The sequence below is a fragment of the Danio rerio genome, chromosome 21 (genome assembly GCF_049306965.1).
Source record: "Danio rerio strain Tuebingen ecotype United States chromosome 21, GRCz12tu, whole genome shotgun sequence".
Taxonomy (NCBI): Eukaryota; Metazoa; Chordata; class Actinopteri; order Cypriniformes; family Danionidae; genus Danio; species Danio rerio.
The window spans coordinates 20599597-20743775 of record NC_133196.1 but is presented as its reverse complement, the minus strand read 5'-3'; the positions used below and the strand labels follow the sequence as shown (position 1 = coordinate 20743775).

The 144179-nt window shown below is 34.7% G+C and overlaps 6 protein-coding genes and 1 long non-coding RNA gene across 13 annotated transcripts; 2 read left to right on the top strand and 5 right to left on the bottom strand.

Moving 5' to 3' along the window:
• Window positions 1–18341: 18341 nt before the first annotated feature.
• On the bottom strand, window positions 18342–29163 carry btc (betacellulin, epidermal growth factor family member). 2 transcript variants are annotated; one of them, NM_001044764.4, is given in 6 exon segments: window positions 18342–19190; window positions 24437–24564; window positions 24650–24796; window positions 24880–24997; window positions 28138–28242; window positions 28911–29163. In NM_001044764.4, coding segments are annotated over 5 exon segments (537 nt in total). In that variant the 5' UTR covers window positions 28951–29163; the 3' UTR covers window positions 18342–19190; window position 24437.
• A 7096-nt stretch (window positions 29164–36259) lies between these two features.
• hpse (heparanase) lies at window positions 36260–49630 on the bottom strand. Of its 2 annotated transcripts, NM_001045005.1 has the most exon segments (12): window positions 36526–36685; window positions 40999–41151; window positions 42241–42365; window positions 43000–43114; window positions 43609–43715; window positions 43828–43921; window positions 43999–44046; window positions 44148–44319; window positions 45319–45492; window positions 46961–47089; window positions 49016–49158; window positions 49227–49630. In NM_001045005.1, coding segments are annotated over 12 exon segments (1641 nt in total). In that variant the 5' UTR covers window positions 49448–49630.
• Window positions 49631–49760: 130 nt separating this feature from the next.
• Window positions 49761–66562, bottom strand: helq (helicase, POLQ like). Of its 2 annotated transcripts, none has more exons than XM_073934805.1 (18): window positions 64678–65558; window positions 63508–64087; window positions 62922–63100; window positions 61753–61953; window positions 60318–60390; window positions 60131–60228; window positions 59956–60054; window positions 59690–59835; window positions 58008–58247; window positions 55634–55775; window positions 54999–55103; window positions 54707–54917; window positions 54057–54214; window positions 52900–52998; window positions 52394–52567; window positions 51678–51791; window positions 51456–51590; window positions 49761–49956 (listed from the first exon to the last, which is right to left on the bottom strand). In XM_073934805.1, exons 1-18 carry the CDS (start codon window positions 64843–64845, stop codon window positions 49873–49875), a joined length of 3006 nt encoding a protein of 1001 aa, XP_073790906.1. In that variant the 5' UTR covers window positions 64846–65558; the 3' UTR covers window positions 49761–49872.
• Window positions 66563–67021: 459 nt separating this feature from the next.
• On the top strand, window positions 67022–68344 carry mrps18c (mitochondrial ribosomal protein S18C). The gene is made up of 6 exons (NM_001045190.2): window positions 67022–67141; window positions 67348–67406; window positions 67494–67577; window positions 67693–67750; window positions 68015–68074; window positions 68177–68344. Exons 1-6 carry the CDS (start codon window positions 67069–67071, stop codon window positions 68251–68253), a joined length of 411 nt encoding a protein of 136 aa, NP_001038655.2. The 5' UTR covers window positions 67022–67068; the 3' UTR covers window positions 68254–68344.
• A 69-nt stretch (window positions 68345–68413) lies between these two features.
• abraxas1 (abraxas 1, BRCA1 A complex subunit) lies at window positions 68414–76527 on the bottom strand. Of its 2 annotated transcripts, none has more exons than XM_073934484.1 (9): window positions 76384–76527; window positions 76118–76208; window positions 75934–75970; window positions 73068–73134; window positions 72771–72967; window positions 72571–72690; window positions 71305–71389; window positions 71103–71217; window positions 68414–68953 (listed from the first exon to the last, which is right to left on the bottom strand). In XM_073934484.1, the coding sequence occupies exons 5-9, from the start codon at window positions 72917–72919 to the stop codon at window positions 68577–68579; spliced, it is 846 nt and encodes a 281-aa protein (XP_073790585.1). In that variant the 5' UTR covers window positions 72920–72967; window positions 73068–73134; window positions 75934–75970; window positions 76118–76208; window positions 76384–76527; the 3' UTR covers window positions 68414–68576.
• A 2833-nt stretch (window positions 76528–79360) lies between these two features.
• Window positions 79361–94822, top strand: gpat3 (glycerol-3-phosphate acyltransferase 3). Of its 2 annotated transcripts, none has more exons than XM_073934472.1 (13): window positions 79361–79505; window positions 81681–82778; window positions 82855–84526; window positions 86286–86580; window positions 87513–87587; window positions 87902–87991; window positions 89905–89998; window positions 90086–90201; window positions 90281–90336; window positions 91396–91481; window positions 91574–91702; window positions 93347–93426; window positions 93610–94822. In XM_073934472.1, exons 4-13 carry the CDS (start codon window positions 86312–86314, stop codon window positions 93725–93727), a joined length of 1113 nt encoding a protein of 370 aa, XP_073790573.1. In that variant the 5' UTR covers window positions 79361–79505; window positions 81681–82778; window positions 82855–84526; window positions 86286–86311; the 3' UTR covers window positions 93728–94822.
• Window positions 94823–112584: 17762 nt separating this feature from the next.
• On the bottom strand, window positions 112585–114963 carry LOC141379809 (uncharacterized). Of its 2 annotated transcripts, none has more exons than XR_012396637.1 (3): window positions 113951–114963; window positions 113528–113658; window positions 112585–113187 (listed from the first exon to the last, which is right to left on the bottom strand). It is a non-coding gene; the product is annotated as an uncharacterized lncRNA (long non-coding RNA). The 2 variants fall into 2 exon arrangements; XR_012396638.1 differs by having other exon boundaries at window positions 113572–113658.
• Window positions 114964–144179: the final 29216 nt, after the last annotated feature.

Sequence of the window (144179 nt, the reverse complement as noted above, 5' to 3'; positions counted from 1 at the left end):
ATACTTTTGAGGTACCAATATGTACTCTATATTGAGTGGACAGTTCCTGTGGAGTTCCTGTGGAGTTACCATGCAAGTACACTTGTATCACAAGTTTAAACCTTCTAATGCAGCATTAGTTCTGCTATACAATGTTCACAGTACAGGTGTAGAAGTTGAAAAGCACCTGTAAGTGCATATTGTTGTTAGACAATGCACTTACATAATTCTGGTTACAGATGTGTACTTTCTTAGTGTTGTGTCTAGAAAATGATCATGAACACAGTATGCTTTAGAGATGAAAAATGGCTTTTTCTGATCAAGTCAAAGCTGATTTGTGTGACTTATCAGTGTATTGGCATGCATGTGAACCTGCTCTTCTCTGTGGAGTGAACAGAGCAGCTCCGATCCTCATCTCACAGTTCTTTGCATCCAGCATCCTCACCCCTGCTGAACCCGCAGCACACCTGGATGCAAACTCTGCCTTTCATCCTTAGGAGATTACATCACAGATTCTGGAAGATACGGAGACAAAGAAAATGTATGTGCAGGAGACTGGAATAATGAAAAGAGACAAATTCCTGACTCTGAGACATACAATGCAACACCCACGCACGTCTATAATGGAGGAGAGAGAGAAGCTGAATTGACAGATCTTCCTTCTTGCTCTTCCTACATCAGCACAGTTAATATGTGCACCTATAGAGCTCAGATCAAAGCAGGTGTGAAGATGATGGAGAGGATGTTCAGATGCTGCTCACATTTTTTATTTTCTGTTTTACAATGATATATGTTTCGATAGCTGTATTATTGGGTTGGCGAGTGCTGCTTGATGGCCACACCACATGGCTATTTCTATTTGTTCCATTTTTCCATCTTTGGACAAAGTATCTCTGAGTAAGTTTACAGTGTTTCTAGTTTTCTCTCTCTCTTTCATTCTCACACACACAGTGTATGGTATGGCATTGCAGGCCTGTAGCCAGCGTGGTGAATAAGGTGATGATTTTTTCTCAAAAACTGAAACTTTTTCCAGTTATTTGCCTTATTTACTATTTACTGAGAGATTTAAATTCTGCATTTTAGTGACATTAAGCACTATTTTTAGCTAGATTAGCTAATCAGGTAGTCATCATTATCACACTTATTTTTAAAAACAAATTGATTACATCATATTTCATTTAAATTCTCTTAAAGGTTTAAATTAAAAACTGTATTCTATTGTCATTTATTGGGCTAGTAACAAACTTGCCTGCACATTCACCTTTCCTCAGTCACAATTTAGGCAGTTGAATTATACAAAAATGTAAACATAATAATGTAGATCTTTGCAATATTTCTAGCCTCTCTTGGAAAAAGTACATTTGAAAATTCATGTATACCAACAATAGCCAACATAGGCTCATTCTGAAAATGTAGCCCTACATAAATTCACAAATTAGATCACAAATTATGTTGCCAGAAGAATGTATGGTTTCATTTTTTAAATAAATGCTATGGGGTGGTTTGACGTCGTTCCTTTACACATTACCTTACCTTCGTATAGACGGCTTTCTGGCCGTGACTAGTTTGTCCTGTTAGCTCGCCATGTATGATGATGGACTTGAGACGTAGAGAGGATATGACCATGGTGACAGGGTAAGAGTCTGATGAAAAACGGTTCCAGAAAGCAGGGTTAGACAAAAACAGAATCCAAAAAATAAATTAAACAAGTAAAATAACAGGGCGAGAATGTGGTAAAGTCTGAAAAAGTGGTAAAAATCAGACAAGGGGTTTTCTTTTTCTGCATTGCTTTTGAAAACTGTTGGTTGGGTTTGGGGAAATGGATGGGCGGGTCAATCAATACAATTGGTTGAGTTTAGGGAAGGAGTAAGGTAGGTTAGTCGATCGGTCAGTGATACAGTCAGTCAACAATGGCCTCTGGTTGATTTACAGCAGGCGCAAATTGGCACTCCCAAGCAAAATTTTAAAGCGTACACAGCGGCCTCTTGTGAATTTGTAAAAACATAGACATAGGTAAATGTATTTTTATGTAGAACCTCCAAGTCTTTTAGGCATATATTATTTGTAGAGCTTACAAGTGACCCTGTCCCTGTAGGTGTAACAATTCCTGACAAACTAAGTGGCCACTGTCTTTCAGAGTGATTCATTAAATCACTAATTCAAAAAATTTTTTTTTAAAAACAACCCAGTATCTGTACAATGTTTTGTGACTCTCAAAGTGCTGGAAGCCAGTGTCATCCACCAAAAATGACCTTTAATGATCTACTGAAGGAACAACTCACCTTCATCTGGATGGCAGAGAATAAGTAACATTGATCGCTCATTTTTGGCCGGGATATTCCATTATTGAGTGAATCATTGAATCATTCATTCAATGATTTCTTCAAATCTCTGATTCATTCATGAAGAATGTAAGCACAGTAGCTCAAGTGGTTAGTGCTGTCGCCTCACAGCAAGAAAGTCACTGGTTCAAGCCTCACTGGGTCAGTTGGTATTTCTGTGTGGAGTTTGCATGTTCTCCCCATGTTAATATTGGTTTCCTCCGGGTGCTCTGGTTTCCCCCACAATCCAAAGACATGTGCTATAGGTAATTTAAATAAACTAAATTGGCCGTAGGGTATGCATTTGAATGAGTGTGTGTGGATGTTTCCCAGTGCAGCTGGAAGGGCATCCGCTGTGTTAAACATATACTGGATAAGTTGGCGGTTCATTCCGCTGTGGTGACCACTGATGAATAAAGGGGCCGATCACACAGAACAAACTTTTTGCTTTATTAGGCACCTTTTTTGAATGATGTATACGGCCACAAGCGTTTACATGTTGCTTATGTGTCCTGTGCGCCTCCCGTTTTACCCGCCTGTTGCACCTTGCGTTTTTGCCATTGTGCGCCATGCACTCGCAGTTAAAAAAAAGTCAGCTACGAGCGGAAAAAGCATGTTATGTCACTCACGTCTTTTTCATTCTCCAATCAAATGAAATCAGAGGTCAGATTCTTGAGGTGACTGCAGTGTTTGTATGATGTCAAGACAACTACGGAGACTTTTAAAGATGGAGGAGGGACTTGTGGTTACTGTTTTGAGTTACCTGGTGCTGTATGACTTCACGAATCTTGAATTTCACAATATAAATAAATATTGAAATTTTACCAATATCAACAGCAACACTCAACAGCATGTCACTCATTGCCTACACTCTCAGAAATAAAGGTACAGGAGCAGTCACTGGGGCAGTACTTTTAAAAAGATAAATATTTGTACCCAAATAGTCAAGGTGCATGTTAGTACTCAAATGTACTTAAAAAGTATTTTTATGGACTTATCTGGTATAAATAAGTACATTTTGAAAAGGTACTGCCCCAGTGACAGCTCATGTACCTTTATTTCTGAGAGTGTAGTGACATAAAAAGTGCTTTTTTTTTCTCTTGTCAACAAAAAAGGCATTGTGGTGTGCCTTGCTGTGGTGTGAAAAGTGAATACGGTGTGATCGGGCCCTAAAAGGGACAAAGCCAAAGGACAATGAATGAATGAATGATTCACTCCAGTTGAAAACAAGTTTTCATGAGAGCAGGATTAAAGCATTCAAAGGAATAATTTATTGACAAAAAAAGTGCTTCATTAAATGAAATTTACAACCTTTCGATCCTTCATGGCCTCGAACAGCCCAAGACTCATTGTTTTTTGTTTTTTTTACTCCAGATTACAGGTTTAGAACTATTGGTCTCACTTTATATTAAGTGGCCTTAACTACTATGTACTTGTATCAAAAAAATAGGTCCCACTTTATATTAAGTGGCCTTAATTAATATGTACTTACACAAGAATTAATAGTTTGTTACAATGTACTTATTGTGTAAATACATGTATTTACTGTGTACTTAATCTTGAATAAATACCTGTATAACTACACCTATAAGTAACTTCTGTAATTACATTTGTAAATACAAAGCTGACCATCCCTTACACCTTAACCCACCCTTAAACCTACCCATACCACCAAACCTGTTCATAACCCAACCCCTATCCCAACTTAAGAGCACCTCAAGTGTACTCAAATACATTTTGAACACAGTAAGTACATTGTATTTATTTTTTTGATACAAGTACATAGTAGTTAAGGACACTTAATATAAAGTGGGAAAAAATACAATGTACTTACTGTGTTCAAAATGTATTTACAGTGTATTTACAAATGTACTTACAGAAGTTAATTACAGGTGTAGTTATACAGGTATTTATTCAAAATTAAGTACACAGTAAATACATGTATTTATACAATAAGTACATTGTAACAAACTATTAATTCTTGTGTAAGTACATATTAGTTAAGGCCACTTAATATAAAGTAGGACCGAACTATTATTTAGGTTTCAATAAAATTAGTCTAACAAAACACATGTTAAAAATAAAAAGACCATGGGATTTCTTACAAAAAGTGTTTTATGTGTTCATGGCCCACGGGATATATATTGATACAGTTTTGGAAATTTGTTTTAAAAGTCGCTTTTAAAAACAGACAGTACAAACTTTACTGCTGCTCATTAACAACAGCTATCCCGGTTGCTACGAGACAAGATTAGTCCTCTGTACACTGGACTGCCTCATTTCACAATGCTCGGTTCGTCCTGTGTGAATTTCTATGAAATGAGACACAACTATAGTTTTTTTTTTTTTGGTTTTGGAATGTCAGAGCCAGATATTTAATCAAAAGTGACAAGTATGTTATCCAATGATTACGTACTAGTATAAAAGGTTTCCACTGAAACATTGAAATTGAGTTTCCACGAAATTGAAATGTATCCATTGCTGATTCTCAATGCAAGCTGTTTGAAGGGTAATGGAAAAGCAGCTAGTGCTTTCAATTATAGGGAATGTTGATATTATACGCTTTTATATTGCTGGTAATTGTTCATTTCCTTGAACTGCTGGAGAATTGCCATTTCCTCAAATTCACAGTTGGTACACTAATGCTAATTTAAACTCCAGCAGTCACTCCGACACTACCGATCTGTGCCTCAAGCTTAACCACATGTGATCGGATGTATTTCAGCCCACACGCACCCAGAACAATAGTTACTGACCTTTAACCTAACGGGGTGAATAAATATGCACATCTACCTACAGGCTAACAGCGACAGATAGGACACCTCACTCAGATGCCAATTTAATTTCTCCCCCTCACACCGTGTCAGCGTGATTTCTGAGCCAATTAAGAATAACAAGCAACACCTATCTCACACTGCACTGTATGACATCTGCATAAACACCTAATGACAAACCAATCCAGTATTAACTTCCTCAAAAAAAAAAAAAAAACTTCCTCAAAAGCGTCTTTGTTTTGGCACAGCAGAGGCTTGTTTTATTGAGTCTCTCCAATGTTCTAATTTGATGTTTCTTGTTCTCTCTGTGTTCTGTCCATTTTGTCCCACTCTGTCAGATTTCCCAAGTCTCTATTCAAATAGTAGGTATACAGCACATTTTTTTGATCAAATATGCTACCTATCGTTTGAGCTACCAACGTAAAATTAGCAGAGACACTGTAAAACGTATCTGTAAATCAGCAGTTTTCCATATTTTGTGATTCATGTTTTTATTTTTCCCCATTTATTTGTGCTCTTGAATTGCATTATGAGACCTTTACCCTTCTTTCAACATCTTCTAAGTTCAAAAACAGTGACTTTTATTAACATTTTTTATTGTTTAAGGTAATAAATTGTCTGAGCTGGTGTTGTAAAGTATTGTACATTACATTTACATTTTACAGACTTAATGCTCTACTGTATATAGTTTTGCTTTATTATTACTGTAGAGTTGAATTTTCCACATCAAATGTCGACAGAGCAGAGATCAAGGTGCCATAATATGATTCACAACTGTAAATTAATGGACTTAATCACAAAACATGGTAACTGCTATTTAAGTATTTTGAATTAGGGGAAAGTGGGGGCAGTTGCAACACTTTTTGCATTTCCTTCGGTTTCTCAGGGACCTTTTTTTTAATGGAAACCCAAAATATTAATATAATATAATAAAATGAAAATTTGTTGGACAGGAAGATAAATTACTACAAAATAAAGGTAAATTGAGAAAATGTATATAAATAATTTACCTATATCGCAAGCTAACTAGCATAAAACACTAACATAAAAAGCAAGAAACTTCCACACATGACTTTGCAATATTATTATCCAATAAATTATCAAGTTGGTTTAGATTAGTTGATGCCTTCTGTTTAAAATAACTTTCTTGTATACATATATTTCTGTCAAAAAAAAAAAAAGTTTGTTTCATAAACTTTGAATATTAATACAAAAAAAGGCTTTTGTTACATAAATGGGACACTAAAAACAGTTTAACATTACTTATTACATGGCTGGATACTATGAATCCTCTTCACAGTGGATATGCATTAAAGAGCTGCTGTTTTACCCCTTTTACAAGATTTAAGATAAGTATAGACCAATTACCAACCTAAGTCACACATGATGTCACGCGGGTCCCTGGTTGTAAAAAAAAAAGGCAGGCTGCAATAGGAAAGATGTCATGTTGTGCAGTAAGATGCCAAATTTGACTTGCAAAACTTGCAAAACTTAACTTTTATCATACACCACACTGCTTTAATGCTAACTGCAGACGTCTTTGGCTAAAAGGGAACTAAATGAAGTTACGACCTAATTAGAAATGCTGAACTCTGCAGTTGTCATGTCATATCAGGTAAGTTGACGCTATGCTGAATCAGACACATCACTCATTTTTGATTGCATCAATGATTTCAGCAACAACTGTTACATAAGTGAATTAAACTGCCGACACTGAATGCTAAGAATGAAACGTGAAAGTGTAAGTTATTAAGCTAAAGTTGCTTTTATATTCACACATTCATTCAGTGACAACTTGTGACACTCTCCTATATTGTCTACCACGGCACTTTGAATATTCGGTTTGAAATAACCTGCAAGTGTGACTTGAAAACAACATTAACACTTTTTATTTGACTGTAAACATGTTGTACTTTGATAGTCATTGGCTGCTAATAAGATTTCACTATTTAGAGTTTGCAAAATAATACTTTTATGAAATGATATTATTAAGGAGAAAGTCTGAATGTGCGAATATAAAATCAACTTTACCTTTATGTGTAGGTTCACATACCCTGCCGTACAGGTGCAGTTCAGTGTCAGAATGCAGTCGTTTTGCATGTTGGTGATTAATTACCCAGGCCTTAGCTTGTATAACGTTAACTCCGTCTGCTTTCCTTGTCTTTGGCTAAGCAGAACCTCAGTATTAGCTCTATAGTGTTAAATCTGGTCATCATGGAGCATTATTTCTTGCACATGACCATACAAAACACTGTTGGCATTAAAAGACTTGTAGACCTTTAACTTCTCTCTTGTAAAATCACTTGTAGCTTCAATGAGGTTTATTTGGGGCTGGATGCTTGGTCATTTCGTCTTATCCAATATCCATTGGGAGGGTGCTATCACAAATGAACCTGTCAGATGAACGCCGCTCACTTAACGTTAATTTTGCTGAATCACCGTGCTTATCACTGGGTGACGAGCTGTTATAATATGCTGAAAGCATTATGTAAATAATATATATAATGTGCAATCAATATATCTTATTTTTAAGACAACAACAAACTCTGTACAGCATCAGATGTCATTCCCTCGCTGTAAATGCTAGCGTTCCCGTTTTTTTCTGCCACCTCCCTGCACGCGCATTCTGAATCTTTACAAACATGGTAATTGGTCTATTTGGTGTCTCCAGAATGTGTGTGTAAAGTTTCAGCTCAAAAACAAACATATTATTCATTAAACACTCCAGAATATGCCTATTTTGGCCACTTAGCAAAGTGTAGCAGTTTTTTTAGCCTATTTAAATGCAAATGAGCTGGTTCTCCACCCTCATCTTCGGTGATAAAAACAGACACAGATGAAGCAGAAATCCAGCTCAAATAGTCAAAAATACTAAGTAAGTTTATTTGATGTATTTGTGGTGGAGTTTCTGAAATAATGAGTCACACACAAATGCTGTTAAAAAGTTTACAGTACACATACACGTGTTCACTTACACTAAGTGGCTGTGGTGATTCCAGCGGTTATGAATTCGATATTGATTTACTTTATTACAAACATTCACTTTTTTAAAAACATTTTAAACTTGTAAAACTCATTTTCGAGGTGCAGCTGATCACAGAGAGTTGGAACAGATCTTTTAATCCCAGTTTCTTTGCAAATCCTGTTCTGTGGACATGTTTATATGCGTTACTACATGGACATGTTAATATGCACCTGTCAATCAATTCGGTGGCCAAGGATAACCACACTTCTACATCACATTGTACTGGGCCTCAAAATCACTGGGATTTAGAGCCTATTTTAACAACAGGAAATATAAAAAAGACTTGTAGTGTTTGGATCACTGCAATATGATTGTGGACACATTATACTTAAACAGCTTCAATAAGTTGATTTTGCTTCATAGGTTGAATATAACTCCATATTTTACGCTTATCCTCTAAGCCGTTTTTTTGCCTGTTTGTCAACATCTTATAACTAAATAATAGTGGTGAAGGCTGTTTTGTAGTTTTACATTTAATTTAAGAGTTACTAAATTACAACAGCTCTGGTCAGATTTGTAATTATTTAGTTGTGTGGCAAGTATTAGTGTAATAATCAGTGTGTGGAGGTTATAAATATTGGTTTAATGTAAACAGCTACAGCAAACAAAACTGAAGATGTGTGTTTTAGTTTTATGGTGTGCAAATAATCCAGCATTAATGATAATTTTTCACACTGATATAATCAAATTTAGGGTGCCCTGAAGGCTTGGGCTGGCCCTGGCTCCATATGTTCGGTTCACTCTGTGTTTTTAGTGTTCGCCAACACAAACATGAATCAGCGACAGAGTTTGCTACTGTTATAAACAACAAGGATCAGTTATATAAGCTGTAAAATGTCTAGGTGAGTTTTAGACAACAGGGAGGTGACAGGGGAACATTCTGTCTCAGCTTGGGCTTTCAGCAAATAAAATCATCATGTCAAAGTGACAACAAGTCTTACATGGCTGAAATAAGTACAGCTTGATGTGCAGGGTGAATGCATGCTGGTTTGCAAAGTGTCGCCCTGCCTTAAATGAGCAATTTCTGTGTGAATATGATGGCTATAAAGGCTTTTATGAGAAACAAACTAAACGCATCCCCAGCTGCTCTGCGGATCACATCCTCATAATTAAGTGATAGTGTGACGGATATGTTTAAAAATGCTTTCTGATAGCTCACGACACAAAACATATGCCGCTTGTTGCGTTTGCTTAGTAATTTTCTGAATAAATGACTACCCTGCTTGTGATTGCTGTTCTTTGGCAAGTTCAACAATGACAGATCTATACGGTGACCAAATAAAAATCTAAATTGTTTTTTTGTGACAATTGCTTGAAAGTGGCAATTTACCTCTGATTTTTCATGCACATCTTTTTTCTTCTTGAATAAAGGACTATTATTTTTCATGTTCAAGCACCCACGTACCTTTTTTGTTTAGAAAAGTTGTTCAAACCCGATGGTAAACTTTCAGTCTATTAATCTTTAGTCATATAAAATATGAGTGAAAGAAAATAATTTATTTTATTATTCTTTATTTATATACTTGCTGGACTTATTTGTGTGTTGTTTTATATATATATATATATATATATATATATATATATATATATATATATATATATATATATATATATATATATATATATATATGAAACAAAAAAAAAACTTATCTACATTATGCCGCACTCATAGTACTGTCAACATTAAATGATTAATCAGGCCGCACTATCAAGATATAGGAGAAGAGGAGACCAAATCTTATCCAATTTATTTACCAGCAGGAATCAAATTTTTTCTATGAGTATTATTTTAATCATGTCTTCCAACCAAAATTAAGCAGATGGGGTTTCTGTCCAAAACCTTAAGATGAGTTTCTTTGCCACAATAAGTAAGGACAGCAGTTGCTGTTGAGGTTTTTTAAGAAACATACGTCAGTTTTCTCCAAAATTTCAAATGTTACAAGATGTTCTATTTCAATGCACCAAATATCTGACAATGTTATGAAGGTTAAGTCTGGAATGAGATTAATTTCAGACAAAGAAAGAAACTACTCAGCAGGCACCTCAACATGATGTCAGATTAATGTTGTTCCTCAAAGTTTTGGAGATGGTGCATTTTGTTTGGAAATGAAAATCAGGTTGACTTCAAAACCCCGGCCGATGTCAATGTCTAAGCTAAAATCAAGCAAATATTAACATCTAATGATGTTTTAGCTTGACGTTGTTTAGACGTTACCACTGTGACATCTATGAGATTTTGGTTGCCATGTCTGACGAATAAATGTCAGTATTTGACATCAAAATGACATTGATTTAAGATGTTGGCTTGATGTTGGATTTTGGTCACTTTCCAACACTTAAAATCAACCAAATATCAACAATGTCATTATTGGATGTCAAAATAATGTCCTTAGCCACTGACAAGACATTGAGCTTTGATAACCTTATGTTACCACTTACATCTAACCTAATATTAATGTCTTGTGACGTTGTGTGCCTGCTGGGTATGTAAGACAGTAGCAACATCAGTTTGATATTTGTCACAATATGGGAAGAAAAACATGGGTTATTTTAGATGCTTCACATTTCATGTCTCATAACGAGGGTATTCATAACCATGGTATTCATGAATGTCAGTAAATAAACGGTAATTACTGACATTGTTGCATACAAAAACCTTTAACATCTGATGCAAACTTCACATACCACAAAGGGTTCTTTACTGGAAAAGGAGTTCATTGTTTTAACCCAATGTTATATGGACAAATCGCAAAATTGGGTTAATTCTAAAAGTGTATTTCCATAATGTATTTTAATATTTGGAATTTTTTTCTTTCTTTCTTTCTTTCTTTCTTTCTTTCTTTCTTTCTTTCTTTCTTTCTTTCTTTCTTTATATATATATATATATATATATATATATATATATATATATATATATATATATATATATATATATATACATATATATATATATATATATATATATATATATATATATATATATATATATATATATATATATATATATATATATATATATATATATATATATATAAACCTAATAATCTAACAAAAATAAATTAATTAGGACTCAATTGTGTACACTCAAATTTATATGCTGGGGGAAATAAGACATTTTAATTTAGTTAGAAAAAATCAAGAGAAACATTAAAAATATTTCTAAAAATTGCTTTTTTTTCTTTTTTCTTTTTTTTTTTGCAATAACTTGAATTTAAATGTATTTTCTTTATTTTCCTAAAAATATTGGGTGACCAAACTCTTATTTCATTGAATATAACTGTTCAATAATTAATATATACAAACAAGAAAGAATAAATACTAATCAATTTTCATTTACGATAAATTATACCTTCAAATGATGCTGAAACACTCTCCATTTAAAATGATCTGTTCAATATCATTCATTGCTTTGAAATGTTATCTATTTAAATATACCCCTCTATTACTATATTGAGGATTTGTCCTTGTACAAGTGAACTGCTCCTGCATGCCTGTCGTTGTCCTTACATAATGTGTCATAAAACTATTTATTTAATATCATCCACAGAAGTAGCATCTATTTTAATATACCCCTCCATTACTGTATTGATGATTTGTCATTGTAGAAGGGAACTGCTCCTACATGTCTGTCTTTGTCCTTACATAATGTGTGTCGAGTCATGCTGACAGTCTCATATATACTCTTACACTCCAGAAGCTTGAGAAGGAATAATAAAAATGATCATTCAGCTTTAAGACCATGTCAAGATCAGTTCAAAAGACCTAGAAAGTAATATAAAGAACCAGGTTTTCAAACCACACAAATTGAAGTCTGCCAAATGGAGCGGATCTCTATCTGCTGGGTCAAAGCATGGTCAATTACTCAAAGCCACTGGCCATAATAGTGATGGTGGGTTGTGCTCAAGCTCTCCAAACCTGCCTGACTAAAAGCAGATGGACATCCATCTGTCCCATGATTGCCAATGTGTTAATGAGGTGTGAAAAGTCACACTGTTGGACCAGTTTCTGTAGAAATAGACAAGAGCAACAGATAAGAACACATGACTGCTGTTTTTGACCCTTATGGCAAGCCGTTTTAACACTTAGTACCTAAAACTGTTAATCATCATTACATACTTTTATCCAATGATATTTAAACAAGTATTGGTGCCTATTGAATAGCTAGCTTATCAACAATATTTTTCAACAATCAAACTGGATAGTTGGTATCTCAGCTATAAAATTTCATTCATGTCATCGTTTATGTCATCAATAATTAAGAGGGCTGGTGAAATACACGACACAGAGAGGTAATTTGATGAAGACATAACAACAATGTTATTGACAGCAATCGTTAGAGCTTAAATAAACTTTATAACGCTAAAACAACATTACATACGCATATTAATACAGCTGTTCTGTGTCAATTAAATCAGTTGACTAGTTATAAATAACCCGATAAAGGTTAAAAATAACCCAACACGCAATAGTAGCTTGGATTAAAAATGATAAAGAATCAGGATGGGTCGAAATAGAACAAAGCACAATAAAAGAGACATCACTGTCCATTCTACCTTTTATAAATGTAAAACAGCCTCTAAAAATTAAAATAGATAACCAATGGATAAAACATAATTTGGAATAAAATTTTAAACAATGTTCGAAGGTCCAGAATCTATATCCAGGGCCATACCAATAGTAGGAAACATTGAGTTTCTCCCATCTGTGTGGGACGGTGGATTTCGAATATGGGCAGATAATGGTCTCATAACAATAAATCAGTTATTAGTTGGAAAAGAAATTAAATCATTCTGACAACTCAAAGAACAATTTAATATTTTACCGAAAGATATGTATAGGTTCTTCCAAATAAGACATTACATTACAAACCATAAAGAAAAAAGCTCTGATCATGCAAGAACCAAATAAAATAGAGGAATACTTCATAAATATTGCAGAAAAAAACACTCCAGCTAAAAAAACACGTCTCCCATTTATATAAAAGATTAGTAAATAATACTGTACAAAATACCGATCACGTTAAAGGAAAATAGAAACTACAACTAAATATCATAATCGAGGATGAGGTCTGGACTGAGTTATGTGAAGAATGTCATAAAGGAATTAATAGTCAATTGTGGAAAGAATTTGATTGGAAAGTAAAAATGAGGTACTTTAATAGTCCTTTTGTAATATCTACATATGTAAAAAGGACCATCTGTAGCTTTGTGTTGGAGAAAATGTGGTAAAATTGGAAATCATATCCACATTTTTTGGGACTTTCCTACATGTAACAATAGATTAGCTACTAAAATAGAACCTGGCATGAAAAAGCTAGTTGTTAATTAATATCAAATGTATCTAATATTAGCTACTCATATCTAAATAAGTATTAGTGTCTAATGATTAACTAGCATATAAACTATTCTACTCAACAGTCAAAACTTAACAGTTGGTATCTCAATTATAAAAGTTCCTGTAAAGAAGTCAATGTCGAAAATGTAAAATTGTAACAATAGATTAGTTACTATTTGCTACTGAATAAAAAGCGGTATCAAATATTGCTAGTATTTAAGTAATATCAAATGAACAATTATTAGTATATATTTAATAGGTACAACAAATAAGTACCAGCATCTTATAATAAGAACTGTCTAGAATGCGTTTGTGTACCTTTTAAAAGGCAACTTGTATCTAAAGAATAAACACTAGTAGCTAAATAATAAATGTGTACGAGTACTACTAGTAACACTAGAATAGCTACTAGTGAAATAAGTATCAAATGAAAAGGCAGCAGTGTCCAATGAATAATTACTTGAGTCTTTTAGTAGCCTCTGTAATAATAAAAAACTAGTATCTTATGTCCTCCTGGATGGTTGCTTAACTAATGATGACAATCTTGTACCTAAAGAATATAAGTAAGGAACATTAAAGAAGCTACTCGTAGGTTTGATATATTAAAATTTAAACGGCTTGCCTTAGAAACCAAGCGGCCAGTGATGCAAGTCAATCTGTAGAGGTCATGTTTCCTATTTGGAAATGGACAAGGAGTTTTGACTGATGATTCTAGTTTGTTTTAAATTTCTCTCCATCCCTGAATGACTTTATTTCATCTGTAGAAATAAAGAAACACAAAAGGTACCTTTCATGAAGTCTTTTTAACAGCAGCTAATGTACAATGATGGTGGAATTTGTCACCTGAGCTCCAGTTCCCTACAGACAAAAACTTTCAATTTAGATTTACAAAGACACAAAAATTACAACGTACAACCTTTACTGTATTCTGCAAAACAGGTTACACCTTTTTGTGCTTTGATAAATGCTCGGATTATCTTCAGCTGAGCTAACATAGATGTACAGCACCAATCAAAAACAGCCACAGTCTCTCGTCTCTTTTTTCTCTTTATGTATATAGTGTATATGTACACTCTCAGAAATAGAAGCTGTCACTGAGGCGGTACCATGAAAAAAATATTAAGTAATAATTCTGACTTCAACTGTATGTTGTTGTATTTTGCAGCACCTAAGCGTTTCACTTATCATAGTACACATGCTGCTGATGATGTGATGATAAAAGTGATTTGATTTTGTCCCGACACAAATTGATTAAATTAACTTTATAATTTTTACAAAGTGGACTGAACATAGAATAATTAAGTTGCCCCCCAAAAAACTTAAGAACTATGTTGTTTCAACTCAATTTAAATAAGTAGTTTGAACAGTAGCAAGCCATTTTTGTGTATTACCTAAAAAAAGTACAAATCTGTACCTCATAGCCTCAAGTTACAAAAATGTATCCAAAATGTACTATTGTGCAGCTGAAAGCTCAAAAGTGTACATTTTGAAAAGGTACCACCCCAGTGACAGCTAATGTTCCTTCTTTCTGAGAGTGTAACAGCAAAGCATACGCTTTAAAAGTCATGTGGCCATGTATGGTGACAAATGCTCTAAACCATAGGTGTCCATACTCGGTCCTGGAGGGCCGGCTCCATCCAGTTTAGCTCCAACTTGCTTCAACGCACCTGCCAGGAAGTTTTTAGTATATCTAGTGAGAGCTTGATTAGCTGGTTCAGGTGTGTTTGATTAGGGTTGGAACTAAACTCTCCAGGACACCGGCCCTCCAGGACTGAGTTTGGACACCCCTGCTCTAAACCTATTCAAGTGCACACACATTATAAAACTATAAACACAAATCTGGTCAGTGAGCAGCCTTGGGAACAAAGGTCTCACCTCAGTTGGGGTATTGAGGATATTTTCTCCCCACACCTACAATCCCTGCAGTTGAACCTGCAACCTTTGGATTGCAAGTCTAGCTTACCATTAGGCCATGATAACCCTGTGTTATCGATAATTTTGAGAATGTTCTGCGAAATTTCTCTTTAGATTCTTTTAAATTGAGTGCATTTCCAGGTCACTAGGTATAGGTTCTTAAACACTTAATAAATAATACTAATTAAAAAACTACGTTCTAAGAACATTTTCAAAATGGGAAAGTTCCATTTACACAAAGAAAAATTTCATGGCTAGAAAAAAATGTTCTGTAAAAAAACACTGATTTCTATGGTTTTTGTACCATAAAATGTTTAGACACATACATACTTGAGTTTTAGACCAAATATGCAGAGCTAGAAGCAGATTATGTGCTTTGAACTCTTTTTGAAAAGTTATTAATGTTAGTAATGTAGTTCCTTAAACTGTATGTTACGCCACAGCCATATCACCCTGCACCCCAAGACCGGTTACCCACTGAAGCTGAGCCTGGTCAGTACCTGGATGGGAGACCACTAGGGAACACTAGGTTGCTGTTGGAAGTGGTGTTAGTGAGGCCAGCAGGGGGCACTCAACCTGTGGTCTGTGTGAGTCCTAATGCCCCAGTAAAAGTGAAGGGGACACTACACTGTCAGTGGGCGCCGTCTTTCGGATGAGACGTTAAACCGAGGTTCTGACTCTCTGTGGTCATTAAAAATCCCATGGCACTTCTCGTGAAAGAGCAGGGTTGTAACCCTGGTGTCCTGGCCAAAGTCCCTCTATCGGCCCTTACGATCATGGCCTCCCAATCATCCCCTTCCACCGAATTGGCTCTATCACTGAATGCACTGGCGCTGTTGTCCTGTGGCAGCTGTCGCATCATCCAAGTAGATGCTGCACACTGGTGGTGGTGTGGAGAGACCCACCCTCATGATTGTGAAGCGCTTTGGGTGTATGGCCATACACAATAAATGCGCTATATAAATACATATTACATTACATTACATTACTGTACACAAATACTTTGATGCTAAAAATTCTTCTGTTTTATTGTTGACTTTTTTAACATGGCACTGGAAACTGTACAAACATCACAACCACAAACACAAAGCTCTTCTTCAAGTTATGGCCTGTGGCACCAGGGAATGGAAACAACAAATGAAAAAAAAAAACTTTGATTGTTATGGTTTCTGTTCCATAATTCACATAATCAAACTGGACAATAGATATCAATAAAGTCTTTTTGTTCAACTTTTCGACATAAAAAGTTGCCTAAGAAACTATATAAGCACAATTCAAAACTGTATATAAACACAAAACAGAATTGTCAAATGTGGAAAACTTTGTTTTTCTATCTGACAAAAAAGTCATATAGAACCTTGCAATTCTAAGATGACGAAACCTATACTGTAAAATAAAATGAATGGAAAATTGAAGTAAAACAGGTTCTGTATTGATCCCCTTTTCTTTCCCCTTTCCAAAAAGTTAATCCTAAAGATCTTCTATTCATTGCCAAAAGAATTTCAAGTCTGATATAGATTGGTGTAAATACTCATCAAGTACCATTGAATTAAATCTGATATAGAAAGACTGAAGGGGTATATATATATATATATATATATATATATATATATATATGAATGAACAGATTTATTCTGAACAAGAATATGGACCGTCAAGCTCCAAAATGACAAAGAGCATCAGAAAAAACTATTAAACCAGTTCACATAACACATGAACAGCATTCCTGAAGCAAATTGCGATCTTGTACATCATTATTCCCTGAAAAACTACAGTCAAGCTCAAAGCTAAATCCCTCTTTTAGGTCAGGCTTGGTCAATAAGAGAAACTATTAAATCCACAAAAACTGACAGATTCCTGACTTTACTCTCTGGTGAAGTTATCATATGGCATTTCAGAAGAACCAAAGGGGAAAAAAAAGTGGAGAGATCAGAGTGACACTTTCATCTCCTGCTGAAAGCGTGTTGTATCAGTTAACCATTTCAAACTCTTTCAGACACACCTTGTACTTTCATTTCCTGCTGTTTTAGTTCAAGGAAACAGTTCAATAAGACATTCACCACAAGACATTTTTTATAGACATACTTGTTGGAACAGAAGTTTAAAAGGGCCTCAGATCTTCATAAGTTCTTTCAAATCCTCTAAAGCTCTTAAAAATATGAAGAGCTCAGAAAAAAAATCAAGCTTGATACAGTAAGTGATGTTCTGATGAAACATTTGACACCGCTCTGATAAATATCATAGGAAAAACATCTGCTTCACAAGATCCCACCAACTGAGGCACAGGATTCCTGTCGTTCTCCGGGTCTCTCCAAACCGAGCTATTTATGGCTGCGCTGAAACATGAGGCCAGTTTCTATTGGCATAAGCGCAGACTAAGACCAAACCTGGATGTAATAAAAGACAAGGCGGTTCTTCAAAGCTTTATCTATAACCATAAAGGTTAAATAATCCCAAAGAATGGATGTTTGTAACCAGAGCACAACACAAACAATAAAGGAGATTGAACATTTCTTGGAAGCAAGTTTATTCCAGCTAAGTGCCACTGCACACAACATAGACATTTTCCACATAGGTGTGAAGAAATGAAGGGTTTGTGTGTCACATTTACCTTGTTTACCTTGTTGTCAAACAAATGAAGATCTTTTCTTAATTTTCTGGTATTATTTGTAATTGCATGCATTTTCCTAAATTGCAGCATGTTTAGCTCTCTTGGTCACCGTATGAAAGTGCTCACGCTGGACCTAGAGATTGGTTGAATGGATTTTTAAAAATGCTAAAACTCAACTGTTTATCTCTAGGGGAATTGTAAAATGCCTATTTTTAAAACAATTGGAGGGTTAGTTAATTTTTTTTTTTTTTGTCGGGCTTTTATGTAAGATGTGTTTGCTTTTGCAAGATGTGAGTGTTGTTGTTGCTGTGTTTTGTGGTTGTGTAGAGAAATTCTTAGTTTTGAAAAACTGTTGGAATTTTGATTTTAAAAAATTGAAATACTGTCATTGATAATAAACATTTATTTATTAAGACATGTTATAGTATAAAGTAAATAAAGCTTTGCATTTGAAAATTTTAGATTTAACAATGAATGGTAAGTGCAACTCAACAACAACAAATACAATGTTTCCAAACAATGCTTAACAAAACACAATAAATTCCCTTTATTTTTGAAACTAATTATTTTTGATAATGACCAAATATAAGACTGAAAACCTAGCTAATACTTCTCGCTCTATAAAAACTTTTCATGAAGACAAAAACATGTATATATTGTCACATTAACAGACTTTAGTTTTTTCTTTATTTAATAAAAATATAGTTCAACACAAAAAAAAAATCATTTCTTTACACATGCTAATAAATAAATCAAACTTAAGAGGAGATTTTGGTCCAGAATTGTCGGAAGAACTTCTTTCAAAAACTGTTAAAACTAGAAACATTACTAATTATTCAACCTCACCAAATCTAACGTACTGTAACTTTGTTTCATAACCTGTGTTTCATATGCAAAATAAACACATCTCAACCAACTAAGACAGACTTTGTTTGTATTCAGCATATTGCACACCACCTCCTCATATTTTTTTCAATAATGATACGCTTTCACATTTAAAGCCATCGTGAAGCAGTGAGATCCTTTTCTACTGGAAAGCATGAATAAAGTGGCATGAAGAATGAGGTAAACAGTAGCAGAGGGGATGGCAAAGGTTGCCTGACACACTATATCACCCGAGTTCATTGAAAGTCCACTCAGGATTACAGTAAATCTCTGCTTTCATCACTCTCCAGAAGAAGTCCTCATTTCCAGGCCATTACCAAGCCAGGCAGGATCACTTCACTGTATCGCTGAAACAAAAAGACAATTAGAGCCATCTATTTGAGCTAACAGTTGATCTGACTGCCTGGCAACCAAGGTCTGAACAGCATCACAACAGCCGCACATGTCAAACAGACGCTTTGCTTATTGTTTCCATACTTCTCTTTATAGAGCTCGCTGTGTACTTCGAAAAGGCTTTTACCGTCAACTCAGAAAGGATGTTAATGTCCTTGTACGGCTGTGGAAAGGCTCTTGTTTTATAGACCTTGAGTGCGGATCATTTCCTGAAGGAAGCAAGTATTTCATTTGATAATGAATAAGCTTTTAAGAACCAAAAGACAAGTGTTTCTGAAGGTGGGTGAGAAAAAACGAAATAAAAACAAGGAAACTGGTGTTAACTGTCCATTCACATCAAGGACAATCATTAAATCATTATGAAATTCAAGAAATAGGAGAATCTACACTATGTGAAAATAATGAAATGGAGTAAATATGTTGTTCAAAATCATTCCTAGAGTTAGTTTTTCTCCATCTGAAGAGTGTTGAAAACATTGACAGCCAATCAGAATCCATCTAGAACAGGCAAGGTCATGCTGCAGTTTAGCTCTAACCCTAATCAAACACATCTCCCTGTAGCTTAAGTGATCTTAAACACTGCAGCTGTGTCCAAAACTGTTCACTTATTCACTAATCCATACATAGTGTATGACAGCTGAGTGTACTATATATATATATATAGTGTCAAAGTTTTGGTCCCTCCAACAGTTTTGGTGTTTTAGCAAAGTTTTAATGAACTTCCAGATATAAGACTGATCTCTACATTAAGATATAAACAGATAAAAAATGATATGTACACAAAATTGAGAAAAACAACACAAAAAAAAGGCTCCTGCTAGCAAAACACAGTATTAAGTTCATCTTCTAGTTTAAGAGTTTTTTCTGCTTTATGTCCTGTCAAGGCAATCCCATACTGCCTCTATAACACTATATTAAAGGTCCCCTGAGGTGCTTTGAAATATGCGTTTTTGTTCTATGTTTAATGTAATCTCAACCAAAACACGATGTGAGGGTGGGACAGTGTAGCTTTTTTCTCTTTTAAAAAAAAACAGCCAATAGTGTTTCGTTTTATCAGCGCTCTGCTCAATTAAAAGCAAATGATAAGAGTCTGGAAGGGGGAGGGGCATGTCAGATATTAAAGAGCATTTGATTGGTTATGAGAATCGAAACTGTAGTATGAGGTGAATATGAGAAATAAAACCATTGATCAATTCAGGCGGAAATGACAAACTACAAGCTTTACATTGTAGTATACATTTATATATGTTCTTAATGTGAATTTTAGCATTGTTTTGGGGCACACTAACATATACATATTAATTAGATTAACTATGCAGGTGTAAGATTTGAAATATCACAAATATTTTGATGTCTTTGACAATTCAAACATGAGCTGAAAACAAAGACAATTGACTCCACAACCCAGCAGGCGGGAATGCAAGAAAGAACCAGCTCCCCCTCCATTTACAATTAAAATCCCTTTGTTCAACCACCCCAACTCACACAGTATGGTCATTTCAAAGTCTGAAAGTTATATATCAGCCCAAGTGACTTTATCTATCATGTTTGATATCATTTGAAATGTCTCAGTGCGACTGGTACAATGATCTCATTTCCTCAGAAATAGACATAATCAAAATAATAAATATATAACTTCAGGTATCTGAAGTTACGCTCCATGTTATGTATATTTTGAAGTCAGGTGTGCATCTTTTAATCTTGGATTTATCTTTGAGAATTTGATGTTTTGTATTGATCGTTTATGAATTGACTGAATGAATTGGCGTAATACACATTTACCTGGCTAATAAATTGTTATGTTTTGAATTATTCAAACAGAGTTGGTGTTATTATCTCTAGTAGATTACGTTAAGTCCATAGCACCAAAAGCCCCAGTACAGATTAGTAACGGACAAAACACGATAGATGGCGCAGCGTGGCACGTTATACGATGTTTTTAGAGATCTGACTAACACACTGACATTAATTCATGTATACTTTAAAAGGTTATCTAAGGGGATAGACCTTCATCTGTTAAACTTATAATACTATTTGGATAGTATAGTGATTACTCAAAGTTACTAATGGTTTAAATACAACTGGTCCACTTATTTTTATAGTAATGATCATTATATGACTAAATAGCTCTGTTCGAATTAGGAGGTAACAGCTCTATGGGGACCGCATAAAAAATATCCTAATCTGAGTAAGTAGGGTTCTGCCTTTTTAGGATAGCGGTCAATCGCCACTGTTTAGTGACCAAGACTTACATGCTTGCGCTTTAGAGATTGTATACTCGGCCGGTACAAGACTCAGGATATTATAAAAATTTGAATGAACGAGAATAACATAAAATAATGAACCGAAGAGAATATTCAATCATAATCTAAAATAATGTTAAAGGAAACAGAATAATCTTATCAATGTTTTATAATTGGAGTCAGATAAAACGAGGATAAATATATCAATATTCTAAACCACCTCATACTAAAATTAGAGTCAGATATGAGTTAAGTTTAAAGTAAATCAACATTGTGCACTGGAAAGACCGAACATGCAGTGAACTTTATGCCACCAGTGGACACCGTCATAGGACCAACTGGCTGGACCTTACACAGGATAGGGTAATTAAGCAAGTTATTCTATAACGATGGTTTCTTCTGTAAACTATCGAAAAAAAAATAGCCTAAAGAGGCTTATAATTTTCACCTTAATATGTTTGTTTTTCTAATGTTAAAAATGCTTTTATTCTAGCTGAAATAAAACAAAATAAGACTTTCTCCAGAAGAAAAAAATATTAACAGACATACTGTGAAAGTTTCCTTGCTCAGTTCAACATAACTTGTGAAATATTTAAAAAAGAAAAAAATTCAAAGGGGGGCTAATAATTCTGACTTTAACTGTATTGTTATAGTAATATATAGTCACTGCTCTTGGTGTGAATGGACCTGAACACCTTTGTTAAAAAAAGTCATTAAAAATTAAATGTTCATAACATCATGCAGTTTTATATAAGGGAGAGTAAATGAGCCATAAAATGTTTCTGTGTACGTTTTTGTTTTAAATATGCATAAAGGAAAGCTAGTTTAAAATAACACTACAAGAGTGCTGTTCCCAAATATCAGCCCATTATAAAATGGCATTGATGTCAGTGAACAGGAAGTTAGAATTAGGTTACTTGTCATTTCTAGTTTAGACTCGCTCATATTTTCAGGTTTTGCTCCATTTCGCCAATGAAACTAATCAAACGCAGGACCACTGCATGTCTCAAAGCAACACGGTCATTATTTGTAAATCAGTAGTTGTTTTTATGCACATTATGAAGTATCAATTTATTTTAATTCACAATTTCTATAAAGAAATATTTACTTTCTATGATGCTCATGCTTATAATTAATTATAACTTTATAAGATTGTATAAGATATAGAATTTATAATTGAGTTATAAATAATTAGAAGAATGAGCTTCATAGAAAGTGATACAATTTTTTTCTTTTTTACACTTGCTTGGGGTTGTTTTGGACCTTTTCTTTGCAAGAAAAAAATGCAAATGATAAGAGATGGAAACACATTTGTAGAATAAACTGACATAGCAAACATTATACTCACGTGAGCCCATTATAGTTGCTTTGTTTACTGTTGGTTAATAGGTTACCATTACTACAGTCAGACACTCCTAATTTGCACTTCATTCATGCAGATTCACTACATGTTAGAATGGAATCCCAGCTAATGATTCAGCCACTCACTGATTCAATGATTTTCATAGGCCTATATGTAAAAGTATCTTATAACTTTTGTAGAACATTTATTTTAGCAGCAAGTTATTAAAAAAGTTGCTTGATAATAGCATGAAGAACTAGACTGCACTAGTCATGCTGTTTGTTTGAAGAAATGACTTGTTAAAGCTGGGACACACAAAGCCAACAGCAAACAAATAGTGCAGATGAAATCTAACTGTGTTGTTGCTTTACATCTGCTTGTGCCAGGACCAAAAGCTGCTCATGAACACACCAAATGGATGGCGGCTGAGTGATTCGAGAATGTACATTCTGTGCCAGCATGGGATGAGTATTCTGTTCACAACGGGAAACTAAAACTTCCACATGCAAAGTGTAAACAAAGCAGTGTTTAGTACCAATAACTCACCACAGAGGGATTCACTCCTGCAATCAGGTTATCTTCCATCCATTCCATATCCGTTTCCAAACAAAAAAGGAAAACTAAGAAAAGATTTTTTTTCTCTTTTGCTCACAAAAACTGAAAAAAAAACAAGATTTTGGCTTGATTTTTGTTTTAGGGTAGAAAAACCGATAAAAGCCTTTAAAATACATTTTGCACATGTAGGTGTGCTGAAACTGCTTTTTTCCACTGATTGGTCAACCAAATCTGAGCTCATGACGTTGCTCTTTTTTTGTTTTCTGGGAGCAAAAGAAAAACCAAAAAAGACTACTTTCTGAGTTTTCCTTTTTTTGTTTAAAAACGGATATGACATGGACAGAAGATACCCTGATTGTCTGATAATCTAATATTCGATATTGTTTGCAAATATTTGAGAAATTTTAAGAAATTAAAAAAATGTGAAATTGTTTATTTACTAAGTCACTTTACTACTTCACACTCACGCTCTGATTCGTTACTGAATAATCTCTTCAACTGACACTGATTCGACATGCTGAATTGGGCCAATGAACTGACATCAATTTGATGAGTGGAACACATCAAACCAACTAGCTGGACCATCACTGACCGACAAAGCCCAACAGCAGACTGTCAGCTGGGTGTGTCCTGGCTTTTATAATAATTTGTGCAAGCTCTGATAGCTGCATTGCATGTTGTAATAAAAATAATTTGTATGTTGTAATAGTTTTATTTAGTATGTTAATAATAATAATAATAATAATAATAATAATAATAATAAAACTAATAATTTGTATGTTATAACAATAATAAAAAGCAATAATTTGCATTGAATGCTATTTTAAAAATAAATATTATCTCTAAACATTTAGAAACCAATAATTAATCTCTGAATTGATTCAAAGTGCATTATGTTCTATTTTGTATGATTTTGTCTAGGTATTACGTTGCAACCTGATATCTGATGTAAAATCCTGTAAGCATTTGAGAACCCCTTGTTTACATGATCTGAACAGTAATAAGCCTTAACACACCACGCCGTTCATGTAAATTGAATGAAGCAGGAGAAGAAACTCACTTCATACAGCATTTGTGTTGGATGTGTCAGCTGGAACCCCTTCATGTGCGTTTAGCGGAGTGTGCTTGTCATCTTCATCAATTGTTTGCTTCTTTCTCTTCTTTTTTCTACATGGTCTATATCGTTTACTGCCAAACAAAACACAAAGAACAATACACTTAAAAGACTTCAGCAGGTAGGAAGAAAATGCTTTACAATTATGCATCTACTCACTGTGTACAGACGCAAATGAAAATGATGAGCAGAATCAGAAACACCAATCCTGCGACCACACACGCAATGACTATTTTCCTCCGCTCTCCGACATGGAAATCAATATCAAGATATTCACACCTTGATCCAATATATCCTTTTTCGCATCTGTGCAAATATAAACACAGTACAATTATTTAGCATTTTCTTGAGCTGTGATTGTTCGAATGCTGGACTGGTCAAAGTCTCACCTGCATGACGGCGTGTTCTGCTCCTCTATGAAACGGCAAACACCATGAATGCAGAAATGCTTGTATTCTTTTGGACAGGCAGAGAAGTGTCCACTCCATTTCTGCTCATCTTTTGAATCTGTAGAAGGGTCAAAGATAAAAAAAAAAAAACGTTTTTTTATGCAACAAAACAAAAGTGCAATACATCCTTCTTTTCATATTTGCAGTGCAATTTTATTTATTTGAGAAATTTTTGTCATTAAAAAATTAACAGGGCAGTATTAATCTTAAGCATAATTAAACTTTACACTTCCACAGTCTTTCAAACTATTAGTTTAAGGTCATTTGTGGCTTTTCAATGATTATTTATATTATAAAACTTATGATCATCTATCCTTTTATATACATTTTATGGGTGCAGGTCAAAAGTACAAAATAAATCTTCCATAATTTAACGTTTTGTTTTCACAAAAGTCATTTAAAATGCAACAAAAGTAAATACTTGCATTTAAAATGTAAATATATAATATAATTTTTGTGAATTCTATTTGTTTTGGATACTCGCCTTTGACCTGATTATTAAAATGATTTAATCTTTTTTGCCATTTAAATAAAAGAAAACATTAGCTAAGGATTATATTAAATATGTATTATTGTGAATTTTTATTCCTAAACAGGCAGGTGTAAAAAATGATGAACAAAAAAGACACTTCATGTAACTTTTTATATAAACTTGACCCCAAGTTAAACATATCCAAGTGTTTTTTATTGATTTATTAAGGATTTTAGGAGTTATGGGACATTCTACCAGAAAAGTACATTATCTCTGAAATAAAAACATAAAGACAGTGAATAAAAAAGTATTTCATCCTAAAAAAAGGTCTAAAATTGACTGATGGTTGATTTCTGTGAGTTGTTCTGTAAAGGAATATGCCATTCAACTGGTTCTCAGATTGTTTTTCTATTAAAAATATTTACAAATTTACAAACTCTGTCATTGTCCTTGTCCTCAGCTTAATTAGACCTACAACTTTATTTATTTTGTTATGCAAAAAAAAAATAATTTAGAAAAAAAATCTTTGAGAGCTTAAGTTGTTATTCAATCAATTGAATCAATTGATGAAAAACATGAAATTATAAATAAATTCTTCAAATAAATACTATTTTACAATTGTCCCCTTGTTTTCCCGTGTCAGTCCCGTCACAATTGGAATCAATTTAACATAAAATGTGTGCAACAAACCTTTGAGGTTATGACTCACTGACATCACTTGACGGAGAAGAAGCAGACAGTGTTCAAGGATGCGTTCTATTATTGAATTGTATGATTTTATGCTCGTTTTTGTATGATTTCTTTTGAGGATAACAAGCTTAAAGGTCAGGGCCTGTCACATTTTATAAGGAAAATGTACGTTTCTAGTAGAATGTCCCTTATATTTCCATGGATAAATTGCCTTAATAGCATATTGACTTTTTTTTCAATGTGGAAGTGTGCTCGTTTTTGCGATTGTTTTAGAACTTTCGATTTAGCTGCCTATGGGAGAATTCATTAGAAATAATAAACGTCAGAAAACAGACCAACTACTTGCTCTACAAACAAGTGTTTGCATGATAATACAGACAAAGCAGAATCATATAATAAGAAAATGTCAGTTTGCAACATCAAGCTGTTTTCAAAAAAATGAATGAAAGTGAACCGGAAGTCTCGAGCCAAACACAGCTGTGCACACTCGTACGTGAAGAATAAGGTGAATAAAAAAGGACCAAGTCATTATGATCATTTTAAAAATGTGATTCTGGCTTCCCCTCTTATTTTAAAACTTGCCAAAGATGTTTAATTACTAACTTTAAACAGTGTCAACAATAGACTTCATCTAAACCGAGTAATTATCATTTTTGTTCATGATTGTTACAAATAAAAAAAATAAGTTATTTTAAAATATTAACTCTGAATGAGCACTAAATGACTGCAAAATGTTAAACTAGCAGAAGTGAGCATACAAATTAAATATTCAAAAAGTCACCTAACTGATAAATTGAAATATTAAATCAGCTAACATTATATTGTGGTATTGAGCATCTCTTAAACCCATAGCAATGTAACCACAGTTCAACTAGTTAATCAGAGTCTTTTTCCATAACTTTTAAGACCTCATAATCACTTTAGGTTTCAACCAGAAACACTAGCGAGATTTTAACTTACAGTATATTTACTAAATATTATTGTAAGAAATGAATCCAAAACTAAAACATGATTCACATACTGAATAAAAATCTATTATATCTAGCTATTTCAGCAGGTTGGCGCCTATAGAACTGCAGAAATAATGGTGTTGCCTTGGTTTCTGCAGTAAACAAAGCAGGATGATGTCAAATCTAGCAGGAGTTTATTGATTTTATAAACTACACAGCATCCAGATATTCTCAGATTTAATTTAGGCAAACTTTAGCATACAATGCAGAATCAAAAATGATATAAAATTGCAAAACAGCATTTAAGACTTTTTAATACTTTTTAAGGGCCTTAAATTTCTCTAAGTTGATTAATCAACTTTTAGTACTTTTTAAGAACCCACGGACACCTTGTATAACTCATTCACAATATTATGTCACTAAAAAAAGCTAATTGTTAAGGCCAAGCGCAGTTCAAAGGATTGTGTCAGAATGTTCTACAAACACTGAAACCTGAGCTGTGACTTCAGAATGAACTAAAAGTTGAATGGGAAAGCATCTAATTACCACCTCTGGCCACACGCAACATGATCTGACTCAGTCATAGGGGATTTACCTGCTATACAGACATGCTAAACTCGAGCTTGAAAGCAAATAAAATTAAATAAAAATTTTTAAAAAGAGTTTGAAAGTTACCAAGAAGCTGAATTATTACCATAAGAGTGCACTTTTTCTTTGTGAATAGATTACAACGCCCTGCATGATAAGCAATTGAATTTGAAAGATTTTTTTCCCCTAGTGATCAAATAACTCAAACAGCAAAACTTCAAGCTTTCAAAAGGATTTTTTTATTTTAATATCCTATTTATCTCTTCAGCAGGTGGTCACGCTATCAAACCTTTCATGTCATGCCCAGGGGAAACCCATTTTTTACAACACAACAGGGGGAAAGACCGTGTTACATCTCACGTCTTCAAAGTCAGTGGTAGTCAGACTCACCACAGCTTTAGAAAATATGCTTTTTGCATCTTTGAAAAAGCAGAAAAACATTGCAGGCATGATTAACTATTTTTGAGAAGCACATGTAGGGGCGATTTTGACATTTACCTGTGCAGTTGCTGCTGTTTGCATGGTGCTCGCAGGACACAGTCCTATTCGCTGGGGCTTTTGTGGCATTCCATTCAGCCTGGGAGTGTTTGCATAGGACAACAGCTGAGGATAGACAACAAACAAATCACAGGTGGCACCATGCATGCATGTATGTGGCTTTAGACTGCCTTGCAGGATTCCAGGCAAATGCTATACTGGATCATGAAGGCCTTTTGATTGTGGTTACACTTTAAAAACCCTCCCACTGATATTAACCAATAGAATGTCTCCTAAAACTGAATTCCAGTGCTAAAAATAGAAGACTTCCATAATAGTAGATAAGACCTTATATACTGGTATTATTTAAACACTTTACGTAGAAAGCATACTGAAATCAATGTACTAGTAGTATGCATTGAAGTGTACTATTTCAGTAGGCTGGTACGGACTAACCTGGCCTAGTTTTAAGCTAGAAGTATAGTTATTTACTTAAAAGTATAAATTTTAGAGTACTTCCGATAGAAATTCAATACACATGGTGTACAATAACACACATCAAGATCCCAGTGCTAAAAATAGCAGTAAAAGAGAAAGAGAGTCGCGCCCACACTTTATGTCACAAGTACATTCACAAATGCAAGCAAATTAATAAAGAGAGCTGTTGAAAGACTGAAAACATGGCAAACTGGTACTACTGCTGTCTCTGGTGTTGTAAAATGCGCTCTATCTGTTTTGCAGGCGAACAAAACACAGGAAAAGGCGTTGAATACAAAACAATGACTGAATCTTACCTGAGATTATTGCAAAAATGAACCTGCGCGTCCTGTCCATTTGTAACTACGCGTGCACGTCAACGCGAAAACGTCGACCTCCGTGCTGCTTTAGATTCAGATGTCATGTCGATTATTATATTAAACGACTACTGTAACTTTTTCAAGACTTCTCAAACTTTAGCGTCTGTTTTCCTCAAGTTTAGGAGACACTGGCTGGTTGTCTAGCGATTAGTACTGAACTGTTCGTGGGAGGTGCTTGAGAGTTAACTCCGCCTTTTTGCTGTGAATGAACGTAGGTAAGTTTTAAGTATATTTGAACATACTACACACTACAATAAGTGTAATAGTAGATCAAAAGCGTAGTATTTCAGAAAAAAATGGGACTAAATTGGCCTAATAAATGTAAACAAAGAGTACACTGCAGCCTTCATGTTTCATTTGTACCTCAGTTATACTACAATTGAACATTAACTGATAGTTTATTCACTCCTTGTAGCATTTTCCCAAAATTTGCCAAACCATTTATTCAAACAAGGTCACTTTTCTTATCTTTCAACACATTTCACCTGTTTGCACACAATTTCTTTTAAAAAGATTAAAGGCATAATTCCCCCCTAAAATTGCAATTCTGTCACCTTTCACTCCTCTTTGCCTTGTTCTACACCAGTTTGAGTTTTTAAAGTATCTAGATTAATAAAGGGACTAAGTAGAAAATAAAATAAATGAATAAATAAGAAAAAAGTATTTGAGTTAGCAGTTTGTACAGTATTTGTGTGCGGTTGAGTTCTGAGTGAATTAAGAATGTCTTATGGAAACTGTGCAAAACAAACATCAGAAACTTTGCATACTGTGTGTCTAATAATGATTGGAATATGAATGTTTTTATTGACATTTTACCCACACTGTAAAACTTTTAATCAATTTCAAACACAAATGCACATTTTACTTATTTGAAATGTAGGAGGGACAATGAATATTAAGTTGACCTTCAGATTAACTTAATATTGTACGTTTATTGAGCATTTTATTCTCCTCACAAAAATATTTAGAAATCAGATAACTGCTGTCAGCCTTACACTGTAGTAAACCACCAACTGGAAACCCCTGGACTCCAAACAGTACAGCCGTAGGCAAGGAATTGCAGAAAGATTTAAAGGGAGAAAGACAGAGGCTAAACTCATGTTGAGTAAAAAAAAAAGCATTTTTTATTGAGTGCTGAAAAATCAATGACAGCGTCACACACAATCTTAAAGTGGAGAACTCAACTTTGACAACTTGTTGAAAAAACAAACAAACAAACAAATGCAATCTCAAAAGAAAAATGAAAAAGAAAAAACAAAATCTGAAAGTTTTCAAGTTGTTATTGAACCACAACTGGGTGGTCGAAATATTTCAGACAGAGAAAAAGAAAATATTTATTGCTGTCAGGTAAATATGTTCATATATTTACTGAGAGAATATTCATTTATTCATCTATCTTTTTTCGGCTTAGTCTTTTTATTAATCAGGGGTCACCACAGGGAAATGAACCACCAGGTTATCCAGCATGTTTTTACGACAGGGCAGATGCCCTTCCAGCTACAAGCCATCTCTGGGAAACACCTGTACACTCTCATTCACACACATACACTCCGAACAATGTAGCCCACCCAGTTTACCTATTGCGCATGTCTCTGGACTTTGAACCGGAGCACCCGGAGGAAACCCACATGAACACCGGGAGAATATGCAAACTCCACAAGGAAATGCTAACTGGCCCAGCTGAGGCTCGAACTAGCGACCTTCTTGCTGTGAGATGACATCGCTTACCACTGCACCACCTCAGGGCTGCCACTGAGAGAATACTTAAAGCATATTTAAAATCTGCTGCAAGTAACCAATTCCCTGAAATATCAGTATACATTAATTTGTATGTAGAATTAACTTACTCATCTGGGACTTGAACCATTAACCTTCTTGCTGTGAGGAGACAGTGCTAACTACTAAACCATCGTGCCACCAAATCAAGTTTATTTTTGATTATATATTAAACTCAGCATGGATATTGTTGTTATTTTAATGTCTCTTTTGTCTACATTTTTTCTGTTTAATCAAAATTATTCAAAATATCGTATTTGGTGTTCAGCAGATATTAAAGCAACCATTTAACATTACTATTTATTATTAACTTTAGTAAACAGTATAGATAAGGTGACATGGTGGCTCAGTGGTTAGCACTGTTGCTTCACAGCCAGGTCACTGGTCAACTCCCCGCTAGGGCAGTTGTCATTTCTGCGTGGAGTTTGCATGATCTCGTTGTTTTCACATTGTTATCCTCCGGGTGCTCTGATTTCCGCCATAGTCCAATCACATGCACTATAGGTGAAATGAATAAACTAAATTGGCCGTAGTGTATATGTATGAATGAGTGTATGTGTGAATGTGAATGGGTGTTTCTCAGCGATGGGTTGGCGGTTCATGAATCAATGAATGAATGAATAAACGACTATGTGAATATAACAATTATAAAAATTAATTTTGAGTATCCAGCGACAGCGCTACCCACTGCACTCCCCATTTTAATGTCTCATTTGTCTACAATGTTTACGATTAATCACAATTATTCAAAATATCTTCAGGAAACACTCACACTACGAAAAATTTGGTTTATTCAATTCACCTATAGCACCTAGAGCGATTTAGTTTATTCAATTCACCTAGGGCACCTATAGCAATTTAGTTTATTCAAATCACATATAACACCTATAGCAATTTAGTTTATTCAATTCACCCATAGCAATTTAGTTCATTCCATTCAACTATAGCAATTTAGTTTATTCAATTCACCTATACCACCTTTAGCAATTTAGTTTATTCAATTCAGCTATAGCAATTTATTTTATTCAATTCACCTATAACAATTTAGTTTTTTCAATTCACCTATAGAAATTTATTTTATTCATTTCACCTATAGCAATTTAGTTTATTAAATTCACCTATAATAATTTAGTTTATTCAATTCACCTATAGCCATTTACTTTATTCAATTCACATATAGCACCTATAGCAATTTACTTAATTCAATTAATTTATAACAATTTAGTATATTCAGTTCACCAATAGCAATTTAGTTTATTCAATTCACCTATAGCAATTTAGGTGATTCAATTCACCAATAGCACCCGTAGCAATTTAGTTTATTCAATTCTCCTATAGCAATTTAGTTTATTCAATTTACCAATAGCACCTATAGAAATTTTGTTTATTCAATTCACATATGCACGTATATCGATTTAGTTTATTCAATTCACCTATAGCAATTTATTTTATTTAATTCACCTATAACAATTTCGTTTATTCATTTCACCTATAGCAACTTAGTTTATTCAATTCATATATAGCACCTATAGCAATTTAGTTTATTCAATTCACCTATAGCAATTTAGTTATATCAATTGACCTATAGCAATTTATTTTATTCATTTCACCTATAGAAATTTAGTTTATTCAATTCATCTATAGCAATTAGGTTTATTCAATTCACCTATAGCGCCTATGACAATTTAGTTTTATCAATTCACCAATAGCAATTTAGTTTATTCAATTCACCTATAGCACCCATGGCGATTTAGTTTATTCAATTTACCTGTAGCGTCTATGGCAATTTACTTTATTCAATTCACCTATAGCAATTTAGTTTATTAAACTCACCTACAGCAGCTATGGCAATTTACTTTATTCAATTCACCTATAGCACCTATATAAATTTTATATATATATATATATATATATATATATATATATATATATATATATATATATATATATATATATATATATATATATATATATATATTAGACAACATTCATTTATTTTATTTTCGGCTTAGTCCCTTTATTAATCTAGGGTCCCCCCAGCAGAATGAATGACCAACTTATCCACCATTTGCTTTACGCAGCAAATGCCCTTCCAGCTGCAACTTATCACTGGGAAACACCCATACACACTCATTTACACACATACACTACGGACAATTTAGCTTACCCAGTTCATCAAAAGCATGTCTTTGGACTTGTGGGGGAAACCAGAGCACCCAGAGTAAACCCACGTGCACACAGGAAGAACATGCAAACTCCACACAGAAATGCCAACTGATCCTGCTGGGGGTGGAACCAGTGCTGTGAGGCGATTGTGCTACCCACTGTGTCACCGTCATGCCCCTTGTCATTAAACAAATACATGAAAAGAGGAAGCCAAAATCTCTGAATCTCCTTATGATCAGAGACAGTGGCTGTAATGAAGCTGCTGGAATGAGGGATTGTGGGATTTCTCCTGGGAGATGGAGATGTTGTGTGGTTGGCAGGGGTTGCCAGATTGTGCTCTCCTCATCACACAAGCTGTGTCTTACGAAGTGCCACTGTAAACAGCGAGCCCTTCAGCATCTGTCACCGCAGGACTCACTGCTCACGGCCATCACCGTCCAGAAAAACTGAGCGTTCTAAAAATTGTGAACATGGTACTGACTGACTGCATTATTACTGTTCATTTTTAGAATTGCACAACTAATATAATTAAGAATAATACTGATAAATAACAAATATACATTTCGTTAAGTGCAGAGTGTCTGTAGGTTTAATCAAGTGATATTTTAAGACCCTTTTAACACCATAAAGAATGAAATTTTAGACTTTTACAGGGTTAAGATTTTTTTCGAGTAGCCCAGTATTATCATGAGGAATTGTGTAATTGCTTTAAGTTTTTTTTTTTTTTCTGATTAGAGAATTTCATTTGGGGTATTTGCTGTAAAAATGTCCAACAGCTGTTGTGAATTGTATCTCTTTGCTCTAAAAAACCTAAATAAATATAAAAAGGTTTTATTGAGATGCGTTGTTGGTTATTAGATGGATATCGGATTAAATTGAGTAGCTTTACTTGGACAAAGCAAAAGACCTGTTTGAAACAATTTAAGACCTACAACACAACATGCAAGTAAATGTAAGACATTTTAAGGCCTAGAATTTAGGTTTTAATATTCAAGACATTTTTTTTAAGACCCAGCCGACACTCTGTAAACAAGTATGAAAATTAATGATTTTTGACACACTGTTGGTTAAGTTTGTTTATATAAATTAAAAGTATATCCAAAGTGTTACATGCTTTGGCAAATGATATAGTGGTCAACATCTGAAATAGATCAAAATGATTTTCAGAATTGTCAAAAAAATGGTCGTTTTATACTTTTAGGACAACTTTGATAAAAGATTGTGATTCACTTCAAATGTTTAAAACTTTATATGGCAATATTATATAAGTCTGGTTAACTTGATTTACATCAATCAAACTGAATACAAATAACTGCCTGTTTAACCAAATGGTTGACCAATAATGACTGGTAATTATAAAGAATCACTGTTTCAAATATTGGTTTACACACAGCGTTATTGCTTTACAAAGCAATCAAACAAACATAATCCTGTTGCTCTACTACACTTGATTTTGGTTTTATTTGAAAAAAAAGAAAGAAAAATAAGAAAGCATGTTAAATGAGAATATGAAATATTTTAGGGCATACTTTAAAAAATAAAGCTGATTTAGTATTTAAAAATGTTTTATTTTGATAATGTTTTAAAAATAAATTAGTTTTACAATTAATTTTTTTCATAGTAATACATAGTAAATGTATTAATTCCAGTACTTTTACCATAAGCTGACATATAATGACCATTTGGTAGAGGTTGGTATTTTAGAAATGATGAGATGCCTTGAAAAAAAATGCATTGAGTGTGTTAAGAGTTTTTTTTTTTCATTAGCTATTTTTTTTTTCTTGGTGAAGCAGTTTGCTAAAAAGTTTAAATTATGCAATATAAAATTATGATACCGTCAAAATTATGTCATATAATGTCAATTATGAGAAATCAAAATGGAATAAAGAAACAATTTTCATAAAAAGGTCAAATAATGAGATTAAACTGTAAAATAATTGTTAAAATAGGAATTAGAAAGTCATAACATAGCATTGTCAATTAATAAAAAAATAATTAAGACAGAAAATAATGTATAAAAAAGGAAAAATAAATAAATAAATAAATAAATAAATAAATAAAAAGAAAGAAAGAAAAAAAAATGAAATTATGACAAGTTCTAAATAGGTGATACAAAAAAATTAAGTACAGTGTTTTTGACGATATTTAGATTACGGAAAAGCTGAGGATCTCATAGAGACTCAACATGTGATTTTGGAAAAAAAAAACTCCATAAATTATGATAAAATTTTTAAATTATGAAATAAAAGGTCATCGTTTTACAATTTGGACATAATTGAATAAAAAGTATTTGATATAATGAAATGCATTTTCAAAATTATGAAATAGTATTCACACCTATTGACTAATAAAATCTTCAACCAACAGGGCTATAGCAAATAAAAGGTTTAATATATATCACAACCGAAAACCTCAACAAAAATCTACCTAAATGCAGTTCTCATTCACTCACCCACTCCAAAATGTTCTGAACAGCGGTGAATATCGCCACCTGCTGGCCAAACCAACACACCGCGGGACTTTGAGTCACAGATTAGGCAGCAAAAACATGAAACTCCAGATGTTTCCTATTACTTGAAAATCTTTACACACTTTTAACATCCCCTTAGCGGACAACATTTTATTTTTGGTGTGAATTTCCTTTTAATATTAACAGCTTCTCTCTTGGAGATGATTCTACAGGAAGCGTAGTAACTACCACAGCATTAACTATTGGTTTAATTAGTAATAAAATTGGTAATGAAGTTTATATTTCTGTTTCCTGGCTGATGCCTGTTCTATTGGCACTGGAAATATGAATTCCTACTTACTATAATATTCTAAGAGAGTTTTTACCATGAATCCAGTTACACTAAAAGTTGTATAGGCAATAAGCACTGCCTATTCATCCCCCCTGTATATGTTGGTGGTGTGTATGTTCATGCAAAGCGCTTTAAGTCATTTAGAATGCTAAATGTTTGTATTATAAACTTGTCATATACTAGCATCAAATTTAAAAGTAAACAAATTGAAAAGATTATTAGCGTTAAGTCTAGCAATATTTAATTCAGCTGTTCACAAATCAAGCACCCCAGATGTTTGAGCGCTCCGCCATATACTCTCGAAGTAAGTGCAAAGAAAGTAGAAAGTGCACTTAAATGTAGACCTCTTATGTCTGAGCTTAAATGTCTAAATGTAGCTGAATGCAGCACTTGAACACACAGATGCGAATCACACAGCTAGAAAATGGCTGAGAATCAAACGGCTTGATTGCTACAGCCGGCCTGCACTGATAATAATAATGAATCACTTGGAAACGTCCAAAAAAAAAAGAAGAAGAAATAAAAGTTCAGACTAACGAGAACTTTGTTTTAAATCTGTTTATTTAAACAGATATAAAATGGATTATATCCACCAGTGTTGTGCATGAAGTATTAAACACGTTCTTCAGAGGTTATTCTTGATATTTAGAATAATAAATATAATTTTTTATAAATAATAAAAAAGTTGATTTCATATTAATAGACGTATTCATTTGATTCAAGTTTTAAGTGTTCCCTCACATTAAATAATCTTACAGCCAAAATATTTACTCCCTGATGCTCCGGTGAAAACAGTCTTTTGTAAGAGCTCATTTGCATACTGCAGCTTGTGCATTAATCAGAACGTAGAATGCAAATGAGAAGGCGGGCAGCTTGATTGGTTCATCAGACGGCAGCTCACGTCCTGTCAGCGGAGGAAGAGTTCGATCATCCACCATCTTCAACAGCTCTCCATTCAGACGAACTGACCTGGAGACAGATAAAATGAGTGATTTAAGACTCTTGAGGTTCTTCCTATGATAGTTGATGAGAGGTATTTGGGGATTAAATATGGACCATTTTGAGAGATGTCAACAAAAACAATGGTCCCAACATATTTCCTGTTTTACATTTTTATTTTCTACAGCTTCGGAGAATCTAAAAACAGCCACATATTGATAATGTTACGATAACTGGTTTAACACTGAGTTATAATTGAATTGCCTTTTGTTTCAGTTATGAAATAGTTTGACAACAAGCAAGAAAGGTTCATGAGCCAATGACATCACTTCAAGAGTTCACACTTAGCTGATGCTTAATAATAATAAAGCATGTTTAGCATGCTGTCCCAGGAGAGAGCCCTGAGCTCATAATATTCTCAAGACCGGGGCTCCTTCCTGTTTGAAGGGCGAGAGGGGCGTGTAAGCTCAGGTAGGTTTCGAGAACTCCCCTGCTTGTGAATGTGCTGAGATTTAGCTAGCTGAGTTTGCCTTAACATGCTACTTTGAAGTAGTCAACTTACTAATGGTGTATGCCTTTGTACTATGGGAGGAAATTGGGAAACCCAGGAAAAACCCACACGAGCACGGGGAGAACATGTAAACTCCCCACAGAAACATCGACTGGCTCGATGAGGGGTGGAAACAGTGGCGTTCTTGCTTTTAGGCAATAGTGTTAACAACTGGGCTGAGCTAACCACTTCCCCTCAGGAGAAGGGGAGGAGTAGGGTGGAAGAGAGGATTCTTCCAGACGAAGATGACTGGAGTGGAAAACTCTGGTTATTTATCGTGAGTCAGTATTAACCTGATTGGTGCAATATACAGAGCTGATGAGGTACCAGCCGTGTTCAATAATAAGCATGTGATCCTCTCCAAATTAGTTTATTAATAAACCACACCACATTCAAATGGTCTATATGAATAAATAATGGAATAGTGAATATATTGTAACCAATTTCTAGCAAGATTTACATACAAAGTTGCAAATTTAACATAGAAAAAAATGACATAAATAATTAGCAAATAAAGTATTGTTTCCATCCCATGTTTAAGAAAACTGAATTGTTAATTTGTGAAAAATTAGGGTAAATTATTAATAAAGCTTACTATTCTCATTGTTAAATAGAACTGAATTGTTATTTTGTGGTAAACTGCAGCAAATTATTAATAAAAGTTACTATTCTCATCGAAACTGCTGTAGTTTTATTTATTTAGGCAAAAAACATAAAATAAATCAAATAAATCAATCAAACAAACAATTAAGCAATTCGTTTGACAAATGTGTTACATTTCAAGTTTTCTAACTAAAAGATATTAATCTGAACTGAATTCACAGTCTCTTCCAAATATTTGTATTGAGTATTCAGGAATGCAATGTAAACATAACTTAAACTCTTAATCTCAACTAGTTGAGTTCAGTTCAGTTGAGATTAAGAGTTTAAGCTATGTTTACATTGCATTCATGAATACTCAATACAAATATTTGGAAGGAATGATGATGATGATAATGATGAAGCAGCCTTTTTTTGTCACACTACACTTTTACAGGTCAGATAAGGTATCTTTTAGAAAGAGAAAAAAAAAAGATACATTTGGGAAGAGAGAGGTGAAAAAAAGTCCCTCAGACTGTCCTTGAAGTAGGGCATTGTGAGATTCGCAACCAGCACATAAACACATAGACATGACATCGCAACAGGGAATGTGGATATAGTCCAATGAGGGCGGCAGGGCGGCTAGGACCTGCCACTAGAGAGCGCTGGTCACAGACCCGCCTACGCACACTGGTGGGTGAAAGCACACAAAGGGGTGCGGGGTTAGGTGGTGATTGTCTATCTGTAGCTGTGTATGTGTGTAGGCCTGTAGAGTCTCAACAGGTGTCCTTGGAACAGGGAATTTCAGAGAGTCTCCTTATCTTGCTATCCGGGGGAAGTTGTTTGTCTCCAACCGAGGCCGTCTGGCAGGAGAGTCACATTGAAGCCGAAAAGAAAAGTTTTTAAATTTGGGTCAATGTCTGCCAATTTCACAGATATTTATTGTCCGTCACAGGTCTGACCAAATGTTGTTGCAAAGCCGCTAGTTTCACCCCAATGTTTTCCAATTTGCGATCCAGGCCACAGTTTGGTTTGTAAAGACCCTCACTACCATTTCAATCCAGCCAGCAAGCTTTGTGGGGTTTTGAGCCGCACTGACTGTTTTTAATCAATCGTCGATACCCCAGAGAACCACATAAACCCATCAGCAGAAACCGTTATCAAAGTTCGGAATAGATAGATATTTTCCATATTCTCCAGAGACAGAGCAACCAGACACACGACGCGCCACTTCTCCCACCCATCTATCACATATCCAGCACCCACACCCTGAATCCTACAACATTGTGTGCTTTCACCCACCGGTGTGGGTAGCAGTGTTGCCATATATAGCTGACTTTTTCCAGCCCAAAGTGGTCCAAAACCCACCCAAACACACGAAAATATTATTTAATTTCAATCAAAATTAAGCTTGTTACTTTAACTGACATAATTTTAACCATAGAGCAACCAACACCAGCAGTCACAAAACCACAACATTAACGGATCAAATCAAAACACTGTCCCTTTTCACCCACACACTGCACTTATTGTTGTGTAGATTACAATACATAGAGAATGTTTTACTTTGGAAATGGGGTATAAATTTGTCCCATTTGCCATTTTAAATTCTTTTGAACATAATTAGGCGCTGCTTGTTAATGTTAAGATGGAGTCAGAATTCTATGTTTGTTTTTGCGGTTAAAACATTTTTGAAAAAAAGTGTCATGGTAAACCTCTGTGAGTTTAACTGCAGGCAATGCATGATGCACGTGCATGCGAAGTGAAATCAGAATTGTCCAGGGAGTCACGTTTTGATTCAACTTTCCTTCATCTCTTGCAGGAGGGTCCACATGGTTTGCGCAATGCACTGGTCTTTACTAACTGCATGGAGCAGGAGCACAGTTATGCTTTGTTAAACAAGTTGCATTTAAAAATTACGTTGCAAAACTGCCCGAATTTTGTCAACCCCCCCTATGCCATTTTTTACCCGTAAAAATCAAATTCAAAACGGGCCAATCTGGCAACACTGGTGAGTAGGAGGGTCTGTGACCAGAGCCATTGGTTGCAGACCAGATGACTGCCGCCTTTATCAGACATCCCCTGTTGCGATGTTATGTCTATGTGTTTATGTGTTTATATGCTTATGTGCTGGTTGCTTTTTCAAGGACAGTCTGACAGAACTTTTTTATGCCTCCTGTAATGTATTTTATTTCTTTTTTCTAAAAGCTACCTCTCGTCTGATCTGTCTTCCCCTGAAATGTGTGATGTTTGTGTATGGTCGGGGGGTCCAATTTTGCTACATGTAAAAGTGTAATTGACAAATAAAGGCTACATCATGATCATCATCATCATCATATGAAATTATCCTTAGATGGTTTTTTTTAAAGGCAACAGTTTATTGAATCTTTAAACAAACATTTGAAACTGTTCTCTTTCTTGTGTATACCATCCAAATCTCACCAATTAATTTGCTTTATTTAATTGTGCGTACAGCACTTTGGTAAGCACTTGTTGTTTTTAAAAACCGCATTATAAATAAACATTCATCTGATTTGACCCATTAATATGCCTAAAATAATTTTAAGGATACTAAAAGACCTTTACTTGTAAATAAATTTGAAATCTATAAATAATGTAACAGAAGGCATGTGACAGATTGGGTATAACTTGTTTTTCGGCCTTTATGTTTATAATTTAAGCAAGAAATCTGCTAATTAAACATGACACTAAAGGGTTTCAACTGACAAATTAGAAATGACCTATTAAAATGAATACAAAAACAATATTATGTGTAGTCTTTTTAATAATATGAGGTCATACAGTGTACTAAGGAAAATAATTCTATCAAAATTCTGTCATAGTTACTCATCCCACACGTGTCCCAAACCTGTTTGAGTTTCTTTCTTTTGTTGAATATAAAAGTAGATATTTTGAAGACTGTTGTAAAGCAGCAGCCATTGACATACATATTTTTGTTCCTACTTTGGATGTCAATGGCTGCTGGTTTCCAACATTCTCCAAAATATCTGCTTTTGAGTTCAACAGAAGAAAGAATCTCAAATAGCTTTTAAACAAGTGTAGGATGAATAAATGGTGACAGAATTTTCACTTTTTGGTTTGACTACCCCTGTAAGTGCATTAAAGCATGTGACACCTGAAAAGAGGATTGTACTGTGCTAGGAAACAGATTTTCAGGACAACATTCCGCACATTGAAGATTGTGAGCCGTTACCTGGAATAAAGGCCTTGTTCGCCAGCCTCATCTGATTGCAGCACAAATGCTTCAATGGAGCCGTTGGTCAAATGAGCTGGAAGACTAATCGTGGCTTCATTTTTGTTCAGGTTTAAGGCAAATAAGGTCACAGCTCCTTCTTTGTATTGTGTACTGGAAAAGAAAAAAACAAATGCCATGTCAAATATAAGTTAGGCTTTGTTTCATTCAGTTTAAAATAATTGTGAGCCTTCATTTCTCTAAAACCAGATTAACTAAAATATTTCCCTCTGCTCTGTATCTCCTAAATGTGACAGATGTGATGTGGCAGAAGGAACTTTGGCACATTTATTTTGGTTTTGTCCTGTTCTTTTTGTTTTTGAGTTTTGGTCCAACATTTTTAAATTGTTTTCTATGGAACCAATATCCAACCTGACTACAATTTGGCTATTTTTGTATATTCTACTATAATGGACATCTTTCCATTAACCCTACAGCAAGCCCTGATGGTTGGCATGATTACAGCTAAAAAGATGATTTTACCTAATTGGAAATTGGAAGGCTCCCTGTTATAATAGATGGCTGAACAAGTTGCTTTATGTCATTCAAATGGAATAACTAATGTACGTCTTGAAACTTCAAAGAAAAAAGTTGAAACCACATGAGAATCTTAAGACTTTAGGGAATTTAGCATTTTAAGTCTGTATATCTGTATATGTATATTCTCTGTACGGTTGTGCTACCATGGTTTGGTGCACCCTGTGATCATTCTGTGATTCAGAATATGCATTACTAATATTGGTTTGGTGATAAAAACAACTGCAACAAAGCAAAAAAGTTCTGCTTTTGTATTCTTCTGATTACGTTTTACGTGCACTGCGCATGTAAAGACCTGTTCAGTCACTTCTTAGTTTAAAATCTGTTGGTGACATCTCGTTTCCTCACGTGTCACTGTGTGTGTGGAGTTTTTGTGTGTTTCAGTATGGCAAGTTAAAGACATACAGCAAAACGGTGACCGTAAAACTGTGATGCATACCCAACCACGAGTAGATTGAACCCTTGTAGCCCTGGTATATATACATAACCTGAAAAAACAACCCCTCCTTTTTTCTTTTTTGTGAGGGAGGGGGGGGGGTCAATTATTCTGTGCTTTTTTATTATTATTATTGGTATTGTACTGTTTTGTTAAATATCTTAAATAAAATATCTTATAAATAAAACAAAATATTATAAAATAATTGTGAACAAGACAATAAAAAGTACCTCTTTTTGTTTGTGCAGTGAAGGTAAACCCGTATTGGTTTCTTTAGTCCTGAATTGACAGTAACGTCTGCTTTTAAGACCTCTTGACCAACAAGCCTTTTGAAGAGCAACGACAGCCAGTAATCCTGATTTAGGAATGTAATGTTATAAAAAGCAAAACACATATATTAAAAAGAAAACCCAAAAAATGAATATATGTAAAATTAATGGTCTCTGCAGGTTTCACAAAGTCAAATTTTATACTTTTAAAGACCTTTTTTAAGACCATTAAGAACAAAATTTCAGACGTATATAGCGCTAAATGCTAAGGATAAGTTTTACTTGCCCCATCAAAACACTAATTCTAATTGTTTATTTCTTAGCCACATATTTTAAATAATGTCCCAAAACAAGCAGACCCTAGTTGTATACATACTGTTTTTTCAACGTAACTTAAACTAAATATTTGCATAACAGCAGACTGATAATATCAGTTATAAATCGAGATTTGTTAAAAGAGATTTGTAAGTGATTGGATGTGTGTTGGATTGACTGGGTAGCTTTACATAAAGAAAAACCAAGACCTTTTTAAAACGATTTAAGACCTGCAAGACAATATTTCAGTAGATATTTTAAAGCCTAAAAATATGTTTTTTGAAATGTAAGAGATTTTAAGACCCCATAGACGATTTCTTTATCAAAAGTAAAAATTAATTAAAACACAAATGAATAAAATAAAAGTCTGGACTAATATACATATACTGAGTGATTCACACTTACTGGAAGAGGATCGAGGTTATCATCCACTAAATGGTATGTGCCAGCACCAATTAAAACCTGTCTGATAACAACATTCAAACCAAGCTTAGCACCAAGCCCCAGTTTGTCCAGCCACCTTTAATAAATAAAAACAATAATACACTCATTAAAATTATTACACCAAATATTAATAATAAATATATATGGGGAGATGATGTTTATAGATTTTTTAGATTTGAGGTTTTATTCAAAAAGGATGAATTTATTTAAAGTGACAGTAAAATATTGCTAGAAAAGCTTTGTATAGATTTCATATTCATCAAAAACCTCTGAAAACATGTATTGGGAAAATGGCAATAAATAATGAAACGCTTCATAAGAATCAAATCAGCATATTAAAATGACTGGACCAATGTTAACAGAAGCGTGTTAATATTCAAACTGTTAAATCCACGCTAAATTAGCATTCCTTAAAAATAAATGGATTTTGCATTAGAACAGATGGTAACTTATGTGATTACACCAGAACTGTCATTTATTTATTTGTTTTCTATATTTCATAGTTATCCTTTTCCTCACAATCTTGCAAACATTCATCTTAATTGGTATGAGATGAATAAACATCCTCACATGAAACCCGCCACAAATGTGTCAGAGAGACCAACGGCACCTCCACCATATGCTGAACTGGTCTCTCCCAGCCAAATCTTCTTCCCCGGGGAAACAGCTTCAACCATCTGAGAGCACAGTTTACCAGTTAATTCACTTCATTTGTCTCATATGTCTCTCTTTGCTGAATGTCACAGGAGAGCTTCAGTTTTAATACATTATGCAGAATTACTCCAGTACCTCGAGGACCTCGTTAATTTTTGTTGCCAGAGAATTGAGCACTTCAGGGTCAAGAAAATCCTCTAAAGATGTGTCTCGACCGTTAACATAATAGCTGTTCAAGAGGAAAAACATGATCAACTTAATGAATTATAAAAATAAAATTTGCATGAAAAGAAAATCATAACTTACTGATGCCAAGTGCATGCATTAATGACCTTTCCTCCAGTCTCCAAAAATCTGTAAGTGAATAAATATTTATTCAAATTAACTTTCAACTTGACAAATGCATTAGTAAGGCAAGGTGTGACTTTTAAAATATTGTTATAATAAGTGTTTACCCAGTTAACAAATCCTTGCGGTGATCTTTTGGTTGACTAACATCTGGTCCATAAAGTCCTGTTGAGTTGTAGATTGTGGATTCCTGAAGGATTTGATGCAAATGCATGAAATCCTGACCAAGTTGAAATCCATCCACTCTGACCCCTGCTTTCTTCTCATAACTGTTGGGTTCTAACATGAGATGAAGAACTGTGTTAAATAAACTGGTCAAAATAGAGAAACTGCAATGACATATAAACGCAGATGAAAGTGTATAGTTTTAGAAAGGATTTCTAAATAAAATAAACTGAATAAATAAAATAGTACAAAAAAAGAAAACATGATGCAGACAGATAATTTCTGTAATGACTAATGCAATAAACAAAAAGGCAGAGTAAACGTAGCTTAGGTTTGTTTAATGTTGTATTGCAGCATTCAAATAAATAATAAAAAATAAATAATAAACAAAACTATGTAAATAAATGTTTAAAAGGATTAATTAAAATAAACTGATAAAATAAATTTGTACAAAAAAAACAAATGACCCAGACAGATCATTTCCATAATGACTAATGCAATAAACAAAAAAGCAGAGTAAGCGTAGCTTAAGTTTGTTTAATGTTGTATCACAGTGTTCAAATAGATAAATAATAAAAATAAATACTAAGTCCATAAAATTAAGTAAATAAAATAAAATAAATACAAAGTAAATAATTACCAATACTCAATTATCAAATTAAAACAGAATGAACAGTATATGGTGGGAAGAATTTAAATGTAATATGGGAAAGAATAAAACTAATAGAACAAGACCCTAATTTAAAAAGTTTAATATTAAATTAAATAACAATGAAATAAATAATGGCACAAATACCAGTAAACCTATTCAAGTAAACCATAATAAATAATTTAAATTCATTTAAATATTCTCCTTTCGTAAAATTTGCATTTGAAAGTGAAATTACAATAAATACACATTACGTTGAACAATGTCAAAATGTCTGTGTTTATGCCTTTATGTTTCACTGCACATATAAAACATTGGGTTTTTGTTGATGCAGGCTGTTAGTAAGTCTGGCTTTTATTGTGGACGCAAATAATAAACTAATAATCTCATCATAATTCAAAACGGGGGCATCAGCACATGCACAAGCTAAAAAAAAAATCTAAACAAGTCTTTTCCAATCCTACCATTGCCCAGCTCCCAGGACATCATATACTGCCTGGACTCACAGTATTTGAGCAGCAGTTTTGCATTCCCACTGTCCCAACAATTTCTGCTTGTTCGCAGCAAAGCATTCAACCCAAAGATGAGCTCCAAACCAGAGCAGTTTGCAAAAGAGTACAGCAGGTCCACAGAATCTTCTGTGAAAAAGACAGACATGAGACTTTTTATTTTCTTTGCAAACAAAAATGGCAAATTTATTAGTTCAATTCATCCTTATTTCTATAGCACTTTTTACAATGTAGATTGTATCAATGCAGCTTAACATAGATTTAATACTGTAAATTTCACTGCTAAAAGCCAAAATACTGAAGAGCAACTCCCAAAGTGATATCAAGTGACCTTAGAAATAGAATATGGGAAAAAATTAACAGCAGTTCTAAATAAATCTATTATCTTTTTTATTTTAGGGTTTCCATAAATTCCTATACTTTGAGACAAAACTTTTCGTTCTGCAATACTCAAATGGCCTTAACTGTAAGATGAAATTCAGATTGTGATTTAAATCAGTGAGTATTTCGTGATAGTACAGTGACTTTTACCAGAAGTATCAGATAATTTTTCAATCTATAGCACTCAATAATAAGCTTTATTTAATTTACAAATGAATATGCCAAAACAGAATAGGGATTTTGTTATTTAAAATGATATAATAAATGGTTTTAAGCATAAGCTAATAATAACAAGTACTGTATGTTGCATCTTGAGTCAGAATCTCTATGCATATTACACTATTATATTGGCAAATTGTAGCTTTACACGCTCATACAACTCAACAGCAAAAACTGTCATTTTCAAAGTACAGCATTTTATTAAAACTGCAGTAATTAAACGGCATGTTATTTATTTTTGTCATGTAAAAAATAACCACGAGTCTGGGAAAAAGGGATATTCAGGTATAAATTATCTGGCTAAAATCATCATTGGCTGTTTGTTAAAGCATACTCATGAACACTGTTTAGCAAACAATTAGGAATAAAATATTTAACAGTCTTATATTAAAATAATGCATTTTTTAATAAACAAATTAAAGGATTAGTTTACCAAAATTGAAATTTCTGCAAAATTTATTTACCCTAAGTTTATTCAAATAAATAAAATATTTTCTAAATTTTATTTATTATAAAGAACTGAAATCCCTCAGATGTCATAAAAAAACTCTAATTGTGTTCACAAGATTTACTTTAATTATGGGTTTGGAACAACAAAGAGGTGAAAAAAATTATGACAGTATTTTCATATCTGGATAAACTAAACCCATAAAAACTCCTTTAAACTTGAGAATGTTATTGGCTTCAAGTATGTCTGACCTGCACTGCTATAGCTAGGCTACATTATCACAGATTTATTTTTATTTAGACATTTTTAATTTTCTATAAAAACTACGAACAATTACGTGAGAAAAAATCTGCTTTATTTATTCCACACTTTGTCAGACCTGCAAAATGTTCTAATTAAATTCCCAATTTTTCCAAACTGCAAATAAATCAAGTTATGTGTCAGCAGGACTTGATCTGGCATGAATTTATATTCCTGTAACAGAACAATGTTTCGCTTACTCACTCATAAAAAAACTCCCAAACAGAAGTGGAACAGAATTAAACTGACCAGAGAATTTGGTGTTGCGGTATTTTCCGTCCAGTTCCTCCAGAAGTAAAGACTTTGACTGTTGGACCCATTCCTGCTTTAACCGGTTTTCCAGCAGTGGAGGCAATTCAAGTCTCTTACATACATTTCCTGATGAAATAATATTAGATGTGACTGACTGAATGAATAAAACATTAAAAGCATTGATAAATAAATAAAAAGCATACATAAATATAAATGCATGAAAAAAAGTATTAATAATTAAATAAATACAAACATTCATAAAATGAGGAAATTAAAACAATATTTTATAGGGCCATTTTCTGTCTTTTGTTAAATTAAATTGACAATTTTTAATTTAACAAAAAGTCATGAAAGCCATAATATTAAATGCAATTGATACATGACATTATATAGAAAATGTATGATTATTTTACACCAATCCATTCACAGAAAAAATTATCATTTATTTTTTAATTCAGGCTTAACTTGACAATAGAGAAAGAACATAGCCTTAGGGTTAACATGCAGAACCTTGAATTAAGCTCAACAGCCTGAAGACCCATTCCTGCTTTAACCGGAATTAATTTATGCTTATTACTTTATGCTTTAATATGAATAAAATGAAAAATATGAATAAAATACACATGCACACCATTAAGATACAAGAAAAAACTTTTGTAATATAGTAAATTATATAAAAACAATAAATAAAAATAACATTACAATTACACTCAAACAAATACACATTGAAGTAAAACAGTAAAGCATCTAAATACAATACTTTTTATTAAAACTCTCTAAAATATTTTAGGAGTATTAGGTTTTTTATGCTTTAAAACTGTTAGTGTCCCGAGTGAATTCTTAGAAAAGTGATGGCTTAAAGGGATAGTTGAACAAAAGTTATCATTTACTGATCAGATTAATCTTGCCCCCGATGTGGTTTGGAGCCGGCAGATCTGGGTTATATGATCTGAGCATGCCCTAGATTAGATAAATTTTGAATCAACATCTTTAGATCATATTCATATATATGTAAAAAAGATATGGATCCTAATCCTTAGAATTGCATTTTTGGTGAAGTGCCGGAAGAAATGCACCTATCAGCTAATCATGTAGAAATCGTTGCCTTCTCTTCATTAATAGCCAAATGCCCGATTCTTCTCTGGTGAAAAAGCAAACTCACCATACCACAAACACTGGATATTAGAAGTGTTATCACATCTTAAACTTGAGCATCTTAAATACATCATCCGAGGCTCTACAAAACGTTTTATGAGGTTTGGCAGCCTTTTCTATCCTACATTGAATGCTCAGAGGCTACTATATTCAAAGTTAAAGTTGATCTCTAATTTCCTAATTAATTTTATTTATTTATTCTTTATTTTTTCCTCCCTCTTTCATTATGGGGTGTCAGTATGTTTGTAGCTACGTACTGTGTTATTCCACATCTCGTATGTACAACCTGGTCATGTCTATTTTCAAAATAGTAATTATTTACAAATGGATTCACTTCATACAATTTGTTTTTTCTACATTCATCCCATTCCATTTCCCATTTCTCATTAACATACAGATTTAAAACAGGTTTATAACCATTGACTTGGTATTTGTTTTTCTTACTATGGATGCTACTGGTTTTAGCAGCAGGTTCCGGTTAAAAATAGAAAAAGATACCTGGATAGATATACACATTCTCTTACTTCATATCAGTGAATCTCTTTTACAGTGAATCTTGGTTTAAAATATCTGTTTTTGTGATCAACAGAATAAAGAAACTAGTTTGGAACCCCTAGGGGTAAGCACTGTACATTGCAAGTTTATTTTCAATTTAGGGTGAACTATCCCTTTAAGGATAAGCAAATCCATCAACGGCAGATGCAACAGGTTATGCAGGGGCACTGTAGTATGCAAGGAATGTCCAGAATGGTCGTGTGAATAAGTTTACTGTTCCTCCATTAAAGAAAAACTGGAATCATGCCAGTAAAGTCAGATGACAGCACAGAGCACAACACAGACAGCTTACTCAGTCAGAGGATGTGGTTTACAAGTCATGTTTTGATGATAAAAAAGTACCTTGAAAAGCGCTGCTGCCGTTTTCTCTGCCTTGTAAATAATATCTTCCGCGTGGACTGAATTTTAGAAAATCTTGTTTGGTGCCTCCAAATCTCAAAAAGGCTGGGGTCAAAGCTTTGGCGAGGGTTCTTAACTTTGGTGAACTGCAATAAAACAGAATGTCATTTATTCATTTCAATATTTCGTCACTCAAAGCTTTAAAAGTACTTACTTTAGTAGGTTCATAAACTTCTCCTCGGTTAATAAACTCGCATCAATAGCCACGGAAAGAAACTTTTCATCCACCCGTCGGGCAACACGGGACAAATCCACATCCACACGTACGAACTGACCAACATCATCCACAGAAATCACTGTTTTAGCCTCGAGGTAAACCGGGTCAAACAAAAGAAGAGCGAATAATGTGGAAAGCGCTGTGGCTGCGGACTTCATCTGTTCAGACTGCCGGTGTACTCCTCATTTACTGCTGCAGTTTCATCAGAAACACCCAGGCGAATTTGACAACGCTGAGATACTTCCTCATTTCTAGATAGACTGATGAAAAAGGAATTGGTGTATGACTCTATTTTGTAAAACATCCCACGGCAGCGGTTGATGGGCGTAGCTTCGGGACGGTTCCTTAATCTGCATACGCGCGCTGATTGGTTGGAACTCATAATAAAAGAGGTTGTTTGTAAGTCTGCTCCACCTTTGGTTGTAAAATCTTTATGGTACAAAATGACATAATGAGTAACCTAACAGGTGCTACATGTTTACTTCCACTTTTATTCCAGCCAGACATGCTGAGTTTACATAATTACAGGTAGATTCGATATTATACAGGCCATTTACATCACTTAAATACAAATGTACACAATCTACAATGATGGGAGATCCAATGGCAGCATAAGCAGGTCGTCCACCTCCTCCTGCAGGGCTTCTGCTTTTTCTGTTAATAACATCTGAAAATGAACAGTGAGAAATGTTGTGAAAAACACGCTCAATCCAGTTAGACTGGCATTGTGACAAAAGAGAAAGCTCCTGAAAGCCTGGTCAGTGTTTTGTATATAGTGACAGTGAACTTGTCACCTGAAAAAGTATTCAAAACCAAATCATTTTTATAAAAGACTGTCTTCTGTTATCTTTATCTTAAGACATATGACAGCAACCATGTGAGCAAATGCCTTTATGATGCTTTTATGATAAGTCTGCATCTTTTGTGAGGCCTGATATCAGCATCTGATTTCAATGCAAGGGAAAAAAGAAAACCAAACCACTTTTGATTTCATTTCATTTCTGTGTTCCACAGGGAAAAAAGTCATGTAGATTTGGTTTATTATATAACAATAAACGTCTATAAAGTTTTTATTTCAATAGTACTGAAAATTTGAGTATTTGTAGATAGCTAATTTGCGTAAGAAACAAGAATGGCTGAGTATATATATATATATATATACAATTAGTTACATGTAATTGTGCAAAATGTATTATTGCTATAACCTAAAACCATGTATAGCATGTAACATTTTTGTGTGTTCATGGTTATGTACATTTTGCTATACGGTGATAAATTATAACAGCTGCTTTGTTTTAAAGTGGGGGGTTGTTCTGTGTAATTGAAAATTTTTAGCATGATGTAAACGAGAAGTACCATGGCAAAGAGTATTAGAATGCTAGGTTTGATAAAAAATTTGTTGTATGTAATTACATGGGGAAAAGTGTAACGGTCAATATGGCGAATGAAGCCCCACCTACTAGTACAGGAGCCAATCATCAATCGCTACAGACTGATGATTCTCTGGGAGAGAAGCTTGGATCAGACGTGTGATTTACTACAGTTTTGTGGTCAACAAACACACTCGAATACTTGCTTCACAGATATAAAAACTGTATCTACAGAAAGCCTGAAATCTCTACTTTTAAATGAAGAAGTTCACCTAAAAAAACAAAAGTTTGTTTGTTTTGTAATCTGTATAAAATGAACGTGAGGTACAATCCATCCTGACAAATGCACATCACATGACAGCAACTATTTAACACCCACAAACTAGTAAACAAATAGTCGCTGTCATTTCTGGAGAAGATTCACCACCAAGACCAAGTTGTGGATTACGTCAGACGAGCAGAAGAGCAATCTGATGATCATTATTCAGATTATGATAATGTGTAACACGGCCATAAATAAGGTTGGTGTTGTGATCTCGTTCCTTTCGAGTGCGCATGTGCATTAGCTTGGGCAACCTGAAAATATGCAGATTTTGTGTGTTTCTAATGTTTAGAAACGAAACTTATAAGACAGTTGTTGTTTAATTTTATTGGTGATTTCAAATATGTAATGCAATCATAAGCTTGCTTTCGGAAAATTTGATGTTTCCCTATTTAGACAGGTGTTTCAAAGATGGCCAACGAGTGAAATGACTTGCCTTAAAGACACTTTGGTATAATGCAATACAATACTTACTTTTGCAGATGCAATAATTTGATACGCTTGTTTCTTAAAGAGGTTTTCAATAGTTTGGACCAGAGTTTGTGGATCTGCATTGGCCAGATGTGCTAATGTCTTGTATCCGGCACTGTACAGCTGCTTAGCACGATGCTATAATCAAAAGAGAATAAAAAACAAAATGAGCACACAAATATAACATTCAAGCAAATATTCTGGTCATAAATACTCTACACTTACCTCCAGGACTCCAGACACCTCCATGAGAGGAATGAGCTCGGCCTGCACACAGTAAGTCAATCTTCGAGTCAACTCAGAGAGAAGAGCCTTGTATGCCCAAAACTCCTCCAGCTCCTGAAATGACCAGACAAACTTGATTTAGTATCCAATTAAATTTATAACACATACAAAAAATACAGCTGATACACATACAGTTGAAGACAAATTATTATTAAAATATAATTTTTTTTCAACATGTTTTAAACATAATTGTTTTAATAACTTATTTATAATAACTAATTTAACGTATTTAATTACGCAATTTAAAGGCTTAATTAGGTTAATTAGTTTGACTAGGCAAGTCATTAGACAACAGTGGTTTCTACAGAAAATAGTATATATAGGTTTTATGTGTCTGATGTTATTGGACAGAGTTTGTTTTCACGCAACTAAACATGTTAAATTGCCATTTTCTGGGTTGAGGAACGCCTGAGCAGTGCGATATGATTTTCCGAAAAAACAGCAACAACCTTTGCTTCTGACAGTATTTTCTATTTTATATTCTTTATACAACCACCAACTTGTTTGTAGGTGTTTCTTTGAGTGGTTTGAATTAGCCTTTAAGCATCACTTGAGAAATATTTTTGGAAAATATTTCAAATGTAATAAAATAATTGTCTTCAACTGTATATAGGCTGATGTGTCTTCTATTCTTTTAACAAAATGTGTCTCTCAACCTCCGTGAAGTGCAGCACAGATGATCCAAAGGCAGACGCTGAGCTGAGAAGAGTCTGAACGAAACCTCTGGTCAGCTGGAATCGTTCGGACACAATCCACAGGTTTGTTTCCTTCAGTAAGGAGAACAGGACCAGAGCCAGGTACAACCTGTTCACTACCACAACATCCACAGACTGACACACAGAAAGAAACAAACATCATGAAATCCACTTCAGTTGATGACTCAACTCTACTCACTGAAAACCATTCTTTTCTTTTCCTTCAGAAACGTGAGAAAGGTTAAGAGTAGATTTAGCATTAATGCCCTGTAAATCCTTTAAGAGGATTAGGATGAAGTAATTTCATATTTAATTCATGGCTAATGTTTAAAAAACACTCAGCTAATGATCTCTTTCTATTGCTTTCGTTGGCTTATTATACCTAGGCTGTTTAATCCCAAACAAAAAATGCCCTGAATCACTTGTATGGTGTTGTGAAGAATGAGAGGAATGCTGTTTTCGCCAACCTTCCTCACGCTCTGTCCTGCCGCTTTTCTGGCCACAAAGCTTTCAGGAACTCCGACCGTGGTGGCCATCTTCTGCTCAGCAGCTGACAAATTTGTGAACTATGAAAATAAACATTTGTATTAATACATTTTATTTACATTGCGCTTTTCTTAGACTCAAAGCAGTAACAAGAGCATCAAAACAGAGTGGAATACACAAAAAGTAAAAATAATAATATTAATTTTTTATTAAATAAATACAGAATTAAGACTACAGAATAAAACATTAATCAGTAACTAACATTAGCACTAAAACATAAGAACAAAAAAAAAAAAGAAAATGACTGCAAAAACAGCATATTTCTCTTTCATTTATTCATTTTCTTGTCGGCTTAGTCCCTTTATTAATCCGGGGTCGCCACAGCGGAAGGAACCGCCAACTTATTCAGCAAGTTTTTACGCAGTGGATGCCCTTCCAGCCGCAACCCATCTCTGGGAAGGCTTTCATTTAAATTAATATAAAATTTTAAAAAATAAGAAAAAGTATACATTTTTAGGAACATTTTTGCTTTAAACATTTAGTCAACAACAAACTCTTTGATATAGAAATGTAAAGCATAGAAATAAAATCTAATAAAAATTATTTTAAGAAACTATAACGGTACCTAAATAACACAAAAAAAGATGTTATTATACCATATACTCACTCGAAAGTACCAAACTTGTAGGTGGTAATCAATAAATTAATAATTTATATGTTTAAGTGACAAATGCTATATATTTATAATGTTCTAAAATGTTTTTATAATTACATATTATTATAATGTTACAACATATTTTTGCATAAAATAAATGCTGTTTTTTTTTTACTTGCCACAATTTTTTTTTATCATTGCTAATCATACAAAATGTTTTTTGGAGAACTAAAACATCATATCTGATATGATTTCTAAAAGATCACATGTGAAAGATAAACTAAAGCACTGATGTTGAAAACTCAGCTTTTGGCAACATAAAATAAAAGAAAAACACTACAAAATAAAACACATATTTCAAAATGTTTTTTTTTAAACTATTTTTAATCGAAGAGACTTTATTCAAAAGGTGGAAAAACAGATTCAAACAATTGAAAGATATGGTATAAGTAAAGCAGGTTTAACCTGAGGAAAGTGTCCCACCTGCCTGAAGTAGATCATCCAATCCGGTTTGCACTGATGCACCATGTCATATGGAGTAACTAGATACACTAAGTGAAGAAAACTGTTGAGGAGTAAACCCTCCAGCCCTTTTGAAAGGTCTCGGTAGAGCACATCACAGTAGCTTAGGTCTACTGAACCTAAAAACACAAGTGATAAAGAGAACTTTAGGCGAGCGCATTAAAAGCATTGGATGCAGCTCAGATTGCAAAGCACCAGGTTGGCATCCAGACCCTTCTCGCAAATTTTGAAATTAAGGTAACATTGCCACCCTGTGGTAAAACAGAATCCTTCAATTTAAAGGGATAGTATACTCCAAAATAAAAATGTACTGACTATTTAGTCACCCTCAAGTGACTTTTTTCTTTTGTTAAACAAAAAGAAATATTGTAAAGAAAGCTTAAAACATGTAACCTTAGTAAAAGAAACGAGAAAGGAAAAACAAATACAATGAAAGTCAATGATTACAGGTTTCCAGCTTTCATCAAATTATCTTCTTTTGTGTTCATCAAAAAAAAAGAAAGTCAAACCGGTTTGGAACAAGCAAAGGGTGAGTAAATGACGACAGAATCTTTCCGTTTTGGTTGAACTATCCCTTTAAGCCTTGAGCCACGCCCCTATTTCTTTTTTACCTTTATAAGTGGCTCGCCCAAGCCTGGTGATTTGCAGAATGTTTTGATTATTTTCATCAGAAGAGACTTCGATGAGGTTCTTCTGCTTCAGTGTCTGTATGGACTCCACTGTAAGATCCCACAAGCTCTTCTCTGGGCTGACCTGAGCCTCCTGCACACTGAGCAAAGTGCCTTTCATCAAATCCTTCACCTGCTCTACAGTTGTGGTTATCTAAAATGAAAGGAAAAAGGTCAGTTTTTGCAATGCTTGATTAGACCTCATTTTCTAATTACATTAAAACATGTGACATACTTTCAGGCCAATGAGAGACAGAATGAGGCTGAGCAGGCCCCGCCCTCCATCATGCAGCAGGTTACTGTAACACTTCTCCATTGGAGCACACAGTAGGTTTTTGGCCTGGGAGGAAAATCATTGTTAAGATGCATTAACATACAAGCAAATGGTAAGATTTGGGTTGGTAAGATGTTTTTTAAAAGATGACCAAGGATTTATTTATTTACAAAAATACTGAAATAATATTATTTTTATTTAATATTACTATTATATTTAATATTAATATTGTTCAAATGATTATAATTCTTGTGATAGAAAATAAGATTTTCAGCATGATTACTCCAGTCATTAGTGCCAAATGATTCTTCAGAAATCACTCTAATATACTGATTTGCTGCAATAGAAACACATTTTTGATATTTGCGTTGACTTAATATTAAATCTTTGATAAATGGAAAGGCAAAAGCACTTTAAAAATATTTAAAACAATTTACATTAATCAGATTAAGACAGAAAAAGAATGTATAGACCACAAACATAAATATGGGAGTTTAAATAATATTAATGCAAGTAATTAAAATACATTTATTATATTCATGATCATAAATGTTACACTATAATAACTGCAATCTTTTAAAGTCAGAGCGAATTACCGTGTTTATATCTTTGTCCTGCAGGATCAGGATGCTCTCGCCCATGGCATCAATTCCAGCTCGTCCTGCTCTGCCCACCATCTGTTTGTACTGGCTTCTCTTTAAAAAGTCTGCAGCCACATACGGGGAGCGCAGAATCACTCTGAGAATCGCCACATGCACATAAGAGATTAGTAGAAAGTATGATCTGATTTAAGAAAACTTTTGCGATCAGAACAGCTGTTGTATGTATTAAGAGTAAAAGATTAGACATCCTATTTTATTGTCAGCATCAAAATATATTCATAAAAGTACTTCATAGCACACAAAGCAAATTACAGTGTAATCATGACTTTATTAAATCACTGGTGGTAATATGGGTAAAATAATGTTCCCCTGTCATACGATGTAACAGATATATTTATGCAAAAATGAAAGACCAATTAAAACACCTATAAAAATAAGGCACACTTATTTATCTTATAGTATTTAAAATGTAAAGAATTATAAAAACTAGTGGTTTTAAAATAATGAAAATGTGTTAAAGGGAAAAAGATAGTTCCCCTAAAAAATTCTGACACCCTTCACTTGAACACAAAGAATAATGGAACGTTGGAAGTTTTGGAAAAAAGAAGTCATTGACTTCCATTGTATTTTTTGTTCCTACTATGGATGTTAATGACTGCTTTTTCTTGACATTCTTCAGTGTCTGTATTTTTGTTCCTCTGCAATTCATAAAGCTTTAAAACCATTTACGTATGAGGCAATCATTATGGGTAAATAACAATTTTTGCATGAACCATCTCGCTAAATGTTAAAATATTGATCAAATAGTATTTTGCGACTCTATTGCCATTTAACAGTTCATGTTCTAAATGTGCCTAAAAGGAGTATTGTGTTATATAAGCCACACTAAATTACATTTTAGTGGGTGTCTTCAGTAATTCAAGTAAATATGTAGTAGTAAACATGTTTGAATATTCTTTTGTCATGCTCTTAGGAAAAAAGAAACAAGACACTCTAATGATGCTATTGAAAATTCCTAGTTCCCACTTATAGTCACGATTCAATTGTTTGTCACATTTGACAACCATATAAACATTCTCTGTACTAGAAAATCAGTTTGCTGATAATTCTGGAATTTTAGTCAAATACATGCTATTTTAATTGTTTATCAAACATAAACCATGCTTCAAATGGTTGTACTTTACTGACAAGACAAGGAGATGCAAAACATTTTTTTTTACTTATAATAGTAATAATAATAGCAGTCATGGCAATAATCATCTTCCCCTCACCATGTTGAATGTTTATGGCTCTTGGCAACTCAGATATCAGAATTATCCCAATGCTGTTTTGTGAAAGCTTTAATGAAACTATTTCACATTTATTTCAGTCTTGCCAATACAACATTTTTGGACTAATGTTGAAGCTTTTATTGCTCATAATAGTTTCAAAACATTTTCCTTATCTTATTAACGGGATTTTGGGTTATTATGTTAAGGATTGCTTTTTAAAAGATCCCTTCCTTTCCTATTACTAAAAAAAGAGATTAAAATGCATATATTCAATATTTAAACTTTGAAATCACTTTTTCAAAGTTTAAAAATTTAATAGAAAAGCTATTAAACCGATACATATATGCTCCTCCATTAACATTTTGGGATAAAAAAGGTTTGTATACAGGTATTTTATGTACTAAAAATAGGTACAAAAATATGTATAATATATTTCAATGCAATTTGAAAATTGTTCCCTCTCCTCTTTTTCTTTTTTTGCAATAATTTTTTATTTAATTTATTTTCTAATTTAATCCTCTTATTTTCTCATTTAATCCTTCTTGTTGAGGAATGTGAAGTGATTTTGTTGTATAATAAAACTGTACATGCTGAAAATAAATAAATTAAAAATAAATAATTATCTCTACATTTTCAAGTAAACATTACTTCATGGACCATTCATGTTCACTATCCCACAAGGAAAGTCTTTCACTCAACGTTGCATATCTTTCACTATCACACTGTGACATCGGCGCTGAAGTTATATATATTGTGCAGGCCTAATTTACAGTGATTTAAATACACATGAAAGTAGCATAATGCATGACAAAAAAATAAAAGCTGAATTACACTAAGATCAGAGGTGTCCAAACCTGTTCCTGGAGGGTCACTATCAAGCAGAGTTTAGCTCCAGACCAAATCAAACCCACCTGAACCAGCTGTTCAAGTTTTTCAGACTTGCTAGAAACTTCCAGGCAACTGTGTGTTGGAGCTGGAAATAGATAAACTCTTCAGGACAGCAGCCCTGGAGGAGCAGGATTAAACACTCCTGTTTTTTATGCTCGAAAGCTGTTTTCATCTTTGACCAACATAGCTCAACATTGATCGAGACAAACCTGCGTGCAGGAAGATTGATGCCTGCAGCAAGAGTAGAGGTGCAGGTTAGGAGACTGAGCACTCCTGAGGAATAAGCCTCTTCTACCAGCTTCCTCTCATCGCTGGTCAGGCCGCTGTGATGGTAGGCCAAACCGAAGGGTATGGTCTTCTGCAGCACAGGACACAGTGAGCCGTTCCCACTGCTCTTCAGCTCACCCAGAAGAGTGGCTTTTTCTGCCTCCTTGTGTTTTATGAACTCTCTGAAAAAAATAATTACAGAGGTTTGATTTGATTAATTAATGACTCTATCATTCAAAGCAGAATCATATAATAAGAATATGTAAGTTTGCATATAATAAGAATATGTAAGTTTGCAACATCAAGCAGCATAACGAGCTGTTTGTAACATCTAAAAACGAATACAAGTAATTGAGAGCGGATGTCTCGAGCCAAAAAGACTTAAATGGCAGCGCCTTTTAGTACGTAAAGAATAAGGTGAATAGTGCTATCTTAGATTGATCAATTCACTTATAACATGTTTTTGGACAGAAGGAGGAAACCGAAGAACCCGGAGGAAATCCCCGTGAGCATGAGGAGAACATGTAAACTCTGCAGAGAATCGTTGACTGACCTGTTAAGGGATTAAACCAGTGATGTTCTTGCTGTGAGGCAACAGTGCTAACCACTGGGCTGCCGTGCCACCCTATAAAGGAAAAGGTGGAGGAGTATGTGTGGAAGGGGGATTCTTCAAGTTGAAGATAACTAAAGTAAGAAACTCTGGTTATTTATAGTGAGTTAGGAATCATCTGATTGGGGAATTATGCGTTAGCTTATGTGGGACCAGCTGTGATCAATCATAAGCAAGTACACCTTTCAAAATAAGTCTATAAATAAACTACTTAAAATAAGTCAATGGGTAGGAGAAGATAAAGATCAAAGCATATGTGGATAAACAGTAAATCAGCCACCGCACTCTCTATGCTTTACTTTAACTTTTGATTTTGTTCACAATCAGATTTGATCATATTTAGTCGACTTAAACTAAATTAATCCAGATGACTAAAATAAAATAAATAAAAATAGATATAAATGCTAAAGAGATAATCTCTATGCCATAATCACTTCATAGGGTTCACCCCCTGGAGTGACAGGGGAACAAGTCCTTCTAAGAGGAACACTCTGTTCGACACCGAAAAAACTTTGTGCAAAGAATCATGGGGGCCCGAGGTGTCAATTAGTTGTAGCCACAGAAATCTTTCATTCTGAAGGGCCCTTTGAAATGGAGAATTTTGACCACTATAGTATGGAACAACACATCAGTATGGTGGCCATTGATATCACTCTGAAGTATCATTCATTGATATCACTCTTAGCAATATACCCCATCTAAAATGCACAAAATCTATTTCAAAAAAGGAATAATTCACCCAAAAATAACATTTTGTCATCATTTATTCTTTCTTCACTTGTTTAAAACTTACCCAAGTTTCTTTCTTCTGTTGAACACAAAAGAAGTTATTTAAAAAAAAATGTTGGTAACAGGTACCAACTGTAGGTACCAGCATCCAGCATTCTTCAAAATATCTTCTTTTGTGTTCACCAGAAGAAATAAACTGCACATGAGGGAGAGTAAATGATGAGGTAATTTTCATTTAGGGGTGAATTATGCTTTTAAAATGAAAACTTCTAAAGTTGTACGCACTTATTTAAATACTTGCAGATCATTCCGGCTAGATTCTCACAGTTCTTCTTGGTGGCACAGAATATGAGGCAGGACTGCTGCGGGATGACTTCAGTAGCCAGAGCTATGATGTGGTCCGGGTCCATTTTCTGCATTCCACTGGAGTACTGAGAGTCCATCAAACAAAAGGTTCAATAAGTTAGATCAATATCTTATCGAGCTTTTTTTAAAAGGAGCTTGAGCTTGAGTGAACTTTGCAGAGCTTGGGCTTGAGTGAGCTTCCATACCTTAAAATTTAGGAGTCGTGAGAAAGTGAAGCATGCCTCTTCCTTGGGGTCAACTTCATATATGCTGTCCTTTATTTTCACATATTCTTTCAGCTCAACCTAGAAGATCAATGGGTATTTATTAGAAAGGAGTTTATTAAAATGTTGATAAATTATTAATGTCAGTCATTCTTACAGGCCTGAAGTTATTGGTGTAATTTTCAGCTCTCAGGAAGCTCTGAAGATCTTTCACATTGCCTAGTGTTGCACTCATGCCGATAACTTGGGTTGATTCTGTTGTGATTAAGAAACAACATGTCTATAAGGTTGAGTTAGATGTTATCATTACAGAGGCATTTAAATGTATGTTTTCAAAAACTTACTGCTCATGTAGAGAATCTTGGACAAAGTCATTTCAAGGATCGCCCCCCTGCTCCCATCACCAAGCATGTGAAGCTGAAAATGAATAAAAAAAAACAAAAAAACATTAATTTCATTTCAATAGCTTATCATATACCGTTAAAGTCAGAATTATTAGCCCCACTGTTAAATTGTATATATATATATATATATATATAAGGATATATATATATATATCCTTACTTTCTGTTTATCATTAATTCTGTTTATTTACTTGAGTAAATGTGTGTAAATCTATATTTATTCAGTTTTTTATTAAGTACAGTAATATTATTGACTAATGTCAAAATGTTCATCAGATTTATGTACAATGCAGTTGGTACAATAATATTTTCTGTCTTTTATTTACCAAATAAAGTGGATCTAATTGGATTTGTATTTTAAACATTAAATAAAAGTTAAAAAGACATTATTTTTTATTTCACATATTAAGGTTTTAGTTATGATACTCCCAAAATAATTCTGCAATATCCGCAGACTTTTACCAAAATTCTCTGCAGAAATAGCAATAAACATCCGCAGATTCCGTCTGGCCTTACTAATTTCTAATAACTGATTTCTTTCATCTTTGCCATGAAAACAGTACATAATATTTTACTAGATATTTTTCAAGATACTAGTATTCAAATTAAAGTGCCAATTAAAAGCATAACTGGGTTAGTTAGGTTAACTAGGCAGATTGGGATAATTAGGCAATTCATTGAACAACTGTAACTTGTTCTGTAGACAATTGAAAGACAATCCAGCTTAAGAGAGCTAATAATATTGTTGTTGTTGTTGTTGTTTTTTATTCAAAACAGTTTTTATTCTTGCCCAAATAAATCAACCAAAATTTACAAGAAAAATATTACAAGAAATACTGGGAAATATTCCTTGCTCTGTTAAAGATCATTTGGGAAATATTTGAAAAAGAAAAGAAAAAAAATGAACAGAAGGGCTAATAATTTTGACTTCAACTGTGCACCAACATTCACAAGTTTAGGATCAGACTTTAACATTAAATAAATGCTGCTGAAATAAATGTTTATGGTTTCCTCAAAAATATTAAGTGGCACAACTGTTTTAAGCATTGATAAATAAATAAATTCATGAGTAACAATTTGATATATAGCAATAAGTAATAATGTATTGGCTACTAAAAATTTAACTGTCATCACAAAAAAATAAAATAATTAAAAACACTTAAATACATTTCTTTTAGACATAGTAAGAAAGTTATTCCCAACAATATTACTGTTTTTCCATATTTTTTATCTTATAAATTAAGTCTTGGTGTGCATAACAATCTTTAAAAAGAAACATAAAAAATCTTACAGACCAACATAGTATGAAACAAAAAAAATAAAAAAAAGAGAAAAATAACAATTTAAATTAATAATAACAATTTCTAATACACACCTCATCCACAACAACCAGGCCAATGTTGTCTAAACGGTCATTTTCGATTAATGAATTGACAAGGCTGTGTCCCTTCTCAATGGTTGTGATGTAGAGAGAGTTTTTATTTCTTCTCTTGACTGGAGGAAACTTCCCTTTACTACCAGCATACTCCTCCACCAAGAAATCCAACTCAATTCCAAAACTAGACAACCCTCGAACCTGCAGGCAAATCATTGCATATGTTATATGAAATAGGATTAATAATAAAGAAACCAAAGTTGCTTATATTACAATTGGCTATATGGGTGACACAGTGGCGCAGTAGGTAGTGCTGTCGCCTCACAGCAAAGTCACTGGTTGAAGCCTAGACTGGGTCAGTTGGCATTTCTGTGTGGAGTTTGCATGTTCTCCTTGCATTCACATGGGTTTCCTCTGGGTGCACCATTTTCCCCCACAAGCCAGAGACATGTGGTACAGGTAAATTGGGTAAGCTAAATTGTCCGTAGTGTATGAGTGTGTATGGATATTTCCCAAAGATGGGTTGCAGCTGGATGGGCATCAGCTGCGTGAAACATGTGCTGGATAAGTTGGCGATTCATTCCGCTGTGCCAACCCCGGATTAATAAAGGGACAAAGCCGAAAAAAGAAAATGAATGAATGAATTGGCTATATGCACACAGACTTTGAATTTTTTTAGCCAGGCAGCCCAAGTCTTTCCATTACAAAATTGTCACGTTTAAGATCTGATTTCTTTAAAAATCAGCAATCTTCACTGTCTGTTAAATACATGACATAAAGTGGGTCTCAGATCTGACAAGAAGAACTGCATTAAATTCCATTTTCCCCTGCCGTGTCTTTAAAATATGAGTTTATTTTACCCCAGTATTTTAATGGAATTTCTGCTATAGCCTGTTGCTACTGATGGCGCTAGTGGTTACACGGTCTTTCATCTCGTTTTACATCTGAACAACTAAATCAATGCTTATGTCTATTTAACTGAATGTATTTTAATTTTATTACAGCATCGATGCTGTAAAAACAACCTTGTAAAATTGAAAATAGTCACATTAAGCTTTCACCAGAAGTTTATCATTGGCTTCAAAACTCTAGCTGTGCGTAAAGCCCACTGGCCAAATTATTATTATTATTTTGTTTAGATAATAAATAAATCATGCATGAATACATACCTTTTCCTGAACTAAGGATATGTACGGCAAAATAAGTAGTGCATCTTTCTTTCTACACAAGAGCTCTTTAAATATGAGAATCTCTGCCACTAGAGTCTTTCCTCCACTTGTAGGTAGCGAATAAATAAGATTTCTCCTCTGCTGAATTGAATCCAGGCTCAAACAGGTCTTCTGCCACTCTGAAATCAAAAGCAAATAAAAAAAATACTTACAAAACCAAAATTTGAATAAAATTTTAATAATGTACTTATTATGAGTGCTAAGCAAAGATTAATCGCATCCAAAATAAAAGTTTTTTTTGACAATATAACGCACTTTGTATATTTATTTTGTATTATATATATATATATATATATATATATATATATATATATATATATATATATATATATATATATATGTGTGTGTGTGTGTGTCAAATGGAACATTACTTCAGCTATATTTCAACTTTTTTTTTTACAAGCTTTCAAAAAAAAACTTTACTTGCGTTTAAAAAGCTTTTAAGGTATATTATGAAATTAATGTTGAACATTTCATTTGATAAGGACACCAAGCCATCTGACATAGCATGCCATTAAATACTTACCATACAAGTCCTGGATTCCCTTTAATCTAAAAATAAGATCTTTAACTTTGGACGGAAGGCCAAAAAAGGGACCCAGGTCTCCCTCAGATGTTATGGACTCCATAGCCTGCATGGCAAAACTCATTTCTTCGTTCATCACAGCTTCTTTTTGCTGTACCATCTTGGAGACTGTGCTGGCCGTTGCTGCATTATCCATCAGCACTTTCTTAAGATGGTCCTTCATGCTTCTTCTGGCCTTTGGATGTGGCTTGTGGACGCTGAGATCTGCATGATTGACAGCCGGGCCAGGATTCATCAAATAAGGGGTAGAAGAGCTCGGCGCACCTCTGGAGGGGCTTTTGTGTGGCATTGTGATAGCTTTTTGAAATTCAAGCTGAGAGCTTGGTAAAGCTCTCGGCGACGAGTCTCTGAAATCCTCAGCTAACATGGAGTCAGAGAGATCATCCGCACAGGCATTGGGAGTTTGCTGATCATAGCACTGCCTCGTCTGGAGCTCCACATCTTCAAGCTTTGCCAGAAAAGAGCTGTCAGCCACTATGCTGTCATAACCCTCAAAGAGATCTTCATTGTCACTGCAGCACTGGATTATGACAGAAACATTAACATAGGGGTTACATAGGTATTGTAGGGTCACATTAAAACATGCTAAATTACAGCAAAGTCTGTGGTATGTTTATAATTCTATAACATTAGAAGTCTAAATAACCATTGTGTATTTTAGTGTGTGATGAACTGACTTTTGGAAGTTTCACTGTAAAGTGCACTAGAATTAGTATATTTTACACTTTGTTCGTTATTTCAAAAATTTTCCATTCCTTTTAAACTGTGCCAAACAAATATATAATATTCACAGAAATATACACTAATATACTATCTGAATATTTGAATAATAAAGGTTTTTGTCCTATACCACATGGAAAAAATACTACAGTAACTTATAAACACTATAGTGATTTTAAACCATGCAATAGCAAAGTAGCTGGATTATTCATTATTTTTCTTTTTGGCTCAGTCCCTTTATTAATCAGGGGTCGCCACAGTGGAATAAACCGCCAACGTATCTAGCATATGTTTTACGCAGAGGAGGCCCTTTCAGCAGAAACCCATCACCGTGAAACACCCATACACTCTCATTCACACACTCATACACTACAGACAATTTTAGCTTACCCATTTCACCGATAGCACACCTCTTTGGACTGTTGGGGAAACCGGAGAACCCAGAGATAACCCAGAGGAAACCCTTGCGAACATGGGAGAACATGCAAACTCCAAACAGAAATGCCATCTGACCCAGACGAGGCCTGAACCAACAACCTTCTTGTTGTGAGGCGACATTGCTTCCCACTGCGCCACCACATCGCCCTAGTTGGATTATTCTGTTGTGGTAATTCTGTAAATGCTATGGTAAGACCAAACTATAGTAATATAAACAAACTACCCAATTCTATACTAAGTGTTCTAAAACTAGGTATTATACTACAATACTCCACAGTTAACTATGGTATATGTTAGAGTATTTATTAATATTTAAAAGTTGTACATTCTATAATATGTCTTTTAGGGCTGCAAGATATTAGGCAAAATCTTACATTGTGTCTTTACTGTAACTCTATTTGGAATGAATTTTACATTGATTGTGTTTATTTTGTTGAGGAGTATCTGCATAAAATACTATATAGTTGAACAGATGCAAATTAATTTTTATGGTTTTCTGTGGAATGTAACAGTATTGAGGTACAGAAACGCAATAATAATATGAAAAAAAAAACATATTTGTTTATATACTATCATAAGGTGACGCGGTGATGCAGTAGGTAGTGCTGTCGCCTCACAGCAAGAAAGTCGCTGGTTTGAGGCTCGGCTGGGTCAGTTGGCGTGTGGAGTTTGCATGTTCTCCCCACGTTCGCGTGGGTTTTCTCTGGATGCTTCGGTTTCCCCCACAGTACAAAAACATGTGGTACAGGTGAATTAGGTAGGGTAAATTGTCCGTAGTGTATGAGTGTGTATGGATGTTTCCCAGAGATGGGTTGCGGCTGGAAGGGCATCCACTGTGTAAAAAATATGCTGGATAAGTTGTCAGTTCATTCCGCTGTGGTGACCCCAGATTAATAAAGGGACTAAACCGAAACGAAAATGAATGAATGAATGAATACTATTATAAACTCTTACATTCACAGGTTTTTAAAGACACATTCAAATGAAAATCTTTTACTCTGTTTTAAGGTTAAACTTTCAGAAGACCCCAAAAATCGCATGTTCTGAAACTGTAGTCCTGATCAACTCCCAACTTGACAATGCTGATCCTGCTGTGACTATTGCATGTTCACACATTGCGATGTCGATGCTGAAACGATATACTGTGCAGCCCTAATGTACACAGTATACAAAACTTTTATGCAATGTAGTTTAAAAAAATTTATATTCTATAGTCTACATGAAGACTTTACACTCTGTAGTCTATCTGTTGTTGTTTTTGTTTTTTTTGTTTTTGTAATATTGTGTCCAGTATTTATAACATTGTTACATTATAATGCTTGAAATGTATTTTACTGAAAAAAGAAGAGGCATCTTACCAGCTCTACTCCTTCATTCTCCGCCATGTCTTGAGTATAAATCTGTTCTTTATCTGCTAAACATGTCGTTGTTGATGTGAAACTGGACCTTTTCTTGGCAGGAGTAACGTGACTTCTCACTCCATCCCTTGACCTCTTTCTTGAGGACGAAGTGTTGCGCTTTACCACAATGTCGTGTAGTTGGTTGTCAGTATACATCACTATTGTATAGATATTGTTCGCTGGGATCACAGCATTGAGCGATATTATTAGGAAAACCGACAACAGCAGCTAAGCGATAACAATGAAGTGACAAAACTGTTTATTCATCCTCTGCCATTTTTGTATGACAGCTTGGTAACTGACCTTAGACAATTTCGTCAAAACACCAAACCTAAAACAATAAGTAAGTATCCATTATTATCAACAAAATAATGCTAGAAAATTTAGCGAAGGTGCAATAATCAATGTTTACTAGAAGACTTTTGAAAACACGAACGCTAGAGTTGACCAATGGAAGTGTGCATTTGGACCACGTGACTGTTAAAGCGTCGAGTGGTCGGACGAAAAAAAGCAGAACAAAAGTCCTTTTAATGGACTTATTATATAATAATGGACTTATTATTATATAGTTTTTTTTGGAATATGAATATTTAAATAAATATTTTTTAAATACTCCTATTACACAAATATATACATACTTTTAGTTTTTTTGGGTTTTGAACGTCTCATTATGAGGACTCAGAATATTTAAATACATCAGTTTTTTTGTTTTAGTTATTGCTAAATTATTATTAAATATATATACTCTTAAAACAATTCGTTTAACTAAAACGAAGCATTTCAAAACCCTATTTTAAAATGTTTACAAAATAAATTTTTTTCAAAACGTACTCCTATTCTATAGTTGGCAGTATAGCTTTAAGATCATTCAAAATCGCGCTGAAAGACTCCACGGAAGGAGCGAGCAGAAAGTGTCATGGTGGCCTCCTGAGCATATCGAGAGATGTTTGTCCTTTCTGTCAGTCGCCTGTTATTACAGGCACTCCCAAAGCAACCGGTCATTCCTATAGCCACAGGTATTTCTGCAGCATTATCTTCTCATTCGTTTTACATCTAAAATGTTTTCCAGAGTAAGACTTTTCATTTCCGTAACAACGCTTAAGAGATGCACCGCTAACACATCTAATACAATGCGACTGTTAATCATGCGGTTGTGTTAATGACCTAGAGGTATGCTTAAAGAGTTACAATGTTAGTTATGAAATGTTTAATCTGTTTCTAGCACAATGCGTCAGAAGTTTGACAACATCTCAACAAGATCCGGCCAGTAAAGATGACATGGCAAGACATTTATGCGTTTCCACAAGTATAATAGTTGTCGTTAAACTTGAGCCATATGAATATTTATTTGCATTATGTATTTTCTAGCCCATCAAAATGGAAAACCCATACAAGCAACCTGCAAAGACGTGCATCTTGTGTAATGTAACTGTGGACTTCAAAAACGTTCAGGTTAGTATTTATATAATTAAGTATATATATATAAGTAATTATATACAGGAATATAATTATTATTTCCCGTTATTTCTTATTTTTAAAGTAATAACACTTGTAAACCTTTCTCCAGCTCTTGTCTCAGTTCATTTCTCCACACACAGGCAGAATATACGGCAGACACATAACAGGTGAGAGAAGTATAAGCTGAAATGTTCACTTTTATTCTTGAAATTCAGTCATTAAGACAGTGTTTCTCAACCACGTTACTGGAGGACCACCAGCTCTGCACATTTTCCATGTCTCCTTAACCAAACACATCTGATTAAGATCATTAGCAGAGACTGAAAGACTTGTAATGGGTGTGACAGACAAAGGAGACATGCAGGGTTGGTGGTCCTCCAGAAACGTGGTTGAGAAACACAGATTTTTGACACTGTAAATCTTGCTTACAGGCTTGTGTGGTCGAAAGCAGAAGGAGGTAACGAAGGCAATAAAGAAATCTCGTTCAATGGGTAAGAATTATTAGCTGCAATGAATTTTATTTTATAACTGTGAGAAAAAATTATGCCTGCGCTTAGTGTACAAATACACAAAGCTTTTTGTTTTCTCCACAGGTTTCATGTCAGTCACCCTGAAGGACCCACTGTTTATTCAAGACCCTGACATTTGTGGTACTAAACACGGGGAGTAGGTTGTGGATGAAGATTATTCCTGTACAAGCTGTTTTTGTGTTTCTGTAATTCTGATTTATATTAAAGTGTGAAATAATTATATCTGACAAACCAGAAGTTGATGTTGAATTGACTATAATGACAACAAATATACATTTCAGTTATAGACAAAAACACCTCTTCAATTCAATTTTTAATTCTTAAGAAACGTATAAACATTTACCAACAAAGTAAATAAAAACATTAAGAAAAGAGCACAACCTCAGTGGAGCACACCTATCAAAACAAGGGTATAAAATGTGTAATGCTTTCCAGTCATGACTAGATTGCTGTATCAGAATATTTAAAAGACAGGAGAGTTACTTCCGCTCTGTCCGTTCATCTCGATCTCTGTATCTGAGCCGCTTTCAGAAGCAGATTCGCTGACTTCACGAGTTTTCCTCTTCCTTTTGAGTCTTTGAGGAAAACTGGCAACCAGGCATTTTTTCCTGAGTCTGGGGGCCGTGACCTTCCTCCTGGAGTGCTGATTCTCCAGAATCTGAGGCAGCTTGGTGGAAATATCAATGTTGTGGTCTGTGTTACAGCACAGCTGTAATACAGGGAAGCCGTGAACAGTGAGGGTTTGTGTCCGTAATGAGGGAACAGAAGGGAAGAGTGTCCTCAAGGCTGAGCACAGAAGTGTGTTCTCTTTGGGTTCCTCTGGACAGGCACTTATTGGGGCTGAAATGCAACGTTATTCTGTTATACATCAGGGTTACATATGCAGCATTACAGTTAGATCTGTTGTATTTGATGGCCTGGCTTTAGAGGGATCATCAGGAGTGCATTAGAAGCAATAGATTAGTTTGATTTAATTGTAATAGATGCTTTTTATTATTAAACCTACGAGCAGCTGTGCTTCAAGTAAAATATCTACAAATATAGTATGTGAATATTTGATCAATATATGTACAGGTTTTACAGCAATCATTCTAACGTTTGGGTTTCTGTAAAAATGTAAAATCTGTAAAAAGATAATTTATTAAATAAGTATTGTTTAGGTTTGCCACATAATAATTGATTAAGGTTTGGTCAATCAAAGGTTTGATCAATCAAATATATGTTTGTCAAAAGAGTGAAAAAAGCCACTTAATTTGCTAACTGCGTCAGACAAGAGAACCAAAGTGTGGGATCAATTTTAAAGAGTTGAGGATGACAAAACAGTTGATGGCAAACATTCACTCATCATTCATTGACCTCAAGAATTGCTTATTATTAGTAAAATGTCAGTAGTAGACTAACATGATCGACTTTATAGTTTTTATTACAAGTAAGCAATGTGTATTTATATAGCACATTTATTGTGTATATGGCCATACACCCAAAAGCACTTCACAATCATTGCGGGGTATCTCCACACCACCACTAGTGTGCAGCATCCACTTGGATCATGCGATGGCAGCCACAGGACAACGGCACCAGTGCCCTCACCACACACCAGCTATAGGTGGAGAGACAGTGAAGCAGTCAATTCGGTGGATGGAGATGATTGGGAGACCATAATCGTAAGGGCCGATGGAGGGAATTTGGCCAGGACACCAGTGTTGCACCCCAACTCTTCACGAAAAGTGCCATGGGATGTTTAATGACGATAGAGAGTCAGGACCTCGAATTTAATGTATCATCCGAAAGACGGTGCCCACAGACAGTTTGTTGTCCCCTTTACTATACTGGGGGCAATAGGACTCATACAGGCTGCAGGCTGAGCGCCCCCTGCTGACCTCACTAGCACCACTTCCAACAGCAACCTAGTTTTCCCATGTGGTCTCCCATCCAGGTACTGAACAGGCTCAGCCCTGCTTGGCTTCAGTGTTGGGCTGCAGGGTGATATGGCTGTGGCATTATTATTTAAATTGAACATTGTTGATTAACCATTATCCACTAACTGGCTACATCTCATATACTTTAAAATTCATTCATTATTTCTTGTCGGCTTAGTCCCTTTATTAAGCCGAGGTCGCCACAGCGAAATGAACCGCCAACTTATATAGGAAGTTTTTACGCAGCGGATGCCCTTCCAGCCGCAACCCTTCTCTGGGAAAAACTTTAAATTAATGTGTGCTGTTTTAGACACATTTTTAATTTCATACAAATAATTCATGCAAATAATTTGACAAGCCATAATTTAAAGTAGTATTACACTATTGTAATGAAAAAAGTTGAATGAAATGAATTAATTTATACAAAAATAGGGTAAATTGGGAACATCAGTTTGTAATGTGTGGCTGGCCTTACTAAACATCAATATAAGGCAGAGTTACACAAATCAGTTTTAGCTATAGAAAAAAAAACCTTTCATGCATTTTGGCTATTCGTATACACAGCAGTTTTTTGGGGGGCTGGTTTTTAAAACAATACTACTTTCTCTGTAAAAATCCCAATAAATGACAAAACAGATTTTGTGAAAACTAATCATGTTTAGTCTAAATAACAAAAATTGTAGATTAAAGTACTGAATTGTTTCTATAAAGAACTACTAGCCTGGCATCCGTAATCCAATATAGAGTTTCAATATATCTAATGAAATTTTAAATCGTGAACTACCATGATGGTACTTTTAAAGTAGCTCTTAGTTTTGTTAATGTTACTTGTCCACCCTTGTATGGTCTCAGATGGTCTATTTATTTTTTTTGCCAAAGGACAGTAATGTACACCTTTAACTCGTACAGTAATCCCACAATTATGTCTCTTTTTGAGGATTCATCTGAAAAGCTCTCATAATTTTGACAGTGCATTCACCTGTACATAAAACCGTTCAAAGGCACAAGAGAATATTGCACCAAGTATGTGTAAACATACATTGAAAAGTACGAGGCATTATAAATCTTACTTTCATGTTCCTCTGGGTGTGTCTTCTGCTTCCCTATCGCCTCCTTGAGTTGAGCAATGTCTTCTTGAAGTTCCTCAACTGCTCTTTCACTCTTCTCCACTTCTACACACACTTTCTGTATAAAAAAAAGGAGGATAAGAAACATTAGCTTTTACTATAAAATAGCACTGGATAAACTTTCACAACTCTTACAACTACCAACCTGCATTTCTGCTAATAAAGCATCATTCATGTCACTGACGTTCCTGACCTCTCTTAAATCATCTCCAGAGCAGAAGAATTTAGCCCTGTAAGATAAGAGAAAACAATTTATTATAAACAAAAATGCAGATGAATTGTCAGTATGTAACCTGGTATTGCACAAGTACTGCTATGTGGTTGCTAAGTTTAAAAAAAATGTATTGCATTGCAATGAGGTTTCAAGCACAATTTCCTCCTGATATATTCGATATATGGATCTTTAGAGTAAATGAAATAGTTTTAAGATCATTAAATTTCTATACATTCAATTTATATACAAAGAAAACATTACATACAAGTAGGCCTACTTCAATGTTTTAAAATCCCTTTTGTGAAAATAAAATTGACAAAATATAGATAAAATAATGTTCCTGCAAAATTGTCATTCAGTGCAATGGTCCTTTAATTAGACCAATACATCTTTAAGCCTTGGGTTTCGCAGTTCACTGCATTGGAAAGTTCAAGCTTGGTGAACTCTGACCTGCGAAATCGCAACGCATGATTGCATGAGACTAATCGAGGATATAAACAGGACCTCTCTGGACAGAAATTTACAATATAGACCAATCGGTCGCTTTTTTAAATGTCTAATCATCTTGTTTAATCCCGCCCCTTTTCCCAGTGCCATACTACAGAATTTTGCATACACAAACTCTAATGTGACTGCGGCATAAGAGCTTTATTAGCTTGTTCAGTTGTGTTTGATTAGGGTTCGAGCTAAACTCTCCAGGACACTGGCCCTTCAGGACCAAGTTTGGGCACCACTGTATACTCCATATAGAAGGCAAAAACTACATTTTTTTGCACTGCAGCTAATGATCAACAGTAAAAATTACAAATTGTACCTCTTTCTAAATGGGGAAACCACCAATAATAAAGAGTGCATGATTATATGGTGTCATGGCTTTGCAATCCAAAACAGCAACGAACATAACGATAGGGTTGTAGGTTTGTCCAGAGTGTATTATTGAATTTTGGAAAACTTTAAAAGCAATTTCCCTAAAATGTGTGTCAAAATAAGATTCATCACCAAAAATCATTTCATTTGCTAATTCACAGAGAAAGTTGTGGTCAAATTAAGACTCAAAATCACCCAGAGTGGATGAAAACATTCTGAACAGCACACATGAGTTAAGTAAAAACATATTAGTTTTTTATGCTCAAATAAGTCTTAATTGTGTTATAATACCTTGTTTAACGACAATTAATGTAAAACTTGTGAATGTACCTGTGTTGATTTACAGCTTGACTCTGTCCTAAAGACGGACATGTGCTAGACACTCTCCAGTAGTCCTGCTGTTCAAGGTTTCCCAGGTTGCTCACAGAGATGGGGATGTTTATATACTGGCTGCATGGAGATGATAAATGCATTCAGCTCTATTGATTTTCCAAGTTTCTGCTGTGTGATGTCAAAGCTCCAGCTCTCACCTGCTGTGCCATATGAACGCCGAGAACTCCAGCCGATGAGTGGAGCCTGATGCTGTTCCCTGAGAGGGCGTTAGCAGCATGAAAACCAGTTCCTGATTGGACAGAATCTTCCTCATATTCCGATGAATCACTTGTTCCATGAACGTCATTTGCTGTCTGGTGTTTCTTCGCTGCCTGTACCAACCAATCACATTCTCCTAAACGTAACAAGCACGTGTGAAAAGAAAACCACTTTGTTAAAGCAAATTGTGTTTAGGTGGAAAAATGACCAATTTTTTTTTATAAATGAGGAAATACCTCTTTGTAATCAGACAAAATTTGTCGGATTTTCTGCTCGCTCACATCACCAACATTACTGTAAAAACTTTCAAGAGTGAAGACCAAGGTCAATGAAATGTTAGCAGGTTTTGACATTTCAGTGGTTCTCAACCAGTTGGTTGTGGTGGTATAAATATATGATCAGGGATGCACCAATACAGATTTTTTCTTATACTGATAACTATAATATATGGAAGCCAATAACTGATTTATATTTTTATAAAAATAATTATATGAAAAAAAAGGCAAATGAATGCAAATAGCAACTGACTATTTGTTAAATCCAAACTGCAAAGAAACATCTCAATCTTTTTTCCCCCAAAATAACTAAAGCTTCAGTGTTATTTGTTTATGAAGAAAAACCAACCCTGTAAAAATAATCTGCAGTTTAGCAGTGCTACGGCTGTTGCCTGCTTGTGCGTGTGTCATGACGTCACTCACTGTTTGTTTCCTAGAGTCTGGTGGGTCTACCTCTGCGCACCTGCGGCAAGTTGTGCTATTGCAAATTGCCTTTAAATATGGAACGATGTTGAGCGGAGAGAGAGGAGACTTCACTGCCAGCCATCAAGCTTTATTTATTTTTAATTTCCTGCCCTTTTCCCTTAAGCCTTACTTTATTATGCTTTGTTATTTGTTGGGTTTGTTAGTGTTGGATATTTGTTGGAGAACGTGAGTTGACAAAGACTCTAGAATAAACAAGATTTGTCACTCGTATATTTTTTTAATGGGGAAAAGTGTAACAGTCAATATGGTGAATAAAGCCCCACCTACTAGTAAAGGAGCCAATCATTGATCGCTATATGGTAATGTAATGTGTATTTATATAGCGCATTAATCATGTATGGCCATACACCCAAAGTGCTTCACAATTATGAAGGGAGGGGGGGGCAGGGTCTCTCCACACCACCACCAGTATGCAGCATCCACTTGGATGATGCAACAGGACAACGGCGCCAGTGCGTTCACCACACACCAGCTATAGGGGGAGTGGAGAGACAGTGACAGAGCCAATTCAGTGGATGGGGATGATTGGGAGGACATGATGGTTAAAGGCAGAGAGGGAATTTGGCCAGGACACCGAGGTTACACCCCTACTCTTTACGAGAAAAGCCATGGAGTTTTTATTGACCACAGAGAGTCAGGACCTCGGTTTAACATCTCATCCGAAATATGGTGCTCACTGACAGTATAGTGTCCACTTTACTTTCATTAGGACTCACACGGACCATAGGTTGAGCGCCCCCTGCTGGCCTCTCTAACACCACTTCCATAGTGAATAAAGCCCACCCTCTAGTACAGGAGCCAATCATTGATCGCTATAGGCTGACGATACTCCAGGGGAGCGGCTCTGTAAAAGCTGTCACAAAAACGAATTCCTCGTACGTGTGAACATGCCTGGCAATAAATCTAATTCTGATTAATTTCACGAACAATGATTTCATAAAGAAAATTTTCATATACACCGTAAAACCCAAAAGTCAACTTTATCAAATGAAATTAGTGTAGTTAACTCAAAATTTACTGAAAGTTAATTCTACTCATTTGAAAAAAGTTTTCAACTCAGTGTTGTAGGCAAGAGTTAATTAAATATAAATACTTCAACTTAAAAGTTCACAGTACTCAAATAGATTAGTTTGGTTTGTAGCAATCGGATTTCTTAAACGGTTTGAGTTGACCTAACTTATTGGGTTTTACAGTGTGCTCAAATTGCTTCGTTTACTCATATGGACTAAGTTCAGAGTACTTATTTTATTAGTTTTTTTTAACTTAAATTGTTTTTGGCAATTGGTTTCCTCAAATGGATTGAGTTACCTTAACTTTATATATATATATATATATATATATATATATATATATATATATATATATATATATATATATATATATATATATATATATATATAATAAAATTATATTTTAAATACAAAATTGGTCATTTTTGTGTGTTTTTAACAACCTAATACCATGTCTGGATACTAATTCTACACTTCTATTTGACAAACAGGTTAATGCAGTAGTTAAATCTTGTTTTTACCAGCTGAAATTATTAGCAAAAGTGAAAGACTTTTTAACTTGTGTGGAATTTGAGAGATTAACCCATGCCTTTGTATCACCACGCTTGGACTACTATAACTCAGTTTATGTGGGTATTGGCCAACTGTAAATAAATCATCTTCAAGTGGTCTAAAATGCAGCCGCTCGGCTTCTTACTGGCATAAGCAAGATGAACACATTACTCCTATTCTGTGCTCCCCAAGTTAGTTGCCGATATGTTTTAGAATTGAGTTTAGAATTTTTATGTATGTTTTTAATGTATCAAATGACCAGGCTCCGACTTATCTCTCTAATCTTATAACTGTTCAAATATCTGGCAGATGTTTAAGGTCATTGGAGCAGAAAATGCTAGTCGTTCCAAGATCCAAATTAAAAAAAAAAGGAGATCAAGGTTTCTAGTAAGTTCTAAAGTGTGGAACGGGCTACCTATATCCATTAGAACAATTTCCAATAAATCTTTGTTCAGAGGGAAACTTAAACTACACCTCCTAGAAAGAGCTTTTAAATTGGGAGAAAACGGATCCTATTGTACCTATCTGGTGTATCGTTATCTATAGATGATAAATTGTATGTATCCTGTGTTGTTTTATCGGTCACTGTCTACTTTTGATCATTTGATTTTAAGTTTGTACAGCACAATGGTCAGCAACTGTTGTTTATTGCACTTTATAAATGAATAAACTACACTAAATAATTGATGCCTAAATGTAACGTAATATCCCTGCAAAACCAGTTGAGAACCACTGCTTTATATGAGGTTTGCATAATGTTAGTACAACAATCAACTTACCTGTGTAGTTTATGACAAGGAATGTGTTTCTGAATATCTGCAAAATGGGGAATAACATAATGATGACACTAGTTTAGTAGTTGCGGCTGCCATCGATCATGAGATATTTCTTCCTGGTTAAACTTTGGGTTTTAGTTTGTGACCATCATATGAAAACCCCCAAAGGAAATTCAAGTCAACTTACTCAAAGTGTGCTCAAACTGAATGTGATCAATTTGGGAGTCTGTGATCCTGCAGTTCTCCTCTCCAACACTCTCTCCGAGAATAAGACCTTCCTTTAAGCAAAGCACAGCATTAAACACAAGTTACGAGTGAAGAACTGCTTAGTAGACGTTTAGATTATCGTTTAATGCAAAACCAATAATCAGATGGTTAGGTTGGGATTTCTGCCACTTACCACATCCGCATCACTGTTCAAATGATGAAACATCAGTGAACTCAACACGAAACCTGATATACGGACAGTTGTGTTGAATTCCTCCATGCTTTTGGACTAAACCGTGGGTTAATTATCGCACCGTCATGGTTTAAGGTTAGAGTTAATGGGTTACATGTATAAACTTTCTGCGCTCGTAGGTTTCGTTTAGTTATTCTGTTGTCTCGTAGAGGGAGTTTACTGACGAATGTTTGCGTATGCTGCCACCACTTGGTGCGGAAGAATTATTCAATTGTGGATCCTTTTTAAAGCGTTGTTCTTGTCAGTTGAAACTGTGTCAGTCCAGTTTTCAGAGTTAAAGTTCAGTTTAGTTCAGTTCAGTGTGGGTTAATTTTCACTGCTGAAAGTCCAAACACTGAAAAGCAAATCCATTGATACGCAGCTCCACAAATCCCATAACAAGCAATGCAGTGGTGACAGCAGCGAGGAACAAACTTCATCAATTGACGAAAGTGAAGGAAATAAAAAGAGCTAGAGAGAAACCACCTTGGCCAAACTACTTTATTACGGGTAACACTATATTTGTGAGCAGATTTTTCTGATGAGTTTTCGCTTTTCATGCCCATAAAAGTGTTTCTAGAAAAGTTGTGACGTAATATATTATTTGCAGGGGAATTTTGGACAAACAAAGCAAAACTGAACTGCTGAGATTTAATGGTTGTCACGTGTTTTCATTATTATATTCTCCAGTAAGCTAACGCTGATTTCTAGTCGTTTATATAGGATTTTGTAAAACTGTATTATAGGTAGGCTAAATTGTCCGTAGTGTGTGTGTGTGTGTGTGTGTGTGGATGTTTCCCAGAGATGGGTTGCGGCTGGAAGGGCATCTGCTGCGTAAAAACGTGCTGGATAAGTTGGCAGTTCATTCCGCTGACCCCAGATAAAGGGACTAAGCCAACAAGAAAATGAATGAATGAGTGAAACTGTAGACTGTATACAATAATTACAAATTTTCAATTAAATAATATATTATTTAGCCTCACAGCAAGAAGGTTGCTGGTTCGAGCCCCAGCTGGGTCAGTTGGCAATTCTGTGTGGAGTTTGCATGTTCTCTCTGTGTTGGCATGGGTTTTCACCGGGTGCTCCGGTTTTCCTCACAGTCCAAAGACATGCACTGTGTGAATAGAATAAACTGTATTGTCTGTAGTGTATGAGTGTGCGTGTGAATGAGAGAATGTATAGGTGTTTCCCAGTGCTGGGTTGCAGCTGGAAGGGCATCCGCTGTGTAAAATATATGCTGGATAAATTGGCGGTTCTTTCTGCTGTGGTGACCCCAGTTTAATAAAGAGGCTAAGCAGACAGAAAATGAATAAATATTTGTAACCAGACTTACTTATGAGTTTTTGCTTTTCACGTCAATAAAAGTGTTTTTAAAAGTCGAAACTATTATTATTATTATTTATTTGCAGAGGAAATTTTGGGCAAACAAAGCAAAAACTGATACTCTGGGATTCAATGGTTGTCCAATGTTTTAATTATTATACTTTCCAGTAAGCTAACGCTGATTTAGTTAGTCGTTTATTTAGGATTCTGTAAAACTGTATTAGAATAACACATTGGATTATTATACAGTAATTACTATTTAAAATGTAATAATAATTAATTATTTAAATGTGATATTTATAATGTTTCCCAGAGATGGTTTGGAGCTGGAAGGGCATCCGCTGTGTAAAACATATGCTGGATAAGTTGGCGGTTCATTCCGCTGTGGCAACCCCAGATTAATAAAGGGACTAAGCAGAAGGAAAATTAATAAATAAGTAAATAAAATAGGAGTAAAATTATTTAAATGTTAAAATGTGCAATATTTTGTGTAGCATACAAGTAGATTTATTGCTGTTTTGGCAAAGATAGTACCGCAGTAAATAAACAATTATATTCTCACCTTAAAATTAAAGTTTGCAAAAAAAATGTTAGTTATTTCACCATGCACTCATCCACTTATTGTTGTAAACTTTTGTGTTTAATTTTTCAGTTAAATCACAAGAATTTTTGAAAACAGTGTGAAAGTTGGAAACTTGTAGCCATCGACTTTTGTAGAATTTGACTTTAGAATTTAGAATTGTTTTTTTTTTCTTTCTTTTAATTATTTAGATTAGAACAATTGTATATTGATAATAACACTTTTATTTTCAATAAATATTTTATAAAAAGTATTTGTTAAAATATTATACTTAACAATTTTATAAATTTAAAAGCAGATGTGGTTGGGGGTTAGTGTGGGTGCGTGGTTTGGGGGCACAGCTTAAATTCTCACTATTCAATTCAAACCAAAAGTTGGCAGCACTGGTTTACGTTTAAAAAAATCAAAAGGCATAATTAAATAAAACGTAAAATGATTATTATTTTGATGGATAAAACAAGAACAACGCACTATGTTTACAAATAAATGTAAAATATTAATATTGATTGTAGTGTATAGCTTAAAATTATTAGACAGACATTTAAGCTGCATGGAACACATAAAATTGTTGTTGCTGTTTTAAACTAAACCACACATTAAACAATGACTTAATCTCAATTTAATTTCTTAAAACTTAATTTTAAAGTCAATCTGTTTTATTTATCTTCTGTAAGAGAAGGGTTCCAACTCACCCAGTCACTCTTATTAGTGTCATAACTCTGTAATTATTATTATTATTATTTCATCGATTTCAGTTAATAGGTGCACATATCAGAGGGGGATTTCAATGGCCACAGTATTATAGTGTTACACCGGCAACATTCTTTAGTGTTTCTTGTGTCTTGTTTTATTTTGTTTTATGTTCAACTAAGGTAAAGAAGGGGTGGAGAGAAAATGATGGCATCATTTTCATTATAGGGTGATTATCCCTTTTAATGCGTGTCTGTTGTATGAATTTGTCGTCATATAAGTAAAAACATGACATTTTTTAATTTGGTAAAAGTAAAAAAAAAAACATTAATCAAATATTTTGAAATGTGACACCAGCGTGTTTACCACCAGGAGGCGCTGCTGCATCATTCATAACCATATGCGCCCGAACTTTGTAACCAGTAACACGAGAACTTTTTTTGGGGACATACTGTTCGGGATTTGGGACATACAGTATATGCAACATCAACTTCAGTCGTCTGGATGGAACGAAGAGATGAATATTAAGTCGGTGTTGTGAAGGTGTGTGAGCTGAATCTTAATCTTTGTTTGGGTTGCTGTTGTTTTGCTGCTCATGTGATACTGTTGTTACGCTCTATGGCACAACGGTTTCTTATAACGGAAAGAAACTGACGGACGACTCAAGCTTTTAAAGTTTACCATAACTATTTTATTTGTAGACGTTATAGTTTGTAGTTTCTAGGAGAAATGTAATGAGATAATACGCCTTACTTGCACGTTAGCGGTTTCAGGAAGAGTGTCTGGGACTAACGTTAATGCAGGATTGCAGACCCTTGCATTCAGTTTCCGCCGAAATGCCACTGTTATTGTATTGTAGCATTCATCGCTATTTGCCAACAATGTTATAAACAAAGACACATTATAATAAAAACGTTTAACAAGTTATACAGATACAAATGCTATCAAAATCCAAACACCACAAGCATTAAAGCCACAAAAGACGTAAAGAAAAAAGTTATATGAATACCAAAATTACGTGTAACGTTAACTTATAGCAAGCCACAACTGTCATGAAAGCAAATTAAACATAATACAACGGTTATTACTAAGACTTACTGAAATAACTGAAAATACCGCACGATTATTACAGCTGTTACTTACAAACTGTCATACAGCAAGCACAAACACTTGATTGAACATGTAAACACAGTACATCACCTATAGACCATTTCAATGTGGTCATGTCATTGGCCCATTAACGTACTTGTTGTGAAACTATTTCATAACTGTATCAAGAAGCAATTCAATTATAACTTTATGTTAAAACCGCTATCATAACATTATTTATTAATATGTGGCTCTTCTTGGTTTCTCAAAAGCTAGAAGTGTAAAATGTATAAAGCATAAACTTGAATTGACATATTATAATAAAAGTAAAAATGGCAAAATTACTGCAGCCAACAACATCATAAAACAAATAACATAATCACTAGTTATTAGTCAAAAATGTTGTAAAGGTGAGAAAAAAAGAGCATACAAGTAAAGAAACATTTTTTTTTATTATTTCTGCATGTCATTTGTGGTGTAATAATTATGCTATTTTTGCTTTGTTTCTATATGATAATTTTTGCCAATAGCTGTGATTACTGTTATCTTATTAACCTTGTATACACACTTCCAAAGTTTGGGGTCAGTAGGATTTTTAAATGTTTTAAAATAAGCTTATCCTGCTCACCAAGGCTGCATTTATTTAATAAAAAATACAGTACAAATTGTGAAATACTATTGCACTAAAAATAACTGTTCAAAACTAGTTTACAATTTTAATTATTAAAGTGATTTTAAAGATGATTTTTATTACTCCAGTCACATTAGAGTCACACAATCCTTCAGAAATCACTATATTATTATTATTATTAATGTTATATGTTTTAGTAATAAAGGCAATAATACTGGAGTAATTTTATTTGAAACTAAATACAATAAGAAAGCAGCTTTTTGAAATTTTTATGAATATTTAACAATTTATTTTTACATTTAATAAAAGCTATTAGCCATATATCCTAAAAATATAAATAAGAAAAAATGTTTGCTACATTTTTAGGCGTATTAGCTGAAGCAATAACAAACATAGCAAAATAATACTATTATATAAACAGACAACACTCAAATAAATTACTTTTGCTGTTTATTCAAAGTATGTATGTAAAATTAGATGAAACAACACAGTTTTTTTGGGGGGACAACTTAAATATTTGTCCCATCCACTCAAATTTGTAAAAAATATTAACCTAACTTAATAGATTTGTTTTGGGACAACATGAAGAATCTACATTTTTAACAGTGAAAAATAATGAGAAATAATAATAAGTTTTAAAAAGCTGTTTGATATTTTAATTAAAACATATTTAAAATTAAACAATTAATTAATACATATAGTATTATTAGTAATATTAATTATAATAATAAAGTTAAAATGATATCAAAGTACAATAAACACATGCATTTTTTATGCAACAGATGAAAATCAATTGAGCCGAGCATTTTTATATTAGTGATTTAAGCATATATACACATTATTTTAAGGTGAACTCAGCAGAAATAAATAAATAAAAATAAATAGTCATGCATTGTTCAGTAATAGAGAAATAGCCCAACCACATAAAAAATAAAAAATTCCCAGAGGCCGTACATTTGATTACATCATTGTCCTCTGTTTTGGCTTCTTGCTTTAAGGACTTGTTCAGATGGCCGGCCCCATAGACTGACAGGCAGACAGACGGGACAGCAGAGATGATGGAAGGTGCTTGGGACGTCGCTTTCGTGCTTCTCCATGTGTGGATGTCCATAGTAGCGGGTCTCATCGTGTTACCTGCTATGTTCGGTGTGTCCCTGGGCTTCACAGACATCTACATTAAGCTGCTGGTTAAGACACTGGAGGTAAAAAAAGAAATACAAATAACTATTGCTTACAATGTATAAAACAAAACAATAAAAGATAGTTGCTCATAATATGTGAATTAAATCCATGTGCAAACTTAAAAAAGAAAAAAAGTTTTGTACTTTGACATATTAGAAACAGATGATGCCAAGACAAACTTGCAAAAGAGGGTCAAAAGGCATGAGACTAAAATAAACGTCATTGTGCGGGGATTTTGTTTTTAGTATTAAAATCTGATAGTCAATTCATTAGTAGTCTGAATGTGGCATGCATTGTGGTGCATAAAACAAGCCAGAAATGAATACCTCAACTAATGTAAATAAATTAATAGTTATCACCATACCCAGCTGAATGATTACAGTTATGAAATACATAGCACAAAAATCTCAACACGGAATGAAAATAGGTTAAAATTTACTTTACGTAACACTTTAGTTTAAGTCACAGTTAAATCACTATTAACTTCTGGCGTATTACCTGCCTATTATTGCATTATTAACTGTTCATTAGTAGTTATAAAGTATGATTTTATTCCAAATCTTCAATCCCACCCCAAATCTAAAACTAGCTTCCACCTTACTAGCCATTAATAAGCAGCTAATTAGCAGTTTATTGAGCTAATAGTCTTAGTTATAATGGTTTCTTGATAGCATGAACTGTGACTTAAACGAAAGTGCTACCAATAAACCAATACATTTTAGAGGCACACAATTTTACTGGGAGGATTTTTGGTTTCTCCGGGTGTTATAACTCCATAAATACTGTAATCAGCCAGAAAAATTATGATAAATGTTGTATTTATTTTTAAAATCCGTAATTAGGTAAAATGTGTATGGACATACTCACCGGTAAAAACATTATAGACTATATAGGTGTATGTCAGTGCTGCTGAAGTGTTGATTAATGTCATATTGCATAATTAGAAAACATGGTAACCCTTTAGGTCAAACCATTAACTTACAGTACTAGCTTGTTAAGCTTATCACTAGCTCATTACTAATAATTAGCTGCTTATTAATAGTAAGTAAGGTAGAGGTTGGGTTAGTTTTGGGTATGGATAATGGATGTAGAATAAAATCATACTTTATAACTAATAATAAACAGTTAATATCTTAATAATAAGCAGGTTATAAGCCAGTTGTCATGGTCCTGACCTGACAGTCTTGTCTGTCCTGTCGGTGTTTAATGTTTGCTCGTTTGTCCTGTGCATATTTACATTGCTAAGTCTTAAATTGTGTTGGCCATGTGCTCCTGTTGTCTTTCCTCCTTGCTTTCAGTGACCCCGCCCTCTTATTTAGACCTTGTTATCCTGATTGTTTTCACCTGTCTCTCGTGTGCTTTGTTCTATATAATTTGCTGTGTGTTCTCATTTGTTTGCTGGTTCATTCCATGTGAGTTTGTCTTGTATCCTTGCCTTGCATCTGTACTAAGCTTTTGGTCTTGCCTGTTCTAGATCGCTTGTCTATTTATTGTTTGTTTGTAGCTATTAATTTCTTTCATTGTTTCTAGTGTTTACTTATTTTTGTGTTCTAATCTTTATTTTACTTTTACCCTTAGAGCCATTGTTCCGTTTTTCTGTCAGTCTCAGTCTTCTTAGTAGATAATAATTAGTAGTTGTTTGATTTGTTTAAATACTCTCTTTAAGATTCTAAAAGTCTTTATTTCAGTTTTGTTTTTATCAGATTGCTAAAGTCTGTCTTTCTGTCTTCGAGTATTTAGATTTTATTTTATTTCAGTTTTAGTTTATCTTATTGTATATTATCACTGTCTGTTTGTTGTCCTGTCTTGTGTCTTATAATTTTACAGTCCTATTCCGTATCCTGACCTCCCTGGTCTGACAGTCTGGAGTTTAGGTGGCCTGCTCCAGGATCTAGATCCGGTTTTGACCACTGTCCTGGCTGGCTGTTCATTTTAGTACTATCTTGTCACTACCACTGGCTTCCTTGTGTTGTTGCCCCTACCGTTTGGACCTTATCATCCCCCTATATGTCTACTTGCGCCTTATTCTGTCAATAAACCCCTTTGTATTGTTCAATGCTGCAACTGGGTCTGTTTTCTTGCATTCAAACATGACACCAGTAGCGTGAATTGTGACCTAAATTGTTACTGAAAACATTTGAGAAAACAGCATTTGTTAAGTGTATTGTAATAGAAATTTGATAAAGAGCCAAAAATCTATTGGATGTATTTTGGATGTTTTGTTTTTACATGAAACTTATGATAATCATGTCAAAACAAACTTGCAAATGAGGGTCAAAATAAATAAAACCCAGCCATATCATGACTATTACCGGGAAACATCACCAGAAAAGTGGCCAATTCATACAAATTCATGTAATTTCAGTTGTGTGAAAACATATGAAAATGTTTGGCATGCCCCCAAACCCCAGCCATCATTGCGGGATAAGCAAATCTTACTAAAATGTACTGATAAGATTATATACATTAATTCAAAATTCACCACTGATTAAAAAAAGTTACAAATTGTCATGAGATTGTTGAATAAAACCCATTATTGTCAGTTAAGGAAACGTGTCAAAGGTTACCTGAAAATAAACTTGTTCTTTATTCCAGTGGGCCACTCTCAGGATCCAAAGAGGACAGAAAGAACAGCCAACACTGCCATTACAGCTAGCTAACGGTGAGAGAAAATCTGTCAATGCAAGCAAGACATCATGTGCATACAAAGGTTTGATTTCATGATGATGTTAGGACAGTGTCATGTGAAGCCACAGCTTCCTCTTCATTTTGTTGAGGACAACTGTTAGATAATAATTAACATGTTAGATTTCATTTGCTCCTTTTGTTGTTTAGTGTTAGCATTGTAAGTGAATTGATATGACTACAAAAGCCCCCCTTTGATTTTTTTCTTTTTTTTAATATTTCCCAAAAGATGTTTAACGGAGCAAGGAAATTTTGACAGTATAAAATAAAGTATTTAGTCTAAAATATTTTTGGAGAATATTTTTTTTCTGGAGAAAGTCTTATTTGTTCTATTTCGGCTAGAATAAAAGCAGCTTTAAATTTTTTTAAAACCATTTTAAGGTAAAAATTATTAGCCCCTTCATTTCGGTTAATTTTGCCAACCGACAACTGCTGCTTGTTAACCGAATGTTAACGGATCAATATAACATTATTATTTTATTAAAAAAATATGAATTAATGTGTCTATTTTGTGTCTGACACATTAAATATTGCATTTTAAAATCCTGATTTATTTTAACATGTGAACAACAGCATACAGAACATACGGAGATACTGTATCATTATCAAGTCATTGGATTTGTTGGATTTGTAGATTAGGCTATGTAAGCTATTTTTAAAATGGATATTTTATAAGAACTACACTATTAACTGTAATTTTCCAAATGGAAAAAGTTGGTTTGTTGGTTGTACACTAAATCTGACTTTTTTGTCCAATTGTGTAAATAAACGGAGGTGTTTATGTCTCGGATCCAAGAGAGAGGCATCACCATCAGCGCTGGTTTGGCATCAACTTGTCTGTGTCAAACTGTGACCAGCAATGTCCTTTTATTTTGCTTCTCTGGCAAAAATAGGTCTGTAGGCATGTGTGGTTGCATGTGTTACCATCCTGCGAGTTAACAAATATGTGTTGCACATTTATGCAGCCAAACTTAAAAAAAAAAAAAACAGCAATAATAATATTTTTAAATCGTTTAACTGATACCATCAATTGGTTAAAAACACACCCTTTCGGTTAACGGTTAATTGGTTATTATGGGCATCCCTAAAAGAAACAAAAGAGGTTTTAGTTTTAGTTCTGTCCTTAGTTCTATCTTCCTGTTTAGTTGACACTTTTCAAATAGAGAAGGAAAATAATGTCCTTGCTTTTGTTATTGGCCTGATGCCTGTCAGTGTGTTTAACCTACTGTAACTGCTATTGCAGCAAGTGACACATTTCATAATTTCAGTTGAGCTTATTTATGAACTTTACCCAGCTTTACAGACATTTTAGGTTGTATGAATCATGACCTAAAGACACTTTTGAAATAAAACTCTGCCTGGACAAAAAAAAAAGAGTCTTTTTTATTTAAGTAAAAGTCAAAAACTTAGGATACTGATGACTCTAGATGTTTATCGCAGCTTTCTTATGCAGTGTGTTGCACAGAATTCTGTACATTAGATGAAGGCCAACGAGAAACGAGGTTTCTTTTTGACATTGCAGCGAGACGTTGTTACAAAAGGCATTTTGGGATTCCTTTTTCACCCCAACAGTTTTGTGAATAAAATGCACTGTATAATAATCAGGCAAATTATGTAGAAACAAATCCTTCTGTAGAAAAACACTTCAAAATATATAGATATAAAAAACTAATGTTTGCCATATGTAGGTTTCTGTTTTGTCTTGTCTCATTTCAGATTCATCATGTGTTTTATAGGGATCATCGAAAAAGATGACGGCTCTATGGAAGAAGAAATCGTAGAGCTGCGTCGCTCTCATCCTAAAAATCTGGCAGAGGGAAACTTTACGCTGTGTGACGCCTTCTATTTCTGTAAGAAAGGCATAGAGAACATTGTGGAGGATCAGGTGACTCAGCGCTTCTCTTCAGAGGAACTGGCCTCCTGGAATCTTCTCACACGAACCAATAACAACTTTCGATACATCAGCGTGCGCCTCACCATCATATGGGGCCTGGGAGTTTTTGTACGTTACTGTGTCTTATTGCCTCTCAGGTGAGTGCTATTTCCAATTGAAAAGACATGTTTTATGCTATGATATGATCATCAAGGATATATTCAGTTGATCAAAAGTGACAGAGAAGACTTTAACACTGTTGCAAAGCCAGATTGTATTCATCAAAACATGCTGAAAAAGTATTATTATATATTACAGCACAATATTACTGTTTTACAATTATATTTATCAAATAAATGATAAGGCAGCAAGAGACTTATATATATACAGACTACTCTCTACTACTCTGTTTCTCTGGATTTACAATTTATACTGATGTTTGAGTAAAATACTTTTTTTTTTAATAATTTTTTTTTCTAAGTCCTGATAAGATTACTTATAATTTAATTTAAATTAGCTTAAATAACAAATATATGCTATATTCTGACATGTTTATAATTATTTTTGGACAATACAATGCCAATGTTTAAAAAAATATATATATATTTTTTTTAATATGATGGCTATTCTGTTGTTTGCTTAAAAAAAAAAAAAAAAAAAAAAAATATATATATATATATATATATATATATATATATATATATATATTTATATATTTATTAAATATATATATAAATTAAGTAATTAATTATAAAAATACACAAATAAATAAAAGTGCCCTAAATTGCAATAAATTTGTGTGAAATTATGAAGAAATACTTTCAGACCTTTATAGAATATTACAAATATTAATATTTTACTCAAAGTTATACCTATTAAATGCAGATGAACTGAGAATTTTCAGTTTTCTAATTTTCTAAGTGGTTTCCTAATTTCTCCTTAGCTGCAAACAGTACAAACTTGCATTGTCAAATCATTTTCTTTATACTTAAGTTAATCTCTTGCTCCTAGTTCTGATTATTGTGACCTGTAATTGTCAGCTAAATGTTTTTTTGAGTATATTAAATCATGCTATTGTTCTTTGTCATAGGATCACTTTAGCAGTCATTGGATTGAGCTGGTTGGTGATTGGAACTACTCTAGTTGGATTTCTTCCTAACAGCAAGTAATTAATACTGGATGTCATTATGTATTATATAATGTTGTTTTAATCTTACAGAGCAATTGAATAATCCATAACACTTAAAAAATAAAAGCTCCACAACTGGTTTTCATAGAAATGTCATACAGTAAAACCTTTTAACAAATAACCAATAAAATATATTATTAATAAATATATAAGGTTCTTTGTGGAACCATCAATACTAATTCAGAACCTTTATTTTTGTGTACAATAACTTAAAGTTCTCTCAAGTCCAGCTGTTTGCTATATATGGGTGAAATGCTTAATTTACTAAAGGGAAGGTCTGTCTTTTGCAGGGTGAAGAACTGGCTCAGTGATTTAGTTCATATTACATGCTACAGAATATGTGCCAGAGGCCTGTCTGCTACTATCCGTTATCATAATAAGTGAGTCACTGCTTCTTTTTTTAACACAGTCTTTCCACTTTAATCCCATTATATCACTGTGTTCAGTTCCCCTCTGCTTCTCATTATTCTTCACAAACGCTTTATCTCTCATGCATGCAAATGTAAAACAAATACCCAAACAGTTGACTAAAACATTAAATATTATTCACTGTAGGACTTTTCTAAAAGTATTTAAAGGTGCAGTATGTAAGTTTGACACCCAGTGGTTTACAGATAGAGGACATGAGTGAGTGATTTAAACCGTGTTCTAAATTAAAGCATTGGCATATGATAAAAGGAATATTTTCCATATTAAAAGGAGTTTTTGTCCTAACCAACACCTCAAATTGATATTTTAGAAATGGCTTTTATTTCTCACATGTGAACAACAGAAAACCTGTGCTTCATTCAGTGTTAAATGCTAACAATGCTAGTTTAAATACCATTTTACATGACATGTATTGCCATACTATTGAAAGCAGCAGCAGATAGTTCACCTCAGATCTTGAAATAAACCTTTATAAACCATTATAAACCTTTCCATTTCGTGAGTGAATGCATATTCTGTGCTTCTGAAAGGCTGTATTTATTGTATTTGTATGACTGGTGCAAACAGCAAAATTGCTCATCACTTTGTATCTCCTCATGAAGCATGTTGTTTGGACACACGGGGTTACAATGTAACTTTCTTACCAAATGTTTATGTTCGTAATATTTATATTATTTGCTAATTAATAACCTGATGTGGAATCTGCGTCTCATTTTGGAGTCTGCTGTTGTCCAGTGGAGGTCGCATTTCTCTTATGGACACATGCTTTGAGAGCCTTTCTGAATGAATGAATTAAATATGTAGTTTTCCATCAAGGCAACCCGGTAAAATAAAATAAAATAAAATATAATATAATATAATATAATATAATATAATATAATATAATATAATATAATATAATATAATATAGCAGCATTGGGCAGGTTAAAATTACCATAACAAAGTCGGAAAACACATTTTCAAAGCAGAAAATCTGACTTCAGGATTGTTTTTCAGATAAAAAAGAATTTTCACTTGGCATGTTTCTTAAATGTCTTCAAACTTATGGTATTTTATGCTTTAGAAGAGTCAAAAACTTACATATAGCAGTTTTAAGTTAATTATTTTAAGTATTTTTAAGTATTTAAGTATACTTTAGGTAACATTGCATATTTTTACAGCACTTTTGGGTACGTTTAGAAAGTAAAACTGCTCCCGATTTATGTGGGTCTTAAAAAGTTTCAATACACTGTTTTAAGGCCATAAGAAAGAAAGTCTTTTGGCCATAAATGTTAAATGTCTCCAGATATGAAATATTTGGCAAATATCTATTGTGTTAACCTTTGCATCCTCTCCCCGTGTTGGCGTGGGTTTCCAAGTCCAAAGACAAGCGCTAAAGGTGAACTTAATTAATTGTCCATAGTGAAACAGTATGTGTGTGAATTAGTGTGTATGGGTGTTTCCCAGTACTGGGTTGCGACTGGAAGCATGCACTGTGTAAAACATAAGCTGGATAAGTTGCCAGTTCATTCCGCTGTGGCAACCTCTAAAACAGAGACTAAGCCGAGGGAAAATGAATGAATATTGTTTTAACCATATTCTCACTTTGTTTTGATCAGTTTCAAAAGATTTTACTGTATCTCATCTAATTTTTATTTCCAAGGAAACCTTGAAAAACCCTGCAAACAATGACTAAGTGAAAGATAGCATTTGTTTATTTAAAAAGCAGCTATGTGGCTTACAGTGTATTTAAGAGCATGACATTGAGAGATGCCATTCTCGGCCCATGCAAACACACCTTTTTTTCTCTTCAACACTCCTTAATATATAGTGTATAGTTTGATGATTGCTGTTACTTACATTTGTCTCATGGGATGCATAACAGAGAGAACCGTCCGAAAAAAGGAGGCATCTGTGTTGCCAACCACACTTCCCCGATTGACATTGTCATCCTGGCGAATGATGGATGTTACGCTATGGTGAGTCACGCCGACTGCATCACCAGTGTGACATTGCGCGTCTGCAGAAGGTCTCAGGTGTCTTTAACTGGCTTTCATTCTCCTCAGGTAGGTCAAGTTCATGGAGGCCTCATGGGGGTCATCCAGAGGTCAATGGTGCGCTCCTGTCCCCATGTATGGTTTGAGAGGTCTGAGATGAAAGATCGCCATGCCGTTGCCAAAAGGTGTGTTGATTTGTCTTGTGGAAATATAATATATCTCCTCATTCACAACATAAAGCACCGCTTCTGCTTTTTTCCACAGGTTGAAAGACCATATTTCAGATAAAACTAAGCTGCCAATCTTGATCTTCCCTGAGGGTAAAAAAAACTTACATTTGTGTGATTATACAGGTCTATAATGTATTGTATATAATAGCAATTCTGCCAATTAAACCAATTCATTTGTTCAATCTCTTTAAACGTTATTATACTTACAAAATTACAAAAAAAATTCTCTGACCAAATTCTGTAAATATGAACAAATTGACTTTGATGCTGACAATACACTCCAAAAATGTAATGTGACAGAGACAAGTTTAACAGTGTCACATTTCCCTTTACAGTTTTTAACTGTTTGCCAGCAAGCATTTATTTGTGCCTAAGTAACTAGTGATGTGCGGATCGATACTAAAATATGGATATCTCCGATACCAGCTTTGTATGTTGTAGAATCGATTATCTTATCAAAATATCGATACTTCAGTAATTTGGAGCAAATTTGTAGTTAATTAAAAATAGAAATACAGCTTAAAGTAACCAAAATTACCCTGGTTTATCTGAATAATGGCAACTTAGTTGGAACTACTTGTTTTTGTGACAATGATAAAGCAATGGAAAAAGGTTAAAAATCTTGAAGGGGACCGGATTAACATGTCACTAAACCAAAAGGTGTGAATGTTTATTGTTTTATGTTAAGATGTTCAGGCAGGCCTTTTAAGATATACATGCTCAGAAATGTAATATGTAAGTTGATTTTTTTTTGTATGATAATTCTTCATCAATATATAATCAACAAGAATAACCCATAATATGTCTCGTATTCAGTATATAGTGACACTTTCAAGCACACTACTTGTTACTTTAATTTCTCTAACAGTCATTTTGGGCAAAGTATCGGATCGGCATCGCTGATACTCGCCTTCATTTTACTTGGTATCGGATCACATAGGAAACCAGTGGGATCGCACATCACTATAAGAGAAATCCAAACAAAGACGTTCTGGCTAAAACCAGGCTAAATCAGTGAAAGTTTAATAGATAAAAGTCTAATAGATAAATGTTAAAAAAAGTTAACAAACTAGACTCGATTTACATTCCCAACATTTTCTGGATTGGAATTCCTAAAGTCCCTATTGTTTGTCTTTGTGTTGATTCCAGGAACTTGCATTAATAATACATCAGTCATGATGTTCAAAAAGGGAAGCTTTGAATTTGGTGGAACTATATACCCAGTAGCAATCAAGGTAACAAATGCCGGTGACAGTGAGTGTTTTTCTGCAGAATGTAGTATAGTGGTTACTCTCAGAATGGCCTCTGACGTTCAGCTCTTTTTCAGTATGACCCTCGCTTTGGAGATGCCTTCTGGAACAGTGCCAAATACAACATGGTGAGCTACATCCTCAGAATGATGACAAGCTGGGCCATTGTGTGCAACGTGTGGTACCTGCCACCTATGACTCAACAGGTAACAAAAATTTATATCGTCCTTTCTACAAACCACTTGTTCATATATTAGTTAGTGGGGATGCTCACGCCAGAAATTTGTTAATTGAGAAAAACTATTTTTTGCATATCACAGAAGACATTGTCTGCCTTTTTTATTTATAAAAGAAAACCAAAGAAGTCAAATTTTTTCCTACAGAAATGTACATGTATTCCCTTAAATATATATATATATAATGCTGATACAATATTCTCTGTTTTCTAATGAAAACAACAGTCAAGAGCTGTAGTGTATCTGAGTAAGTCAAAGGCCCCGTTTACACTGTCAGTTAAATGTGACCCAATTCCGATTTTTTGCTCAAATTTGACACAGATCGGATCAGTTCTATGACTGTGTATACACCAAAAAAACGCATGCATTCAGATATTCAGAGATTGGTTTCAGGCCTCCTTCATATGTGGAAATAAATCAGATATAGATCGTATATGTGACAATGCGACTGTCATGTGAACAGGTAGATCAGATTTATTGAGGCATTCCGTCCTGTACATCATCAAACTTGCGACAATGTGGTGCTTCTCCACGGTTTAATGATGTAGAAGGAAGAGCGTGTGTGGAGATGCCGACGTGGTAAACTACATCAGAAGAAACACAGAGGAGGAAAATGGTCAGTCGCCACAATTATGTCCCACCAGACCTGAGGTCTCTCTCGTACCCACAAATTCCTCTGAATGGTGGAGGACACCATAAAGCATATAAACCATAAGTGCATACTGCGATGACGGCCCTTTCCCACCTCCTTCGCCTCAAAATCATTTTAAAGTTGGGCAAACTTCGTGTTGTAACTTTTGCTTTTTGTCGCTGTTAATATACGCACTGCGGGCTACACAGAGAATAACTTTATTCTCTCTAACATCAGTGCGCACACAGGCAAAGGCTACATCTTCAACCACACACACACACACATCAGGGCCATACCATTACTGCATAGGGGTAAATCTGGACTAAACCATTCACTGCTTATACTACACTTCGCGTATTTTGCAGAGCTAAAAACAAGACAGTTTCTTCCATCGTGGCTAGTGTGGCACAGATCCTAGAATCCGCCTTTTTGCATGTGCAACATCATAAGTTTTATGGCAAGTGTAAACGCATGAAATGGATATGGGTCACAATTAAAACAACATGTATACAGATAGGCAAACAAATCAGATATAGGCAGCAAATCGGAATTGAGCATCAAGACCTGACAGTGTAAACGGGGCCAAAGATTCAATGTCCCATTTCATAAAGAGAGTCATGACAAATGAACACACCATCTAGTGGCAATTATTTTTTTTAGGTGCATCATTTTATTTAAATAATTTAATATTTACGCATAAATAATGAAACAAAGTGAACAACCTGCACATTGTTTAAAAAAACTTGCCTAATTTTTTTTGCCTAAATATCAGATATTTTGAAGAATGTTCACATTAACCATAACTTAAAATGTTTATGAAAGGTAAAATCTCAGATAAATTAAAATTTCATTAATTTGCTATTAATTCTATGAATTAATTGTAACATTATATGATAATTATGTAAGTTTTGATGACATTTCAGTCATTGTAGATATGTCTAAACTTTAATTGCATGAAAAATATTTGAAAATGTCTTTTGTAGGATGGAGAGGATGCTGTTCATTTTGCTAACAGAGTGAAGTCAGCCATAGCACATCAAGGAGGACTGGTGGATTTGTCCTGGTAAGAATATAAACATCCCTATACAATGTATAGTGTTCCATGTCGTGCTATATACAGTAATGTAAATTATAATGAATAAACTAAATGTTTTAAATGGCCAACAAATGGCCAATAAATCACAATTACAAATTGCTATAGGTTATGTATATTTGCCATAGATAAAGCATTGTTGTTGTGTTGCAGGGATGGAGGACTGAAGAGGTCAAAGGTGAAAGAATCATTCAAGGAGGAGCAGCAGAAGATGTACAGCAGTATGATTGTAGGTTTGGACTCTCACGAAGCCACTGTTGGACCCGCGTAAATCGTAAAAACTATTTATAAACTTGATCGGAATGGGAGAAACACTTCTAGATCAGCCACCGAACACCATGACTGGCACAATATGATGTTCTGCTTTTTGATTCAGTGATATATATTTTTGTAAAACTGGAAAATGTTTCCTAGTGATTTGAACTTGTGTTCATAAATCCAAAAAAATGTGATGACACACAGTAGTTAGTAACTAGAACACATTGACACTTTGTTCTTAATCGTTTGGGTGCTAATATATGTAGTTTCTCTCTCTATAGATTTGCATGAGAAATATTCACTTAGTGCATGTTCATATTGTATTCCTGTTACATGACTTCTTAAAGATCTTCCAGAATGTAAGCTACTGTGGCAAGTAGTACTATGGGACGTAAACAACTTATTTCAGTATATAATTTATGAGTCAACATTGCAAGAAGTACTAGTATCTAACGAATAAGTACTATTATTTATGTGGTAACATTTTACAGTAAGGTTGTATTGGTTAATGTAAGTTAATGCATTTCTAACTTGAACAAATAATGAACAATGCATTTATTACAGTATTTGTTCATGTTAGTTATCTGAACAAATTTAAAATTCAAATGCAAAATTCAAAATTAGTTATCTTAACAAATTCAGAAATTTAGATTTTGGCTTATAAAAATTACGATTTGTTAAATTACAATTTTCCATAATTTAGATGAACAGAATTCAAATTCAGATTGTTTTGGCAAATTATTATTAGCTCCATACACCAACTCGTACTGTACTGAACCGTACTGCTCAGTGGGAACAAGGCATAATAAAATCATCTAACCGATAAGTACCAAGTAAGTGCCTATTTAATAGGCTCTAGTGTCTAATAAAGGATAACTAATATCTAATAAATAAGCACTAGTAGCATTCGAATAAGTATTGAGTATTAAAATACTAGTAGACAGAACAAATGTTTCCAGCTTGCCACAGAGCTGCACAGGCTTTTCTCAGGTCTGGTGGGCTGTTCCTGTGTGGACACTAGAGGTCACTGTTACCAAACTAAAGAAAACCCTTACCACACTGGCCAGCTCACTATCATCTTTCCTAATAAAATGCTGAAATTAAATAATCGCCTCTCAAAGCATTTTTTTTAATTTTATTTTATATGGTATCCTTTAATAGTATCACTCTTATCCCCAAAACCTAAAACAAGCACATAAAAAAACACAATTCCATTAAGGCCAACAGGCTCTTTTCAGCCCTCTGAGAAAAGGCAAATCTGTCTCCTTTGTGTCAATTAGTGATGGGTGATGCACAAAGCCCCATCGAGCCCTTGATTGCAGGAGCACCAGCTCATTTTACTTGGAGCTCCATTGAAACGTCCGCCATTATAAAGTCATTAGGACAAAAAGTGGACAGAAAGTTTCCCCGCGCAAGGCTGCAGTCACGGCAAATTCCAAGAGGAGACGCTGAGCAATATGTGCTTATACTGCGATGGCGCTTTAATAAAGAAAGCATAGAGTGTGAAATAGAACATAGTTATTCTGTGGCACAGAGGGCTGGAGGAGGCTTAGCTTTCTCTCTCTCTCATCCCCCAGACGATCCTCCGGCCCCCGCCAAAGCCAACAGCGGCCTTTAATAACAGTCCTGCAACTTAAATTGCTTGAACAGAAATGTTTGTTCTCCCCTAACAGGATTGTAAATTATTAATCGGATCTGAAGCCGATTTTATAACCCGATTGTTGAGGTGGGATTCTCCACGAGCAGTGCTCTGGCACACCATTTACTGTGATGTATGTGTCTGCACATCTTTATATCCAATTTAATGTGATTCGGATAGATTTCAAAGCGACATCATAAAAAGCATGGAAGTGACCCCGGCAGAGCCTCCGATGTAGAGTCGGTGCGTCAGGCGGCCACGTCTCTGGCTTCTGATTCGATTTTCCCCATTTCTGTTTTTACCCACCATGTGATCTATACAAATGTAATGCCGGTACACTCAGTAAATATGAATAAATCGCTAAATTAGATCATTTTGCTGGAGAATGTAGTTCAAGCGGGACATGATTTTAAATCACGCTTTGCCTGGAACTGACTGGCGTACCTAATCAGAAGGGTAAATGACCCCGCTTTCTGCCCACGACCTGCCATTAGTTAGAGCCCCATGTTTTTTAAATACATTGTTCTGCCATCTTTTGTGCGACTCGAGTGCACCTCCTGCACTAATGCATGAGATCTTGAGGTACAATACGTCTCGCAGGGGAAAATCAATAGAGGAATGCAGGACCAAGTCTCTGCAGACTCGCTCTTTTTCTCCAAAAGCTCACCGTGAGTTTCAGGGCTCCATTAATGCTGCTTTATTCCTGTCATATCTTTTTGTTTGTGCACTTTAGATACCTGCAGGATTACTTTAGTGTCACTGACGCTATTATAGTTTTTATAAATAGTGGGTGATTTTTTAGTTTGTATGCAGTTCATGTAAATGAAAATGGAATTAGCTATATTATCATCTGTCATCAATATTTCAAGATAACTTGCTTTAGATTTTTTATTAAACTTAAAATAAAACATTACTGTTGATTTGGAAGCAAACTGCTAATTTAATAATTTCTTTGCCTTAGCATTTTTAAATCTTGTTTACATTTTTCTGGTTTGAGAAGTGCATTTTACCATTATCTATTATTATCTATTTTTTATTCGAATTATCTTAATGAACTCCAGGTTTAGTGTTCAATTGAATTAGTTTTAACAGGGTTCATACACATTTTTACTACAAAAATTCCATGACTTTTCCAGGACTTTTAAGTCCATTTTCATGGCCTAATGTTTCATGTAGGCGACACAGTGGCGCAGTAGGTAATGCTGTCGCCTCACAAGCAACAGGTTTGAGCCTCGGCTGGGTCAGTTGGCATTTCTGTGTGGAGTTTGCATGTTCCCGCCCTTGTTCGCGTGGGTTTCCTCCGGGTGCTCCGGTTTCCCCTACAGTCCAAAGACGTGGTACAGGTGAATTGGGTTGGCTAAATTGTCCGTAGTGTATGAGTGTGAATGAATGCGTATGTTTTGAATGAATGTTTCCCAGAGATGGGTTGCAGCTGGAAGGGCATCCGCTGTGTAAAACATATGCTGGATACGTTGGCGGTTCATTCCACTGTGGCGATCCCAGATTAGTAAAGGGACTAAGCAGAAAAGAATACATAAACGTTGTAAATTATAAGAATTAAACAGGGTTCATACACATTTTTACTACAAAAATACCATGGCTTTTCCATGGAACGTTTAGATTTATCACAGCATATCATAAAACACGCAACAACCTCTTTAGTTTTAATTTATTTTTAAATCCATGTAAAATAGATGATGCTTACACAGCACAAATGATGTGAGACCATGTTTTGGCCAAGAAAAGAAGTAAAAATATCTAACCTTCATTCCAGCATACAGATATTTGTCAAACTAAGTTTAGATGTTGTTAATAGTTTGTTAAACTAGTAATAGTAGGTAAAACTACTTCTATTGTAAAGCAGTGATCACACTGCACTTTTCGTTCCATAGACTTCCTTTTATAGGTGTGCGAATGTGGCAGACCAGAAACGCAAGCACGTGTGACAAGTTTCACATTTCACTGCATTCGAAAGGTCAAGCATGTTGAATTTTTACCTGTGAAATCGCATCATGTGATTGCATTAGACCAATAGAAGGTAGTTAAAAATAAAATTAAACTATGGAGCAATCGCTTACTTTCAATAACATCTTATCATATTGTTTGATACCACCTCTTTTCATAGTGCCATATGACAGAATTCCGCAAGGACAAACTCTAGTGTGACTGCAGCTTAAGTCGCTTTGAACAAAAATGTCTGCTAAATGACTAAATGTAAATGTAATTTTCATGGCTTTTACCTAAACCTTGTTTTTCCAAAGCTTTACCAGGCCTGGAAAATGCCATGTGAAAACTCCATTTTGACATGAACCCTGTTTTAATATTATTTGTCGGTACTGAGTATTTCGAGAAAAAGTGTGCACAAGCAGACCCAATAAATACACTTTTATAACTCAATCACTTAAAACTGATTCACGGTTGGAATGCATCAGCTAATTTTACCTCCTTTTATTGTTTCGTTTCTCTTAAAACAATTAATTTGTGGTGTTTTTCCTATTTATGTCTTACTTTGGTTTGTCTACGATACTTTAAATAGATGTATTTTTCCATCCAATTTTTCTTTTAATAAACTCCAAGTTTGCTCCTTATTAAATTAATAGCTAACAATGCAGTTATTGTAGTGGTTATGATAAAATATTATATGTGATATGATTAAAGGATGTCAAATTTCATCATTTGGACATTAACACGCATTACGACTACTAATAAACAGCCAATTTCCAAGCTTACAAGCAACTAGTTAAAAGTAGGAATTGGTCACTTATTATATTGCAACCAATAATGGTCACACCTCATTTTAAGGTACATTTCTAGCTATTAACACACCATTAACAATCAATTTTTCCTTAATAAACTGCTAATTTGCTGCTTGACATAAATTATTAAGGTAGTATTTAGGTTTGAGGGTAGGATTAGAGATGCAGCAAAAATTTGTACTTTAAAAATAGTAATAAGCAGCCAATATCGTAATAACATGAAGATAATAAGCTTCTATTAACAATTAAAATTTGTACTTAAGCTAAAGATTTACCCAAATAATTTGTGTTTACTCTGCTAAATCACACCCCTATACAGTTCATTATAGAATTAGAAAATAAATTAAATAAATAAATGACTTAGTTTAAGAGCATCCGTGGAGTTTTCTTTAAATAGATAAATATTTAAATGAATAATTTGATATTGTAGACTTGTCATATCCTTAACTTGTTTAGCAATACATTAGTCTACTGTATGAAACAATTACATTTGTTGACAGATGTAAAGACACCTACTATAAAGTGGGGCTGCCTCTCTGATTCATTCATCTTTTCGTTCACACCCTAATTACTTAAATAAAATTATTTATTTACCTTAAAATGTGGCATTAATCCTGTTTATTTTGTTTATTTGAGCAGTACACTTCACGATTGGTTCTTCTTTGCAGTTTGCAGTCAGACATGGCTGAAAAAATGGATTACGAAAAACATACACGGTCCAAATGAAAGAGCTGACGGAGTGTCTGAGGAGAGGACAAATAATACAATGAGAGAAGTGTGCTCAGCTTTTGTCGTGGTCTCGGACGTGTCCTCTCCTGGACCATAGCTGGAACTAAACAATGTGTATGACGCTTTAACACGGTGCACTGGGAATCCAGCAAATACGCTTTCAAAACATGTTTCATTCGTCCTCCAACAGACGTGTTTAAATGCAGCAAAGAGCAGCCTTTCATGTAATACTATACATATATATAGTCTTGGTCAAAAGTTGGACAAAACCCTTGGTAAATATGAGCAAATAATGCAGTAAATATAAATCTGCTAAATTCCAATATTCATCCATCACAACCAGTAAAAGCAAAGAGTTTAAATTTGATGTGCAGAAAAAAAGATTGTTAGGCTTCACAAAATAGAAAGTAGCTGTGAAATAATAGGTAAAGTGTTGAAAATTCCACTATTAGGCCTTTAATTAAGAAGTTCCCAACAAAAAGAGAGGATTTGCATGTGTCTGTTTTGTCTTGATGCACTTTGAGGAGAGGAGTTTGTGGCAAAACACTCAGAAAATTGGAAAAACAAAACAAAAAAAGACATTTTGATAGGGACAGATTTATCAAAAAATAAAAGATAATTTGCACTCATTCAGAAACAAACTGCAGCATATTCAGCACAACTGGACCTTCAAACAGGAGGTTCTATGGTCAGATGAGCTAAAAATGGGTTTTTCAGCAGCAAACAAACACACAATAGGGATTAAAATGTCAAGTTAAATAATATGAGGATATTTAACCTCTTAATGTTTTTTTAATGCATTTTTTATTTTTGTTTGCTATTTGGGCATTTTAGAACCTAATTAGAATAAAACGTAAGTATGATCTTTTGATATGATGATGTACTTTTAGGGAAGAATGATGTTCATATGTGGACTCGTGATCCGAATTTACATAAAACACTTTTTCCTGACAGTTTTTAAATGCAAATATAACATACCATTTTTTTAAAACATGCTTTGACTAACTATCAGAGAGTAAAAACATTTTACCTTTTTGGACAGTTAAAAATAGTGTTTAGCAAATTTCATATGCTATACTGTACTGTATGTCTGTAACAAGATATAAAACATTCAATGTATTTTAAATAGCCACTTAAGAGCTAAAATGTGCTGTCCACGTGTGTGGCCACTAAGTCCTATAGGAGGCTAATGCTCTGGGTCTATTTTTTAGAAACTTCAGTTAAAACTATCAGGGTTTCACAGTATACACATTGAATACTGCTCTAAAATATGTTCTTTTTAAATGTCTGGGTAAAAAAACAATATCTTTCCCCCCACTAAATATAGACACATATATATATATACATATACATATACATATGTATAGATGTTAAATTTCTCTCATGAGTGCCATTCATGCCTGCTGTTCTTGCGTAAATCCACCCAAGGCCACTGTCGACTGACTGAGTGATCGACTGACCCACCCTCCCCCTTCCCTAAACCCAACTAATAGTATTTTAAAAAGCACAGATTGACCCGCCCAAAGAACTTTCCTAAACCCAAATTTAAAAAGCAATTCAGAAAAAGAAAAGCCTTCGTCTGATTTTTACCACACTCTCACTCTGTTGTCTACTTGTTTATTTATTTTTTATTACCTACTTTCTGGAACTGTTCTTAACCAGACACATCTCCGCTCTGTGTCTCACGTCAACCAACGTACATGGTGAGTTAACTGGAAAAACTAATAACAGCCGGAAAGCCGTCTATATGGTGGTAAGCCATCAGCTGGTAAGCGTGAAAAGGAACGTAGCATTCATTTAAAAAATGAAATGAAGCCATAAGTATTTTTTGGCTACATAATTTACAATCTCCAAAACTGTATAGGCTACGTTTTTAGAATGAGCGCATGTTTTTTTATTTGGATGCTCCTTTTCTGTGGCAGATACTGTTGCCCTAAATAAAAAAATAAATGAATTAAAAAAATTGTTAAAACATTATTAAAAAACATACATATACCAAACGGACAGTATAACAGAGAGTTTAGCGGTTTTAAAACCTTGACTTTTTTAAACCGCAGTAAAACTTAAAACCAGTTTTGTCCCATAATTTGTTTTATGTGAGATTGACAAACCACCTGCATGACACACTCTCTCCTCTCCATATGCACCAGACACTTTTTTGTCAATAATGTTTGTTTTTGAAAATCTTTGTGCAATTTTTAGTGTGAGTGGGCTTGACCTGTAGAAGAGAGACTCTCTGTACTCATATTTAAAAAAACGAATCAGACTTGTCATTACATTTATAATCCGCTACTCTCTGATGATCTAAAAAGCTTCTTTTATTCTCACTTGTAAGTTGCTTTGGATAAAAGCGTACCTGCTAAATGAATTCATTTTCCTTTTGGCTTAGTCGCTTCATTCATCAGGGGTCACCACAGCGGAATTAATCGCCAACTACTCCAGCATATGCTTTACTCAGCGGATGCCCTTCCAGCTGCAACCCAGTACTGGGAAACACCCATAGACACTCATTCACACTCATACACTACAGCCAGTTTAGTTTAATTCACCTATAGCGCATGTCTTTGGACTGTGGGGGAAACCGGAGCACCCAAAGGAGAACATGCAAACTCCACATAGAAATTCCTACTGACCCAGCTGGGACACGAACCAGCAACCTTCTTGCTATGAGACGACAGTGCTAAACACTGAGCCACTGTGTCGCCCTAAATGAATAAATGTAAAAAAAATTAATTCAGGCTTCTGATTGGCCAATATGGTTTTATGCTTTGGGTTATATCTGTTGGCAAAAAAGCAGAACAATACAAAATAAAAAAATAGAATAAATAAATAGCATCATATAAATTGAATAAGTAAACCAAACCAAAACACATACATAATGTGGGGGTTGATAATTTAATGGCTTTAGTTGTTATTTTGTCTCATTACATGTTTGCTAGCATTGTGAATGGGGAATTTTCCCCATTTATCAAAATAAATTTCAATCCTTTCATATAAACTGTAGGAGTTTTTCAAAAGCTGCAACTCGGCCTAACTCTGAGATCCACTCGAAGATCAGAGGTCTACTGGAAGAATTCCAGTTTTTAACAATCACCCATCTGCCTAGCAGGATACAGCTCTGTCTGTTTTTTTTTTTTTTTAACTAAGGTCGAAATAAACCTTATAAACATTGGTATATAAAAACACTTGTTTATGTGTGGACATGACCATACACTGTGTCTTAACTAGGTCACATGATGCTGCGACACGTGATGATATGCATCTGATCCATGTTAAAAGGATCTAATCATTTGCAACGTTGACGTGAAGTTTCTATTTTAGAAACGGTTTCTATTTCTGCGACACCGCGTCTAAACAACAGCATAAAGTGCAATGGCAATGATCACCTCGCATGCTGATTATGTTTTTTATTCAATGTTAAATGTTACCAGTAAGAGATTGAACACTATTTTACTATTTGACATTTATTGCTATACAAAAAGTGGCAGCAGATAGTTTGCCTCAGATCTCAAAAATTATAAAACAGGGTTCAAATTGAATTATTTGATTATTAACTTGTCCATTTCATTGGGAGTTTCACATTTTTAACAAAAGATTACATATTTGTGAACTTTTTACGAATTTAAGTGGACTAAACATAAAACAATTAATTGGTCCAAAAGAACTTTAGAATTGTGTTGTTTTAACAAAAAAGTGGCAGCAGATAGTTTACCTCAGATCTCGAAAATTAAATGACAGGTTTTAAATTTATTTATTTAATTATAAACTTGTCCTTTTCATTGGTAGTTTCACAGTGCTCTAGCCCACGCTTCTGAATGACCAATATTTCAATGTTTCTGTCATATTGCTTCTGGTGCAGACAAATAAAGTGGTTGGAATCTTGTCACGCCGCATGTTGTTTGGACATGGTGTTAATGGGCTCTGGTTGGATCTTCCATAATGACAAAATTGAAACAAAAATGGATCACTGAGCACAAGATTAAAGCTCGACCAGTCCTTTTATCGAAAATGAGTGGCTGAATTAAAGAGGAAAAAGCCAATAACATGGACCAATAACCTGAATGATCTGGTCAGATTCTCTATGAAAAAGGCTCTCAAATGTCTTGGTGTCCTCATCTCATTAGGCAAATGCAGGTTTCAGTAATGAGTAAAATGGTTCCAATAATTTAGACCCCAAATTTTTTACATTATTTTTTTTAACAAAAGATTACATATTTGTGAACTTTTTACGAATTTAAGTGGACTGAACATAAAACAATTAAGTTGCTCCAAAAACATTAGAATTGTGTTGTTTTAACAAATTTTTAATGCGAAGTTTGAACAAGCAGCGATTTTTTGAGTGAAGTTAAAGAAAAATAATACAAAGTTTTTTTCACAGCCTTCATGGCCACAAGGGTACCAATAGTTATGACCATGACTGTATTTTGTAACTTTAAAATCAAATCAATATATTCTTCAACAGGTGGTTTAATATGTAGTTGCTCAGTCCATCAGACCAAAGCACTTGGAATGTTTCATCAACACTATCTACTGTATATCGGCAGAGAAATCGTGGGCCCTGCTCATTTGCAGTTCTTCCTGATTAACATACCTTAATGAAACAGGCTATAATCGGACACATTGATTTTTTTTCCTTCTTTGATTGAGCTAAAATGGAGTCTGAACGTCTTTGAGTCCGAGCGCTGATTGATCTGCGGTGAAATTCAAGACTATTCAGTTTGAAAAATAATTATGTTCGTATAATCTGCTCAAGTTTTGATGCAGCACCATTGCAGAAGTCCAATGCTTTAATGCAGGTTTCTTTAGAAGTTTGTTATCTGGCTTGACTTATCAAACTAAATTATATAATAAGTTATATTTTAGCATCACTACCACAGTACTGCTGTTAGTAATAGTCTGTTTATTTTAAAGTATATCTATCTATCTATCTATCTATATATATATATATATATATATATATATATATATATATATATATATATATATATATATATATATATATATATATATATATATATTTAGTTTTAGTCATGTATTTTTGAAAGCACAAAAATTGGCATACATTTTTTTAACAACTCACAAATTACACAAATAATTTCACAAATAATTTCAGAAAAATGCAAGTAACACATTGGGCTGAGCAAAAATTTATTTTTTAGATTACATTAAGCTACTCTTAATACAAATGTGAAATATTTCTTCTCAACTTAAGCTGAAATAAAATACTGAAATCAAATAAGCATGTAGGATAATGTGTTAGTTATTTTTCATTTTGCCACTTTAAAAATGAATTATTGTGTTTATTTATATAATGAAGACTCCATGCAGAGTTATATTACACTTGATCATTGAATTTCTGTACCTCAATACTGTAAAACTCCACTGAATACCAAAAAGTTCTGTTTGTTTAATTTTTTAACATTGTTCCATTATTTTGATAAGTGCTTTAATTTGTTGATTTTATATATTTTTGTGTAATTTTGTTTATAATGCAGATCCTCTCACCTATCCCACTCACCTATCCCAAATCCCAAAGTCAAACTCTCAATCAAAAAATTATGTTTTTTTTCCTAATAGAGTTACTAAAGTTATTTTGTGAAATTATTTTCACATTGCAACATAAATCACAGAAAAACTAAATATTGCAATGTCTGTTTTTTCCCAACATCGTGCAGCCCTAATATTTACACATATCATTATGTATGTACGCACAAATTTTTGTTACATATATTTAAATGTATATAGTTTGTATCATATACAGTTGAAGTCAGAATTATTAGCCCCCTTTGATTTTTTTTTTTAATATTTCCTAAATTATGTTTAACAAAGCAAGGAAATTTTCACAGTATGTCTGATAATATTTTTTCCTCTGTAGAAAGTCTTGTTTGTTTTATTTCAGCTAGAATAAAAGCAGATTTTAACTTTTTAAAACCATTTTAAGGTCAAAATGATTAGCCCCTTTTACCTATATTTTTTTCGAGTCTTACAGAACAAAGTATCATTATACAATAACTAATTAATTAACCTAACTTGCTTATAACCTAATTAACCTAGTTGAGCCTTTAAATGTCACTTTGAGTTGTATAGAAGTGTCTTAAAAAATATCTAAAATATTATTTACTGTCATCATGGCAAAGGTATAATAAAGTAGCTATTATAAATGAGTTATTAAAACCATTATGTTTAAAAATGTGTTAAAAAAACTTTTATTCGTTAAACAGAAATTGGGGAAAAAAATAAAGAGGCGGCTGATAATTCGGTGGGGCTAATAATTCTGCTTATAATTCAACTGTACACATATATTTTATATCTAAATATAAATAAGCAATTTCTTAAATATAACTACTTTTATTTTAGATGTGATTAATTGCTAATAAATATTGCAGAAAACTAATAAAATTAATAATATTTAAGTTAACATTTATTTTAGTAACAAACCCTTACGAGTGAGCATAATTTAAATATTCACAACTTAAATTAGTGATATCACATGATCAATCAATTTAATGTTTATATCTTTCAAAAAAAGCAAAAAGAAAGAAAAAAGCTCCAAGTTTTAACAGATCCAGACCCACACAAGACTATAAATGTGTTGTTTCCTGTGCCTTTGCATGTTTGTGTTTTTATGGAGCGGGAGGCAGGATTTCACCTTGAATGCGAGAGGCGTCGCGGTTCACGTTTTACCCTTTACTGTGATTGCTTTTGTTTTTCGGGTCAGTTCTCATCTATGCCTGCAACTTTTCCAATTTATCAGCGCTTGTTATATGAAGACAAAAAGCCGGAGCGAGACGATTGTGAAGAAACAGAAACACCGATCCGCAGTTCATGCTTATAATCAGACCTCCGTCACTTCATCAAAGCAATAATGAAATAATGCTCGCGCTCCATTAATACAAAATCATCCCGCCTCATGATTAATTGCATTAAACTTATGAAAGTGTGTGTGTTTTTGCGCAAATCAAAGGAAGGAAATGATGGATGATGAGGAGGCGTGATGAATGAAGAAAGGCTGTGAACTAAATTGAAAGTGTACTCATCCGTTCTGCGCTCCAAACTAATGATGAATTGACCGTGTCGCGGTGAACAATACACACAGCTGAAGAACAGCAGGTACACAATTGCAGACGCACTGGACAGCATGAGTTCTGAAGGTGCGTTTCCATTTCAAGTCAACAGGGCACGACTGACGTTGAACATTTTCATACAGATGATGTATTAATATGTCACTTTCACAGATTATTAAGTAATCTTTTTTTTTTGTAAATGCATTAAAAAATTGTGGTGGCCTGGTGGCCATATATAGGATGACCTGAAATTATTTATAGCAGTCATTGCTGTAAGTTTTTAAAGGTCTAAAAATGATAAATGGATTGTAAAATGTTTAGGTTTACGCGTTTAAGCATTTATTAATGAACATAAAGGAGTTGTGTGTAAAGCTGCATTTTTTACAGTGTATTTGTAACCAGCATTGTTTAAACAGTGGAACAGTGGTTAGCACTGTCACCTCACTGCAGGAAGGTTGCTGGTTCGAGTCCTGGCTGGGCCATTTGGCATGTGTGGAGTTTGTATTTTAACCCATTCACGTGGGTTTTCTTTGGGTGCTCAGGTTTCCCCAAAGACATGCGGTATAACTGGGTTGTGGCTGGAAGGGCATCTTCTGCGTAAAACATATGTCTGAATAAGTAGTGGTTCATTCCACTGTGGCGACCTCAGATAGAGACTGAGCCGAAGGAAAATGAATGAATGTTTAAACTACTCATTTAAAATGAGCAGAAACAACACGATTCTTGAGATTTTGTCAGTACACCTTAATTGTTTTATGTTCAATCAACTTACATTTGTTAAGTTAACTTGGTAACACTTTAGTTCAGGTCACAATTAATGCTATTAGCTACTGGCTTATTACCTGCCTATTACTGAAATATAAACTGTTAGTTATAAAGTATAATCTAATTCTACATCCCTAATCCTACCCAAAACCTAAACTCGACTACCTTAATAAGCAGTTAATTAGAGGTTTATTAAGCTTGTAGTGTTGGTTAATAGTTTGTTATACCATGAATTGTGACCTAAACTAAAGTGTTACTGTTATCTTAATCGTTTTGGGTTGAGACAACTTGAATGAATTGTGTGTAACCGTGCGTTTTTTACAGTGCAGAAGCTAAAAAAATGCAGAAATAATGAATTGTTTATGATCAATACATACATATATACAAGTTAATAGTCTTTTTTTTTTTTTACTCTTGTGAAGGTAAAAGACTGGTACTGTGTTGTCTAAAATGAATATATGCATCTGAAAATATTATTGTAATTTTATGTAAAAAAAAATGCTCTAATTAACAAAATATTCTTTTGAAGTTTGGAAATGTCATCAGCAGTTTACAAATAAAAACCAAAACTATGTTATACTCAGACACATAACTATAAATCATCCATAAAATCTGTTAAGATCGCTCTTAAGTTTTTCCATGTATATACAAACTGATATGATATTAATAGGACGGCACAGTGGCTACTGTTGTCCCACAGCAAGAAAGTTGCTGGTTCGAGTTTCTGCTGGGTCAGTTGGCATTTCTGTGTGAAGTTTGCATGTTTTCCCTGCGTTGGCGTGGGTTTCCTCCAGGTGCTCTGGTTTTCACCACATTCCAAAGACATGCAGTATAAGTGAACTAAGTAAACTAGTGAATAAAATTAGTGTATGAATGTATGAGTGTGTGGGTGTTTCCCAGTACTTGTTTGCGGCTGGAAGGGCATCTGGTGCATAAAATATATTCTGGAATAGTTGCCGGTTCATCCCGCAGTGGCAACCCCTGATAAACAAGAGACTAAGCCAAAGGAAAATGAACGAATTAATGAAATATATTATTAAACCATTATAAACTTTTAACATTATGCTCGTCTGTTTTAATTACTCTTTGTCCCATTCAATATATCGGACTCTTTGTATTGGTTCACAAAGGAAGATGGTAGATGCAAAAAACAAAACAGAAAATGAACAGGCTGTCTTTCTCCCCCTTCATATTACAAAAAAAAAAAAAAAAAAATGACTAATTGACAAAGTGCCAAAGTTACAGATGATCAAATCCATATTAAGACAGCATCTGGCCCAGCTCCAAGCAACATTGTGTATTGTAAATAATATTGCCATCTGTGAGGTGCCGACAGTTGGGGATTAAGAAATGACATGATTGTAATTAATGTTGAGAAAATAAAAGACGCAGAGCGAGCGTAAAAGTTCCTCTTCTTGTTCGGTTGATTGCTTGCACGTCATGTGACCAATCCAGAGGCATTCGCAAACTTTCAACAAATGTAAAACATGCCAGGTTTTACACAAGTGAATTGTGTTGGGGAAACATCAAGAAATTAAGTTAACTTATTAGTTTTTACAAATTTAAGTGGATTGAACATAAAACAGTTAAGTCATCCCCCCAATAAACCTCAAGAAGTGTGTTGTTTCAGCTCATCTTAAATAAGTAGATTAAACAAACAGCAAACATTTTTTTGTGTGTTTAAATACTTGGCTTTCAGAGTACAAAGCCACTATCTGCATTATTATTTTAAATATTATATTTGAATACCATGTACTGCACTGATTTGATTTCACATGGCAAATTACAATGGACAATCCCAACTGCATCATCTTACATTGCATGTTTTCCATTACGAGTGATTGCTATTGCTGTAATTTGATTTGAAGCTAAATCACATGATTTTTCAAAAATGAGTATATTATTAAGAATTTAATAATAATTTTAATTATTATAGTTATCTATTATAGTGGCGGTGTGGTAGCACTGCATCAAAGCAAGAAGTTCGCTGGTTTGAGCCTCGGCTGGGTCAGTTGGCATTTCTGTGTGGAGTTTGCATGTTCTCCCCATGTTGGCGTGGGTTTCCTCCGGGTTCTCCGGTTTCCCACACAGTCCAAAAACATTCGGTGTAGGTGAGTTGGGCAAGCAAAATTTTCTAGAGTGTATGGGTGTTTCTCAGTGATGGGTTGTACCTGCAGGGTATACGCTGCGTAAAACATAAGCTGGATAAGTTGACAGTTCATTCCGCTTTGGTGACCTCTGATTAATAAAGCCGAAAATAAAATGAATGAATGAATTATCTATTATTGTTAGTGTGTACAAACAGCCATTAGAAACAAGACAGTTTTTTAAGGATTCTTTGATGAATAAAAAGTTTAAAACTTTCTAACATTATTAATGATTTTTCTCACTTGTTAATGAAGTTTTTTTTGTCTGGCAAACTATTGAAGAACGTTTTCAATCTATTTGTATTTACATTCAAATTGTTCTCCATTTCCCATCTAAAATCCATCTCAACAACTCATGTTAGGCCACAGAGAGAAAGCATCCAGCACTTCCAGCACCAGACCCAACATCCAGAGCGTTTCTCACATTGAAATGCACTGCTTCAATTTCATCTTCTCCAAAGACTGAAAAAAAGCCCTCAGAAAATACAAGCTCAGTGAAGCCGCACGGCGCGAGTTCACACAGAAATGAATATTCTCTTTAATTCGTCGGCTTCGCAGCCCCCAAGACGATGTTGATGGATGATGTTTTAATGCTGCCGAATGTTATTTTTGCCGAACAGGGGAAAGCGATGAATTTTGACTTCATTGGCAATGATGGCGCCCTCTGCATAAAAGCGTGGCAGGCGCGCGTCGCCCATGAATAAGCGCCTCTCGCAGCAGATGTTCCTCCGCCGAAAGCAATTCTTCAGATAAAGATTTGCAGAAGATTAATTGTGTACAGCTGTTTCATGGCCCGGTGCAATCTTAATACATTTATGATAAGTTTAAAAGCTCACTAGACGCAGCAGACGCTCCCAAGTGAGAACGGCGAGCTTTATTCCTACATCTGGATTCATATCCTCCATCATATTCATTATTGCCTTTGTGCCAGTCGACGACGGCTTATTATTGTGCAAAGTGCAACAGCTCAACCCGATTCCTTTATCGCCTCTTTCTTTCTCCTCGCCCCATATTTTCTTTTTTTATCCAGGGGGCAAATTATTCAAATCTGTGCAAATGAGTTGTTTCCATTTGTCGCCCCTGAGGGTGGAAATTGAAAGTGACCCGGTTTGACCCTCGTCCATTAATCGTGGCAAATTGCACAATCCGGTTGGCAGTGATGGTACAGGCTCCCCCGAATGACTCATTAATGAGCAAAATGTGACCCAGATGGATTTTCACTAGTTAAGAACAATCGCGGTGTTACGACCCAAACCTGGGGTCTTATGAAGTAGCTTTTCATACTGGTGAGGATGGTGGTGGGGGGATAATGGGTGCGTTTGGGCTGGTCGTGTGCCAAACGCTCCACACGTACAGTATGGAGATGCTTATTATTCAGAAGAGGCTTTTCGAGGTCTCTGAGTTAAAGGAAAAGTGGTGATCTGGCAGATGTTTAACCTGGAAAGATGGCAGATCCCATGAGGCTAGAGGGGATTTGGTTTCACCTGGAAAAACTAACTGGAATATATCATAGTAATGCCCTTTTCTGTCTGTCGGCAAATAAAATAGAAGCCAAAGGAAACCACATTAAAAACTAGATTTTTAATTTACACTGGCAGATAAACTAAACAGAAAGTAAACCTATTTTCACAAAAGTCTATTATTTATTTAATGAAGTGTACAGATGTTGTCTTTTTACATTGTAATAGGTCATAAGGGTTTCATTTCATAAAGTGAACTGTAATTGGATTTTCTCATAGTAAATAAGATGTTATTATACTAAATACACACACACACACACACACACACACACGCACACACACACACACACACACACACATATATATATATATATATATATATATATATATATATATATATATATATATATATATATATATATATATATATATATATATATATACTCACTGGCCACTCTATTAGGTAAACTTACTAGAACCAGGTTGGCCCCCCTTTTGCCTTCAGAACTGCTATGTGATTGGCTGATTAGAAATTTGCGTTAATGAACAGGACAGGTGTACCTAATAAAGTGGCCAGTGAGTGTATAAATTGTGTATATATATATATTTTGTGTCTGTGTGTGTGTGTGTGTGTGGTTGGGTGTTTGTGTGTGTGTAATTATTTAGTTATTCAAAGCTTTAAAAAAATGTTGACTAAAATACATAATAAAATAAAAGATTAAATGTCAAAGTATAAATATACTCTTTGACTTTTTGGCGAATCAATATTTTTGCACATAGTTTATTTTATGTACATAATAAATAATACTGAGACCAAAAAAAAAATTGCTGAAAGCGATGTAGACAAAAACTAAAGCTGAGATAAAATATAACCATAAACATTTTTTATAATTAAATATAAACATGGCACCAGTTCGAGAATTACATTAAATCTACAGAGTAGTTAGGCCTGTCACAATAATCAATATATCGACTTGCCGCATTGACATGACCTCAATCATTTTTGGTGATGCAATATCAAGGTTATTATAGTTAATGAAAACAAACAAATAAGTGAAATTGAAAAATCACTCATTCATTCATTTATTTTATTAATCTGGGATTATTAAACTGGGATTGCCACAGCGGAATGAACCGCCAACTTATCCGCAGCGGATGCCCTTCCAGCTGCAACCCATCACTGGGAAACATCCATACACACTCATTCACAGACATACACTACCGACAATTTAGCGTACCCAACTCACCTATAGCGCATGTCTTTGGACTTGTTGGGGAAACAGGAGCACCCGGAGAAAACCCACGGAACACAGGGAGAACATGCAAACTCCACACAGAAATGCCAACTGACCCAGCCAAGGCACGAAACAGCGACTTTCTTGCTGTGAGGTCATTGTGCCACCCACTGCGCCACCATGACACCGAATTGAAAAACAAATTTTCGTTCACTGAAATAAAAATAAAAATGAGAGTTAAAAAAATAAACTAAAACTAACTGAAACTGTATTGTGTACATACAAAACTAACTGAAACTAACTTTTCGCCTTTAAAAATCTATTTTATTTACAAGCTCAAAAATACTTTTCATAAGTTGAGTCCAAATTTGGAAGGATTATCACAAAAGAACCTCCCTCCACTACTGTATCTACACTGTTAGACATTTCAAAGGGTTTTTACAGTAACTTACTGGCAACACTGTTGCCAGTAAGTTACTGTATTTGAGATTTACAGTATACAACCGTAAATACATTTACAGCATGTTACCGTAGTGTCTGAAAATGGTTAACTACTGTAAAAACCTAAGTAAACAGTTAGCTACTGTAAACCTTTTAATTTTGTCTTAAATATTTTATAATATAATTTTATTAATATTATTTTAATACTATTGACATAAAAAAGACACAATTACAAAATATTAACAAAATAAACTTTATTTAAAACATTGGAGATGCTTAAAACATTTAAGAAAAATGTGTAAAAACATTACATCTTAATCATTCAAAATATTTTATTTTAAGAAAAAAAAAAACATTGAAAACGACAAAGCACATGAACATACATGTACAAAACTAATTTAAGTGTCTGACCTGCATATTGTTGAAAGAAAAAAAAACCCAATTGTACTAAGTACTACTGACATTAAACCAGACACAATTACAAAATATTCCATTCTTTAAAACATTAATAATGCTTAAAGCATTTAAGGAAAATGTGTGAAAATTACACTAAGCATTAAAATCAACAGATTAAAAATAAATAAATTACACAAAGCACTAGAACATACATGTACATTAATAATTTAAACGTCTGAATTGCATATTTTTGGAAAAAAAAATATTTGTAACTATTAGCCGACTCAGAAACAACCCAACTTTAAAATATTACAAATTCTGGTGTCAAATGCTCAACAAGGTCTGAATTCACATGTTCAAATGCAATACATCTTTAGTTCTATTGCACTTTTACACTGTAGATCAATGATGTCAAAGCAGCTTAACATAGAAGTTCTTGTAAATTGAAGCTGCTTCAGTCCAGTTTTCAGAATTGAAGCAGTAAATGTCACTGCTCAAAGTCCAAACACTGAAGAGCAAATCCACCGATCCACCAATCGAAGCCAAGTGAACGAGTGGCGACAGTGGCATGAAACAAACTTCACCAACTGACGAAAGTGTAGAATAAAAGCCCTTGAGTGAAACCAGGCTCAGTTGGGCAAGACCAGTTCTCCTCTAGCCAAACTTGTGCAAGGCCGCAGTCTAGGCACCGGAGGCTTGAAAAGTCACCAGCGGGTGGTCAGGCTGGCCCATTGGATCAATGCGAAAACTCATTGATCACGTGTGTCTTTCAGGAATCACTCCTCCATGACCACCACAGCATCTGGTCAGGATTTGGCCCAGTCCAGGATTATGAAGAACTCTGGATAAGGAGAAACAGACTAACATGAGCATAGAAGAAGCTTGTTTAAAAAAAATAAATCATATACTGGTTAATTATTTTAAAGCATGGCAGCTAGGTTGGGCAAGTTTTCAGCTGGTACTGACCAACTGGCTCCTGCTCAAAACCTGCTCACTACCATGTTTAAAAGATAACTAACCAGAATGTCCTGTTTATTTTTTTCCCTAACAAGGTTTTACAAAAACATTGTAGCATTTGTGATGGGTTGATTAACTGCAGGACAGATTAGACTATTTGTTTTATGTATTCCTAATAAACTAAAACAGACTGAATACTGATAAAACTATTGAGAGTGTCTCACCTAATCCAAGTTCTCAGTTAGCTGGTGAAAGAAGGATAACTCACTGTTGTTCATGGTTGTCATTCTCTTCATTACTTCTCCTGCCTTCTTCTGGCTCACTCTGGTTGTTGCTATGCATTTTGTTTCATCCTCTGGAATTATTTATACAAAAAAAATTAGGCAACATGAAATGGGGAAAAAGACTTTTAATACATAGACAAATGCATGTATCCCAATAATAATTATTATATTACGAAATGTCTGACCCATGACAGACCTCAATCTGCTCAAAAATATTATAAACAAAGATGAAAAAAAACCTACTAAATGGTTTATTAAAAAGGGAAACAAATCTTTTATTTAGCAAGCAACTAAACATGTGACACATTTTGTATTAAAAGTAACGTTACTATATTGAGAAACAAATAGATGTACAGTACTTACTGTTGTATGAGGTCCAGTTTGCACAGGCAAGCTCCCAGTATTCTATATTGAAACCATAAAAAAGCCAAAAATACAGATAAGAATACCATGCTACAATCCACAACCTCCACACAACTTTTTTTTATTAGTTTACCTTGGTTGCTTACTGGTCTTGCTTATTTTTAAGCATAAGGCTGTGCTGATCAAGATGTTCCTCCGAAATGCTGTTTTCTTCTTCAGCCAAAACCTGCTGCTGTGCCAGTGCCATATCTAAACAGAAAAAAATATAATGGTAACAATTATGTTAAACCAAATGTCAAGAGTTGTGATAAAAAAAAAAGCAAACAATAAATAGCAAAAAGGTGGTTATTAGCATAATGTATAGAGATAAAGTTGGTTTTATATTAGCAGATTCAGACTTCCCTCTTAATAATATAATTTCATAAAAGTATTATTTGCAAACTCTAAATATCGAAATCATATTAGCAGCCAATGACTATCAAAGTACAACATGCTCAAGGTCAAATAAACAGTGTTAATGTTGATTTCAAGTCATACTGGCATGCTAATGCTGATCAAATATTCAAAGTAACATGGTAAAGTATAGATACTTCTAAATGAACGAATGTGCGAATATAAAACCAACTTTACCTCTATGCATATTGTATAGCTTTACGTTAACGTATTATAGGTTACGTCGCGAAGTTATTTTCTCAAACTAACGATATAAGTTACTCTAAACCAGAGAAAAATAAGTTCACAACAGCTAATATAAGTTATATAGTATAAATCAATATAAGTTAAACGTTGCACGTTAAAATGAGTTTGAGTCCAATTCGGTGTAAACTTAGCTTAGTTTAGCTAACGTTACCATTTTAAGATCGCTTCATTCAATGGCGCCAGGCAAACAAATGCTAACCAAGTTATAAAGGTGCTCAAATCAATGTCGAGTGTTGTCAGCACAGACTGACGCGCTTTTACCTGAATTATTTGTTGGTCTTTCATTCATATTCTTCTGGGGGAAAATACTCTCTGCCGTACCGTTGTCTCGTGCTAAGTGTCCTCCAAAACTGTCTGCATACCTCTGGTTCCCTCCTAAACCAAAACCCGCTGCAACACCGGTTCCTATGTAAATAAATAAAAAGATATGACGAGAACACTGGCTAATAGTCATAAACAGTCTTATTTAAAGTAATAGTAGTGTTAATGTAATAAACTAAATGAAGGAAAAAAATCTTAATAGATGATATATTTCTCAAATGGGCGAAATAACGCCAAGCCAGAGAAAATAATAATAGCCAACTTTATATATTACTTTGTTCTATTCTCGTCCACAAAACATTCTGTAAAATGAAACACTGCCTCAGCTTACCAGAGTAAAGTTTGTTAAATCCAGCATGTTCGTCAGGCACGCTAATAAATTGTCCTCCAGAATTGCTCCAGGGTCCTCAGGCAAAATGTGGTGCAGAGTAGTCGAATTACCGCAAGGTGGCGTCGAAGCAGTTGTGGAAAATACAGTATAATACACAAATTTTTACAAATACAGTACATCGCTGTATATGCTATTCGACGTCACACTAAATTCCCATAATGCAACGGTAAATACAGTTATTTACTGTAAAAGGAATTTGCAGTATTATACTGGGTGAAATACAGTAAATAACTGTGTAATTTACAGAAATGTCTAACAGTGTAACCTCAGCTGTGGTGTATTTGAATTTGTGAATGGATAACGGGTAATGGTAGATGGTAGCGTTCTTGTGTCAAAAAAAAAAAAAAATCTATGGTTGAGTTTTTATCATGCAATATTTACTCTGATGATTTTGAATTTTGCACCTAACAAATCTCCTAATTTACAAAAACAAAGAAAAAAAACTATAATGAATACTGAAACTAATAAAAACTAAGCAGTTTAAAAATATAAAAACAAATAAAAACGTGTAAATATACCTTTAAAAACAAATTTAAACTAACTGAATTTGAAAACAAAAAGTCAAAATGAAACTAATAATAAAACTAATGAAAAATCCTAAACTAACCTTGTGCAATGTATATCGCCCATACATAAAAAAACAACAATTCTAGCAACATTTTTAGCAGATCATCTCTATTGGAGGTGTTAGTGTTAGTAAGGTTAAAATAAACACTATAGTTTTTTTAAAGTATTATTTAGTATGAGGGTGCCGGACACTGAAAATAGATCTGGTAGCAGATATCAAAGCCTTTGTTACTATTTACCTTGCACTTTTTTTGTTAATGTTCATTATTATTTATTTAGGATATGAGTTTTCACATTCTGATTCCAGTACCTCATTATTAAATTGTTAAAATGACTAAAATTAAATGAGATATTCTTAAAAATGAAATATGATGTGTTCTTTGGAAAAGTGTACTTGCATTGTGATATTATATTATCATTCTGGCATTATATAATAAGTAGCATCAAATGGTGTTCAAATGACAATAACATCATGTATCGAAATACATTTTGGTGCAATATATCATACAACAAAAAACAGATATCGTGACAGGCCTAAGAGTTGTAAGTCTGATGAGTCTGGGCTGTCATCAGCCCTGCCCTCCTGTCCAACACATCTGTGCCATCATCACCCTCATAACTGTGCTTCATATTATTACTTCCTCGCACATTAAAGTGCAATAAAATCCAGTTGAGTATTAACTGACAGACACGTCATAAATAACACGGACTAACCTTGAGTAATGTCTCACTTCACAGCCACCTTGTGCATCGAACACGACTTAATATGCTGCAATAAAATGAAACCTTCACTTCATAAATTTGCATGATTTATATGGGAGGCATTAAATTAATTTAACGCCATGAATATGCAACAACATGTAACCGCATAATGTTCATTTTTTCTTAATTAGCGATTGCCTGCTATTTCCTTCTCCTTTTTTGCTCAAGAGGAAGAAAAATAATTAACTTAATGAACTTAATTACTCGCCACCACCAATGCAGTTTGCATCTCATTTCACATGCCAGGGCGAAACGTCATTTTATAAATATCGCTCAATTTAGATATATGCGACTTACTGCGCTTTTATGGTGACCCGAGATGTATGAACAGCAAGATATTCGCATTGAACATCTGGAAAGGGGAACACCGAAGCATTCAGTGCGTCATCAGTATTAAATGATGATCCAGTTTAGAATGAAATAAAATGCGCCAGACTGCATGGCCACCAATAAATCGGCCTTCCTCTATAAATACACGTGTCCACCGTCCCAAATTGAGCATCCTGATTGCGCTCCATGTGCACACCTTCGCCCAGATCACTGTCACCTATGAAAAATAGCAGGCCTGTTTAGCGGATGCCTCATTCTCTGCAGATTATTTACTTTTAATGGGCGGGGAATGAGAAAAGCACTTAATATGTGGTCACTAAAGATGTGATTTATGGGGTCAGGGGAGCGATAGTGGCACCCTCCGGTTTTGCTCTTTTGTTATAAATCTATCAATGCTGGGGATTTTTAGGACAAATTGTGTTACAAACATTCCTTCTGGAGACAAATGTTTTAGGAGAAAATGAGATTATCTATTTGTACCATTCTGTCAGAACAGACCCGGTAAATGGGGGGGAGGGGGGTTAAAACAAATGGCGGTCGTTTAGTGTGACGTGCTGTTAATAGAAAAAGCACAGAAATTGAATATGCATTTTAGTACATGAGAGTGTATCGTCTGTTTGGAATTGAGAGTAGTGTAAATTTTGTACATTTAAAAAGTTCCTAATTAATTTTTATCTCTACATCAGGGTTATATGTTCAAAACATTTAAAAAAAATCATAACCTGATTTCTAAAACGGGTTCAAATAATTGGTTTCATTGATATAAAGTTTTATCCTTGTAAAGCCCTGCTTAAGAGCCTGCTCTGCTCTGATTGGTCATATGGCTTAGACTGTTGTGATTGGTTAGAACATTTTCATTCACTCATTCATTTTTTCTCAGCTTAGTCCCTTATTTATCAGGGGTCGCTGCAATGCAATGAACTGCCAACTATTGCAGCATGTTTTACTCGGTGGAATGAACCGCCAACTATTGTGTCATATGTTTTACACAGTAGATGCCAGTCACAACCTGCTCTGCACAGATTGGTCAGATAGCCCGGTCTGTTGTGATTGTTCTACATCAGGGATGTCAAACTTAATTCCTGAAGGGCTGCAGCCCTGCACAGTTTAGTTCCAACCCAGCTCCAACACATTTAACTGTAAGTTTCAAACAAGGCTGAAGGACTCAATTAGTTTGATCAGGTGTTTTTAATTAGGGCTGGAACTAAACTGTGCACGGCTGCGGCCCTCCAGGAATTGAGTTTGACATCCCTGGTCTACATGTTACAACATTTTCATTCACTCGTTCATTTTCCTTCGGCTTAGTCCCTTATTTATCAGGTGTCGCCACAGTGCAATGAACCGCTAACTATTCCGACATATGTTTTACACAGTGAATGCCCTTCCAGCTGCAACCCAGTACTGGGAAACAAACATACACACTCATTCACAAACACTCATACACTACAGAAAATTTTGAACATGCAAACTCCACACAGAAATGTCAACATGGCCCAGCCAGGACCTCAAGCAGCAATGTTCTTGCAAACCACCCTTACAATATTATTCTGAAACAAAATGCCTATTATCATATCTGACAGAAGGTTTCCTTTCCTCAGCGAATATAACCCTTTATACAGTAAAGGCCAATTTTTATTTCTGCATCAAGTGCGCGTGGAAGGTCCGGCATAGTGTAGTTGCATATCCTTCAATGCACCCTGACGTAGACTGTGAGGCAAAGCACAAGAGCTGTGATCGGTCAGCTTGATAGTGGTGAAGAGTTACGATTCTGTTGTTTTGTTTTACCTTTATAATTAAATTTGTTGCACGTTTGCAAGATCCCATCTCTTTTTTCTTTGAATGAGTATGAGTTTGAGCTACTGCTACAGTAGCATCACAGGAATTTCTGGCAAAACCCCAAAACACCAGCAAAGAAACTCAGCACAGGGAAATATAGAAACTCCACTGCCTGCTAGCAACTTAGAAGTGCTATTTTAAGGATAGCACAGACTGAATGCAGAAGTATAAATGCTCACAACAGAGTCGGCTAAGTGCAAGGTGGTGTATGCCAATCACTCAATGCAGAAGTATAAATCAGGCTTCAGGATTGCATTGAGTTTACTATATCAGTTTATTTGGTGCTAAAATGTTAGAAGAAGTGGTTATTCAAACTGAGCGGAATGAATCTACTTAACAACTTATTCAAGTGATTCGTTTAGAGTGAGAATGAAGTGTACTTATGCAAATAATCTGGTCTCTAGTTAACGATTAGTTGATTCAAATAATCTGTTCACATCAAGTCTCCAGTTAGCGATTTTTTTTTTTTAAAATAATCTGGTAAATATTCGTTGATTCAAATAATCTGGGTGGAGTGAGCCTCCAGTTAACAATTCATTGATTCAAATAATCTGGTCTGAACTAGTCTCCAGTTAACGATTCACTGATTTAAAAATCTGGTTTGAGCGAGTCTCCAGTTAACGATTCATTGATTTAAATAATCTAGTCTGAGCGAGTCTCCAGTTAACGATTCATTGATTTAAATAATCTGGTCTGAGCGAGTTTCCAGTTAATGATTCATTTATTACAATAATCTGGTTTGAACTAGTCTCTAGTTAATGATTCATTGATTCAAATAATCTGGTCAGAGCGAGTTTCCAGTTAACGATTCATTGATTCAATTAATCTGGTCAGGGTGAGTGTCAAGTTAACGATGCATTGATCCAAATAATTTGGTCAGGGTGAGTCTTCAGTTTTCGATTAATTGATTCAATTAATCTGGTGAGGGTTTATCTCCAGTTAACGATTAATTGATTCAATTAATCTGGTCATGGTGAGTCTCCAGTTAACGATTCATTGATTAAATTAATTTGGTCAGGGTGAGTCTCCAGTTAACGATTCATTGATTCAAATAATCTGGTCAGGGTGAGTCTCCAGTTAACGATTAATTGATTCAATTAATCTGGTCAGGGTGAGTCTCTACTTAACGATTCATTGATTCAATTAATCTGGTCAGGGTGAGTCTCCAGTTAACGATTCATTGATTCCATTAATCTGGTCAGGCTGAGTCTCCAGTTAACAATTTATTGATTTAAATAATCTGGTCGGGATGAGTCTCCAGTTAACGATTCATTGATTCAATTAATCTGGTCATGGTGAGTCTCCAGTTAACGATTCATTGATTCCATTAATCTGGTCAGGCTGAGTCTCCAGTTAACGATTCATTGATTTAAATAATCTGGTCGGGGTGAGTCTCCAGTTAACAATTTTTCCATTAGCTTGGTTACTGAATCAAAAAGGGACAAACTGAACTGATATCAATATCAAGATATAAATTTGTTTAGGAAAGATTCTCCATTTGACACTGTCATTAAATATACACAGTCACAAATAAATATGAATAAATGTAATGAAGTGAATTCTGTAGAAGGAAACAATGACCTGACCATAATCATATAATATAGCCATTACACAGTCAGCTCATCAAATGTGTCTTGCTGGTTTGAATTTCAAATGATTGGATGATTGACTGTATAAGAATTCATAATTCTGTTATTAATATCCTGTATAGCGATAAAAGAAATATTAGCTTATAAGTCCTATTTATACACAGCGCGACGACTTCTATCATTTGTCTTATTTAAATATCAAATGAAATCACTTCATGAAATGATTAATTTTCCCCACTTTTCTAAGTGTTAAATAATCACCGCAATTTTACAAAACCTTAATCAAAACTAGAAAAAAATGTCATCAATCTTATAAAAAATTGCTCTATAGGATCATTTGAAATTTAAATCCCTTCAGATTATGTCCCGTATTTTAGATGGAAATAATTCATCACCGACAAGAAAGATCTAATTGCATTGTACCATATCAAAGTCGAAGAGAAGTTCAATGAAATGCATTTGTGTCTCCACATCATCATGTTTAAGAGCAACTCGTGAAATCTCACTTTTTTCCCTGTATTTCTCGTAAAAAATCCCTCTCATCGCGCCTTGTCCTGATAAGAGTCACTTTAGCAGAAAAGGACGGCTTGTAAACTGACACTCGGATCAAACCGTTGATCAAACCGAGGTCTAAATCATGCCATATGACAAGAGGAGGGACCTCACAAGATAGAGAGTGCTTATTATTTGTGTGCCGAGAGAATATTCGCTCTATAGCTGCTCACAGATTGAATTTCATCATGCCTAGTTATAACCTTCATAAAGCGGATCAATTGAAATGCATGCAGCAAGTACAGTGCGGTGAGTAGATGTGGCTAATGTTTGTGTTCAGAAGGTGAAATGGACAGAGTAGCTCATTATTGGGGACTTGAGCCCGCTGCCACTTGTTGATGGGCAGGGCGAAGATGAATCACTAGATTATCCGCGCTCTCAGAAGATGAGAAAAAGGGCATTTGCCTGCCCATGTGGCTGCATTCTCATCATCCTTTTAATAACCTGTAATATTGTAGCAGGACGTTTTTCTCACCGTGAATGTGATGGATGGCCTTTAACTGCGAAACATCGTGGCGGCAAAGTAAATTGACCAAACAGCTAAACATACAAATGATGAAAAAAGGCAGGGGAGCGGGGGCTCCGCTTTTATTTAACATCACGCCACTTCCAAGAGCAATTTATAGTCTATTGACTCGAGACAGTTGCTTTTCAGGTGCGGATATTGTCTTATATTGCAAATGAGATGCTGCCGCTGGGACCGGGGGTCATTGCAAGAGCAAACGTTGCATTAAATATCCAGGAAGGGGAGAGATGATATCTGGGGAAAGTGTTGTTCAGGTTGCACAGAAGACCATTTTCGTTGCTGAAGCTAGTGTTGACACAATCCCGAAATAATGACTGTCATATGATGCCTGACTATAATTTCTCGACAACTTTGAACTCTTTTTCTATTTTTATTAATAAAACACCTTAAAGCTTTTATTTGAAGAGCATGTTGCTGCCCTGCATTTTATTATAAATAATAAATGAATAACATCACATCACATCCCAGCCAAGCCTATAGGTAGATAAGCAGGTTTACAAAAAAGTATGGTAAGTTGGTTAACTGACTATATCACAAATAAACCACAGTATATTAGGATGCATAACTTTGTCACAAGTTATAATGAGTAGCACTGGTGTTCCTCAAGGAACAGTTTTAGCTTCATATTTATTAACATTTTATACATCAGATTTTCAATACAGTTTCAAAAATTGCCATCTACAGAACTTTTTTGATAATACTGTAATTGTCGGTTATATAAAGGATCATGATGAGAGTAAAAGTATATAGGTTGCTTTTAAAAAGTTTTACTGGCTGGTGTGAAACAAATTGTCCTAAATTAAATACCAAAAAGACCAAAGAAATGATTGTTGGTTTTAGCAGACATCCACAACAAGTGGTGCCAGTGATTGAACAGGAGTCCGCAATTGAGATTGTTCCATCATGTACCTGGGTGTATATCTGAATAACGAGCTCGATTGGTCTGAAAATACAATTCAATTTTCAATTTTCAAAGGAACAGTTTTTGTGTGATATACTGTATGTTAGGGAAGCTTTGATTAAAATGTTTGCAAACATTTTATCCAAATTTTAAATAAAATGACTGTAGAGCATTTAAAACAGAAATATTAATTATTGAGTTATAGCTATTGAAATTAAAACATTATTATTTATTAGTATTAGCAGACACTTGGTGATGGTTTCCACTACTGGTCTAAGAATAGGCCAAAACTAGACTAGTCAATCAAATAAACAGAAATGAATGACTACACATATAAAGTCTGTATAATCGCTCTATTTTTTGGGCTATTCTTTTATGTCTAGATTTTCACAGACAGCCCACATTTAGCCTTGTTTTAGCCTAGATGACTATGTTTATATGTCAATTAGACATCTATTATATACAAAATTGTTTGCTAGGTACCTAGTTTTGTTTGTGAATGAACATAACATCAGACCAGCATCAGTGTCCAACATAAAACAAGCAGATATTATTGTCTTAAATATTAATAACAAAATCTTATGATTTTGTGTGCCTCCCGGGAAATTCAAATATAAAGTCTGTCCAATCTGTCTATTAGATGGCTGGTTTTGGGCTATTCTTTTTCACTGAAAGCGCCAGTTTAGCCTTGTTCTAATCAAGCTGTCTATTTTTAGATTTCTATTAGACGTCTATTCAATACAAAATTGTTTGCAGGGTACCTAGTCATGGGGGCACTACATTTTGATTGGAAAGAAAAGTGGGTTGATGTCATAACATAACGTCAGACCAACCTCAGTGTCTAAGGTTAAACAACTAATTATTATAGTCTTTAATATCAATAACAACATCTTATGACCAGTCTTTATCTTATTCCAGTGCCTGCTGGAAAGTTGACGCACTTATGTATTGTTTTTGCCACTAAAAACAAACACTTGAGGGAAACTGGTACATAAGTATTACATGAGTGTTTAAATGTCAACAATGAACGAGGAGCCAATGCATGTTTTTTTTTACATTTTGCCATTGCGGTTATATAAATGTAAAGTGCAAATGCCTGTGTCAAGGTTTACAAAACTCTAAAACTCAGTCTCAAGTCAGCACAATGGCTCCTGGCAGCTGGCGCAGGAGCAGCGACTGAATGACATCTCAGTTACCCAACTACAGCAAATGAATCACATGCACTTCACTGATTTCACTTCAATTGGTAATTGCTTGTTAAATTTACTTCTCATTTGCCTAAATTAATTAAAGTTCTGAAATCCTGTCAACAATTAGTGTTGCTCTTGTTCCCTGGACGTCGTCAACAATGTGACTGTGCTGCTTTGTCACTGCGTGTCACTCAAATTTTATTTTGTAATGTTATTTATATAGCGCCGTTATTGTGTATGGCCATACACCCAAAGTGCTTCACAATCACGGGGGGGGGGGGGGGGGGGGGGGGGGGGGCTCTCCACACCACCACCAGTGTGCAGCATCCACTTCGATGATGCAACGACAGTCACAGGACAATGGCGGCAGTGTGCTTACCACACACGAGCTATTGGTGATAGTGATAGAGCCAACTCGGTTTGAGGGGAATTTGGCCAGGACACCGGGGTTACACCCCTACTCTTTATGAGAAGTGCAGTGGGATTTTTAATGACCAGTAAAAACCTTGGTTTAACATCTGAAAGTCGGCGCTAACTGACAGTATAGTGTCCCCTTCACTATACTAGGGCAACAGGACTCACACAGACCCCAGGTTGAGTGCCCCTGCTGGCCTCTTTAACACCACTTCCAACAGCAACCTGGTTTTCCCATGTGGTTTCCCATCCAGGTACTGACCAGGCTCAGCCCTGCTTCACTGCAGTGAGTAACTGGTGTTGGGCTGCAGGGTGATTTAGCTGTTGTCATACAGAGTCATACACACAATGATATGCAGTGAATGCCTACTCAAACACTCGTAAAATAATAATAACAGCAACAACAAAAATAATATCAATAAACATCTAAATTTTGGAGAAATATAAATGCAATAGAAAATAAAAGCAAATATAAAATATTTAAAGACTTTAGAGTTGTAGAAAAAAAGTACAAAGGATAAAAATCTAAAAGAGCTATCTGTACACTGGTGGTGGGAATAAGGCTTAACTGCTTCATCAAACCGATATTGAAAAAAGTCACAAATGAAATCACACATTTAACTTGAAGTCTATTAGAATGGTAAGAGCTGGGGTGAGATATACGACCAAATGTTATTGCACAATATGAATCATTTAATTTAATGATGCTGAATCTTCACAACATACTTATTTTTGTTGTTCAATTTTACCTGTTAGAAAAAAAAATTTGAAATGTTATAAAAACAGTGATTACATTTTTTCAGGTACAGGGGGTCAGTAGCAATTTTTAGCAGAAATAAAAACAAGAATCATGCATTATAATCCATGCATAATCCTACAGTGCATGGATTAAATATATATTTAATGGTCACACTTTACAATATGGTTCATTAGTTAATGTTAATTAATGCATTTACTAACATGAACAAACAATGAGCAGTACATTTACTACTGTATTTGTTCATGTTAGTTAAATGAAAATGTTAGTTAATGAAAATACAGTAGTTCATTGTTAGTTCATGTTAAAGAGCCCATATTATACATGAAATAGGGTCATATCTTGGTTGTAAGGGTCTCCAACAACAGTTTAATATGCATGCAAGGTCAAAAAACACTTTCATGGTCTTATAATCTGCATTTATTTTTACCTAATTATCCCAGCGACTCCTGTATGAATCGTTCAGTGATTCATTTGTTCCCAAACCCCTCCTTAGCGCGAAGCTAATCTGCGCTGATTGGACTAATGACAGTCTGTCGCGATTGGTCGACTGCCTTCAGTCAGAGAGTAAAATGCCAAACAGCTAATCAGCAATATAAAAGTAATCACAGTTCATACACGCTCGATAGTGTAGGCGTGGAGTTTAGCTGCCAGTGGGTCAATGTAAATACAGACTATGGACTTGAAAATACAGACGACTGACTATTTTATTGAGCAAAAACTCCAAAAACAGTTGAGGAGATCTCCTAGCTTCTCACTCTGCTCTTTTCACAGACACACACACACACACATATTGCACAAACACACACACGCACTTAACCCTGCTCCGGACGACAACGCGCGCGCACACACACAAACACACACACACACAAACACACACACCTCCGGACGACAGCGCGCGCACACGCACACACAGACACACACACTGACACACACACTACTCCTCGTCAAAGGAGCTCCGTTAACAAAGCAGCACGCGTCGCGTTTTTAACGTGACTTTGCACGCGATAAGAGAATATAGCCAGTTAACCTGATACAGTACACGCGGTTACAAGTAACAAATCACAACTAAATACATTTGCAAGCTAAGAGTCAACGAGGCAACTTTAATCGCACGTACTTACACTTGAGAAATGGAGGAAGAAACCCATCCTGACGTCCATCAGTAAGTTACTCTTTACTAATCCTTCCTTTAACAAACGCAGATGAAGTATTCTTTGTAATGTTAGCATGTAGTTTCCAGAAGTTTCCAGCAGTTGCCAACTGCTTGGTTATAATGCTGAGGTTTCATGTTTGGGTAGAGACTCAATATATCCATCTGCAGTGTAACTTCAATCGACCGGCATGTTTGTGTGTGTGTGTGTGTCTGGGTTTCTGCGTCAGAGGGCGGGGCCTCAGGTTTGAAATCTCCCGGGTTTGCGCGTGCACGTGAATAACTTGGTTTCGTTCGTACGTCATGGCGAAACACCTAATGAATCGGTATCAAGGCGACTCGTTTGAAGCACTATGAGTCGACTCTTTTATAGATGAATCAACCGTTTTAAACACTGTACACTAACAGATTTAAGCCTTAGCTGGATACTTCACTTCACTTAGAGCTGTGTTCCACACTACATGGAGGGGAATTTTCAAAAACCCATAATATGGGCTCTTTAACTCATGGTGCATTAACTAATGTTAACAAGCATGGACTTGGATTTTAATAATGCATCGGTAAATGTTCAATTATGATTAATAAATGCTGTACATGTGTTGTTCATGATTAGTTCATGTTAGTAAATGTATTAACTAATGAACCTTATTGTAAAGTGTTACCAATTTAATAATATTAAAGATACTGTGAGTAAAGAGTGGTGAGTGATTAACATTGAAGAGCATATGTCATACTCAAAGCATAAGACGTCACCAACTGTAATTATTATTATTATTATTATTATTATTATTATTATTAGCACAATACAGCACAAAAAAAAGATTAACGTGTGATCACATGCTGCTATAGCACCACATTTCCAGAACTGTCACTCTTAATAAATAATATTAATACTATGTACAGGTGTCACAGGTGCGCAGTGGGTTGCACGATCGCCTCACAGCAAGAAGGTCGCTGGTTCAAGCACCGGGTCAGTTGGCTTTTCTGTGTGGAGTTTGCATGTTCTCCCCATGTTCGTGTGGGTTTTCTCCGGGTGCTCTGGTTTCCCCCCCAAAAGACATGCGCTATAGGTGAATTGAATAAGCTAAATTGGCCAAAGTGTATGTGTGTATGTGAATGCAAGAGTGTATGGGTGTTTCCCAGTGTTGGGTTGTGGCTGGAAAGGCATCCGCTGTGTAAAACATATGTTGGATAAGTTGGCTTTCATTCCAACATGTGGCGACCCCCTGATAAATAAAGGGACTAAGCAGAAAAGAAAATGAATGAATATTACGTACATCCTGTGCTTTGTTTTTTATTTCATGCATCATAATGTGTCTGTATCTTCTGTCTGTATTGTTAATAAACTCTACTCTTATTAAAAGGCTGTGATTTATAAGAACCTGTAATAATACGATGAGGAATCATACAATTTTCAACAGTAGGGTATTGCAGTACTCTTTTATATCGTACACTACCCAAAGGGCATGTTAAGTTAAAGATTTAAGCTGATCAGGGGAGAAAGAGAACAGTCGATTCAGTCGCCGTCAAGCGAGAGAAATTTTCAAGTGGCATTTCTCATTATCTTCCACCGGCTGACGCCTTGACAGGAGAAGATCCTTCTCTGCCACTCAAGTCTATCAATGTCAGAAGAAGGCTTAGCAAGAGACTCATACATTTGGATTAAACAGTCAAAGTCATTATACAGAATGTAATTGACCTTTTAAGAAAGAGCGGTAAAAGCTTTCCTCTCCTCTCGCCTTAAATGGCAGTTTTCTTATGAAGTCCCAGTAGGATTGTCTCTCAAATTAGAATCAGAAATTCTTTCGCTTTCAGCCGCGAATGTCAGTGCACCGTAAGAAAAAGGATGAATTGTACAAACAACGGTGGCAATTAGGATTACAAGAAAGGTCTCTAATTTTCCGCCGGCTTGCTGGTAGTTTTACGGTACGCTAGCACGAGCGTGAGTGATGTGCTCATGTGGAAAATCAAACAAGCAGACGCTTCGACAGCACATTATTTACCTCACGCTGATATTTTTTGCTCACTGCGTTCGTATAAGTGAGTGGGTTTGTCAACATTTGGTATTTTCCAAAGACCCCGCTGCGGCGATATTCAGTGCGACGCTTTAAGTTTTGGGACTCTCTGTCTCTCTCTCTCACCTGTCTGCTATCAAAGCCGAGCCAGTTATTCACCATCTCATCAGCACTTGCCTTTTTTCAATTTCAGGCCCAAGGAAGCTACAGCTCTTTGTACAAGCGGCTGGCGTAATTGAATTTGCCGCAGAAATGGCAGGCTCGAAAATTTCATTTTCTGCGCGTATGAGTGTCGGAGAGGCCCCGAGCAGACAGGCGGCCCCTCTCTCCAAACTTATCTCCCCTCTCGCCCATCCTCCCATTACGTTCGCATGAGTCCCAGCGCTTGTTTTTCTCGCCCTCCCTCCCTCAATCCCTCTCTCTGCCTGCAGGGCACGTTACGCCGGCGAGGGACACTCTGGATCCCTCTTCTCTCAGTCTTTGTCCAAATCCTTGTCCTCTGATAATCTCTGCGAGCGAGGGGGCTTGTCAGTGTGGCAATTCCCCCTAAATGCCTTCCACAAATAATGGTTTTCAGAATGAGCATTAACAGGTTTGATTACACGGAATGGCCCTTTTAATTTACAGCGGGATTCTATTGATCACAGGAGTGCAGATTAAAGCGTTCAATGAAGCCAGTGATGAGGTATTAAGCACCTGAAGCCCCTCTGGGGAACAGGAGGCAGGCTGCCGGCCTGGCCCGGCCTGTGTACAGTTATTCCCCCTGTAATGAAGTGCCTCTATGCGGCAGCATGAAGCACGGGGGGGAAAAATAGATTGGAGATGATGAGCTCTTCAAAGTCATTTCTCGCTCTCTCATTGCTCCCATCCTCCTGCGCCACTCCTTCGGCAAAATGCCCCGGATTTACTCAGCTGGACCAATGCAAGTTTTATGACCTTATTGCTTTTTTACCATGGTAATAGTTTTGAATCAATTTATCAATCTGCAGGAACCATCAGGCATGTTGACCTCAAAGATCAAGTCCAGGTCATTCCATCAATTCACTGAGGAGGACCGAGATGGAAAGTGAAAAAAAAGGAGGTGAAGACGAAAAAAAATCCCCGTTCCCCTCCCACAAGCAGAGTGTGCTATAAAAGAAGGCGTTCAGAAAACATCTCTGACCGCCGATGAAGAAAAAAAAACCTAATTGTTGTTTAATTGTCAGGTTTTGTGGAGCGACACGCCATAAAATGTAGCCGCGTGCGAGTTTTTTATCGAGGGCTGGGCCTTTTTATGTCTCTGAATTATAAATGTAATCCTCACTGCGTGCACTTTCATGAAGCACTTATTTTAAAAACATTTTCTAGTGCGTTTGGTCATTTTTCGAGCCTGTGTTAGTCCTTGAAGATTTATTCTCTGCGTTTGAAAGTCTTTTAATTTGGTAATATTCCCTTGGTGTCCTTTGTTTGGCTTGAACAAATGCCAATTAATGTTCCATTTCCCCAGTCAAATGGGATCTGAGCTCCCTAATGCAATTCAATTGAATTATCTGAACTGGCTACTGTACACCAAGTAATGGTAATGCAATAATGTGATAATGACAAAATAGCTTTTAAGACCTGCCTTTCAAAACCAGCTGCATTTATCAGTAATTACAAAAGCATGGATAGCTAAAGTCTTGTTTTTTTAAACCATGCTTCATAAATATAATCATATTCCCTCTGATCATTTTAATACACAGATAATAAGGTTTAATAATTTAGAACTTATTACACTAAAAATAATCAGAACAGTTTTTGCACATACATTCTGCTGATGTGAACAGAATACTTACTGGGAGTTTTCTGCAATTAACAGCACTGCACCAACACTACTGAATCAACTGTGCAGACAGTGAATAATAGTTTGATTCCCGATTGAACCAGTTCATTTTAGTGAATCAAAATATATAGAGCCAAGCAAGCTGATAAATTAATATATATTTTTTCAGAACAAGTCAGTTCTTTATAGGATATCAACAATGTATAATGCGACAAATAACTCTTATGGAACATATACATGTTTCTACTAAACATCTCACATTGTTTTTATTATTAAAATAATTTCATCATATCCAAATATACAATTTATTGCATTTACTAAATATTTATTTCTAAAAGAATCATTTATGTGTCCAGCAACATACTAAAATCATTTAATTCTTTATGATTCCCATTTTTGAACAGTTCAGAACAAACAGGCTGATTCTCAAAAGAATGATTCATATGCATGTCAACAACATGTAATATAGCTAGTGGAGTTCATCTTATCAAGCACATTACCAAAACATTACTTTTTTTATTATTATCATATCATAGCAATCAAATTGCATTTATAAAATATTTATTCCTACAAGATGCAATAATATGATTTTTATGATTGTAGTGTTGATTTTTATGATTGTATCTTAAAAAAAGTACAAAATTAGTAGGGCTGGCACATTAAATTAATTGAAGCTGAAATTGTCATGAACATCTTTGGGAAGCACTATGTGATCTGTAATCAATCTCCTCCAAAGGCCAGAGGGCGCTCTAACTGAAACTCCAGATGTCCACAAAGCAACCCAGGAAATCCTTATAGCTGTTGAAGAACAAACCTAACTGCTTTCATAGATTTAGCATGACTTGGCATGCATGGACGATGACCAATTTTAAGGTATACCGCGGTTTTCAAAAGTCAAGGTTTTAAAACCGTTACATTTTTACATTATACCGTTCCTACAGTATTTGTGGGTTTTGTTTTGTTTTTTTACAGCTATTTTGAGTTTTTTTTTTCTTTTAGGGCAAAAGTAGAAAAAGACCATCCAGATTAATTTCAACTAATTGCAAAGAAAGTACAGATTAGCATGTTTATTACCAAGTAATGTTTAGCATGAAGTCAAGATATGAGATAGATATGAGAGAGTATCACAGAAGTTGAATGGCAGAGTATCTGTCTGAAGGCACAAACCCAGACAATTAATACACGATTTAAACTTCTGAAATATAAATGAAATTAAAGACTGTACATAACTCCAGAATTAATTGAAAAATTTAATTAAAACATTCCTGATTAATCTGTAAAATGCAATAAAGAGATAGGAACTCTATATCATTGTTTATGGAAGAAAATATTTTTCTATTACAAACACTTTTACTATTTAGCTAAGAAACTTAACTTTCTGTTTATTACATGCAAAACTTATAATAGCTAGTTTTTGGGAAAATACAGAAAGGCCTCATTTTGGACAATGGTTGCGGGAATTGTCTCGTTGTTTGGCTTTAGAAAAAAAGCTGATACAAATCTTTTCTCTGTAAAACTTGTATTACCTGCTATTGATATACAGTACCGGGGTTTTTATATGAGGTACCTTTATATTGTATGTGTAAGTACATGCATTTCCTTATATGTTTGTACAATTTTATTATTATTACTATTATAAAAAATTATTCTTCTATTTTTATTGTTTTATTTTTTTATTATTTTGTATGTTTAGGGCTAGGCAGTGGCGCAGTAGGTAGTGCTGTCGCCTCACAGCAAGAAGGTCGCTGGGTCGCTGGTTCGAACCTCGGCTCAGTTGGCATTTCTGTGTGGAGTTTGCATGTTCTCCCTGCCTTCGTGTAGGTTTCATGTTCAAAGACATGCGGTACAGGTGAATGGGGTAAGCTAAATTGTCCGTAGTGTATGAGTGTGTGTGTGAATGTGTGTGTGGATGTATCCCAGAGTTGGGTTGCGGCTGCAAGGGCATCCGTGGCGTAAAAACTTGCTGGATAGGTTGGCGGTTCATTCCGCTGTGGCGACCCCGGATTAATAAAGCGACTAAGCCGATAAGAAAATGAATGAATGTACGTTTAGTTTTGATTTCTGTTGTACATGTTAAAAGCTACTAAAATCAATAAACTTTAAATTAATCAAGTGTTTAAAAAAAAAAAAAAGGACCCTCCACATCACAAGCATGCCATCATAAGTCAATGACTTATTTAAATGATTTAGCCTGACATTTATTGTTTCAAAATATTGTTAAAAAAACAAAACAAAAAAAAGTTGTTGATTTTTAGCCAGACATTTTAAAAAATATATATGTATACTTTAGAACAGTAATCACAATACCGTGATATTGGTAAACCATGATATTTTTACCCAAGATGATCATACCATATCATAAAATCTTATACCGGCCCATAAGCATGACTAATAATCGCATGACTGGAATTATCTTACAAAAGTGTTTGTTTCAAACACGTGACTGCCGTTATAAAGTGAGTGTGAAGTAAAACCATTTTAATTATATGTGGTAATTTTAATATACACAGTCGTAGTTCACTGAGAAGTGACACAAGTAGCTGTTATTATCGCAGAATGATTATCATTCAATCAATTTAATTGATTAAAACTTATTTTAGTGTATCTTATCAGTGAAGTACGACTGTGTAGTAAAATCTGCTCCATCTAAATGCACATGAAGGAGATTTACCAGAAGTAAAATAATTTCTGAAATAATACACATGAAAATCTAATAAAGTTTGTAATTTTATGATTCCCATCCCGAGATTGTTGATTAAACAGGTCTCCTCATAGGACGAATGAAGCACCAATTGCTATGGCATGAGTTTTCACATGAAGAAGTTTCCAGTGGCTAGATAATGGCAAGATAATTTACAACAAAAAAGCCAGTTGGACTGTCTCACACATAAAGGCATACTACATACACTACATTAGTTTGCACAAACAGACAGACAGACAGACAGACAGACAGCATCTTCAGTTTCACTCTTTTTATTTTTATTTTTCCTCCCAGAACAGCCGATGTGAACAAATTGTCCATTGTAAGTCTGTGCCCCTCTCTGTCTCCGCTGGCCTTTTCTCCTGCTCCACAATGGGCCAATAAGTCTCGGTGAGCCCCAGCAAAGCAGATCCTAATGAGCCTCTTTAAGGCTGTTTGAATTTCTAATGAATAACTCAGTGCACAAAAATAAACACGTTGCTATTGATCATGCCATGGAGATTTACACTAATCTAATAACTGCGGTCAGTGTTTGGCTGAAGTCTGTGTTTTATCCATGGGGAGCTGTTGTCTCTGCCCTGTTATTACTGTACGGATCATCTGACTAGATCAAAACCCAGATTTGATATTCAAAACCGCTCTCGACATGAAGCGGCCTCAGAGGAATATTTATTTGCCGTCAGTATTTTCCATTAGGCAGTGCTGGGAAAAGTGGGATCCGCTGTTTGTGTGTGTGCGTGTCTGTGTCGTACATGCATATTTTTGTATTTTACTTTGTTTGAGCATGTGTGTGTTATTTATTGAGAGAAAATAAATGATAAGTGTTAGAAATTACATAAATAGCTTGTTTGGTGGGCTGATTGAGATGTAATGCAGAGGATGGCTGGGTGAGATCTTGACTTATAGAAATATACATTCCAATATTTCTGTTGGCGGAGATTCAAGATGAGATGTGAAGGAAAATAAAGGAAATCGGGATTCGGTAGGTGTGCTGTTGATTTTGGATTCAGGTTTCCCCATTTTTGTATTTACATAATAAAATGTTAATGGCGGAAAAATAAACAAGTTAGATGATTATTAGAATGGCTATAGTGATTTCTGAACGGCCATTCTGAAAATTAAAACATTGTTATTAATTAAAGAAATTTTGATTAAACAAATTTTAAGAAACTAAATCAATTAAAAAAATAAAAAACATTTTGTGACTTAAAATAAAATATGTAATCAATTAAATGAAATCTAAAGAAATATGTTTTTTATTTAAAATAGCTGCCAAGAAAAAAAGTTTTTCATTTCGTTTAACATAAACATTTTTTAACAAAAATATATATAATATTAGGATATAAAATTATAAAATAAAATGTAATTATAAATTATTATAACATTTATTAGAATATAAATGAATAATAAATACACACTTTTCAAAAACTGACAAAAAAAATTATTAAAATGACAAATTCTATCTGCTATACAGTATCTCAGTAAGAATCCATAAAACCGTAAATAAATGTTATTTGAAATAAATCGTATAAATAAACTATATGAAGACTTGAAGGGTTTTTAGTGGAAAAGAAAAACCATACAGAATAAGACATACTTCAATCAAATGAACAACTGACTACTCGACTACAATTGATAATGTGTCTATTTTATGAAATATAAACTAAAATAAATGGTCATTTACATGTTTACAAATAAATGTGTATAATTTCCATTATTCATTTACACTGGATGTGCCAATCAGCCCTATTCATTCATTCATTCATTCGGCTTAGTCTCTATTTCAGAGGTCACCACAGCAGAATAATCCGCCAACTATTCCGGCATATGTTTTACAGAGTGAATGACCTTCCAGCTGCAACCCAGTACCGAGAAGCACCCATACACTCTCACATTCACACACACACACACTCATACACTACAGCCAATTTAGTTTATTTAATGCACTTCTACAGCATGTCTTTGGACTGTGAGGGAAACCGGAGCACCCGGAGGAAACCCACACGGACACGAGGAGAACATGCAAACTCCTCACAAAAATGCCAAATGGGACTCGAACCAGCGACTTTCTCACTGTGATGCGACAGTGCTAACCACTGAGCCACACTGCCATCCTATCCCTAGGTATTTTTTAATTATTTTTTTAATGAACATTTCTTTATAAATACAAAATGGTCCATGAAAATTTATGGAACTACTTTATTTGTACACCTGTCAATCAAAGCTTAATCTTTCATAAAAACTAAAGAAAATGAACAAGTCACGTAACATGTCATTTAACATCTCAGATCTGCTCAGCCGGTTGACATGTTTTGACAATAAAAGAGTATTTAAAATCAATAAATACCCAAATAAATTTGCCTTTTCAGGAAGTAGAGATGTGACATGTATGGTGATAATTATCAGTATGGACTGACATAATTTTTCATTGTGATTTTTCTTGGCCAGATTGGTCATCATTCTGAATTCGGTGATGTGTTCATGCTCTTTTATTTTTAATAAATGCTGTCAACAAAAACAGAGACAAATGCAAAGAACTAACAAAGAAACAAGTAGAGTAATACATGAGCAAGTAAATAAATAAATAATTGTATAAATACAATTTTCACTTCTGTTGTATGGACAAAGTTTTGATGACTAATTCTTTCTTAATTCTGACATAATGTATTGAAATGTTATGCAACATGTTGAAGTAATAAATGACTGTAATCATGAGCTGGTCTCATGATTGATTATTGGACAGCTCTGTCCTGTAGTTTTTAACTTCTGAGTCCTCGTCTCTGGAGTCCAGCATGCTGACTGTAATGAATATTTAAAATCTCTCTTACTTGCATCTGTGTCAAGGGCACTCAGTAGAGTACACTTTCAGAGACACTCACTCATGTAATTTGGATTTCTATATCTAAGTGTTTATTTTATTCCATAATTTAGATTCTTTTGATATAATTTTTGTTTTTTAAGATCATGGACAGTTGCATAAGATTTTCACTATAGTAAACTACTGTGAGTACGACATGCAAGGAATTTACACTTTCAACTGCAACCACAGCTGCCGGTATTCTACCATATATTACCCCCTTTCTTTTTTTAAAGTGCAGTGTATGCGGATGCCTTTCCAGCTGCAACCCATCTCTGGGAAACATCCAAACACACTCATTTACTATCATACACTACGGACAATTTAGCCTACACAATTCACCTGTACCGCATGTCTTTGGACTTGTGGGGGAAACCAGAGCACTCAGAGGAAACCCACACGAATGCGGGGAGAACATGCAAACTCAGCACAGAAACGCCAACTGACCCAGCAGAGGCTTTAACAAGTGACCTTCTTGCTGTGAGGTGACAGCACTAACTGCTGTGCCACCGCTTAGCCCCTTGAATTTGAAACCAAATAATGTAAAACATGTGGTTTGTGCTAAATAACAACCAAACCTAATCCTAAAACTGATAAAAACAGATGCCAGATTGAGTATTTAGATGCATTGTTTGTGCATTTGGATTTATACACTAGCCCGAGATGCGCTATAAAAATACCTATAAGCAATATAAATATATAAAAACAAATAAAATGCTTAATAAACGCATAAATAATTCATAATAAATAAATCATTTTTAAAAACTGCAATAAAACATGCAACAAAATCACAAAACACTTTAAGGTGCCTTTGTAACACATGCCATGTACTTGCTATACTAACTAAAATTATGCATAGCTACATGCAACTAACCCTTAACAATATAATAAGTACATGTATTTAATTACTGTCCTAATTTACTAATTTAATTTAATTGTACTAATTTAATTTATTTACTCAGTAGTTAAATGAATATTTACACTGTAATAAGAACACCTAAAATAAAGTGTGCATCCTTAAAGATGTTACAATTAAAATAGGAACACCTTTTTTTAAGAGTGTGTTGAAGCCACTAAATGGACATTTCTTTATATTTACAAAATATTATTTATTAGGTCAGTGAAAAACAATGGAACAATTTTTTGTACTTCTGTCAGTAAAAAAAGTTACCTTAAATATAATGAAAGATAAATGAACAAGTCACACACAAAACACCCTAACATTGGAACTGGGGTTATAGAAATTAAAATGTATTCAAATGATTAATAAAAAGAACAATAGTTTCTCAATGAAATCAACTAAAAATTAAACCAAACTACATTAACAAACAATATCTGAAATCTAAATAGTTTTCCCTTAAAATCATAGGACAAAAACGTGTTTCAGGATTTAAAATTGGCAGAAATTGATCAATTCATTTTGTTGCAACATAGGCTCATTCTGAAAACATAGCCCTATATACATTTCTGGAGATAACGAATTATGTAGCCAGAGGAATATATACCTGCATTTCTTCTTTAAAATGAACGCTTAGGGGTGGTATGACCAGGGCTTAATTTGTGCCTCTGAAATCTGATCCGACACTTTCGAATTACCCTCCCCGCTCTTCACTTTCATCCGCAACACAACCACCCACGACAATGATCATGACAATGAAGTCTAGTGAAGAATGATTCCAGAAAGTAAGACAAAATAAACAAGTACATAATTGAGTGAGAATGTGGTAAAATCTGAAAACGTGGTAAAAAAGGGCTTTTCTTTTTTTGCATTGCTTTTGAAAACACTGTTGATTTGGTTTAGGGAAATGGGTGGGTGGGTTGATCACTCAGTCAGTCAGTCGACAGCAGCCTCTGGTGTATTTACAAGAGAAATTTGAGACCCCAAAAGAGTACACAACAGCCTCTGGTAGATTCACGAAACCAAAAACTGCAAAAAACGTTGGTTCAAAATATTATCACGCTGGCACGTTTTCAGAATGTGCCTGGGTTGTTTTGTTTACTCAACACAAGTTTTATAAACATCTCAGATTTGCGCATCCGGTTGACATGTCTTGACAATAAAAGAGCAGCAATAAAAACGAATCTGCCCTAATACTGCAAAGAAAGATTCAACATGTATGGTGATAATTATCAGTATGGATTGACACAAACAATTTCATTGTGATGTGTGTGGCCAGACTGGTCATCATTCTGACTTCGGTGATGTGTTGTGATGCCGTTTTAAAGAGTTTGTGTGGTCTGACAGAGAGGTCAGCGTGATGGAGACCTACAGCCTTCCCAGAAAGAGCTTCAGTGTACATTGACTATTATTAGACTAATCCTGCCATCTCTCTCCCCTTAGAGGTCAGCCTTAAATCGAGCATTAAGCAAATAGCTAATGGAATTTGGAGGTATAATAATACAGGGATATGGTGAGACAATTCTATTAACAAGATATAAATCATGTTGAGTGTGAGGTAAGTGTTTTTTAATTGATTGATGGAAAAGACGATCCATTGGTTTTCTGAAGACTAACAGCCATTTACCGTTTCCGTTGCAGTAAAAGAGGCACAAAAAGGGGGGAAAGATAAGGAAATTACTCTGTGCAAGGGGATAAATTATTCAGAGAAGATAATCATTTTGTGCTGACATTACTAATGTGAAGAAGCATTTAATCTCTACTCCGCCAGGACAGAGGACTTTGGGTGAAGGTTTTTATAAAGATTAAAGCAGTGTCTCACAGATAGTTCAACATTACTTTAGTTTACCAGTGGTGGAAAACAAAAAAACACACTGCAGGTGTTGGAAATCATGACTGAAGTGAGTGAAATATGGAAAGTTGGTAGGACCAAATCTTCCAAGAAAAATTGTTCATGAATGGACAAAAACACAAAGATGGTGTACATCAGAGTCCAATTGTACATAAAATATTATATACTGCAGTCAGTTAAAACTCAAGCACACATGTATTAATATAATATTATTCTTTAATTTTTTTTCTATTATGTTAGCATTATATAATTATTTCAGCTGTGACAAAATGTATATATACATTTATATTTAAAATATATAATAAATATGCCACAGCAACCTTAATAATACTGTAATAGTTTTAATATATATGCAATTACTTCTACAAGCATCTAGGCATGTAGACGATGAAGACCATCTGCTGCAGTTCAAACCGAGCATCAGAATGGGGAACAAAGATGATTTAAGTGACTGAACATGGCATGGCTGTCAGTGCCAGATGGCTGTTTTGAGTATTTCAGAAACTGTTGATCTACTGGGATTTTCATGCACAACCATCTCTAGGGTTTACAGAGAATGGTCCTGAAAAAGGGCAAATATTAATCTGTGGGCACAAATGTATTGATGCCAGAGCTCAGAGGAGAATGGCCAGACTAGTTCGAGCTGATAGAAAGTTAACAGTAACTAAAACAACCACTCGCTACAACCGAGATATGCAGAAGAGCATCTCTGAACACATAACACATCCAACCTTGAGGCGGATTAGCTACAGCAGCAGAAGACCACACAGTTGCTACTCCCTTCAGCTAAGAACAAGAAACTGAGGCTACAATTCACACAGGCTCACCAAAATTGGACAATTGAAGATTGGAAAAATGTTGCATGGGCTGATAAGTCTCGATTTCTGCTGCAACATTCAAATGGTAGTGTGAGAATTTGGTGTCAACAACATGAAAGCATGGATCCATCCTGCCTTGTATCAACGGTTTAGGCTGGTGGTGATGGTGTATTGGTGTGGGGGATATTTTCTTGGCACACTTTGGGTATATTAGTACCAATTGAACAATGTCAACACCACAGCCTACCTGAGTATTGTTGCTGACCATGTTCATCTCTTTTTGACCACATTGTACCCATCTTCTGATGGCTACTTCTAGCAGGATAACGTGCCATGTCATAAAGCATGAATCATCTCAGATTGGTTTCCTGAACATGACAATGCGTTCATTGTACTCATATGGCCTCCACAGTCACCAGAACTCAATCCAATAGAGCACCTTTGGGATGTGGTGGGATGGGAAATTCGTATCATAGATGTGCAGCCAACAAATATCTGAGCAATTTTCCAGTACCTTGATGAACATATGCCACATAGGATTAAGGCAGTTCTGAAGGCAACAGTTCAAATGGCAATATTATTACTATTATTACTATTTTTATTATTACTGTAACTCCTACCATTTTTTTGTAAAAGGCAAAACAAAAAAACCCCACACACACAAATATGCCCACGCAAAGTAAAGTTTGTCGACCAAAGTGACCCCGTGTTGCATTTAAAAAAAACACTCGCTTCTCAGTTTTGAGGAATGGCCAATATGACCAGCCCAATATTAACCGAAACAACAAGAGATTTCTCTGTCCTCGCTGTAAACATCCTGTATCTCCCGAATCAACAGATGTCTCCATCTGCCCTCGCTGTCCTGCCATCGCATACACAAATGTAAACACGCATTGATCTGGCCACAGATCCCCCTCCTGTCAGGATGATCTACATTATTTACAAGTGCCTGTGCTATTTTTCACCTCAGCTCTTCTCATGGGGCAAATTAGAGTAAGGAAGAAGAAAAAGCACACAGCCCAAGCTCCACGATAGCCATCTAGCATGACGAATTATGAGTGTTACAAAGTAAAATGACAAACGGGGCCTGCTAGACTGGAAGTTAACAAGGCACTGATCAGCTCGGAGCACCGTTATCTTCTCTTCATGTTTATTGCAGAAAGGGGCTCTTATTGCCCCGTCCTGACATTGATCGACAGCTTCTATTAAGCGTCCTTCCCCTGAGCAGCTGCCAGAAGCTGATACATTAAATAAAACAGTTATTGCTTTTCATTGGCTGCCCCGTAAAATATGGCCGCTAAATAGCTCGCTGCCATCAGATGCGCTTTGCTACAAGGTTTTAATTTGAGAGACTGCGCCTAACGCCAGCGCAATTGACACCAGCCTTTGTTTCCTCGCTGTAATGATTGTGTACATATCGTTGAATTGATGGTCTGTCGCCTTTGTTCGCCCCTAATGTCAGGCGGAGAGCGATGCCCGAACACGGATTTTTATCGCTCCTTCTCTCATGTTTCCTCCCTTCTCTTATCAGGGAGCTTGTGTGCTGTGGCGGCCTTAAGCTCTTGTCTAGAGGGAAGATAAGATGTGTTTTTTTTCTGCTGGCAGGAGACAACAAAAGCAAAGGCTGTAATGATATATAAGAGTCCGAGATGAATTACGAGTCTGTAATATAGATATGGTCCTGGTCAGAATTATTGGCACCCTTGGTAAACATGAGGATGATGTGGAAATGAATCTGCATTGTTTATCGTTTATGCCTTTTGTTTGAAAAATTAACAACTATTGAATTTTAGCTGAAATAAAGCAGGGTTAGATTGTCATTATGAAGTAAATGCTTTTCTCTTATACCCTGTGGGCAAAATTATTAGCACCCCTAAAATGCCTTATGCTGGGTTCACACCAATAGTGTTTTTGCAGGCAGAATACAATAAAAGCAAAGGCTGTAATGACATACAAGATGCCATGATGAAATATAGGCATGAAATGAGTCTGTAATATAGATACGGTTCGGGTCGAAACTATTAACACTTTTGATGATGATGTGGAAATAAATCCAGCGTAGGATCATTCTGTAAACACCCTTATATAGATTTCTGGAGACTGCGAATTATATAGCCAGAAGAACGTATGGCTGCGTATTTCATCTTTAAAATGAACGCTATGGGGCAGTGACGCTGTCCCTATTCACGCTTATTAGCTGACTGCTTACCTCCTTATGGAGCTTGTCCAGTGGCTCGTACCATACGTTGGTGGATTCTAGAAAGCAGGTAAGCCAAGAAATAAAATAAACAAGTAAATAACAGGGTGAGAATTTGGTAAAATTTAGGGAAAGGGTGGATGGGGGGTCAGTTGTTGGTCAGTCATTCAGTCGGCAGCGGCCTCTGGTGGATTTACGCGAGAAGAACAAGTCCAAATGTCACTCTCAAGAGAAATTTGAGATCTCAAAAAGTGTGCACAGCGGCCTCTGGTGGATTCACGAAAACAAAGAAACGGCAACAAAAAAAAAACTTACCTCATGGGACGTATTTGGTGCTCTCCAGAAATAGGGCTACACTTTTAGAATGAGTGAGCCTGGGTTGAATAGATCTGCATGTTTATCACTTTTTGTCTTTTGTTTGAATAGTTCACAAAAAATCTAAACTTTCCTTGAAATAAAGCGAGGTTAGATTGTCAATATAAGTACATTTTTTTCTCTTATACACTGTGGGTAAAATTATTAGCACCCTTAAAATGTCTTTTTCTGGGTTCATATCAAATAGGAAATTAAATAAGTATATGCGTGAGTGGATAACATACAAAATCAATGCTACTAGACTCTCCGTTTGTATAAATAAAAAACACAAATCCCAAATTCTGGTTTTCTTCCTTTACAATGAGAAAATGCAATGAGTTTAAGCTGACATGCAGCAAAAGATTGTTGAGATTCCTAAAATACAAAGTGGCTGTAAGAAGTAAAGCACTGAAGATTCCCATTTCAACCATAAGCCCAATAGTTAAGAAATTACAATCAAATAGAGATATTATGGTTGTAACTTTGTATTTAGTAAAATTTAGAATTAGTTTGCAGAGCTGCCAACTTTGCGACTTCACATGGCGGATGCTAAACCGTAAGCTCAAATGGAGATGTTATGATTTAGCAAAAAGGACTGTCTGTAATGTTTCGATTCTTATAAAAAAATAAAATAAATAAAAAATAATAAGATAATTATAATACTAAAACTAAAATAAATAATAAATAAATAGATATAAATAAAATAAATAAACACAGTAGCTTAACCACTAAAGTCTCATTCACACTACAAGCGACTTCCGGCGACCTCAGTTTACGTGAGCGACAGCGATCTTTGGCGACCAGGTGGGCGTGACGAGCGATGCAAGAAAGTTGAGAATCCTTCAACTTCATGCAAATGAAGAGCAACTTTCTTGAGCGACAACCAATAGGATCACCAGTATAGAGCTCACGTAATCCCCTCTCAGCTCGCTCAGAGGCCGGTTGTATTGGTGCTGCATATACCTACACACCCCTGTGTTTAAAGAAGGTCACCACCCAGAGCTTTATCATAAAAAAATCCATAATAAAATGGTGCAAATCAATTTGATAAATTATTTTGATTATTCATCCACTCCAATTTTTAATTGTCTAATTTCAATTGACTAATTATGATCGTTGTAAAGGAAAGATAAAAAGGATAAACGATACACATTTATTTTTTACAGCATTCTTTGCTCATATTTACCAAGTGTGCCAATACTTTTGTCCATGACTTTATATCTAAATCGGCCGCTCCTCCATTGTTAGCCGGGCTCTGCAGCGTGGATGTCGTGTCCCTGTTTTGTGAGCTGCATATTAAAAGCTTTATGGAAGCAATTAAATGCATGCTTAATGGCAAGGAGTTGGCAGAATGAATGTACAATTGAATTAGCAGTTATGACGGGGCACAATCCAAGAAGCAGTAAATGGAATTACCTCACACATTTCTCTCGGCCTCCCCGTCAGCTTTGCCACTTAATTACCCCTTTGTCACATATATTTTTTTCATTGATCTAATTTTCACACAGCAGGTTTGTGAGCTGATATTCTCTGTGGATTTTTGTCTTGTTGGGGAGGGGGGATTCGATATATTGGAGACAACTCTTCCTAATAATAATTAGCACGCTAAGTGGCTTCAGCAGAGAGCAAGAGGGAAACAGGTTGACCAAATTCAATTAAGTGGATTCACACAGGTCTGTGATCAGATGTACAGCAGCTGTTCACTGTGTGGTACAAAAACCATCACAACACAAGAACAGCACAAAAGTCTGGGTCAAAGAGATTACGGGAAGAATTATTCACTAATGTACCTTGACTTTAAAAATACTACATCTTAAATCCAAGCAATCATGCTCTATAGTTGGTTTTGTGTTTTGTTTAGTTGTGTTTTGTTTTTATGTCATGTTTTTGTGTTTTTGTGTTATGTTGTTTTTGTGTTTTGTTTTTTTATTTAGTATTTGTTTTTTGCCTATTTTTTGTTTGTGTTGTTTTTGTTTTGTTGTTTTTTGTTTTGTTTTGAGTCGTGTTGTTTTTGTTTTTTTGTGTTGTTTGTGTTTTTTGTTTTGTGTTTTTGTTTTGTTATTTTAATTTTTTGTATGTTTTTGTGTTGCGTTGTTTTTGTTTTGTGTTGTTTTTTTGTTATGTGTTTTTGTTTTTGTGGTGTTTTTGTTATATTTTTATTTTTGTGTTGTGTTGTGTTGTTTTTTTTCTGTTGTTTTTTGTGTTTTGTTTTGAATGTAATAACCAGTTGATGTTTTAATATTTTTATAATAGTACTCATTTTCCCATATTCTGGTGACTGGCCTTTTTGAGCCATCAAATGTCACAAAATACTAAATTGTAAATATTATTACATGACAACATACTGCTTTATTTATATCTGCATGTATGTTTTGCTGTTGTGTGTGAGCCTCTGTCTAAAGACAATTTTCCAACCCTGTGAGGATAGACAATAAAGGTTATTGAATTAAATTCCTAAGACAATGTTTAAACTTAATTTTAGATATACAAAAAATATTAGGTCAATTTAGCATAATGTACACTGTAAACATATCTGTAAATCGACAGTTTGTGTGTGCTTTAAATGAACAATTTATTTTTAGCTAATGTCAAGATGAATTATTGCTGTAATATATTTACTTCTAATTTTTTGTTACTGTTTAATTCATTAATGTACAAATGAATAGCTAAAGCTTATTTTATAACCAATACTAATAGCATAAAACATCTTAACAATAAACAAGTTTTATTTACTTACATATGAAGCTT

What these genes read in the sequence shown, in the direction of transcription:
- helq (XM_073934805.1), bottom strand. Translation starts at nt 64,845, where the DNA reads ATGTCGCCTCACAACAAGAAGGTTGTTGGTTCAGGCCTCGTCTGGGTC. An exon ending in ACACCAATAACTTCAGGCCT is followed by an intron (nt 60,055 to 60,130) that starts GTAAGAATGACT and finishes TTGATCTTCTAG; the next exon opens with GTTGAGCTGAAAGAATATGT. An exon ending in CACGACTCCTAAATTTTAAG is followed by an intron (nt 59,836 to 59,955) that starts GTATGGAAGCTC and finishes ATGGACTCTCAG; the next exon opens with TACTCCAGTGGAATGCAGAA.
- mrps18c (NM_001045190.2), top strand. Translation starts at nt 67,069, where the DNA reads ATGTTTGTCCTTTCTGTCAGTCGCCTGTTATTACAGGCACTCCCAAAG. An exon ending in GGTCATTCCTATAGCCACAG is followed by an intron (nt 67,142 to 67,347) that starts GTATTTCTGCAG and finishes ATCTGTTTCTAG; the next exon opens with CACAATGCGTCAGAAGTTTG. An exon ending in AAAGAAATCTCGTTCAATGG is followed by an intron (nt 68,075 to 68,176) that starts GTAAGAATTATT and finishes TTTTCTCCACAG; the next exon opens with GTTTCATGTCAGTCACCCTG.
- abraxas1 (XM_073934484.1), bottom strand. Translation starts at nt 72,919, where the DNA reads ATGACGTTCATGGAACAAGTGATTCATCGGAATATGAGGAAGATTCTG. An exon ending in CAAGCTGTAAATCAACACAG is followed by an intron (nt 71,390 to 72,570) that starts GTACATTCACAA and finishes CTTATCTTACAG; the next exon opens with GGCTAAATTCTTCTGCTCTG. An exon ending in ACACCCAGAGGAACATGAAA is followed by an intron (nt 68,954 to 71,102) that starts GTAAGATTTATA and finishes GTTGCATTTCAG; the next exon opens with CCCCAATAAGTGCCTGTCCA.
- gpat3 (XM_073934472.1), top strand. Translation starts at nt 86,312, where the DNA reads ATGGAAGAAGAAATCGTAGAGCTGCGTCGCTCTCATCCTAAAAATCTG. An exon ending in TGTGTCTTATTGCCTCTCAG is followed by an intron (nt 86,581 to 87,512) that starts GTGAGTGCTATT and finishes TCTTTGTCATAG; the next exon opens with GATCACTTTAGCAGTCATTG. An exon ending in AATCTTGATCTTCCCTGAGG is followed by an intron (nt 90,337 to 91,395) that starts GTAAAAAAAACT and finishes TGTTGATTCCAG; the next exon opens with GAACTTGCATTAATAATACA.